Here is a 144179-nt window from a genome sequence, read left to right as displayed (position 1 = left end):
TTAACAAATGCTGGCAAGGACGTGCAGAAAAACAGAAGTCTTATACACTGTTGGTGAGAATGTAAATTAGTAAAGCCACTATGGAAAACAGTATGGAAGTTCCTCAAAAACTAAAAAATAAAACTACCATTTTAATCAGCTATCTCATTTTTGGGTATATATTCAAAGGATATGAAGTCAGCATACAAAAGAGATAACTTCATATCCATGTTTATTGCAGTACTATTCATATTCATTCTCTCTCTATTTCTCTCTCTCTCTCTCTCTCTCTCTCTCTCTCTCTCTCTCTCTCTCTCCAAACACACACACAATGGAGTGTTATTCGGTCATACAGATAAATGAAATTCTGTCATTGTCAGTGAAATGAATGAAACTGGAGGACATGTTGGTAAAATAAGTCAGACAAAGAAAGAGATGACATTTTTTTTCCTCTAATATGTAGAAACTTACCAAAAAAAGTAAATAGTGATTATGAGGGACTAGGAAGAGTACAGAGGGAGAAATGATGGAGGAAGAAGAGTGGGTGGATATGATCAAGGAAAACTGTATGCATGTATGTAAATTCCATACCAATCCTCACTAATGTGTAAAATTAATAGGTGGTAATAAATACCTAAAAGTGTTACCAAACCCTAAACAAACAAAAAATAAAACTAAATACATAGATATAACACACACCACCAAAACACAAAAAGGAAAACCCAAAAGAACAATATATTATGCTCTGTTAATTATTAAAAATGTTCCAGTACTTAGGATATTATCAATATGTGGTGAATATTAAATGACAGTAAGGGGAAATATGTGAAAATAATATAAAAATCTAGTAATATAAAATTAAAGAAAATAGCTCTTTGATTATTCTGATAGCTAAAGCAGGGTTTGGAAAATTGCCTGGTACAATTTCCATCTGTTTGATCACTTTCTGTCTTTTAAATACAGAAACCATAGACAGAAAATTTAAGAAACCATTTTGATTGAATATAGCATTTATCTTCATGTAGCATTGCTTGACTCAGGATGGAGAATAACACAAATATATCTGTTGAGATCACAAGTGTTACACTCCTTGATGGTAAGACACACCCCATTCTGAATGCATGTGGAATATTCTGGTTTTCTCCTTTACTAGAAAATCTGGCATTTCAACAGAGATTGTTTGCAATTTGCAGCTTAACAACTAAGAAAAAAGTGTGACACATTTAATATAAAAATAGTGACAATTGCTCTTTACTAAGGCTTTCATTGTGCTGGTCCTTCTCAAATATTTCACATGACACATTATCTATGGGTTCCTTTATGGTTCCTTTACAATTTCCTTTTTATAGATGAGGAAACTTAGGCAATGCTTGGCAAAAGTTACAGCATCACTAAAAGATGAGATATAAAATAGAATTAGATCTGATTAATTCAAAGTCTAATCAACCACTTCACAGGCTTCTTGCTCACTCTCTATTTTCAGCAAACTATTAGATTTCTATAATGAGACAGTGTTCTTAATTATTGGTCCTATTGAATAACTTTTGTATAAATATTATATTCTTCTTCATCCTCTATTCTCCAATTAACTTTATTTACATGACTTAACACAAATTTTAATGTAGCTTCTTTGTGGTTTTTTAACATATGTGTTCTTTAGCAGGATATCCAGTATCTAATGATATATAATCTCTAGGCAAGAAGTATTGAAAAACATTCAAACAAACATATGGTACCATTGCTGAGACCAAAAGATATAAATAGCATACAGAAACCTATTAATCATTAATCAAAGAATGCTAATTCTTATTGAACATGTAAATTATTCATATATGTTTGTTTAGAGAAAGTGCTTTATTTGTAAATAAGAAGTTTCTATCATATATTTTTTTCCTGCTTATTTTGGATTTTTTTGATATTAGGAATTGAACTCAGAGGTGCTTACCCACTGAGCCAATCTCTACCCCTATTTATTTATTTATTTATTTATTTATTTATTTTATTTTTTTTTGAGGTAGTCTCCTTAAAATGCTTAGGGTCTTGCTAAGTTGCTGAGGCTGGAATTTGAATTTGTAATCCTTCTTTCTCAGCGTCCCAAGCCACTGGGATTATAGGTGTGCACCAAAATATTTTTGTAATACTATCCAAAAGCAAATGACTTTTTAGTTAGAAATTACCAGCATGATTTAAATTATAGAACCAGAACTTTTCTGACTTTAAGTAAACAAGATAAAATTGTTTGCCTTTGTTCTATTACCCTTCACTCAACAATACAGTAATTACTGAGCATCTACTACATGATTGGCACTGTTTCAACTTATACTTTCTTAGTATATTTTAATAATAAATAAATTAAAGGTAACAATTCAATTTATGAGTAAATGTTAACTGAACATCTGAAAGAAAAAAACTTGGGCCAATTAGATATAGAAAGCAGTTTAGCAAATATAACATTTCTATGGGGAAAAAATGTATATGGTTTTCAATTATATGACAATTTTTATAATGCATTAAAATTACACTTGTTGAATTATTGTGTTTTGGGGGGAATTATTCCAAATATCCCTTTGTGTTCTCTGTTTATATTGACATTAAGACCTAAAAGTAATAAATATTCATAACAATGACTAAATATAAACAGTACACTAAAATTCTGCACTGTTCTAAAATATCAGCAGCCGCTTACAAGGTAAGTAAATGTTGCATTCTGGAAAATAAAAATAAAAACAGTAATTGCCCAAGCTAATTACTAAACTAAAATGCTAAAACTTTGATTATGTGTTGGAAAGGAAATATTTCTCTTACACTACCAGGTGTTTATTTATTATCTTAATACTAAACTCAACAGTGAACACAACAAAAGATTAAATAATTTTAAAAACCTTCAAGCAGTATTCACCAAACTTCATATTAACCTCATTAAAATTATCAAAATTTACTTTACATAACTACAATGTAATATTGCTTAAGGAACAAATATATACAGGAAATTATTTTTACTGGTAATTTTGAATGTTTAGGACATCATGATTTTTGCAGTGTTTTCACAATTGCATAATCCATCTCCCCAAATATAGTGAATATAAGCTCACTGAAGTTAGACATAATGGATAATATTAATTATCTCTCACCTTCTCCCACCTACATATGTGTTTTGGGCTTATTACTATATCCCCGTTGAGCTGCACTTTTCCTACTTTAATGTATCAGATAGTATAGCAGATAACTGTAGCGATTATTTAGCTGCTCAGCCATGTTGACAAGGCATAGTTCCAAAAGTTACAAAGGGCCATGAAGATCAGGCAGCAGAGAATGGAAAGCCAAGCCTGTTCCTGCTTTCTCCCTACCCAGGACCCTGGTCAGAGGGGCTGCAGGGTGCTTGAGAGAAGAATGTGAGTTAAATATGATTCTTGAAATTGCTTAGCCTCCAAGGTGATGAAGAGACTGTGGCTCCCACAGGCAGTGTCTCTTGTATTCTTGTACTCTCCTTAATGTCACCATTCAGACTCTTCAGATATGAGAACTGCGGCATGGATTCCCTCATCCACTTCCCACAGTCTCTAAGCAGAAAGTGGCAAAGCGCACAAACAAGTTCCATGTCTGCCATAAACCCTGTCTCGCCACACTGCAGGCTCCAGAAGCTACTACTGGTAGCCTTGGTTTGATGATGGCTCCATGAAAGTTTGTTGGCTTAAAAGTAGCTGTTTAGCCAGGTGCAATGGTGCACACCTATAATCCTAGCCACTCAGAAGGCTAAGGCAGGAGGATGCCAAATTCAAGGCCAGCACAGGCAGTTTAGTAAGACCCTGTCTCAAAATATAAAGGGTGGGGATGTAGCTTAGTGTTAGCATGCCCCTGTGCCCAATCCCCAGTGCTACCCCCCCACTCCTCAACACACCCACATAAGTGTTTAAAGAACTTAGACTTTCAGGAAAGAACCTTTAGAAAGAAAGTGTTGCCTTTCTATCTGCCCACTTAGCCAGGCCCTACTAAATGAGATTAATTTTAGCAATAGAATTTCTGTTTACTACACTCCAGGTTTCCCTTAAGCCTGTGAGTCAGGTCAGATAGAGCAACCATCTGGTACTCTCCCTGAGTGTGGCTTCCGCTAACCAGCAGATACGAGGGGAATGGCAGCATCACCAGACCAGCCTGGGGAAGCCTCTGTGAGTTCAGATTGTGTTCAGGGAAACATCCAGGAACCAATGTCTGGGATCTCAGCTGGGCTTAGGATCTTGAGAAAGAGGTAAAAGACCTGAAAGTTTCAGGAGAACAGAATCCTGGAAAAGCTCCAGTCCCTACCTGACCCTATAACTATCCCTTGTCCTGGATCTGCTGAAGTAGACACATGCCGGTCCCCCAGCTAACCCTGGTACCACCCCAGTTGTCCCATCTGTACCTTTAACCAATTCAGCTTTGAGCCTCTCTATGAGTCAGGTCCTTGCTCAGCCATGATAAGAAGATGATTGGCTGCATGTGCCAGGGCTTTGTGACCCGCTGGCAGGGCTCCTCCAGCCCCTCAGAACCCTTCATCCCTGCTTTTACATATCGCCTCCATGCAACCCCAGAACAACCTGGATGTGTGAGCCAAGGGGGGAAAGGGTAGCAATTTTGCAGATTTTCCAAACAGGTGACTTCAGCCCCCCTGGGCCTGGGCTGGAAGGGGTAGCCCAGTGACAATGGGCATAGCCCCACCTCAGGAGCAGACACGTTTTGGCAGGCTTTGCAGAACTCTCTCCTCTGATCCCACAGCATCTGTTCTGGTTTCCCTGGCTGGTAAGATGACATCTACAGAGAAGACGTGGGAAATGTGGAACTGGGGAAGGATCGTGGTCAGAGATGCAGCTTTAAGAAGCTCAAATAGCTGTTCTAGATACAAGGGGCAGATAAAAGCACAATTTTATAGTGTGTCTCCCTTCTGGATTGGCCGTTCCATAGTCTCAGAGGCTCTAAGCTGACAGTGTGTCAGACACCGGCTTCTCAAACAAGTCCCCTTGGATTCTCACTGTATTCCCAGTGATGCTGAAAGCACTTAGCAAATGCTGCATACCAGGTGCTGTGCTCAGTGCTTTGTATGCATGGCTCACTTAGTCCCCAAAATAGCTCTATGATGTGGGAATTGTCACCGTCTCCATTTTATAGATGAAGAAACTGAGGCCTAAAATCAAACAGGACACAGTAGAGCCAGGAGTTGAACCTAAGTGGTCTGATGATGATCCAGACCTCTAAATGCACAGACATTTTGAAGCTGGCTGGTGGCATGCCAGCCACCACCTACAGTTCTGGAGTACCTGTATGCCTTTGCTAGCCACACAGGGTGGAGGTGGTGACATGGGATCTGCCATGGGTTCTCCAGGGCCCAACTAGAATAGGGCTAAACTTGGGGTAAAGAGAGCCCTAGAGAATTAGGGAAGTTTGAGGGGCCCTACATTGTCTTTAGGACATATTTGTGGAAGATAGATTTTATAATTAGATCTCTGAAATTAGATCTAGGCTGCTGCTAAGATCATTCAATATTAGAATGTGAGATTTCAGAGTTATGCAAATTTTTTGACCATCTTTAAGATTTAGGAATAGAACTGCCTAAATAAGTGCCGCCTTGGTGTCTGGGAGGGAACTCTTCTGACTATGAAATATCAAGATTTGGTTTTTGATAACCATTTTCAAGCTCTCAGTCTACAGCAGCTCCCCTCTCGCAGTGAGAACCATAGCAGCCTTTCCTTGCTGGTGACTACACCATAAGCCTGATGGTCCTAGCCCAGGAAGTGACTTAGCAAAGTCACCAGATTAAACCCCCTCAACTTTCGGTTTGCTCCATCTCCAGACCTACTAGCAGGAGTCATGTCCCTGTACAGCAGGCTTTTTTCAAAGTCAACATCTTACCTTGATCCTTAAATAGGGTTTCCAGCCAACCTGGAGGGTGTCATGCTATAACCCAGTCAGGAGCTCCTCCTACTCTTGATGGTCACCATGTACCATTGGTGAGAGTGGAAACATAGAGACAGGAGTGGAAGGCCCAGCCTTTAAGACACGGCCTGCCTGATCTTGGTAGTTCCCTACCATTCTTTCAGGGAGGTGAAGAGCTCTTGGTAACAAGTGTGGGTTTTTTGTTGTTTTTTGTTTTGTTTTGTTTTGGCAGAGGGCAAGTGTTGTTTTGTTTTGTTTTTTGGTACCAGAGATTGAACCCAGGGATGCTTAGCCACTGAGCCACTTTTAATTTTGAGACAGGGTCCTGCTAAGTTGCTTAGAGCCTCATTAAGTTGCTGAGGCTGGTTTTGAACTTGCAATCCTCCTGCCTCAGCCTCCCAAGCCACCAAGATTACAGGCATGCGCCACTGCACCTGGCAACAAGTGTGTTTTTTCAGATACATGGGCAAGTGCTTTCTGTACCTCTGCCAAGCAACTGCCCTTATTTGAGTCCAGGCCCATGTCAATGCCCAATTCAAAAGGCGATCAGAATCTGGACCAGTTTATGAGTTCAACTTGTGGCTTTAGTTTAGTCCAGTCCAAAATATTAGAGCAGACTTCATACCCAGACCACTCCAGCTGGCCCAGCTCTGAGAGAACATGTGGACCAGGAAACTCAACTGGAGTTTGAGACTCAGTGCACTCAACCCCCTTCCCTGACACCACTGGGTCTTGGTAGAAACCAGCTTCTTCTCTGGGGAGCCAGATCAAAGTTAGGGGCTTTCCTTTTGCTAAATTGAGCTAGGGAAAAGGGTTTGGTGGATTTGGGAAGGGGTTAAAGGAGTCTTTGTTCAGGACCAGAGTGCCACCTGCTGGTCATGTTTAGTTCCATGCACAAGGCCAAACCCAGGAAAGAGAAACTAAAAGGGCACTGCCCTCCCTAGTGAGACAAGAGGTGAGGAAGCAGGAAGGCTGGTTTCTTCATAAAGCTCCAGAAAGTGTGACAGAGGGTCATTTTAGAGATCCTGGGGTGCTTTAGAAAAGTCTCTTGAGTCAAGATGGACCCCAACCAGGGCAGAAAGTAGCACCACCTGTGAGAGCAAACCTGAGCCAGTCCTGAGTCCAGACAATGGCTCTAGTCTTAGTAACAGCTGCCCCCCCTTCCCCCAAACCCTATGGGGGTAAAGCATGACTGACTAGTAGACCTAAAAGGGGTAGTCTCTTTCAGCTCCCTTCTTTCAGGCACTGTGGCCACTTTGGGACCCTAGATTCAGACTGATCAAAGGTGATCTATGCCCTCCCATCATCAAGCATTGACAAAACTGGGAGTTTCTGGCCAACCCAAGAAGACCTGAGCATTTTCCAAATAGCTATGTAGCTCTTGGTAACTCCTGATAGCAGGTTCTTCATCTGTGTTCTACACTCCAGGGAAACTGATGATTTTTCCTTGGTACCAAGAAGGAAGATGGCTAACACATACCTCTAGGGAGAGGGCAAAACGGCCCAGAATCCCCACCTATACCACTGCAACATAGGCCAGTAAATCCCAGCTAAGCCCATGTATCCAGTGAGGGCTGAGGTTCTAATGACTGGCTGTACATCAAAATTACCTGGAGTGTGAGCATAATATGTATATACCTATTATACATACACACATCTACACTAACATTTATTATACACATGTGAACACACACATTTGGGCTGCTTCTATCAAGGAGCCTTTGAGATGTATTCAATCCCAGAGAGCCCACACTCAGGTGGGAGTATCTTTGAGGCTCAAATAATTTCAGTCAAAATCCACAGCACAACCTTGTACTAGGACCACTGCCTGTGCTTTTCTTCAATAATCAAAGGGGCAGATTCTCCTACTGGTAATCCCAGCAACATCCAAGTATCATCAAGATTGGGTTAAAAAAAACATTTGCTGAGATTTGATGAAATTCGTAGTTTTTTGGAAGCTTGGCAACCCTTTTCAGCCAAAAGTTGTTTTTGGCAGTCTCTGATTAGAGATACTTGAATAGGAAACAAACCATACAGACAGATCTAAGAACTACTTTATTGTGTCGGGTTTCAAGGAGCTAGCACAAACCATGTTTGATTTAGAGGTCCAAATTCATCTATCAATATAGGAAAAAACAGAGTGAAACCTAAAAATTCAAACTGTTACTGCAAACGAATGCTTCAACCTAGAAGAACAAAATTTGGTGAGACAAGTTGGATTGGTGTACTGATAAAGACCACCAAGTATGATCAAGATTGGGTGAAAAACATTTGCTGAGATTTCAGGAAACTCATAGTTTTTTGGATGCTAGGCAACCCCTTTCAGACGAAAGTGGTTTTCGTCAGACACTGCTTAGGGCTACTTGAATAGGAAACAAACCATACAGAGAGAACTGAGAACTAATTTATTGTGTGAAGGTTCAAGGAGCTAGAACAAACCGTGTTTGATTTAGAGTTCCAAATTCATCTATCAATATAGGAGAAAACAGAGTGAAACCTAAAATTCTAAAAGTTACTGTAAATGAATGCTTCAACTTGGAAGAACAAAATTGGTGAGCCATGTGGGATTGCTGTACTGATCATTACCACCAAGTATGATCAAGATTAGGTGAAAAGCATTTGCTTAGATTTCAGGAAATTCCTAGTGTTTTGGAAGCTAGGCAACACTTTTCAGCCAAAAGTGGTTTTCGGTAGTCTCTGCTTAGGGCTACTTGAATAGGAAACAAAACATATAGAAAGAACTAAGAACTACTTTATTGTGTCAAGTTTTAAGGAGCTACCACAAACCGTGTTTGATTTAGAGTTCCAAATTCATCTATCAATATAGGAGAAAACAGAGTGAAACCTAAAAATTCAAACTGTTACTGCAAAGGAATGCTTCACCCTAGAAGAACAAAAATTTGTGAGGCAAGTGGGATTCATGTACTGATCATGACCACCAAGTATGACCAAGATGGGGTGAACAACATTTGCTGAGATTTCAGGAAATTCGTAGTTTTTTGGAAGCTAGGAAACCCCTTTCAAAAGTAAGTGGTTTTCGTCAGTCTCTGCTTAGGGCTACTTGAATAGGAAACAAACCACACAGACAGAACTGAGAACTAATTTATTGTGTCAAGTTTCAAGGAGCTAGCACAAACCGTGGTTGATTTAGAGGTCCAAATTCATCGATCAATATAGGAGAAAACAGAGTGAATCCTAAAAGTTCAAACTGTTACTGCAAACGAATGCTTGAAGCTATAACAACAAAATTTGGTGAGCCACATAGGATTGTTGTCCTGATCATTACCATCAAGCAGTATCAAGAATGGGTGAAAAGCATTTGCTGAGATTTCAGGAAATTCGTAGTTTTTTGGAAGCTAGGCAACCCTTTTCAGGAAAAAGTGGTTTTCGTCAGTCTCTGCTTAGGGCTACTTGAATAGGAAACAAACCATATAGACAGTACTTAGAACTACTTTATTGCGTCAAGTTTCAAGGAGCTAGCACAAACCTTGTTTGATTTAGAGGTCCATATTCACCTATCAATATAGGAGAAAAAGAGTGAAATGTAAGAATTCATACTGTTACTGCAAATGAATGCTTCAACCTAGAACAACAAAATTTGGTGAGCCAAGTGGGATTGGTATACTGATCACTACCACCAAGTATGATCAAGATTGGGTGAAAAGCATTTGCTGAGATTTCAGGAAATTCGTAGTTTATTGGAAGCTAGGCAACGCCTTTGAGCCGAAAGTGTTTTTCGTCATTCTCTGCTTAGGGCTACTTGAATAGGAAACAAACCATATAGAGAGAACTGAGAACTACTTTATTGTGTCAAGTTTCAAGGAGGTGGCACAAATTGTGTTTGATTTAGAGGTCCAAATTCATCTATCAATATAAGAGAAAACACAGTGAAACCTAAAAGTTCAAACTGTTACTGCAAACGAATGCTTCAAACTAGAAGAACAAAAATTGGTGAGCCAAGTTGGATTGGTGTACTGATAATGACCACCCAGCATGACCAGGATTGGGTGAAAAACATTTGCTGAGATTTCAGGAAACGTGTAGTTTTTTGGATGCTAGGCAACCCGTTTCAGATGAAAGTGGTTTTCGTCAGTCTCTGCTTAGGGCTACTTGAATACAAAACAAACCATACAGAGAGAACTGAGAACTACTTTATTGTGTCAGGTTTCAAGGAGCTAGCACAAACCATGTTTGAATTAGAGGTCCAAATACATCTATGAATATAGAAGAAAACAGAGTGAAACCTAAAAATTCAACCTGTTACTGCAAACGGATGCTTAAGCCTAGAAGAACGAAATTTGCTGAGCCAAGTCAGATTGGTATAGTGATGATTACCACCAAGTATCTTCATGGTTGGGTGAAAAACATTTGCTGAGATTTCAGGAAATTCGTAGTTTTTTGGAAGCTAGGCAACGCCTTTCAAACTTAAGTGGTTTTCTTCAGTCACCGCTTAAGGTTACTTGAATAGGAAACAAACCATTCAGACAGAATTTAGCACTACTTTATTGTGTCTAGTTTCAAGGAGCAAGCACAAACCGTGTTTGATTTAGAGTTCCAAATTCATCTATCAATATAGGAGAAAACAGAGTGAAACCTAAAATTTCAAACTGTTACTGCGAACGAATGCTTCAACCTAGAAGAACGAAATTTGGTGAGCCATGTGGGATTGGTGTACTGATCATTACCACCAAGTATAATCAAGATTGGGTGAAAAACATTAGCTGAGATTTCAGGAAATTCGTAGGTTTTTGAAAGCTAGGCAACCCCTTTTAGCCGAAAGTGGTATTCGTCAGTCTCTGCTTAGGGCTTCTTGCAGAGGAAACAAAAAATACAGACAGAACTTAGAACTACTTTATTGTGTCAAGTTTCAAGGAGCTAGCACAAACTGTGTTTGATTTAGAGTTCCAAATTCATCTATCAATATGGGAGAAAACAGAGTGAAACCTGAAAATTCAACCTGTTACTGCAAAGGAATGCTTCAACCTAGAAGAATGCAATTTGGTGAGCCAAGTGGGATTGGTGTACTGATGATTCCCACCGAGTATGATCACTTTTGGGTGAAAAACATTTCCTGAGATTTCAGGAAACTGATAGTTTTTTGGAAGCTAGGTAACCTCTTTCAGCGGAAAGTGGTTTTCCTCAGGCTCTGCTTAGGGATACTTGAAAGGAAACAAACCACACAGACAGATCTGAGAACTAATTTATTGTGTCAAAGTCCACGGAGCTAGCACAAACTGTGTTTGATTTACAGGTCCAAATTTATCTATCAATATAGGAGAAAACAGAGTGAAACCTAAAAATTCAAACTGTTACTGCAAACGAATGCTTGAAGCTATAAGAAAGAAATTTGTTGAGCCAAGTGGGATTTTTGTCCTGATCATTACTGTCAAGCAGTATCAAGATTGGGTGAAAAGCATTTGCTGAGATTTCAGGAAATTCATAGTTTTTTGGAAGCAAGGCAACCCTTTTCAGGAAAAAGTGGTTTTCATCAGTCTCTGCTTAGGGCTACTTGAATAGGAAACAAACCATATAGACATTACTTAGAACTACTTTATTGTGTCAAGTTTCAAGGGACTAGCACAAACCTTGTTTGATTTAGAGGTCCATATTCACCTATCAATATAGGAGAAAAAGAGTGAAATGTAAGAATTCATACTGTTACTGCAAATGAATGCTTCAACCTAGAACAACAAAATTTGGTGAGCCAAGTGGGATTGGTATACTGATCACTACCAAAAAGTATGATCAAGATTGGGTGAAAAGCATTTGCTGAGATTTCAGGAAATTCGTAGTTTATTGGAAGCTAGGCAACGCCTTTGAGCCGAAAGTGTTTTTCGTCATTCTCTGCTTAGGGCTACTTGAATAGGAAACAAACCATATAGAGAGAACTGAGAACTGCTTTATTGTGTCAAGTTTCAAGGAGCTAGCACAAATTGTGTTTGATTTAGAGGTCCAAATTCATCTATCAATATAAGAGAAAACACAGTGAAACCTAAAAGTTCAAACTGTTACTGCAAACCAATGCTTCAACCTAGAAGAACGAAAATTGGTGAGCCAAATTGGATTGGTGTACTGATAATGACCACCCAGTATGACCAAGGTTGTGTGAAAAACATTTGCTGAGATTTCAGGAAACTTGTAGTTTTTTAGATGCTAGGCAACCCGTTTCAGATGAAAGTGGTTTTCGTCAGTCTCTGCTTAGGGCTACTTGAATACAAAACAAACCATACAGAGAGAACTGAGAACTACTTTATTGTGTCAGGTTTCAAGGAGCTAGCACAAACCGTGTTTGAATTAGAGGTCCAAATACATCTATGAATATAGAAGAAAACAGAGTGAAACCTAAAAATTCAAACTGTTACTGCAAACGGATGCTTAAGCCTAGAAGAACGAAATTTGCTGAGCCAAGTCGGATTCGTGTAGTGATGATTACCACCAAGTATCTTCATGATTGGGTGAAAAACATTTGCTGAGATTTCAGGATATTCGTAGTTTTTTGGAAGCTAGGCAACCCCTTTCAAACTTAAGTGGTTTTCTTCACTTATGGCTTAGGCCTAATTGAATAGGAAACAAACCATTCAGACAGAATTTAGCACTACTTTATCCTGTCTAGTTTCAAGGAGCAAGCATAAACCGTGTTTGATTTAGAGTCCCAAATTCATCTATCAATATAGGAGAAAACAGAGTGAAACCTAAAATTTCAAACTGTTACTGCGAACGAATGCTTCAACCTAGAAGAACGAAATTTGGTGAGCCATGTGGGACTGGTGTACTGATCATTACCACCAAGTATAATCAAGATTGGGTGAAAAACATTAGCTGAGATTTCAGGAAATTCGTAGTTTTTTGAAAGCTAGGCAACCCCTTTTAGCCGAAAGTGGTATTCGTCAGTCTCTGCTTAGGGCTTCTTGCAGAGGAAACAAAAAATACAGACAGAACTTAGAACTACTTTATTGTGTCAAGTTTCAAGGAGGTAGCACAAACTGTGTTTGATTTAGAGTTCCAAATTCATCTATCAATATGGGAGAAAACAGAGTGAAACCTGAAAATCAACCTGTTACTGCAAAAGAATGCTTCAACCTAGAAGAATGCAATTTGGTGAGCCAAGTGGGATTGGTGTACTGATGATTCCCACCGAGTATGATCACTTTTGGGTGAAAAACATTTCCTGAGATTTCAGGAAACTGATAGTTTTTTGGAAGCTAGGTAACCTCTTTCAGCGGAAAGTGGTTTTCCTCAGGCTCTGCTTAGGGATACTTGAAAGGAAACAAACCACACAGACAGATCTGAGAACTAATTTATTGTGTCAAAGTCCACGGAGCTAGCACAAACTGTGTTTGATTTACAGGTCCAAATTTATCTATCAATATAGGAGAAAACAGAGTGAAACCTAAAATTTCAAACTGTTACTGCAAACGAATGCTTGAAGCTATAAGAAAGAAATTTGTTGAGCCAAGTGGGATTTTTGTCCTGATCATTACCATCAAGCAGTATCAAGATTGGTTGAAAAGCATTTGCTGACATTTCAGGAAATTCATAGTTTTTTGGAAGCTAAGCAACCCTTTTCAGGAAAAAGTGGTTTTCGTCAGTCTCTGCTTAGGGCTACTTGAATAGGAAACAAACCATATAGACATTACTTAGAACTACTTTATTGTGTCAAGTTTCAAGGAGCTAGCACAAACATTGTTTGATTTAGAGGTCCATATTCACCTATCAATATAGGAGAAAACAGAGTGAAACATAAAATTCTAACTGTTACTGCAAAGGAATGCTTCAACCTAGAATAATGAAATTTGTAGAGCCAAGTGGGATTGGTATACTGATCATTACCACCAAGTATGATCAAGATTGGGTGAAAAGCATTTGCTGAGATTTCAGGAAATTAGTAGTTTATTGGAAGCTAGGCAACCCCTTTCAGCCGAAAGTGGTTTTCGTCAGTCTCTGCTTAGGGCTACTTGAATAGGAAACAAACCATACAGAGAGAACTGAGAACTACTTTATTGTGTCAGGTTTCAAGGAGCTAGCACAAACTGTGTTTGATTTACAGTTCCAAATTCATCTATTAATACAGGAGAAAAACAGAGTGAAACCTAAAAATTCAAACTGTTACTGCAAACGAATGCTTCAACCTAGAAGAACGGAATTTGGTGATCCAAGTGGGATTGGTTTCCTGATAATTACCTCCAAGTATCATCAAGATTGGGTGAAAAAACATTTGCTGAGATTTCAGGTAATTCGTAGTTTTTTGGAAGCTAGGCAACCCCTTTCAAACTTAAGTGGTTTTCGTCAGGCTCAGCTTAGGGCTACTTGAATAGGAAACAAACCATATAGACAGTACTTAGAACTACTTTATTGTGTCAAGTTTCAAGGAGCTAGCACAAACCATGTTTGATTTAGAGGTCCATATTCACCTATCAATATATGAGAAAACAGAGTGAAACCTAAAAATTCAAACTGTTACTGCAAAGGAATGCTTCAACCTAGAATAATGAAATTTGGTGAGCCAAGTGGGATTGGTATACTGATCATTACCACCAAGTATGATCAAGATTGAGTGAAAAGCATTTGCTGAGATTTCAGGAAATTAGTAGTTTATTGGAAGCTAGGCAACCCCTTTCAGCAGAAAGTGGTTTTCGTCTGTCTCTGCTTAGGGCTACTTGAATAGGAAACAAACCATACAGAGAGAACTGAGAACTACTTTATTGTGTCAGGTTTCAAGGAGCTAGCACAAACCGTGTTTGATTTACAGTTCCAAATTCATCTATTAATACAGGAGAAAACAGAGTGAAACCTAAAAATTCAAACTGTTACTGCAAACGAATGCTTCAACCTAGAAGAACGAAATTTGGTGATCCAAGTGGGATTGGTTTCCTGATCATTACCTCTAAGTATCATCAAGATTGGGTGAAAAAACATTTGCTGAGATTTCAGGAAATTCGTAGTTTTTTGGAAGGTAGGCATGCTTAAGGCTAACAACTGATAGAAAATTCATTGAGGCCTAACATAGCATTCACACACATGCATATGTGCGCGCGCACACACACGTATATATATTTGTGGTGCTGGGGATTGAACCCAGAGCCTTATGCACTGGAGGCAAACATTCTACCAACTGAGCTATATCCCCAGCCCATCACTTTGATATTTTTTAATGCTCTTTTATATTGCCCCAACTGAAAATATTTTTTCTCTTCTGTGTTATTTTATTCTTTTAAAAATTATTTTTTGGTTATAGTTGGACACAAGAATTTTATTCTATTTATTTTTATGTGGTGCTGAGGATGGAACTTATGGCTTCGCATGTGCTAGGCAAATGTTCCACCACTGAGGCACAACCCCAGCCCCTGTGCTCCTTCTTAATAGGGCGAGAATATATTAAAGTTAATAATAAAATAACATCATATTATAATTTAATAAAATAGGTAAAAGGGAGAGATTAAAGCTTCTTATTTTCTGTTGTCTGATAAATAGATGGTTCAATTCTCATCAGAAAAATCTATTCCTGGAATGAAAGTGTTGCAGAACTTTCTGAACAAAGAATCTCCTCCCACCTCAAGTTGAAACATGACTTAATGCCTTAAAGAAGCGACCAGATGTCTACTGATTAGCTGGTGCATCAGTCAGTACTTCTAATCTGATGACTACAAAGAAAATCCCCACGCAATTCAGATTTCCAAGCTTTTGAATTCCTTTCTCATTTGGTTGCTATATAACACATGCGGTGGACTTTTTTTTTTTAATTTTTATTTTAATACAGCCAGGAACATCATTACACATGGCAAAGGGACAATGTTGGTTTGGAACTCAGAACAACACCAGAAGCAGAGACAAAGTGTTATCTAAAGTGAACAAGAACAAAGGAATGAAATGGGATAACAGAGTGCTGCAAAGTGAATGAGAGAAACGAACTCCAAAATAAGGTCCTGTTTTTCGTCTATGTCAATACTAAAATTTTTCCACTTAAGTGCATTTTTAGAGTGATAGTATGCAAGCTTGTTGGTCCTGCCAAATCTTCAAAAGATCATCTATTTTACTCTAAGGCATCAACAACTACTGGCAGTTGGCTTGGAATTATTTTATCCATTAGATCAAGGACAATGTATAAGATGGGTCCAAGGGAGTGAAGTAGAAAACAGGAGTCTTGGACCAAGAAGAAGAGGAAGGCTACCAGAGGTGGTACTAAACCTTGAAGTCCTTAATAGGCAAAATAAGGGTAATGAGAGCTAAAGCAGTATTGCTAAATAGATTTTCCCAGGAGGCTTCTCTTTCCTATTGGAGGAAGATGATCACACACACACACACACACAAAAAAAAAAAAAAAAAATTCCAGTGTTCTGTGACTTCCTCCATAGGGCATTTTAGCTTTCATAAAATGTAGTGGAAACAACAAAATAATAAAATACTTAAACAGAGAGATGAAAGACTTCTACATTAAAATGAAAAACATCAGTTCTCAAAAAACTAAAATAGAACTTCTAGAACTACCACATGATCTAGGAATCCCACATCTGTTTTATATATATAGATATATAGATATCTACATCAATAGAGGCAGGCACAGTGGCATAAACCTGTAACCCCAGCAAGTTTGGAGGCTAAAGTTAGAGGATTGCAAGTAGTGACCTAAAAATCAGGATTATGAAGAAACATCTGCACCCTCATGTTCACTGAAATACTTATGTTCATGATAAATACATTGTGGAAACACCCTAAATTCCATTTGATGGATAACTGGATTTTAAAAAAATATGGTACACACACATTTAATCATTCAATGTACACAGACAATGGAATATTATTCAGTATTGTAAAAGAAGAAAATTCTATTATTTTGCTACAAGAAATAGATCTGGAACACATTATTCTAACAAAAAGAGAAAAAATGCACAACCTCACTTACATGTAAAATCCAGAATAGTCAAACTAATAGAAATAGTATAATGATGGTTACCAGGGAGTGGGATAGAACTAAATGGGGTGAATTTGGTGAAAGAATAGAAGCTTCATTATGTAAGAGGAATAGGTCTAGAGAACTAAGGTACAGTCTGGGACAACAGTCAGAAGTACTGTATTGCAGGCCAGGCATACACTTGTAATCTGAAAGACTTGGGAGGCTAAGAGAGGAGCAACACAGGTTGGGCACCAGCTCAGAAATTTGTGAGGCCTGTCTCAAAATAGTAAAGAAAAAGTTCTGGGGAAGTAGATCGGTGGTAAAGCATCCCTAGGTTCAATCCCTAGTACCAAAAACAAAACAAGCAAACAAAAAAACAACGACTGCTTTATAGGCAAATTTGCTAACAGAATTTACATTTAATCCTTTCACCATAAACACACACACACACATACACACACACACACACACATACAATACACATGCACACAACAGCTACTATGTATATGTATGTTGAATAAGTATACCTAATGAGAGATGCATGGAAAATAAAATACATAGTGTCCTATCTATATTAAGCACTCAATAAATGTGCTATGTAATAACTTGAGTCAGTGGAAACTTTCCTACAGACATATTTGAATACATCAGAGTGAATCTCAACATCGTGTATATCCACAAGACTGGGATCCTAAATAGAATAAGATATTTTCCAGGTTTGTATAAATATATCAAAATATAGTCTACTGTTATGTATAACTAAAAAGAACAAATAAAATTTTAAAAGGATATTATAAAGTATCTTTTTAAAACAACTCCAACTCTGATGACTTTTTTTTTTGCTTATTTACTTTTTATTATTCTTTGGTAAAATTAATTTTCCCCTCACCTATTTCCCTGGCAAGAACATTTTGATGATGATTATAAAATAATGTATAGTGATAGGAGGATTAGTAGTCTTTAAATGGACGGATTGACTTCAACCTTTTAATGCAATGGGTCAATTTTTAACTAATTATAAAAATAATTGGCCATTAAGTTATAATCATTAAAATGCAGTGAGTATGTATACTCAGAAATAAATTAGAGAAGAAAAAGAAGCATGAAAAAAAGAGTTTTTTATATGCACTTTAAAAAATACTCAAGATAGATGACATTTTCTGGTCCCTAAAAATGATGACTGAGTAATCTCTGGGGAGAGCTTGTGGCTTAGTACTAATGGCAGACTGGGAGGGGACTGCTGGCCTCTGTCTTCAAAGCCAAGTCCACTTGGCTGCAGCTGCCATTTTGGCATTTTCAGTTCAGTTCTAAGGATGGTGTAATTTGTGATCTAGTGACTTGCAGTTTGGGCAAAGCTCCATCTCCCCTCAACATGTATCTTCTGACCTTTTGCTGTTATTTTTATTCAGTCCAAGCCTGGGTGGGTGTTACTACTTTGCTTATGAAGCAATCTTGTTTTCTAAATAGACTCCATACCTACTTTCTCAAGCTTCCACCTCTGGATTTTATCTACACCAAAGAAGAATCAAATGGCTAACCTTGAAGTTGCTTTAGAGCAATTTGGAAGGAGGTCCCTGTCAAATTCTTAGATAAGTTGTAATACATGAATACCCCTAACCACTGAACACATTTTCCTTTCATGAAAATGAAACCCTAAGGAATGGCCTTTGGATCTAGATATCTGACCGTTGTTTCCAGTCTAGTCTTTATTCTCTTTTTTCTTCATATTCTTAACCCTCCCAGCTCTTTTTTCTTCATATTCTTAACCCTCCCAGCTCACACCAACTCACCTTTTTTTTTTTTTTTTTTTTAGAGAGAGTGAGAGAGGAGAGAAAGAGACAGAGAGAGAGATAGAGAGAGAATTCTTAACATTTATTTTTTTTTTAGTTCTCGGCGGACACAACATCTTTGTTGGTACGTGGTGCTGAGGATCGAACCCGGGCCGCGCGCATGCCAGGCGAGCGCGCTACCGCTTGAGCCACATCCCCAGCCCAACCAACTCACCTTTGAGAGTGAAAGAGCACTTCTTTTATTTTAGTTAGGTTATTTTGCAAAGTAATAAATATTATAGTTTCATTTCCCTAATAATATGGGGCATATTTTCTATTTTATGAGAGTATTGGATGACCTGGATTTCCCATGCTTAGTTTTAACTGCTAAAGGAGAGAGAAGGACATCTAAGAAATTTGTCCTCAAAACAACAATGCAATTTGTAAGGCATTTTCTTCCTGCAAAATTCCATTTTGCAGGTGAGATGAATTTGTTACCAGAGTCTCCCCCAACTCCTTTTCATTCTTTCTTTGAAAATTTCTAATCTTATCCTAGAGGCAAATGGTTGCCTTTGATTGAATAAGGTATAGATCAGATACTCACTATGATGATCATGAAAGAAGAGATAGAATGACATTCGAAATAGTCTCAATAGGTCTTGCTTTATACTAGTCATTTTCATTGAAAGAAATATTTAGAGTAACAGATATTGAGTTATTCATAAGACGGAGAGAGAAAAATACAGAAAAAAAGGGAGAGATGTCAAAAGATGTTTCAATATGCCTTAGTATATTTTTGTCATTATACTGTGTATATAATTTACCACATATGACTTATGCTAGGCTAGCATCAAACTTTAAGTTCTAAAGTTCCTTCAGTTGCAACAAGGTTTATTGGAAAGGACACTATAAGCAGTGAGTTCAGTTTGGAGACAGTGATACCAGTATTGTTCATAGCAGCACAATTCACAATAGCTAGACTGTGGAACCAACCCAGATGCCCTTCAATAGATGAATGGATAAAAAAATGTGGCATTTATACACAATGGAGTACTATGCAGCAATAAAAAATGATACCAGTATTGGAAGTCAGAATCATTTCCACCATGTTGAGGAAACACAAGGCAAGGTAGAGAGTAAGTTTTATTTAAGAAAGAGACAAAACAGAGGTAGCAGACATCTCTGGAGAGAAGCCCCCAGAGCTGGGTGCCTGCAGGAGTGGGTGTGACTTGCTTTTTTATAGAGCCCACAGAATCTCCCACCTGCTTTTTCTTCTCCTAAGGGCAGGAAGGAGCAGCCCAGTGGGTAATCACTGGAGAAGTGTGATCTCCCCAGGTGTTAGCAACCATTTGGAGGTGAGGGTGGGAATGCTTCAGGAAGTGTTAGCAACCCATGTCCCACCTCCAAAGTACAACCCTGGAGGCTAGTTGCTAGCAACCGATTTCCTCTTCTTTGATAATCAGCCCTCATCTTTCAATTCTGAGCATTTACTATCTATGCTGACTACCTCTCCCCTTTGCTCCTGTCTCCATGGAATGGAGATGATGGAACTCTGAAATTAAAGAGTAAGGACATAAGCATTTTATATCCTTAAAGTTATATATTTTTCTTGGATTAAATTTAGAAATAATGAATTATTATACATTACTGATATAGCTCCATTTCAAAGAGTGTTTGAGTTTTTTATTTTTTTGAAATTTTTTCACCTCTATGTTCATAGATTCTTAGAAATCAGTACAACCTACAAACTATTTTGATATAGATGGCATAGGATGCTTAGATCTAGTCTGGTTCCCAAAATAAAAACTAGTTAATATCCACTTACTTCATATTACCCTTTTTGGTAAGGATTAAACAGAAGGAACTTCATGATCGTGCCAATTGAATCTGGCTTGTTGGGATATTTGGCTGCTATCTCTTTCCTGATTTCTCAGGAAGGTTGGAGAATTTAGTTTGGGGATGTGAAGCTAGGCATGATGACTCGTTTTGATTTTTAGTGTGGTCTGTCAGGCCCAGTCCAGGAGCCTTGCCCAAGCAACAGCCCCCTTTAACTTTTGTTTAATACACTGAAAGGCAATGACCAGGAACAGTGCTCTGGGTGAGCAGGATTCAAACATGCATTTGGTCATTTATTTCATGTAAAAGAAGAAGTGTTTGGGCTGGGGATGTGGCTCAAGCGGTAGCGCGCTCAACTGGCATGCGTACGGCCCGAGTTCGATCCTCAGCACCACATACCAACAAAGATGTTGTGTCCGCCGAGAACTAAAAAATAAATATTAAAAATTCTCTCTCTCTCTCTCTCTCTCTCTCTCTCTCTCTCTCTCTCTCTCTCTCTCCCCCCTCACTCTCTCTTAAAAAAAAATAAAAAAATAAAAGAAGAAGTGGCCAGAGATAACTCTAAACTTGATACTGCAACAACTTCAAACATTTTAGCTGGGTGTTTAAGAGGAAGGATTAAGATCCCAAGATCTTAATCTGGGAAAGAGACTTGTGGGTGGAGAGTAAGCACAAGGCAGGCAGAGTGTTGTTTTCCACATCATGTTCAAAGGAAGCACAGGAAGCCCTGAACAACCCCCCTGGACTAGAAAGGAAGTAGCTTGTGCTTGCACCACCCCAGTGCTGCACAGTGAATTTAGGAACCCTGGCAGGAGTAGAGTCTCTGGATGAGACTGATTAACGGCAGAGGCAGCAAACAGATCAAGAGGAGACTTGAATGCCTCTGAATTCCTAGTCAGGCAGCTGGCATTTAAAAACTAATAAAGTTTCTCAGGAAATCCTCCCACCCTAATGGGAAAAGGGGACTGAGTCTGAGTTCATTTGCCTATGTGATGATGTGGGTTCCACACAGGTATAGGGCTTAATGCTCGCCTAGGCTCTGAAGCAGGTACTACAACCTCAGGCTGGGAGAGCCATTCTCGCAGGTGATGTTTCAGTTGTGGTAGAACTGGGCCTATGGCTCAGGACTGCTGGTCTCCACACAATAGGGCAGAGACTGAGAAACTAATGTGAAACCATTTTTGAGAAACCAGCCTCTACCTCAGAGCAAAGCCTGAACAAGGAAGGGGGCATGACCCTTGTCCTTGGGAAAAATCCAGAGAGCTCCTAGGCACATAACCACCCTGCTGAGTTGTTTATCTACAAATAACTGGGGATATCTGCTGCACCAGGTGTCCCTGACTCAGTTAGGCTAGGTGAGGACCCATAGCAACCCCCTAGCAACCACCAATTAGCATGAGACAGGGAAAATACCTGGGATGCCAGATGACCCTCCCAGTAGTTTATGGTGGTTAATAACATGTTGGGAAACCATGTAGTTCAGCACGTACACCCCTCATAGCCTAAACCAATCAGTTCAAAAAATCCTCCTCTTGTAGTAACCCATCACCTCTTGTTCCTGCCAGTGAATGTGCTAATCATGTTTTAGAGTTGTTGTTTGATTTTCCCACAGTGTGTGATGATTTGCTAAGAGATGCTATGATATATGTGAAGTCCCTGCCTTCCCCAAAGAGTGTATAAAACTGCTGCAAACCCTGGGCTCAGGGCCTCTCAGCATCACCAGTTGCGCTCTTATTGTGTGTTAACATCCATATATTAGAGAGAATATTTAGCCTTTGGTTTGGGGGGATTGGCGTATTTCAAATGCCATAATTTAATTCTTCTTTATGGCTAGGTAATACTTCATTTTTGTATATACGCCACATTTTCTTCAACCTTTCATCTGTTGAAGTTCACCTAAGTTTGTTCCATAGCTTAGGTATTGTGAATTAAGCTGCTATTTACATTGATGTGCTTGCATTACTGTAGTATGCTGATTTTATTTCCTTTGGGTATATACCAAAGAGTGGATAATTGGGTCAAATGGTGGTTCCATTCCAAGTTTTCTGAGGAATATCCATACTGCTTTCCTGAGTAGTTGTACCAATTTGCAGTCCCACCAGTAATGTATGAATGTATCTTTTCCTCACACACCAATATTTATTGTACTTGGAGAAAAGATGGCTTCTTCAACAAATGATGCTGGGAAAACTGGAAGTCCATATGTAGCAAAATGAAATTTTATCCCTACCTCTCACCCTGCATAAAACTGAAATCAAAGTGAATCAAGGAACTAGCTATTAGCCCAGAGATTCTAAACCTACTAAAAGAAAAAGTAGGTCCAACTCTCCATCATGTCCACTTAGGAATCAAATTCCTCCACAAGATCCCTAATGTTCAAGAAGTAAAATCAAGAATCAATAAATAGGATGGAATCAAACTTAAAAGCTTCTTCACATCAAAGGAAACAATCAAGAATATGAAGAGAGAGCTTACAGAATGGGAGGAAATCTTTACCACCTGCATGTCAGGTAGAACATCACTCTCCGAAATATATAAAGAACTCAAAAACCTTAACACCAAATAAGACAAAGAACCCAATGAATAAATGGGCTAAGGAACTGAACAGACACTTCACAGAAGAAATATGATTGGTTAACAAATATATGAAAAAATGTCCAACATCTCTAGCAATTAGAGAAATGTAAATCAAAACTACACTGAGATTTCATCTTACTCCAGTCAGAATGACAATGATCAAGAATATAAGTAACAGGGCTGGGGATGTGGCTCAAGCGGTAGCGTGCTTGCCTGGCATGCGTGCGGCCCGGGTTCGATCCTCAGCACCACATACAAACAAAGATGTTGTGTCCGCCGAAAACTAAAAAATAAATATTAAAAAATTCTCTCTCTCTAATCTCTCTCTCCTCTCTCTTTCCTCTCTCTCTAAAAAAAAAGAATATAAGTAACAATAAATGCTGGCGAAGATGTGTTTTTTTTTTAAATAGAGAAATAAAAAACAAAGAGATAATTAAAGAAAGAGATGAAATCAAGAAATTTTTAATTTAAGATGGAACAAGCAATATATGACTAAAGTCACATTAATGACAATTTTTAAGTTGGAAAAGCAAAACAGAGATGGTGCAGGGAAAGCAGATATGATGGCTTAGTTGTGAGACAATGGTACCCAGAGCATTAAGAGGGGGTTAACATTCTCTAGAATCTCTAGAGTTTATCCATACAGCTAGAGAGAAGGCAGAGGCATGGTTCAGTAGAGGTAAGTGGTTAGATGTGGGATAGACAGAAGAGGAAATTTCATGGCAATTCTCTTCAGATGGATACAACTAAACAAATGGGAAGAAAACCTGAACATTTTGATGGGTGAAGTTAGAGGAAAAAGCATAAAGCAATTATTCTTGAGTATCAGAGTGAATGAACTGTGGGAATATAGTGGATATAGTATTAGACCTATGTGAAGATATTAGTAATGAATTTAAAATGAGACAAGTTTAGAGTTACATGTAAAGTTTTGAAAATATTCAGTTGAACAACTGCTATGCAGAGTAGGCAAGAAGTAGGGTTTCAGTAGAATTGAGATTGCCCAAAATGCGTGTATAAAAGTAGTTCTGAGATATTCATGATCTAAGCTTGTCTGCCTCAGTTGGGCTCTACAAGAAGAAAAAGTGATACCCAGGTGTAAAGGTGAGAGGAAAGGTGGTAGAAGAAATATGGCTGCAGATCTAAAATGGCATGAGGGACTTCCAGCTTCAACTCTATTAATATGCAATATGATTAGAAACTGTTATTCCTGCCTTTACAATGAGAAAACTTAAATGAATTTTCTTGGATCCATCAGAGAACTGAACTTCAGCTGCCACCTCAAAGTCATAGATACATGTACATTAAGTCACAGAAGAGATTTGCTTTCTAGTAGCTCAGACCACTGCAGTAATCCCTGGTACCTGACATAACAATGAAATTACAGAGTATGCCAAAGACCTACTTGTTTTTAGTCATTCCACAGTGCCCTGTTCCCCTTATGGGAAGGGACATCCTCACAAAGTTGGGGGCTATGCTTTCCTTCTCCCTTCATATATGCTTCCATCCAGACTCACCTGCCACTCCCCCGATCCTCACCCTTACCTTAGGACCATCCCCTATTCCGCCTGCCAGCGCCTTCCCATTACCCTCTTCTGAGGTGGACCCTACTATCTGAAATGTTTCAAGTCCTTCTAATGCCTCACACCATGAACCCATTCACATTTGCTTCAAAACCCCCTCCATTTTCTGGCCCAATCACAATACCTGCTCTCCCTCCTTGCTGAAGCTGTCCCTCTCATTTGGCAGAGCAGGCTTGTCAGGATCCTGACAATAAACCCGATTCTTATCCCCAGGTGTGTGTGTGATTAGTCCTGGGCCACTTTTCTTTCATCGATGTCAGTGACTTGATCCTGTTCTCCCATCAGCCTTGCTCTCCCCTCCAGGGATTTGAGCTGTTTTGGGATCCTGGCCTGAGGACACAGGACAATTGCTACACATCTTCTTCCATTCACTTAGTGCTCTTCTTCTTCATTCACACTCTGGCCTCATCTGGGTAAGTGACTTCACCCTTCCCCTCCCCTCCTCCTCACAAGTGTACTCCCTAGAGATGGCAGTGACAAGTCTCCTCTCTAGAACTTAGATCTTGGCCCAGCACCAAGATTCTTGCCCATACTTTCCCCTTGATAAGTGCACTCCAACTCGCCATGGGAACTCCCAATCCTTTCCCCTTGGTGAGTTCACTCTTGGGTCTTGGTTCTCAGCTCCTCAGCAGAGCTCACAAAAACCCTGGCCAGGAAGTCAAGACTCCCTATGGGCAAAGCCCGGGACTAGGGAATTAGCGGGCGACTCCCTTCTCTCAATCAGACACCAAGTTGCCATGGGAAACTCCCAATTCCCATTTGACTCACCTCTTGGTGACTGCCTCATCACCCACTTAACCCCACTCCATTTGGCTTCTGTTCTAGAGAACCATCAACCAATTCAACCTTTCAAACTTCATAACTTTTGCGAGTGCTCAGGAAAATGCAAGAAAAACCCTTATGTGCCTGCTTTTTCCTGTCTCCATTGTAAGCCTTCTCTTTGCTCCTCTTGCTCCCCTGTCCAGCTTCTACATGCTATTAAACCTCTGGATTCCTCCAGAGACCTTACTTCTAGACAAACAAGGGACCCAGAACTCTCCTGCATTGTAAAGCCTTAAGCAGCAATCTCCCAGGCCAAGGCCACACTGAAGCTAGCATTGAAATACAAAGGACAGACTCAGCAGGCTTGATCAGAGGCCCAAGGAGAATCTGCCATAGAACAGACTGCTTATTGGTGAGGTCACCCCCATGTTGGTGACCAAAAGTGAGGTATTGCATTCACTGTGTAAGAGAAAAATTAAACATAGAGAGATAGACATGACACATACATATCTTGTTTAGTCAAATGAAAGAAAATGATCTTCAATGTACTGTTTTAAGAATGAAGAAAATTAACTTATAAGAACCTACTACATGCCGAGCCTTCTTTCTCATACAATTTGAATAACCTATTTACCACAATTCTAGGAGGCATATCTATATATTTACATGTCAATGGGAGATATTAGGCTCAGAATAATTAATACTTTTAACTAAAGCTTATATATCATTAAAGGAAAACAAAATGTACACCCATGCCTTTCTTATTGACTCAGTTATTTCTTAAGAAGACAGAAACACCTTTAATTTATTTTAGAAATATTTCAGCATAGAGTAGTCAAAATAACATTATTATGTTTAGAGGAAATCAACCTTCATTCCTGGGTAAAAATGTTCTAGTGTAAGGCCAGAGGTTGTAGGTCAGTGGTAGAGCACTTGCCTTGCACATGTGAAGCACTGTGTTCAATCCTTGGCACCACATAAAAATCAGTAAATAAACATATTGTGTCCATCTACAATAAAACATAATTGTGTTTTAAAGTTCTATTGTAGATGCTCAAAACAGTCACACTATTAGAAAAACAGAGGTGGAAGTTGAGATATTTAGATTCAATTTTGATCTGTCAATGTATCGATAATGATATTTCAGTTGCCTGAAAATGGCATGTGCTAATTATAGGAACACATTTTCTTTTATAATATATTTGAAAAAGTTTGGTTCTATAATAATAAGAGAGAATATTCTAAATTAGAGAATACACCAAAAAAAATTATCAAGAAGGTGGAATGCCAACAACTATATTTGTATTTGCTTAAGTGTTGACAGATTAACTGGGACATTTGGTTTAAGAGATGTTTCTTATACACAACTCTGAAAGGACAATTGAGAAAACCAGGAATTCTGCATATTCATAGGGTCTAGTTCATTGGAGAAAATCCAATGACTGGAAATTAAAGAAGGACACACTTCAATTTAAAGTAAGGAAGAAGTTAACAGCTATCTTTGAGGTATTGAATGCTGTCTTGCTAAGTGTTTAAAGAGGCATTCTTCATTGATATTATAGTGTAATTTAAAAACAAAGTAAAACTGAAGCAAAATCAAATTGAAAAAGATTCACAATTCCAAATGCTGATTTAGTTCACTGGATTCTTACCTTTTAAGCAGCCTTCCAATCTTACAACATCTGGTGAAACCATGGTGACTCTGCAATATTTATCTACAAATAAATATTGATAATTGATAATTAAAAACTCCCCTGAAATCCAAAGCAGAAATGGCCATTTCTCTTCCATAGTACTACTTTTCTAGCAGATCTACTACTACTACTACTTGCATTAGAGGTGTTTGATCACAGATCTACTGTCAAACTATATTCTAATTGCCAGTATTATTTTAACACCTGTGAGGTCTTTAAAACTTAACAAATGCTCAGCAAATGTTTATAAAAGCAAAAGATAAATGGATGTTGCTAATCAGGATGCATTTCTATACAAAAGAACACCTAGAATAATGGATGTATAAATGTGCCACAATGAAATTCACTATTCTGGGTAATTAATATGGACAAATAGAAAGTTAAAAAAAAACATTTTAAATGGCCAAAAGTCTTAATTTGCTTAATTTTTAGAAATTTCAAAATATTTTGTATTCTGAGTGATACAATTTTACAAATCTACAGTTTAAACACTGTATTCATTTTCTATTGTTGCTGTAGCAAATTACTACAAGGCTAGTGAGTTAAATAACATAAATAAAATATCTTAAATTTCTACAGATCACTGGTCAGTGTGGTTCTCAGTGGACTAAAATAAAGAAAGGATGACCAAGATGTTGTTCAAAAGTATTGATAAATGCAGGCTACATTCTTTCCAGGAGGGTCTATGAAAGAATCTGTTCTCTAATCATTCAAGTTGTTGACAGAATTCAGTCTTTTGTGGTTGTGGGCAGATGTCTCCATCTTCTTGCTAGTATTAATTTGAAGACTATTCTCAGCTTCTGGCTTCTGCCACATATTTTCACTTGTGGGCTTCTTCCTTCATCTTCAAAGTCAGCAATTGTAGGTCTGGTAGGTGAAGTCTTTCTCAAGTTATATGTTTCTGTCCAATCATCCCTCTTCCTTTTTTAAAGAGATTTCATAGATTTTGTCTTCTTCCCAGGTATTCAAGCACAATGTCCCTTTTTTAAAGTCAGCTGATAACCACAATTCCACCTGCAACCTTAGTTCCCTTTTGCCACAAAAAGTAACATATTCACAGATCATAGGGATTAGGACATTGATATCTTTAGGAGACAATTGTTTATTCTATCCACCAAAATAAAATTGTCTTCTCATACTGTATTTTCAGAAATTTCAAAAGGTGTTGTTCAATGAGTGTTAGAACTTTATAGATCTCTGAAACTTTTTCTTTTTCTATCAATCATACTATTTACTAAAATAGAATATTATTATAAACCTTGTTATCTCTTCAAACAAAATATATTTGGAATTAGTGTAATTCCCCCAATCACCAAGTATCATTATGAAAAACCTTAAGTCAACAGTCTCTTCTATCACAACTCAGTTTTCCTTAGAAAAGAATAACCTTTGCAAGGTTACATTTATTTTGAGTTAATATTAAGTCAGTGTGCTTTAAACTGCAGTTATGAGAGTCACTCTAATAGTTTTCTATAGAATAAAACACATGGAATTTATGCCAAGTCTTTTGCTTGATGTTTTCTCTTCTGAGCATCTTTCAGTCTTCCCAGAGCACATGCAATTCGGGGGTCACACTAAATTTTGAGAGGGTCTTTTAGCATACTTGTGTAACCCACTCTTCAGCTCATGCTTTTTTAGAGTCTCCACCTTTTCAATTTTTTGTCACCTCTAACCAAGAAGATAGATCCTCAACTTAATTTCTAACTGACCTCCATCGCATGCTCTCAGGTGAACAGCTGCAAAATTTGGGGGTATATATTTTGTATCTGGAGAGTAAAGTCTGACTCTCCTGGCCAGGAGAATGTCCTGTTTCTTCCTGCCTTAGGCTTATCTCCAGTGACTTAAGTAGCAGCTTCTTTATGTTTTATCCAGGGCTTATAACTGTGTTCCATGAAAGGTTTTGTTTCATACCAGCTACTCCAGCACTACAGATAGGAGGACTCTCTGTATTAAGATATTTTTAAATAAGGAAGAAGCGAAGAATCACTGCTGCCCCATCCACCCACCATCAAATAACACCTCTCTGCCTGGCTAAATTCTTCTAAAACTTAAATTTCAGATTAAACATCTCCGTCAATATATGACCTGCCCCCCTTAGCTTCTAAGAGAAATTTGATCTACCCATCTCTGATCCTGCCCTGTGCTCCCATGGTCACAACTCATAACAATTTATTGAAATGACTTGTTTGATGTCACTTTCTCTAAATAGTCTAAAATTCTGAGTACAGCAGTCACCTGTCTCATGTTATTTGCTGTATCCACAACCTCCCACATAGTAGACAAATGAAAAATATAGATGAATAGGAGTGAAGAAGTCCAGATAGATAGGAAAGTCGTGTATTTTAGGGTTGCAACATAGAACAGAAGTAGAGAAGGGGTTCCAACCACAAGCCCCAACGATGCCTCTGCAGACTGAGTACAACTCTGTGGTCAGTTCTGTGGTCAGTTATCAAGGCCCCAGCCCCCCCCTTTTTTTCCACATTAGGCTCTTGGCATTCTTGATAGGATCCTATGATAAAGACGATTTGTGTTGAAACCAGAACTGAGAAAATGCAAGTGTTTTCTTTTTCATGAGTGGAAGTGAAAATCTTTGATCTTATAAAAAATATAGAGTAGAACAGTGGTCACTAGAAACCAGGAAGGATAGAGGGGGCAATTAGAGAGAGGCTGGAAATGAGGCACCAAAATATTGTTAGACAAATAAGAGGAATGAGTTATAATATTCTGTGGCCCGGGGGGGGGGCAGCTATAGTTCACAATAACTTACATATTTTAAACATCTTTCCAGCACAACAATATGATAAATATTTAAGAAGACAGAAATTCTAATTACTTCAATTTAATTATTACAGATTTCATACATGTATCACATTATCACACTGTGCCCCATAAAAATGTACAATTATTATGTCATTTAAAATTAGACATTTATTAGGAAAAAAGAAAATGCAAGGACAAGTACCACGGAGAAGGGTTCTTGTATTTTCTCTGAGAAATATGGACCTTCTGTCATGAGAGAAGCCAGATATCACTTGAGAGATATCACTTTGGAACGTTAAGTCCAAAGGTCTTAAATGTCAGGTTGCTCTGTTAATTTAAAAGTCAACCTAATCAACATGCTGTGACCTTAAAGTCTCTAAGAAGATATTAGATTTTGTCATACTTAGAGTATTTCTGTCACATGCCTTTTGTGTTTCATTATCTGTTCACAGATTTGAATATATATATACATATATATATATATATATATATATATATATATATGTATGTATATATATATATATATATGTATATATATATGTATATATATATATATATATATGTATATATATATATATATGTATATATATATATATATATATATATATATATATATACATATATATATATGTATATATATATTTGTATTATATCTGAGAAATGAGCATTGGGAAATAAAAAACATTCAGTCAGCACCTATAATCTATTAAGGTAATTAATCAAATGCATCCTTTGTCAACTTCCTCTTGTTCTGTTATGTTTTATGACACTATTATTATTTCATCAACACAATAAAAGGAATTAATCTTCATTGCATGGAAGATGTTTGGGATACAGAGAAAAGGAACTTAGCTGCCTGTCTCTTAACTTGTGGTTCAAATCAATCACAGTGCAGATTGAATTATTTTTTAACTGTGATGTATTCATTAGGCCTTATTGGAGACATTTTAATACATTATAGGATTTCCTACACTATCATAGTATAAATCTGTCGCTCAGAATGAACTTGTTCAACAACTCAGATACCCCCTCTGTGCTCTCTAATAGGATATAATTTTTTTCAGAAATCAATAAGCTTTGCATGCAAGCTTATAATTGCCTTGAGAAAGGCAAAAATGTAAAATTAGAAGACTTTTTCAAATCTGGAAATACTAATTAATAATAGAATCATAGGATATTATATGAGGGCATATGCACTTACACATGAAGTTGTTCATTTGTTTCTTGAAAATATCTCCTCAGACAAGTGGGTTGTTTTTCTAGATCCAGTGCAATTTACAGTGAGAGGCAGAGTAGTCATGAAAATAAATACTCATGATAATACATGCAGTAAAATGTTTTTATTGAGCACCTATCATAGTCTGAATAATTAATCAATAAATCAGGCTGTGTAAGTCTAGAGATAATTAAAATATTGGCAATGGGAGTTGGGAAAATTCTTATAGAAACAAAGTGTAAGTTAACTGCTTAAGTAAGTACACAAAAAATTCCAGCAGATCAGGGTGAATGTGTACTATTAATCAAGCACAGGAGGGGATGAGTTAGAATACAATGTGGGCTTGAAGGACCTGCTGAATCTGGAGGCAGGTTAAATGTGCCATGTATGCCTAGGAGTTAAGACAAAAATTACTGCAGTCTCAATGAGAATCTTACAGAAAAATTTATGAGTGACTTCACACATTTTCTCCTCTCTGATATGTTTAAGTATTAAACCAGAGAATTCTACCAGGATAAGACTATATGAAAATCTTAGTTTCAATACATTCTTACAACATTTTCCTTCCATTACATTTTTTAAAAAATGATCATATTTTATCTTGGAAAAAGCCAGGTCCTTGTGTGACCTTGGACCAATTATTTTATTTTACTGAGTTTCGAGTTTTCTTGGATGAATAAGAGAGAAGGGAGCTAGATTGTCTTCAGGGTCCCTTGTTATTAATGAGTATTTTTATGAAGACTTCTTTCATTGGGCTTCCTGATATCTGGTCTCCAAACAAAGAAAATGACCTCTGTGGACCTTTGAATCCATTTCTGTCTTTCCAGTCTGTCCTTGCCCCCATTTTTTTTTTTTAGCTACAGACAATCCCTCCATGCTGCCAAGAGTCAGTAAGGAGGTAAAGGGAAGAGGCCTATTCTTCTAGTTCATTATTCACTTCTAAATTATTAATGCCATTTCTGTTATCCCATCACCTTGAATTGTTGGAAACCAAGGGGTATGTATAAAGGACAAATTTCATGAGGTCAATGGGAAAGATTCCAAAGTATTTCCCAAAGACCCCCAAGGGGAAGGTAGCAAGAAATGGGGATAGGAGAAAGGCAGGAGTGACAGAAAGCTATTCCCTGAATTCTCATACATTTTAAAGATGGAGAAATATTATCATTGAGAATTCTCCTTATAGAATTATATGTCAAATTCATATCTTTGAGGAGCAATCAATAACGACAAGGTTTGCACTGAGCTGAAAAGCTCATTAAAAAATGAAAACATTTGGATTTGTTCTATTTCCCTTAAAATTAACCCTGTGCAGAAAACAGACGTGTGAAAGTGGCAAAGAGCACAACTCTTTCCTCATGAAACGTGCAGCACTTGACTCGGTGGCCCAGAACATGGAAATGGACTGAAAATATCATGTAGAGATTCTCAGAGTCAAAGACATCAACTGTGTCCCCAGGAATGCTTCTGTTGGAGGCTCCATGTGACTGAGTTAAGTCCAGGTTTGCTCTATTTTTCAGGCACTGAATGAAAACCAGCAGAGAATGCCCCAAAACATGTGGTTGGGACACCACAACTGGACTATGGAGCTCAAAGAACAAACAAACATTTATAAAGGCTCTCCTTAAAAAGGTATTTATTTATATACATACTTAATGAAAATCATTATCAAATATGCTGAATTTCACAGAAGTGGATGCTTCTTTGTGATGTCTGTATAGAATATCTTCTGTGAACATCTTTGAATAACCACCATAACCATGAAAATTATTAGTTAATAATAAAGCTTTACATGCATTACTTCAGTTAACCCTCAAAAGTCTTTAAAATAAATGCATACTTTTAAAATTCATAAATGTTATGATTGAACCTTAGAAGTTGAGGAGATAATGTCATGTGCCAATCAACATATGTGAGAGAGGTCAGGCCCATAGGCTCCTGTCCTAGAAAGTTATAATATTTCAGAAAAATATTAATGTCTTTATATTCTCTATCAAGGAAATGAGAGTACTGGCAAATAGGTCTTTAGTGTGAAATGAGCATGGATAGATACAGGCCAATGAAATGTGTATCCAAAAACAGCTTTGCTACATGTGTAAATTTGGTATATGACAAATATTATATCTCAAATCACTGGGGAAACACCTCACTTAGGAAACAGACCTAAGACCAAGCTGGGTGTGATAGAATGTACCTGTAGCCCTAACTATTCAGGAACCTGATGCAGAAGGGTCCAGTGAGCCCAGAAGTTCCAGATCAGCCTGGGTTAACATAGCAAGAGGCCACTCTAAATATAAAAACAGTGGGAGGAAAAAATATATATATATTGAATTGAATGAGTTGGAAATCCCATAAGTTGAGTTTTCTTATGTTTTAATCAAAAGGAACTAAAACATTTTTTTCTTATTTCAGAGCTAACATAAATTTACTGCATAAATTTTAGATAACACATTCTTAAAAGAATCAATAAAAGTCATCTATAAGTACATTATTCAAAATCTGTTTTATGTCAGATGCTCTTTGTCCACTATGCCCTATATGAATTTCCCCCTAGTTAGGGTAGCTCCTTGCTCCTCCTATATCTTTTCCCTAGAAAGGTATATTCTATATGAATTCTGAATATTTTTTTTAAATTTTTAGTACTTAGATATAGTACTCATTATTTCATTTTCTTGTGCAATTTATTTTGTATCTTTAAGAGAGTAGACTTAAACATAATTTAATAAAAACCAAATTTAGAACAGATATGAGACTATCAATATAGAATCTAAATTCAACAATATGATTATGTCATGCCTATTTTTATAATGACACTACAACATGAAAATGTCTTTTATAAGGTGAAAGTTTGAGAATTGCTGTTTCATAGAAAGAAATTGAAAATGTAAGTTGTGTTTTATTAAATATTTTTCAACTTCAGATGTAGTTTAGAGCTTTATTTTTACTAAAAGATTTCTAAAAAAAGTTTAAGGATCATTTTTACTTTAACTGAAAATAACCTGAGATTATTTATGTTTCAATGACTGTACTTACTATAAGTTGGCTTTGTTTTGAATTGCACAATCAGAGCTTAAATAACTATGAAACTAAAATCACCCTCACTTGTAGAATGTAACAAGAGCTCAGAGGCTGCACGTTTGCTGCATCTTCTAAGTAATGTTGCTTCATATAAAATTGTCTAAACTCACCAGGGAATATGCATCAATAAATATTCTCCTATTTTTATTTGCTCAGTTCTGCTATTTTAGAGTAAATACAGTGAAAGCTGTTATAATTGGGGGATGTAATGCCAATATTAATATTACATAATATATATATACACATATATAATACTATATATATAATATATTATATTATATATATATATATATATATATATATATACACACACACACACACACACACATCAAGTCTTGCTTTCTCTTTCAAGGGCCAATACATAAATGGAGAAAAAGCAGAGAGCGTGCAGAGAAGGACTCTTTAACCCCACTTGCCTTGCTACTAGCAGCTTGTCACAAGTTATTAGGTTAAGGAAGTTGCCTCCTATTCCAAGTGAATTAGTTATTCTGAGTGGATGCTGATTTCTATCACACCCTTTGTCTATCACATTGTTCTTAACAATACTGAATCGTTCTCATTAAGACATGATTTTTTATATTTTTTAAAATTATCATTACTTTGACTGGGTTTTAGACTGATCCTTCTACCCTCTTTCCTGGCTAAGTGATGCTGGAAGAATTGACATTTATAATTGTCTATGTCTCCCTATAGGTTCTGATGAAAATCTGGTTCTGAGCAAGGAATGGCTCATCATGATCATAGTACTTTGGGGTTTTCATGTTATTATCTCCCCTTCACCCTCAGGTCTAAGATTAAGTCTTTTCAGTTGAAACAATTGATTTTCCAACCGTATATTTTGCCATTAGCCCTAAAGATGAAGTGTTTACATTGAATCAATGAAAATTAATTCACTCTTTACTAGAGGAAGAAACCAGAGTGTGGGTTAATTGGGGATACCATCTTGATCCTTCTGGAAGCAGCACAAAGTTGTGCAGAGGGCTCTGAACCAGAATCAAGATGCCCAGAGTTCTTCCTGGATCTCATATGGTAAGGTCCTCACCCCTATGAGTCTTTCTGTTCCCATCCCTAGAATAAAGGTTTGGCACTAAATACCCTTTGTGGCCTGTTTTAGCTCTAAGGCTCCATGGATTTTTGAAGGGTAGACCAACATCTTCCTCTTTTGCATTATCCCTTCTACTCCAAGGGAGTTAAGGATTTTAATCTTATATTTTCAGATGGAGAACTACCTTACAGAGACATCACATGAGTGGTTTCAAATCAACAAGAATGAAATGTCATGTCTTAGACCTGACCTACAAAGTAGAGCTTGAATATATATTAATTATTTAAAATGTAAATGTTAAAGAAATTTACTTTCCTTGAAAAACAGAAATATTTTTGATAGAGGTGAATTTTCTTGCACCATGTTTCATAATGCTTTGCACATATTAAGCAATCCATGAAGCATCCTTTGGTTTCCTGTGACTGTTGTGGCTGAGAACCTGTGATGGGAAATGAGGTTAGAAAGGGAGTGAGAGCCAGTTAACTAGTTGGTTGTGGTTTTCAGAAAATTAAGAGTTTAGTTGTAGATACGTTAAGTGAAATTCATGCTTTAACTAATGTTCATCCAAAGTCTTATGGGAGCACTGGGAGTGGAAAGACCAAATTTGCACAGGGAGGTCACAGTTGAAGGAAGAGGTGTCAGATGTGGAAAGCAGTGGAGGTAGATAGACTTCCAGGTTTAGAATGAGCTACTCTGTGAATTGTGTTGAGGAGGAAAACTTGGCTGACGGAGGAAAACTAGCTAGTGGCTGGAAGAGAGCCTGAGAGGGCAGGCTGGGGCCTTTGAGTGTTATACAAGGAGGCCTAGCCTTCTTCATGAGCTGCTGGGAGTTCCTGAAGACCTCTGAGGCATAGAAAGATCTGAGCAGACTTGTGGTTAGGAGCCTGGATCAAGTGACTGACAGGTGGATTCAAGACATGAGAGAGGCAGGAGAGATGGCTTAGGAGGCCACAGTGTAAGTCAGTGCAGCCCACGAGTGAGGACCTGCAGGAGGGCAGTAGTGGTGGGCATAGGAGAGACAAGAGCAGTGGATTTAAGGGAGGTGGAGGTGACAGTTGGGCTAGTCTCTTTCGACATAGATTGAAGGGTGTGTTGACAGTGTGGGAACAGTTTACAGGTGACTGCAGGCCAGCTGCACCCATCTACTTACTTCTGTAGGCCAAAAAGATTTTTTTTAAGTCACTACTATTCTGTTTAAAGGGAACTTTAATGTAATTTTTGGTATGAACCTTAGGAATTTTTATGAAATAATTTGACCTAATAAGAAAAAAATGCTTTCAGTGACCATGAAGGGCCTTTTCAAGGTCGAAGATCCCATGAATATCCTAGAGCTCGGGCTCTATTGGCTACAGCTCATTAGGGTCCCAGCTTCTGACCTGGCTGTGGGAAGACTGAGGCTAGTGGTAGACGGCAGACCTCAGATGCTGGGTTTCTGTTCTCGTGACTAAAAGGCTCAGGGGTCACTCTAGTTAAACTGGGCTGACTGGGCTGCATGAAATAACCACACAAGAGACACAAATACCTTTTACTTTGGGGTTGCTGACCTTAAGGGTCCTCTGACCTTAAGGGCCTGCAGAAAGACAGAGAGCGAGAGCACGCGCTGACCCCTTTTATTGAGGAGAAGCTATTCAAATGAGGCTAGGGGTCAGGTTTCAGGGGGCTGAGTATCTTCATGATGTCCACTGTCAGCAGGTTGACTGACACCTGGGTAGGCCACACCCAAGGGCACAGTAAGAGGAGAGGACACACACAAGGTACTTCCATGGAAGATTCTATCCTAAACAGAGCAAGGGGTTATATTACAAAGGAACAGGTGAGCATAGCTTCACCCATGGGGCTGCAGCAAGACACACCCATTTCTGTGACTGAGCACCTCAGCACCCAGCTGGGGAGTGTAACTCAGTCACCCGTAAGGTTGGCCTCCCACACTCAGAGAGCAGCCACAGCTCTCCCCCCATTTGTCAGTGAAGTGCAGCCCTGGGGGACTCCAGCAAGGAGGGACAGGGGTATGGAGGCCTGGGGTGGAATGTGTGGGAAGGCCCCAACACTGCAGGGGATCAGGAGGAGAAATGTGGGAATTCAGGGGCCTCATGGGGAGAAGTGACCCCTCTCCAACACATCTGGACCCTGCATTGATGCAGGGCCTCTTTGCCCTTGAACACCGCTGTCTTCTCTTGTCCATGAAGCCATCTGTTGCTTCCATTGACTAGCCTCATTCCTGGCTCACTGCCTACAGAAATAGCTTCACAGATTTTCCTTTTGCTCTTGGCCTTGTGACAAGTTACTGGTAACAAGGCAAGTGGGGTTGCAGAATCCTTCTCTGCACGCTCCCTGCCCTTTCTCCACTTATCTATTTGCCCTTGAAAGAGAGGGCAAGACTTGAATGTACCTCCTAATCACCGGACCTACAGTGCAACAGACAGAGGCCAACTTCAGCAGATGAAAGCAGCGCCAAGATCTGAAAGGTTTCACTGGATCTGGGGTAGCCCAGAGGACTCCCGAGGGAGGAGCATGGAGGCTTCGGAGAGGGTCTAATCAATAGGGAACAGTTACCTTTGGTGTGTTTCTTATCATTCTCTGATTTTGCTCTGCTTGATTATGGTAATGAAACATTTATCCAATATATCCCCAAATGGAACTCTAAAATGTACGCATTTGTTTTAGTCATTTTTATTACAAAATACAACATGTGTACAGAAAACTCAGTATTCCATGAACGGGTAGACTAATGAATAATGAGAACATAAACACCTGAGCAATCCAGAGCCCTGCCAGCCTGCCAGAGCCTTCCACGGGTCCCGTCCTGACCACACTCTCTTCCTCTTCCACAGGAAACTACTATATATATGCTTTAGAAATAATCCCACCACTTTTAAATAGTATTTAGTTTTTATTTTGAATTGTTTATAAATGGACTCAGACTGTACATGTTGTTTTGCATCTTGTTTTATTCTGTTAGGCTTGTAAGATGCATTTATTTCACTATGGTTAGCTATAATTTGTTACATTTTGCTGCCGTATAGTATTCCAGTGAATGAACGTGCAACATGGTGCCTCCCCACATTAGCCTTGTTAGCACTTTAAGGAATCCAAATCCTGCAGGGTGAAGATTTTCCATACTTGCATCGCAGTGCATAGAAGCATGTGTATCTCTGTCGGCTTAGAAGGGGAGTTGATAGCTCATGGGATATGACCCCTCTTCATCTTTACTGTGTTCCCAAATGGTCATGTATCTTTGGCAACACTCAGTATTACCACTTTTATTTTTGATTTTGCTGAACAGAGATGTGTTTCATTTTTCTTCTCTCCATTTTTTAGTGTGGTTGATCAGTGTTTTTTTTTTTAAATGTTTATAGCCATATGGAGTTTCTCTTTTGTGAAGCAGATAAGTTTTCTATCATGCTATCTACCTTTTTTAAAATTGTCTGTAGAATTGCTTGACTTTCTGGGTCCAGGCTTCTGTTAATTATTCAGATGGTTAATTTCTTCCACTCTGTGACATGTCTTGTAACTCTTTTGGTGTTTCTTTATAAACAGAAAATTTGAATTTTGATATAGTCAACCATATCAATCTTTTCCTTTATGATTGCTACTTTTTATGCTTTGTTTATAAAGTGTTTCTCTACCCTTAGGTCATGGAGAAATTTTTGATAGTAAATTCTAAAAGTTAAAGAGTTTAGCCTTTCACATTGAGGTCTAAAGTTCATCTCAAATTGATTTTTATATGTAGTATGAGGTTAAAAAAAGTCAACTTAATTTTCTTCTGCATGGGTAGTGTCTCAGTTCCATTTCTTAGAAAGACTGTTCTTCATACTCTGTGATTTATGATATATCCTTATAAGAGTGGGCCTGTTTCTGGGTATACTCGTCTATTCTGTTTATTTATTCTATGTCAGGGCTCTGGTTTAGTCACGGTATCTTTCTTTGAAAATGTGCCTTAATATCAGATAAATCATTCTTGGTCTTCAAGAGTCTTGACTATTCCTGGCCCTTTGCATTTTCATGTAAAATTCTAGAATCAATTTAGTCAAGTATCCATACCCAACGCTTAAATTTTGGGGATTCTGATTGGGATTGCATTGAATATGTAAGTTAATTTGGAGCTGACTGACATTTTTACAATATTGAATCTTTATTTAAATCTTTTAAAATGTCTTATAAAGCTTTATAGTTTTTTCTTTTGGAGACTTGGCATATCTTTTGTTCGATTGATTGCAAAGCACACTTCATACTTTTAGATACTGTTGCAAATGGTACTTTTTTAGAATTTCATTTTCCATTTGCTGTTATTCAGAAATCTAATGGGTTTTTTCCCTACATTGCTAACTGATTCTTCTCTATTGTTAACCTCTCCATTTATAACAGCTTCTCTGGAAATACCTTTGAATATTCTACAAACATAATCATGTCATTCATGAATAATGACGGCTTTGTTTCTGCCTTTCTGATCCTGACGATCTTTGTTTACTTGTACCTTTCTGTACTGGGCCAGCCCCCAGTTTAATGTTGATGGCAAAAGGGGTAATGACAGGCATCCTTCTCTTGCTTCTGCTTTGGAAGGGAAATTTTTAGCATTTAACCAGTGAGTACGATGTTTGTTACAGTATTTGGAGGAAGGAGTAGATAATCTAATAGTAGAAAAATAAGTGACCTTCCATTATCACTTTTCTAAGGATTTTAAGCCATGGATGTTATACTTTATAAAATATATTTTCTGCATTCATTGAGATGATCATGTGATTCCTCTGTTTTGAACTATTATTGTGAAAAATAAAATCCCTGATTTCAACATATTATCAACTTAGTATCTAAGAAAATCAACTTGGTTGTGATAATATGTATATATTACTGGATTCAATTTGTTAAAATTTTGAGTGGGGTTTTAGGATCTATGTTCATTAAGAGGAATACTTTGTAATTTTCCTTTTTCATACCATTTTTGTTGTTAGAGTTGGGCATTGAAGTATTTCATTTCATTCTGAAGTTCCCTGAAGAATAAAAATTAAGTTTTTCCAATGTTAAAAGCACAGTTTTGAAATAGAACTATTTATCAATGCATGTGCTTCAAGGAATATCAAATATTTGGAAACTTTCTTTCTTTGGAAAAATTCAAATCAAATTCAGAATGTTTTCAGTCTGGCTAATAGTGAGAAAATTCCTTTATATCAATTGTTTCATAGAAAAAAGAGTCCTTTTCAAGATATCTTCACAAGAATGTTGGTGACATGTATCTAGTGGCCTCATCCTTTGATGAAACATTTTTAAAAACAACATTTTTTTTAAAACTTATTCAATATTCTATTTCAATCTCTAAATTAAATGTCATATGGAAAGAATTTTTCTTGTCTTGGATAGCCTGTGGTACTGACAGTTTGAGTGTTGAGTCAGTAATTGAGTAGTGTATATTCTAAAAATGGTTTTCACTTTGCAAAGGAAAAACAAGTATTTTAAGTTAGAGAGAAGTAAAAATCTAGGTAAAAGCTACATAATGTCAAATCTATGATATCAATTGATTTTTAGATCCACATATATTTCTCTTTCTATATTAACATGCTGTTTTCAAGAGTGTTGAGAAATCACTTGGAAAACCCCATGGTATAATTTTTTTAGCTACAGGAACTTTTGGGTCCCTAAATATAATGATCAAGATAATGATCAAGATAATGTTGGGAAAGGCAAAGAGCTTAGGGGTCAGCCTGAGAAAGGGTTCCTTACCTTGTGTAGTATGTATAAATAGATACATCACGATACCAACAATTAAAACAAATTGGATATGTTAAAAAACCATGAATCCATACAAAAAGAAAGCTAACATAAAGTATGCTCTGCTAAAGGTCGTTTCAATGCACTTCAGATCTATTAATATCACCTAATAAACATGGGATATACTATTCAATGGGCAGCTTCTGAGCATTTTGTAAGGGTGACAAGCTTTTTAAGGATGTAGTAAGAGTTTTAGAAGGAGATGATCATTAGCAACCATGCAATCTGCTTTTCTTGTCCACGGGATAAGACTAGGGATTTCCCTAAGATCAGAAAGACATTTGTTATTAGAGTTGGAACTGCATTTATTTACTTGTTTATTTCTTTATTCCACACAAGTTTATTGAGAATCTGCTATGTGTGGGATGTTGTTCTACATACTAGGGATAGAGTAGTGAACAAAAGAAGTCCTTCCCTCATGGGATTTATATTTCAGAGTAGGAGAATCACAGTGAGCAAAGAGCTATGTGAAAAAAATAGCATATCGAAAAGTGATGTCTTCGTATGTTTTCTGTTTCTATAACAAAATGCCTGAAGTTGAGTACTTATACAGAAAAGGATATTTATTTAGCTGACAGTTTTGGAGGTCTGAGAGCATGACACCAATTTCTTTTCAGCTCTGGTGAGGGCCTTCTGGCTATATTGCACCATGGTGGATGGCATCATGGTAGAAGTGCGTATGAGAGGGAGAGATCACGTGGTGAGTCAGGAAGTAAGAGGGAATCGAGGAAGCCATACTCCCTTTATAACACCCCAATCTTGTGGGAACTTACCCATTTGGAGAGACCAGCATTGATTCCTTCTGAGAGTACTGTCCTCCACCAAGCCCAACCTATTAGAAGTTCCGCTCCCTCAATACCACCAAACTGGGGATCAAGCTTCCAATGCATGAGCCTTTGGGGGGCAAACTATGTCCAACCATAGCTAGCAGCAAGAAGGAAATAAAGCAATGGAAGAAAATAGGGATGACCAGGAGTGGTGTTTTGGGTTGGATGGTAAAGAATAGGTCAGTGAAGAGATGTTGACCTTTGTGCAAAACTTGAATGAAATGGGGGATGGGGAACCCTATGGATTTTTGGAGGAAGAATGTTCTAGGAATAAAGAACAAAGAAGAATGTTTTCTAAGTGTTAAGGTTTGGATGTGAGGTGTCTCCCCAAAGCTCATGTGTGAGGCAATGCAAGAAGGTTCAGAGAAGAAATGATTGGGTTATGAAAGCCCTAACCCAGTCAGTGAATTAGTCACCTGAGGGATTAATTGTGTAGCTACTGAGGACAGGTGGGGTGTGGCTGGATGGGGTGGGCATTGGGGGCATGGCTTTGGGGTATATGTGGAATAGAGTCTCCCTCTCTGCTTTCTGATCATCATGTGAGCTGCTTCCCTCTGCCATGCTCTTCCACCATGATGGAGCTGGCCGTATATGCACTGAGACCTCTGAAACCCTGAGCCCTTAAATAAAACCTTTTTCTCCTCTACAATTGTTCTGGTTGGGTCTTTAAGTCACAGCAGTGAATAAGCTGACCCAAACCCCAAGCCTTTGTACTTCTCCATGAATAGCAAGGAGGTCCATATGGTGAGAGCGTAGGTCACAAGGTGGAAGATAAGGCAAGATGCCAGGTCACTAAGGGGCCTGCAGGGCAGGGTCAGGACTCTGGGATTTCTTCTATCTGTGATGGGAAGACCCTGGAGAGTTTGGGATGGGGAAGTCAGACAATCTGACTTCAGTCAGACTGAGTAGTCTGAGGACAGACAAGAATGGAAGAAGGATGCAGCCAGGGGCTATTGCATTTTTATGCAGAGAGACCCAAGGTGGGAGAATTCAGGGTACTGAGAGAGGGCGAGAGCTGCTGGCTCTTTGTCATGTCTTAGAGGTGAAGGCAACATGGGTTTCAGAGGCACAGAAGGGTAATAGAAGGGAAATCCAAGGCACCCAACAACGATGTCCATTCCCTCTTACTTGACTAATATTTTCCTAGGATTTTATTTTGCTTTTCTTCCCTGAAGGGTGTTCAAGTTCAGGTTCAAGAGTCAGTCTTCCAGGCACATGACCCCTCTGATCTTCAGTGGTGGGTTTGTTCATCGAGCTCCCTGCCCACACTAACTTTGGATTGGATTGACTGGAAACGGTCTGCACCTGGTTCAATGTTAATTTACATCTGGGAACATCACCATGTTTACTTTAGTTTCTGAACTGACCAGAATATGCTTTTTTTGAGGCTAGATTTCTTTCAAGATAGATGATACATGAGTGAGGCGATGGCAGCTCTGGGTGTTTGTGCTAAAGAAATTATTCTGGGTTGGGGGAAAGAAAGAAAGAGAATCTATGAGCTCGTGGAAAGAGAATCTATGAGCTCGTGGCTGATTGCAGCAGATGGAAGCTTGCATACAGAACAGTCCCAATAATGCTGAATTCTGCCTGTGCCAGCTCATTCAGCTGCCTGGAGGACAACACGGTTGGTCAGCAGTCCCCGTTGCTGTGGCACGGCGACACTGACTATTGACTCTGCATCGATGCCAAAGGCAAGTCCATTGGATTTCATTAGTACTGATTGCCGTTCACGGTTTTCCTCTCTCCAACAAAAGGAGCCCATGTTAAAGCAGGATCTTCTTCAGTAACCAAATATTCCTTATCATGTAAATTGTTGATGAAGGACATTGCTCATGCTGATCGTCACAACCTCCAGGGCTGCGGCTGCTGTTCTTATCTTCCAGGGGAACAGAACACCGCAGAGCACCCATTCCAGATGGCTTTTTTTAAAACGGGACTCCAGAAGCCAATGAAGATGAGCATTTCACTTCTGCAGTTTCTGAGCCTCTCCCACTGCGGCCACGTTACCAAGGGGATGAATGTGTGGCAGTGGTTGTTTCCACCGAGTTGCATTTTTAAGTAGTTTGTACACCAGGTTGAATGTTTCCTGCAAAACAGATAGAGCATACGTTTAGGCTGAGGCTGTCAGGATGGCCAGAGATTTCATTTTGGTAGCAAATATGAACAGAGATAGGCCTTAATTCCCTTGGAGCCTAACCACCTGTGACATGCTCAGTGAAGTCTGAAAAGCGCACTGTTGGAGCCCTGCACAGCGCTGGAACTCCAGAGATGCTTTTGAGTGCTCACAGATGTTTCCTGTTGAGCCAAAGTCAAGGACTTGTTTTATTTGATTTTTATTTATTTTTTGCTAGATGTGTCAGAATCGTGCTTCATTTTATTGGATAGACTTCAGATACTTAGGTCAGAGAGTACTCGGCTTGAAAAATTAGGGAGTTGTGTCCCTCCCAAGTGGACCTCACTGTTCCACCTGAATCTCTCTCTTTCCTTCTTCAAATTTGACCCCCTGGGCTTCCATAGCACCGGACATTCCTGTTCTTTGTTGCAAACTCTTAACTCCCTTCTGTGTTGATTTTTCTCTAGGGTTTCATCCTTAGGTCACGGATTTAATCCACATATTCTTCCTGGACAGTCTTACTCATAATAGACAGATGACTGTTAGACTGTCGCCTCCAGGCCACGTGTCTGCCTTAAGCTTTTGATTTGTATCCTGGGTCATCCCGGTTCACCTTTTCTACCTGCATGTGTCACGGGCACCTCGAATGTTGAAGGGTCCAAACCACACTCTTCATCCTGCCCCAGGGCCTGGTTTTCCTCTGAGTGCTTACTTGGTTGGTGGCCCCACTCATCCATCAAGTCCCTCATAATCTTCCCTGCAGTAGAAGATCCACAGCCAAATCCTTCCTATTTTTGTTTCTGAACATGTGATAATAAATCTCCTTTTAAATGTTTTATCACAACAACTCATGCCTTTGGTTTAAAAGTCAAACACTGCAGAACAGCTTCTAGTTAATAAAAACAAGGGTTTCCCCCATCCTCCCTCACCACCCCTATTCTTTCCTGCCAAAGGGAACCACTTTTCACCTCCGTAGTCTTTTGCATTCTCAAAGAGAGAGCAGCTGTGAGCATTTCCCTCAGGTAGGTGAATGAGAAAGGGAAAATATTTTATTTGCTGATCTCACCAGTATTCTGCTTACTTAGAGTTTGTCTTTATTTTCATGAAACTAATACATTTTTAAAGCACAACTTAATGCAAAGAAAATTTTAAGACATCAGCAGCCCTCATGTGTCTCAATATTGAAGTGTCACCACATTTTGAACGTTGTCATGCTTTCAATGTGTAGAAAGGCAGACTTTAATTTTCCTGAAAAGTTGTTGGAACTTGGGAGGATGAATCTTGAAATTGAACCAAACTTGCTTTAGGAATAATCTTCCTTATTCATAGAAGAATGTTTCTGCTAGGAAAAAGCAAAGTAGGTAGAAGAAGGAGAAGGAGAAGCAGGAGCAGCAGCTTGGGATGGCAGTAATTCTTTTCTGCATTCGGAACATACAGCTGGAAGGAATTTGAGAGGCCATTGTGCCGTATTTCACCTCAAGGAAGTAGACCATTCTCACTCTTAATGCAATTCCAGAAGAGAAAATTCCACTCTCTCCAGGTAATATTTAATGTACCTCACCGTCAGTGGATTTTCCTTATGCTTTGTCTTAAGTCTGTTTTCTCATTCTGTTTGAAATGGAAATTGGAAAAATTGGGTGGGCCATCCTCGTCTCTAGTGTGTTAAATATAACAACTTAGGCAGTTATCAGCGTATGTTAAAGATTTATTTTACTCAATCAGGGAATTAGACAAATGGTATAACTAAGTCAGAGAAAAAGTAAGATAACCCACAAATTTATGGGGAGTGAAGGAATGTTGAAATGGATTGCACACGGAGACCAAACTATTTTTGGGGAAGGAAGAGTGGGGAGAGGCCAGGAAGTCAATTCAATCTTCTACCTTACAGGTTAGAATGTGTTACCTGCAATGCTGGGAGTTAAATATCTCTTGTAGAATGGAATCTGATAAAGTAGATGAGTAGACTTATAAATGGTGCCTGGTTTTCTGTCATATTTTTCTCTGTTACTGTGAATTGCAATGAGTGGAAGTTAGAGGTTATTTGAGTACAGTTCTTCTGATCTGTCTTGAAACCTGATGAACTTTTATAGTTGTACCATTACCTTTTTTATGAATGGACATTTTTAAATAATTTAAGTAATTGATTACACATAGCTCCAGGTTTGGATTTTCCTTGCTAGTCTTATAGAAACTGATTTTTTTTCTTTGTAACAGTGTCTGTTTTTTGTTTTGTTTTTGCTAGCTGGTGTTGGCTTGGAATCTGGCTTCAAGGAATCTTGCTTTGTATGTTTTTCTTGCGGCAGCAGGCTGCACTGACGCCACAGTAACAGCAGGTGGCGCCACAGGCGAAGGAGCCCGTGAGCAGCTGAGGCTGCAGAAGCTGAGCTGTCCAAGCTGTCTGTTGCACAGGGCTCAATAAATATTTGATGAGTGGGGGAGTGTGTGTGTGATACACCTGGGAGAGTCTCCCGTTACACTCTGTCTCCATGTCTAAGCACCAAAGCTGACAGGAGGGTGAAGGAATGAAACAGGCTGGGGCAGAAATGAGGATTTTTGCCCCCTGGCAGGGGAGGATCACCCAGCCACCCACAGGGATCAGGCAGAGCCAGGATTTTTGTGGGGCCCATTTTTTTGGCCAGTCTGCAGCCAATCCTTGGACCCCTAAAACGTGACTCTTCCAAAAGAGTTGCCGCTATTAGCCTATCTCCTATAAGAGACCCGGTACTTGGTCCTTGTCGGCACCAATGAAGATAAATATTTCCCACCCTTGAGTCATTGACATTAATATTTTTCTTAAAATCAACATACTTTTAAAGTTAAATGTAGCCTGGTGCAGTGGCACTTACCTGTAATCCCAGAGACTCAGGAGGCTGAGGCAAGAAGATCACAAGTTCAAAGCCAGCTTCGGCCCCTAAGTAAAGCCCTAAGCAATTTAACAAGACTCTGCCTCAAAATAAGGGGGAAAAATTAAAAACGGGGAAATGGGGATGAGGCTCAGGGTTTAAGTGCCCCTGGGTTCAATCCCTGGTACCAAAATAAATAAAGTTAAATATAATTATAAGGGAAACGGCTTATTGTTATAATAACTAGAAGCCCACTGTTAATCACCAAAACAGAACTGAAAAAAATAAATACAAAACAGTTCTGATTTCTTCTGTCTAGCTGTTTACCATTGAAAATCATCTGACATATCATCAGTGGTGTTTTTTTCACACTTTAGGAAAAACTGGGATTCCAGCACAATCTCTTCCAGGGATTCTGAATGAAATGAGGTCAGAGGGGGTGCATAGGGAGAGGGGGGAGGGGAGACAGACAGGAACGCGTTTTAACCTGTTGCAAAACAAAGGGAACCCTGACTGACATTAGGCACCATCTGGCTAATTCCACTGCCTTCCAACAGGATGCACATATGTCCGGAATCTTCAAGTTATTTTTTAACTAGGAAGTTAAAGAGGAAGGGTGGAGACGGGGCTTCCTGAAGTTCTTATGCCAAGTATGCTGGCATCTCAGGGAGGGGGGTCCTTACTGTTCACCCAGACCCCCCTCCCTCATATCTGATGACTGATTTCCTCTTCCACACCCTTCTTGCCTCTGCCCCCACTCACTGCCTACCGTGGAGGTGGTCTATGGGTGGGCATGGGCCAGGACAGCAGAAAAGACACAAGTGTCCTGGCGGGGGTGGGGGTTAAGAGGAGGTGAGTGATCCTTGTCTAGACCTTGGTGAGTCTGTGGTTTGAGGCTTCTGGGGTAGGTTGTAGGGAAAGAACCACAGAGCTTTAAAATAGAGGGCAGGACAGGCAGGACCTTACAGTAAGCCCCATCCCCACTCAGTTCTCAGACTCGGGGTTGCTCGAGGGAGAAGATGGCCACTGGTCAGCCTGGTCTTCTTATGCACACAAGAGTTTTATAAAAGGAAGTCCAGAGAGTCTCTTCCATTCCTTCAGAGAATGACCAAGAAAGTGTAGTCCAGTAGGAAGAGGATCTGCTTTGCTCTCTTTGTCCTACAATCCTGGAGAATAGATGAGTCATTGGTACGCTCTGGTCCTAGAGATCTTTAGGTCAGGAAGGCAAAATTATTAGTCCAGAACCATCCCTGAACTAACCTGGGGTGGGAGAGTTGTGAAGGAGCCAAGGCAGCCTCTGCACCTCTGGTTCTGCAGGGAAGTCTTCGAGGTGGCAGACCTGCTGGGCCGATTCTGGCTCTGTCCCTGCCTAGTGCTAGGGACTCCTGACAAATTACTTAACGTCCCCAAGCCTTAGTTTCTTCACCTGTAACATGGGCATAATGCTGCCTTCATAGAGTCGTGTGTGGGGGCTAACTGAGGTCATTCGTGCAGAGTTTCTGAAGGAAGACCAAGTCACTGGCGCAACCAGCTCCATTTTCTGACTCCACTTATCTTTTTAAAAATCATTTTTGCATCTGAGCCACTTTGCTCTGCAGCTACCTTGTATTCCAGGAACTGCGGGCCTGGTTGAAAAGTGTCTTAATAACAAGTGGCTTAATAACAACTGCTAGAACAGGTGCCATGATGAGATGACCCCCTGAGCAGGAACCATTACCCCAAGACAAAGTCAAAGCTGCTCCCCTCAAGCAGGAGCAGTCATTTCAATATGGGGACCCAGTCACCCCCTCAAGCAATGATGACCTTCCCAGAGCTTCACAGAACCAGTCCTGAGATAATGATCCACCAGAACAGAATCCGACCATTTGGTCTTATGACTAAGTTTCTGTTTTTGGCTAATATATTACATTTTCATTCTCCTGCTAGAGTTTTCTTTCCAAATTTTTCTACCAAAAAATTCAATTTCCTTAAAAGAGCTAATGTATTATTTTGCCTGTAGGATACAATCTAAGTTCCTTGCAGCTTTCTCCAGGACACTGGGAAGGAAGGACACTGGCGATTCTGTTTGGATAATGCTGAGTACATTTCCTTAAATAAGGCCCCCCCAGACTGTATTAGCTTCAGTCCTTACAAAAGCCGGATCTGCTCCTGATTTATATACTTCACAACAGATTTACAATTGCTATGTAAATTTGACAGTGACCACACTAGAGCCCGTCTCCCCAAAATCAAGAGTAAATTCAGAAACAGGTGAACCATCAAAACATGTTATTTCTGCTAAACCTAATGTTGGCACTTTTATTTCAGCAGAAGAACCTTTTTAATTAAATTTGCTAAGTTGAATCATGTTGGTTTTATTGCATTCTTTTATTTAACATGTGAAAGTTTTATAGGTAGATAAGAACTATAATCATAGGGCATATAGATGGTTTAAATCTGGTTTTATAAAAAGTACATGATTTTTTAAAAATATTTACATTAGCAAGAGATCAAAATTCCTCCCTTCAAGGAGAAAGTTTCACAGTATTTCAATTTTAAGTACACAACAGTAGCCAAACTAAGTCAGCACCCAAGGAAAGATGGAAGAGGGTCGGTGTGGCCAGCTCTGGGACCCAGCTGAGAACTCGGGCGCACAGTGAAAACTCCTATTCACTAGGCAGGGCGAAGGTCATTCCTACCCCAGCACCGAGGGTGACAGTCATTCCTACCCCAGCACCGCCCTGGGCTTTATCTTCGGATGGAAGGTTGGTGGACTGCCTGCAGCCGATTCCTGGAGTGTGCCTAGCTCTGTGCTGGAGCTACTGCAGGAGCCCAGCGTGAGTCCTCCATAGAGGCAGGACTGGGCCTCCCTAGTCCTGCGGTGGCTCCTGACTGCAGGAGCACCCGTGTCAGACCTCTTGGCAGGACATGTGCTGGCCCCAGGATGTCTTTTGGCCTTCCCCTGCTTCAGCTCTACCTGGGCCCTTGCCATCCTACAGCAGAATTCCCCCTTCCCCTCCTGAGCACTGCTGGAGAGCACTGTACCCCCATGGGCTTCACTCCCACCCCACGCTCAGCATGCTCCTCTTTCCAGGGGTCACCTCCAGCATCACCTCCCCAGGACACCTCTCATGTCCTTGCTGGTACTCACCAAGTGACACACACTCCCTGCAGAGCAGTACTCACACACAAATCCAAGGCATGGCTGATGCTCACAGTGTGTGTCAGTGTGACCTGGCCAAGGAAAGGCCTGCCCAGACAGGAAGGGAACATCACTCCTGGCTGTGCTGTGTCTGGGTGGGCATTTCTTGTCAAGTTTTAAAGAGCTAGCACAAACCGTGTTTGATTTAGAGTTCCAACTACATGTATCCATATAGGAGAAAACAGAATGAAACCTAAAAATGAAAACTGTTAGTGGAAACGAACGGTTTAACCTAGAAGAACGAAATTTGGTGAGCCAAGTGGGATTGGTGTACTGATCATTACCTGAAAGTATCATCAAGATTCGGTGAAAAAATATTTGTGAGATTTCCGGAAACTCATAGTATTTTAGAAGCTTGGCAACCCCTTTCAATGAAAGTGATTTTTGCCAGTCTCTGCTTAGGGGTACATCAATAGGAAACAAACCATAGAGACAGAACATGGAACTACTTTATTGTGTCAAGTTTCAAAGAGCTAGCACAAACCGTGTTTGATTTAGAGTTCCATCTACATGTATCCATATAGGAGAAAACAGAGTGAAACCTAAAAATGGAAACTGTTACTGCAAACGAACGGTATAAACTAGAAGAACGAAATTTTGTGAGCCAAGTGGGATTGGTGTACTGATCATTACCTGCAAGATTCATCACGATTGGGTGAAAAAATATTTGCTGAGATTTCAGGAAAACGTAGTATTTTGGAAGCTTGTCAACCCCTTTCAATGGAAATGATTTTCGCCAGTCTCTGCTTAGGGCAACATCAATTGTAAAAAAAACCATAGAGATAGAAATTGGAACTACTTTATTGTGTCAAGTTTCAAAGAACTAGCACAAACCATGTTTTTATTTAGAGTTCCAACTACATGTATCCATATAGTAGAAAACAGAGTGAAACCTAAAAATGAAAACTGTTACTGCAGACAAACAGTTTAACCTACAAGAACGAAATTTGGTGAGCCAAGTAGGAATGGTGTACTGATCATTACCTGAAAGTATCATCAGCATTGGATGAAAAATTATTTGCTGAGATTTCAGGAAACTCGTATTTTTTGGGAAGCATGGCAACCCCTTTCAATGAAAGTGATTTTCCCCAGCCTCTGCTTTGGGCTACATCAATAGCAAACAAACCATAGAGATAGAAATAGGAACTACTTTATTGTGTCAAGTTTCAAAGAGCTAGCACAAACCGTGTTTGATATAGAGTTCCAACTACATGTATCCATATAGGAGAAAACGGAGTGAAACCTAAAAATGAAAACTGTTACTGCAAACAAACTGTTTAACCTAGAAGAACGAAATTTGGTGAGCCAAGTGGGATTTGTGTACTGATCATTACCTGAAAGTATCATTAGGATTGGCTTAAAAAATATTTGCTGAGATTTCCGGAAACTCATAGTTTTTTGGAAGCTTGGTAACCCCTTTCAATGAAATTGATTTTCGCCAGTCTCTGCTTAGGGCTACATCAATAAGAAACAAACCATAGAGATAGAACTTGGAACTACTTTATTGTGTCGAGTTTCACAGAGCTAGCACAAACCGTGTTTGATTTAGAGTTCCAAATACATGTATCCTTATAGGAGAAAACAGAGTGAAACCTAAAAATGAAAACTGTGATTGCAAACGAACGGTTTAAACTACAAGAATGAAATTTGGTGAGCCTAGTGGGATTGGTGTCCTGATCATTACCTGAAAGTATCATCACGATTGGGTGAAAAAATATTTGCTGAGATTTCAGGAAACTCCTAATGATGTATAAGCTTGGCAACCCCTTTCAATGAAAGTGATTTTCGCCAGTCTCTGCTTAGGGCTACATCAATGGGAAACAAATTACAGATATAGATCTTTGAAGTACTTTATTGTGTCAAGTTTCACAGAGCTAGCACAAACTGTATTTGATTTAGAGTTCCAAATACATGAATCCACATAGGAGAAAACAGAGTGAAACCTAAAAATTAAAACTCTTACTGCAAAGGTACAGTTTAACATAGAAGATCGAAATTTGGTGAGCCAAGTGGGATTGGGGTCCTGATCATTGTCTGAAAGTATCATCAGGAATGGGTCAAAAAATATTTGCTGATATTTCAGGAAACTCTTATTTTTTTGGAAGCTTGGCAACCCCTTTCAATGAAAGTGATTTTCGCCAGTCTCTGCTTAGGGCTACATCAATAGGAAAGAAACCATAGAGATAGAACTTGGAACTACTTTATTGTGTCAAGTTTCAAAGAGCTAGCACAAACTGTGTTTGATTTAGAATTCCACCTACATTTATCCATATAGGAGAAAACAGAGTGAAACCAAAAAATGAAAACTGTTACTGCGAATGAACGGTTTAACCTAGAAGAACGAAATTTGGTGAGCCAAGTGGGATTGGTGTACTGATCATTACCTGAAAGTATTATTAGGATTGGTGAAAATATATTTGCTGAGATTTCAGGAAACTCGTAGTTTTTGGGAAGCTTGGCAGCCCCTTTCATTGAAAGTGATTTTCGCCAGTCCCTGTGTAGGGATACATCAATAGGAAACAAAGCATAGAGGTAGAACTTGGAAATACTTTATTGTGTCAAGTTTCAAAGAGCTAGAACAAACTGAGTTTGATTTAGAGTTCCAATTGCATGTATCCATATAGGAGAAAACAGAGTGAAACCTAACAATGAAAACTGTTACTGCAAACGATTGGTTTAACCTAGAAGAATGAAATTTGGTGAGCCAAGTGGGATTGGTGTACTGATCATTTCCTGAAAGTATCATCAGGGTTGGGTGAAAAAATATTTGCTGAGATTTCAGGAAACTCGTATTTTTTGAGAAGCTTGGCAACCCCTTTCAATGAAAGTGATTTTCACCAGTCCCTGCTTATGGCTACATCAATAGGAAAGAAACCACAGAGATAGAACTTGGAACTACTTTATTTTGTGAAGTTTCAAAGAGATAGCACTAACCGTGGTTTATTTAGAGTTACAAACACATGTATCCATATAGGAGAAAACAGAGTGAAACCTAAAAATGGAAACTGTTACTGCAAATGAACCGTTTAACCTAGAGGAAGGAAATTTGGTGAGCCAAATGGGATTGGTGTACTGATCATTACCTGAAAGTATCATCAGGAATGGGTCAAAAAATATTTGCTGAGATTTCAGGAAACTCGTAGTTTTTTGGAAGCTTGGCAACCCCTTTCAATGAAAGTGATTTTCGCCAATCTCTGCTTAGGGCTACATCAATAGGAAACAAACCATAGAGACAGAACTTGGAACTACTTTATTGTGTCAAGTTTCAAAGAGCTAGCATAAATCGAGTTTGATTTAGAGTTCTATCTACATGTATCCATAGAGGAGAAAACAAAGTGAAACCTAAAAATGAAAACTGTTACTACAAATGAACGGTTTAACCTAGAAGAGCAAAATTTGGTGAGCCAAGTGGGATTGGTGTACTGATCATTTCCTGAAAGTATCATCAGGGTTGGGTGAAAAAATATTTGCTGAGATTTCTGGAAACTCCTACTTTTGGGGAAGCTTAGCAACCCCTTTCAATGAAAGTGATTTTCGCCATTCTCTGCTTAGGGCTATATCAATAGGAAACAAAACATAGAGATAGAACTTGGAACTGTTGGGGCTTAAGTGTGCATAGTTTAGCTCCCTCAGGCCTGACAGGTTGCAAGAGCTGTGGTTGTGATTTAGGTCAGCTGAGGCAAACCTCATTTAGGAGGAGGAAAATTTCTCTTCCCCTTATTGCAAGTCACAAGTTCTGCAAGGTTTGGCCAAGAGGAAGAAGCTTCCTGCATACTGGACCTGGGAACAGTACACTGGGGGGTTAGATAATGTCTACAAAGAACTTTGGGAGGGTACTTATCATATGAACAGGAACGATCTGAATTTAGCTCTGTGTACCTGCTGAGGCATGATATTTGGGCAATGTGGGTAAAGTGTTAATTGCTTGCTTTGTTAGAAGAAGATTATAAAAGGAACTTGCAAATAAACCTCAGCATGCAGTTGCAATTGGTGCTTTAGCTCTGCATCTAATGTGTCCAGGTTATTTCGCGACCCTTACCCAGGGACCCGAATGCTCTAGACATTCACATTTGGTGCGCTGAACAGGGATCCTTCTGGATTGTCAGGAAGGGAAAGTTTTTTTTTTTCTTTATATTACAGGGTGATAGGACAATCTTTATCTTCTCCTTTTTTACGTATTCTTAGGCATTCACTTGCCATCTATGGTATTAACATTTCTCATTCTGATATAGAGATGTGTCTTAAGGTGGTCAGGGAATGGAATACCTGGTTCCCGGAGGAAGGATCTATGGAAGTGTATAATTGGAAACAGGTCCGTCATAATGTTGAAAAGGCCATGAGGCAAGGCGAAAAAATTCTGATTCGGTTTTGGTCTATCTGGTCTATTTTATATACAATGTTTAAAGCTATGGAGGAAGAAAGGTTGATTGGCAATTTACAAAAGGAGCTAGCTCCCTCTATTTTAGATCTCCCTCTGGATATTATTGAAAAGGGGGAAGTAGTAAAAAATACGCAACAATTGACTCATAATTCTTCACAAAATTCTGCTGATTTAATTGGCAATGTTACAGAAAAGAAAATGAAAGTAAAAACGATGATTGATGATCGTTCCGTTTTGGAGCAATTCAAACTTGTTATGGAGGAGGTTCTGGGACGTCTCAATAAATTAGAAGCTAAAGTGGACTCTAGGCCTTTATGGGGAAACAGGCCCTCTGCCCCTCTGGCCATTAACCTTTTTTGGAAGCTTCTTTAAAAGCTGTCCAGGAAATGGACTCAGAACCTTCTGATGATGAGGACAAAACTCCCTTCTTTGCTTTTCCTATAATCAGGCCTGATCCAGCTAATGGAATGGCACATCCACCTCGGTATGAGGGGATTGATATTGATCATATTGGCAGATTAAAAAAGGCAGTGACAATGTACGGACCTCAATCCCATTATGTAAAAGAATTGCTTAGTGCTTTTGCTACTCATTACAATAATTTTGCTCCTGAGGATTGGAAGAATGATTTTGGTCTCCAGGGTGGTGCTATGCCTAAAAGAATACCTACAGGAATATTTGGGCCACTACCTCCAGGGACTTTTGCTTTGCTCACAGGACGCTCCAGCCTTAATGCTAAAGGTATTACTGTCCATTTAGGCATTATTGATGCAGACTTTGAAGGAGAAATTCAGATTTTAATGTCTTCTCTTGCTGATGTTCATTTTTACAAAGGAGAAAGAATTGCCCAACTTCTCTTATTACCTTACCTCCTTATAGGGGATTCCTCTAATCAGAGGCAGGACGGATTTGACCAGTACTGACACACAGAGTGGTTTTTGGGCCACACAAATTACTAAAATGCAACCTCTTATAAAAGTAAAGCTAGGGACTAAACTGATTAGTGCTTTAATTGATACAGGATCTGATATTACTATAATAAAAACTCAAGATTGGCCGTCTAATCTTCAGTATCAAATTATACCCTGTCAGATTAAGGGAGTTAGCTCGGCTCCCGTCCAAAGTATTGGCCAAGCTTTAAACCATATAACTATTCAATCAGAGGATGGAAAAATAGCTGTATTAAAACCCTACATTCTAGAAGTTCCTCTTAATATAATCGGAAGGGATATTTTAGAACAATGGGGAGCTTATATTCAATTTTAACTAATTCTAGATGGAACCCAAACCTCCGCCAGTTCTCAGACCATTGCCCCCTTGCTAAAGTAACAGGTACAGAATTATCTCTCCACCCATTCACTCCTCTCTTCTCCTGTCAGTGCCCACACCGGGTCCCACCAGGTCCTCTTACCAGCTAACCAAAAGCTCAAACCAGCTAAGGAGAGCCTTCACACCCCTATCCAAGATGTAATGAAAATGGCCTTTAAAGTTGCTTTGTCATTACTGAAAACATGTTACTTAAAATTGAAAGTCCCTCACAGGCTTTTTGGGATACTCACTCCAGTCTTCCCCTCTGCTCTACCTGTTCTACTACTCAAGTTTTTGTTGCTAGGAAAATCCCAAACCCCTTTCCCATTATTCTTTTACATCTATCCTTCCTCATTCTCAGATCCACGGAGCTGCTCTCAGCACCGCCTTCCCCGTCCTCCCCCTCTGTACCAGGCCCACAGAAAAGTCTTAACTGACCTTCTCCACCTTGTACGTGCAGGTGCCAAGTGCTTAGCTCTTAGCCTTGCTGAGTCAGGTGGATTTGACATAGACTGGAACTTGGCTTTATTTCCTGAAACTCAGGCCTCAGGAAAACCTCCCTGGTATTGCCTTTCTCATTTGTGACTCTCTTGTCAGTTCTCCAGGATGCCCCTGACCATCTATCTGAACAATCCCAAATTAAAATAAATTACTGGGCTAAAGAATTTGACCTTTAATTAGTGTCTTATTTCTACTATGCCCTTAGTAATCCTAGATTCATTACACTAGTATGTATATCAGAATATTTACTTTGACACAACATTCATTTTTGTCACTTGCCTATTTCCATAAACTGAAAAATTAATTGATAAATATTAGAGTCCCAGTGAAAATATTTTCTTGTCATTTTAAGTAAAGCAGTTCTGGTTGTTCATCTATATACCTATCTTATAAAGGAACAAATAGGTTTCCTTTAGTGCTCATTGTACTCCTGTTTCTCTTTAAGGTAGCTATTTTTTTTTTTTGCCTCACAAGTTATTTTTTATTATTAAATCTGCACATTATGATAAACTCAAATTCTTTGCAAAGTTGGTACATAGAGCCAGGAGCCCATCTCTTTTGGCAGCACAACACCCATTTTAATAGAGTACTGTTTTCCATCTGGTCATGGGTATCAAAGGTTAATGGTGGAGATAATGCAGGGAGATAATGTACATAAGCAAGTTGGGCCAGTCTCTCTCAATAGCAAGGGATGGTAGGTATGGAGTACTTTCCTAGAAAGGCATTGCATTTCAATTTCTTAAGCTTAGTGCAGATCAAATAAATATACATTCATGTTTAATCTCTGTAGCAGTTGACATTTGCTAGGCTTTGCTTCCGTTCAATCAAAATTCCCAGGTTACCTTCACCTTGGCTTACTGATGTATCTTTGTTTTCTTTTAATTTGTCTCAGATACCTTGAGCACTGTCCACATTCATGTCCAGCATTTCCAAGTCTAACCACTTGTGGTAAAAATTGTCCTCATATCTCCATTTTGTTTGAAAAAGAAAATCCATTTATTCTTAGTAATTCCCTTTTGACCCTTGATATCCTTTATTCCCATAAACTTGAAAGATTTTACTACTTCTTTAATATAATTGTATTTAAGAAACCTTTTCAATATTATGTGAGAAATATTTTGTAAGATTGTGTCCAATGTAAAACTCTAGACATATACACAATATATTATATTATAATACTATATATATATTATATAATATAATTTATTTTTCCATTAGTTAATATATATTAATATATATTGTACATATATATTATGTGACGATAAAATTCTCACATTAAAAAAACAGCAGAAGGTGTAGATAATATATATATATTGCGATTTGTTATTCTATTTACTGAAAAAGTGAAAAAGTAAAGCAAAGAAGGTAAAGTCTTATTCTCTACTTTCATTTTTTTCTCACAAATTAAACAAACAAAATCTCGGAGGTTCTTATGCTGAGAAAGTGTTTAGTTGTTAGAGTGTGAAATGAATACTCATTTAAGCTGCTACTTGATCCACCATAGGCCTTCTTCAAATGATGGGGGACTGTAAAAGCTTTAGTTTTTCTAGGAGACTTAAGTTCAATTACACAAAATTAGGATACGTACCTTAATTGGCACGTACCACTTTGTCTGTGGTGGCTGGTAAGTGGGTTTGGGCCTAGGTGGCCTAGGCCTGACAGGTTCCTCTTCTTCAGGAATCTTCACCACAGCATTTTTGGCTTTCTCTAACCTTGCACCTTCCTCAGTAGATCCTTTATCACCCCAGCGAACCTTTAAAACAAAGGGGACACTGCTGTCAGAGAGAAAGTGGCCTAAAGGAAGAAGCTCTTCTGTAGCCCATGATCCTCTGGTTCACTAGCTCAGAGTAAAAAGATGAATCAGAACAGCAATTCCTAATGTCTACTCTTCCAAGACTTAATAGATTTCTTGTCACTCCCAATTATATTGATTATTAAGATCCTAGACAAAAAGATTATTTTAAAAATCTAAAGTCAATTAAATTTGAAATAACCTTTCTCCACAGTTTCAAAAAAGGACCCAATTTCAGGTTTACATAAAATGCACGACAGTGTGTATTTCTGTTTTATAATTAGGTAAGTTAAACTGATAATGATGACAGCATTTACTGAGTTACTGCTATGTGTCAGTCTGCATTTAATTAACACAAAAATGCAATGAGGGCTGGGGTTCTGGCTCAGAGTTAGAGCGCTCACCTAGCATGTGTGAGGCCCTGGGTTTGAGCCTCAGTACCACATAAGAATAAAATAAAGATATTGTGTTCACATATAACTAAAAAGTAAATATTAAAAAATGCAATGAGACAGATACTATTTGCTTCCAGATGAGGTTAAGAGATGTGTCCCAAACCGTACAACTAGTACATTGCAGGGCAAGGATTTAAACATAGGCAATCTGAAATGGGTTAAATTTCAAATAAACCTGAATTTTATAAATGTATTTTAAAAGAAGGAGTTATTTATTCAGATTTTTTCATCAAGTTAAATAAAGGCAAAATTTTTTATTTAAACATTTAGCTTTTGAAAATAAAGTAAGTATGTGTGAGATTACTTCTGTAAATTTTTACTTGGTAGAATAGCTTTTAGTCTTTAGATGAGCATAAGCTCATCTCAGTATGATTATTGTACAAGCAAATTTTTCATTAACAAAGATGAATTGGAAAAATCTCTGCTTTGAAGAGAATATTTCAAAGACACCAAGTAATTCCACAAATTTCAGGGAATTTCCTTCTCTGAAATCTCTTGACTTTGAAAAACCACCAGATCAAATTATTGTTTTCTTTATTTTTTCAGTGAACAGAAATTAAGAGATAAACCTGAATCAAACTAGGCATATGAATAGGAGGTGGCCCCTGGGGAAGGACTTTGTCCAAAAGGAAGTAGAGAGAAGTCTTACAAAAACATTACCAAAGTCAATGAAGATAAGAAAAGTCAATTTCTAAAAAGAAATACAAACACCTATCCAGAGCACAGTATGACATACCACAGCTAAGTGATTTCTATAAAGGAAAAAAACATTAAAGTCTTTTAAAGCATTTTAATGACCTGAATTAATGGGTAGGGATACAGATGATTATTATTCATAGAAAGAACTATTCAGAGCTTTTTTGGTAAGGCTTACAGAGATGTTTTTACTTTTTTTTAACTACAATTTTAGAATGGGCTTTCAATTCAAGTGGACCCTGTTCAGTCATTAAAATGTATCTGTATCTTTCAGTGTGATCAATGGTACTAGAATGCTCTTTATGAGGTTGTTAAAATTGTTTTAAACACCATTAAACTTATTGAGCTAGATAGCTGGCTTTCTTTCCAGAGAAATGACCTTCTCTTTCAAATCACAGTGTCTTCACCTAGATAAACTAACACTTATAAAATCTTTGGACATGAATAAAACCAGAACACATTCCCCACAGATATAAAGTTGCAATTTTGAGGAAGAAACAAAAGCAAAAATAAAAACTCAAAGCAGATATACAGTTAACATAAGAATGTTATAACTCAGGGAAGTAATTCAGAGTAAAATGTAAGTAGATAAAATGCAGATTCACTCATAAATGATAGATTTTAACATATACAGTTCCCTAGCCTATGCTTCATAGTTGATAATCATAAAGGTCAACTATTAGTAGAACCGTTCTCAAATTAAAATGTGAAACTAGTTGAACTAGCGTTCTGAACCAATGTGGCACTTCCAAGGTCTCATTATCAAAGGACTATACATAGGACACAGAGCTGATGAGGTCTAAAGAGATGAATCAGATAAATTCATTAGCTTTAGTTCACAAGGGAGCTGTGCTTCACCATCACCATCAGCACAAACATCACCACAAACAAATATCACTCAGTCTCAAAGTCTAAAACTAGGAAATACTTGTAGAAGTTTCCTACAACTCCTAAAATTAAGAATCTATACACATATGTATATGTGTAAATATTAATGTTTTAGTTTGATCACATTGCAATAGTTTAAAAATATAAAAGAATAATAGGAGTAGGTTGCTAGAGTGAGCCTGAGAAGAATTCAAGATATTTAGGGTTTTTAATATGGAAAAAAATAGCTTGCTACTTAAATTCACCTGTTGAGCATAAGTTAATTGCTATAGTTTGTATGTGCAATGTCCCCTAATCTATTCTCTTATTTTAACTATCTGACCATAGACCTTTCTCCTTTCTCTCACTGGTCCAATACTTGCCTACCCCTCTTATTCATCATCAATTCTAAATCATTCCTACCAGAATCACATTTGTTTTTAAGAGTAAAAGAGCATAGCCTGCGTGTTATAAAACACATAGCTCATTAAAGATGAGTCAGTGGTAAGAAATATGAGAAGAGATTCTTTTATGAATTTTGGCTGTTTCTGATTCACCTAAACTTCATATGATGGGTATTTTTGTATATCATTTAATACTAAAACAAGGTGGAAGCTATACTCAGTATCTCAAACATGGTCTTATTTATATATACTTTTTTTCTATTTCAGCTATACTTAAGTGTCTCAAATATGGTTTTATATATAGATGCATATTTTCTGAGCACAAGACCCAATTGTTTATAAGAAAAAACAACATGAAAATACCTATTGCAGAATATTTCAGCAAACCAAAGTCTCCTTTCAGGTCTAATAATCAGGAGAGTTATATTATTGGGTCATCAAAACCAATGTCTGCAAGGAGTATACAAGGATACAATCTTTGTCCTCAAAACTTGTCTTATCCTTTAACATACCAAAGGTAGAAACTGTACACTGAGCTAATTCTTTCAGAAATTTGAGTTTCACGTTAATTAATTTTAAAAAATCAAGCAGTTCTCTTATGGTGGCACAGGTAAATCTCAAAACACCTGTATATAATGCTACAAATAAATGTTAATGAAGACAACAGCTTCATCTGTAGTTAATTTTTAATATTACATGAAAAAGAAGCATATTTATTTAAATATTGTTTCCAATCTTGCACTGTTAATTTTTAGTACATAAGCATAGAGCTCTGATACTAGAAAATAACACCCATAATTAGAATTGATAGATTCTTATCTCCAACTATTAGAAGAAAAAAATTTAAAGCCTAGTCTGAGAATTTCAACATTTGAGCTGAGTTTTACAACCTACAGTATTGTAGATAAGACAGACAGTGCTCAGCAACTCCTCCCAGCAAACTTTATATCAGGGGACCCAAGCTGAGAGTTAGCACATGGGGTGTTCTGTCAGCACAGAACACTGACACCACCAATGGATCTGGATAGTGTTTAGGTCACAGAGCCACTATGTGCATAAAGGAAAAAGTCAAAATGACTCCACTCCAAATAAAATGCTATTTTGAGGGGAACAAAGAAATGAACCTTGCAGTATATTGGTAATAAGGAAACATTTTACAGTTTAAAATTGTGGTTCCATTTGGGACAGTTTATTCTTTGGGATGTTAGCTGATACAGGAGTCTGGGATATTGCCATAAGCCAATAAGGGATTTTTTTAAAATATAAAAACAAAACAAACAGAAACTCTTCAATTTCTTAGGAAAGGTCACCCCTGAAAAATTTGTAAATCTTACAATGCCATATAATCTTGAAAATGTAAAAATGTGAAGGAAATAATATGCCCTCAGGAATCCTTAATGCATGAGACAAAACCCAAAAAAAGTTTTTTCATGGAAATCAAAACCCTTGACATTTTGAAAGTACGATGTAAAGTAGAATAAAACATAGTTTTCACATCATAAAAATGGATGCAAAATGGACTGGAAAAAAATTCAGTAGTTTCCTTTAGGGATGATCAAAAACCATGATATCTTCCAAATAGTCACTGTAGTTCAATGCTAATGGAAAACATAAGTGAAAAGTTTTTGATAAATAAGATTTTAATACTTGATAAATGCCGCAGTCTGGCTGGGCACAATTCAGGAGCCACTTGTCAAAAGAAACTAACTTTATTTTTAGAACTACAAACGCCAAACAAAACAGCTCCTCAGGAAAAAACCCTCAGAGCCCAACTGCCACCACCGGCTTCCCACAAGCCTCTCACCCCCACACAAACCTCACCACCTCCCACAATCCTCCTGCTCTTGAGGCTGATTGGCTGGGTCGTGTGGGCGGAGCCAAAGAAGTCCCCCAATGAGCAGCTCCGTGGAGGAGCCAATCAGCTAGATGTTGCTGGGGCCGCTGTGAGCCAATCATCAGCTGGCAGTCTGAAGTTTGCTGGCAGCTGGAAGTTTGCTGGGGCCCCTTTGGCTGTGGCTCTCAACAGATAAAGGAGAAATATAACAGCACTGCCTTGAGTACCCTTGATTATGAGAAGAGAAGTCTTTGACTTCTTCTCCAGTCTATTTCTTTATATGAAAATCAAAGCTGACAATGGCATTTTTATACTGACTCTTATCCATCTTGTGCTGGAATGAGCAATGAGAACAGGAGTTCCCAGATAATGAAACTCCAGGAGAAATTCCTGAAAGAGCAAGAAAAAGTCCGAAAGCAAGGGAAATAGAGGTGGCAGAATGTGAATAACTACAGTTTTAGTAATCAATACGGAAACAGACTCCTGAGAAAATCTTCCTAACATAATTATGTGAGTCTTTCAATAATAAATTCTAAACGTACTTCCCAAAAAACTGGTGACCTAAAAATACCCATTTAGCTCCCACTGAACATAAAATAGAGAAAAAGTGGTATCAGTGACAGATTGTAGGGAAGAGTATCAAGACCTTGCCAGATATAGACACAAAAGAAGTGGCGCTAGATAGCCTGTAGTTAGAACGGAGCTGAAGAAGATACTTTGGGAAACAGAATAATGGTCTCTCTGATATGTGCATGTCCTAAGCCTTAGAACCTGTGACTAGGTTACATTAGCTAGCAAAGGGAGTTAGGTTTGCAGACAGAATTAAAGTTGTCAATCATTTTATGTTAAAATAGGGACGTTATCCTAGATTACCCAGGTGAATCCAGTATAGTCATAAAGCTCCCAGAAGTGGGAGGGAAGAGGGGAGAAGTCAGAGATGTGACAAAAGAAGCACTACACTCACCTTTTGCTGGTTCTGGTAAAGGTAGAAAGAATTACAAGCCAAGGAATACAGGTTGGCAGAAGTTTGAAAAGACACCCACTCTACCCAGAGCCCACAAAAAGGAACACAGCCCTGCCAAGACCTTGATCTTAGCAAATCCTGGAACAACCAAAGAGATTCTTTCAGAAACGTCTGATTTAGAGGGTCAAGGTAGGGCAACAGATAAGGGTCTGAAGCCAAAAGGATCACACTTCTTAGAAACCCCCCTTTCTGCCTGTAATCACAGTGGCTTGGGAGGCTGAGGCAGGAGGATCTCACATTCAAGGACAACCTCAGGAACTTAGCAAGGCCCTAAGCAACTTAGCAAGACCCTATCTCAAAATAAAAAGTAAGAAGGGCTGGGGGTATGGCTCAGTGGTTAAATGCCTCTGGACTCCATCCTCGGTACCAAAAAAAAAAAAAAGTAAAGAAAGAAAGCAAGCCACCTTTGGCCCTGGCATCAGTTACATTCAAAAGGGTTGTGCTGAATGATCCAATGGATCGTAAAAGAGTACCTCAGAGTGCCAGGGCTGAGAGAATTTGCCAAGATTTGAGAAGAGACATTTATTTCTAATTGTGGAGACATTATTCATAAAGAGACCAGGGATAATGATACGCAATGATCCAACAGAAAAGATGGATACAGGAAGCTGCTCCTCCAAAGCCAGAAAGACAAAGTTCCCCACCTTGAACTGTCCATGGACTGAACTGGGGAATGAACCCAAGGCCTCATGCATACTAGGAAAGTGCTCTGCCACTGAGCCACATCCCTGAGCCCTTTATTATGATGATGATGATTTAAAATTTTGAGACAGGGTCTCACAAAGTTTTCCAGGCTGTTCTCAAATTTCCAATCCTCCTGTCTTAGCCTCCTGAGTAATTGGGATTACAGGCCTGCAACACCATGCCCAATTCCATAATAATTAATTTTTAAAGAAGAGTCTAGAGCAAGAAGAAGAAAATGATAATAAAGATGTAATCATCAGATATATTCCTGTACTGAAAAACTACAAATATGCAGAACAAATGGTAAACCATAGATGAGGTGATGTTCTTGGAGAAAGAACAGCCTGTAGATAGAATCCAGAGTAATACTCCAAAAGTCCAAAAATAAAGAATGAACACAAAATCCAGCTGGAGAAGAAAAACATAATCTCAGATTCTTTTCCCTAAATCTTAAGAACCAAATGACATGGGGCCAATGTATACTCTACAGAGTTTTAGGGAAAAGTTTGGGTATCGTGATTTTTTAATCAGTTAGTTTGTGAGATCAGTTACTCATATAGGAAGCCATTGGAAAACACATAGAACTGGGTTGGTCTCCCACATAGAGGTGTTGGGACCACATGTAGATCCTTGAGCCTGTTCCAGGCAGCATGTTTTCTTAAGGCTCTTCATAAAAGCAAGATCACTCCCCCTTCTCTTATCTAGCAGATAAAGTTTTAGCTGGTACAAGGAACAAACAGTAATACTAATAAGCAATATAAACACTGGAAGGAGGAAACCAAATTGGTGGGATTTTCAGGTAAGTTATTTCTGTGAAAACCTAAGGCAATGGATGAAATGTGAAAACTAACAAGAGTTCAATAAAGCAGCCAATTACAGAGGAGAAACTTGGGATCAATTGCCTTTCTTCTGTTCTAAAGGCTTTATAAATTGGTGCTTAGGAAATAGCATTCCTTTAAAATACATATTAAAATTAACAGGGTTACTGTTTTATTTTTCTGATGTGATAAGAATAAATTACTTCAATTAAATGAGTTTCATTTGCTAATTCTACAGCAAATATAACCAATGAAATAACCATTATAATTACAATTATTCCATGTGGATTGTCTTATGTCAATTATATGAACTTTTTATTGTTATTGCTATTTTCAAATTAAAGTTGATGAAATTTTATGAATTTATATATCCAAATATATTTTATCAATGATAAGTTTTAAGAAAATGTATTTGCTAAATCACAGCAATGATATTACCTATATATCAGTAATAGAAATGTTCAGTAATATGACTCTTTCGATGATAGGATTTGGAGGAAGTGTGGGCTTTTCTCCATATATAATTGAATAGTAGGTAGTAAACACAAATCCTTTCTAATGGAGAACTATAATTATCTAAATGTCTGTGCTTTATTATTTTCCCTTTTACTATTTAGATTTTGGAGAAATTTATAAATGACTAGGACATTATGTATCTGTATTGGCTGCTAACATTAGTCTGTAATGTAGTCACTCATTTAAAGTGAAAGAAATAAATTTATGAAGAGCAGACTCCAGCTAAAAATCAAGCTGTCAGCTCCCCCTGGGGCACAGGGGAGGGCAGGAGGCCCAGCCCTGTGGCAGGCATGTCTGTGGGGGACATGAAGGTTCCGCTGTGTTGGGAAAGGGATCCCACTGCACTCAGCTGGGACATTAGGGAAACCCTTTTCCCAGAAACAGAAGCAGCCAAGCAATACATTTACTTTATGGGAAAAAAAAGTATATACAAATTATGTAAGTTCCCAGGCCATTTGGAGCATGCTAACTTACATGGCTAAATGCAAAATGTACAGAAGATAATAACCTAAATTGTGCCCCTAAACTTCACACTCAGCACTGGACATAAAATTTCTGCTTATTGAAGAAATTGAAATTCATTAACTTGTTTGTATAATATCCTTAAAACACGTATTATATAATTTGTTTTAAATGTATATGTAGTACATACACATATGTGAAAGCTAAGCAGGACTGCTGTAGGGTATCTTTAAAACTTTGTGAGTTAAAGTTTTCACTTTTTTGCAATTACAAATAAAGTAAAAATCAGTCTTCAACTGCCATCAGATAGTAAATTTGAATGACAGAGGCATGAAAATGAAGAATATTTTTAGATCCTTATGAAATCAACCAATGAGAAAACTGAAAAATTATAGTAATGATAAATCCAACAGTTATAAATAAATGAATATATAAGCCAACTAGTATAATCATAGCAAGTAAAAAAAACACTAAGAAATTATAAGGGGAGAAAATTTAGGAATCATAGAAGAGGACTCTTCTGAACTTTATGCAGCTCTAACTAACGATCTGAGTAAATGTAATTATTTTCTGGAAAATTTAAAATCTGAAAACATATCAAATAACATAGGGATTCCAAGTGATGAGTTGCTCTGGAGTAAGTGGAGAAAGTTGTCAATGTGCTCCCCAAAAGCAACACTTTCTTTTTTTTTCTGCTACCTTTCTTATCCTCTACTATACCCCCTCCCCTCCCCTCCCATCTTCTCTCTCTACCCCATCTACTGTAATTCATTTCAAAAGCAACACTTTCCCGGAAGCCGTGAGCTTAGATGATCTGGCAAAAGAGTATCGTCAAACCCTGAAGAAACAGACAACCCGGGGGGGGGGGGCTCAGCAGTAGGGCACCTGCCCAGCAGGCGAAGGCCCTGGGTTCCACTCCCAGCACCAGGAAAATCCAGACCAAACAGATCACTCCAGTGTTCCTTCAAACAACTCTAAGTCATGGACAATAAGGAGCACTCTCAGTCCTTCTTCAAGCCATCATAGGCTTTATTCACAAGAGCAAAGAGGACATGAAAAAAGAAAATCTCCTTTGTGAATAACAAGGCAAAATCCTTAATAAAACCTCAGAAGAACAGTACATAGCCATTCAGTAACATTAATCTCAGAGCACAGGAATGGTTAAAAATACTATTGAATTATAACATTATTGAAACTCTTACCATAAATCATTGCATGAATATATAAATAAGTCAGAGAATCAACTCCATATGTGATGGAGAGACATCTTAGGTAACAACATCTACTTTTAATAAATATTCTTAATATAGGATTTAAGAGTAGATAATTCCTCAGTATGATAAAAATAAAACATCTATTTATTTTTATTTATTTTTATCAGTTTGTTCTAGTTATGCATAATATTAGGGTTCATTCTGGCCTAATTCTACAAGCGTGAGATATACTTTGCTCTAATTCTGCCCCTAGTACGTGTCCTTTCCCTGCCCTCCTCTCTTACCCGTCCCTTTCCTCTACTCTACGGATCTTTCTTCCGTTTATTTATAGAGTTTTTGCTGTTGTTGTTTTTAAATTAGTGCCCTGTGCATTTCAAGGTGAGATTCACTGTGGTGCAGTCATTTAGAGGCAGCTCAGATTCACTCCTCTGCTCTCCCTTTTCCCTGATCTCCTCCCTCTCCCTAATCCCCTTCCTCTGTTACTCTGATCACTCTTCTGTTTTCAAGGAATCCACCTTTTTCCTCCCCTGGTAGTCGAGCTTCTTCACATCAGAGAAAACATTTGATTTCTGACTTTCTGGGTCTGGCTTTTCACTTATCATGAATAATATCCATTTTTAAATGGCAATTTGGTATGTATGTATATATGATTTCTTAGTGTGTGTGTCAATCCAAAATTAGCATGATTCTTTTTACTTGATTTTTAACTTTATTTACTAGAAAATTTAAAGTCACATATGTGATTAGCACCACCTTACAGCTGGACAACACTGCATAGCGTCTGTTCAAGGGGCTCAGCTACAACCAGCCACAATAACCTGACCACTGATACCTCCGTTGAGTGTCCTTCACCTTCTGACTCTCACCGGGCTTCTGAGTGTTACCAGCAGCCTGACCTGACTCTGGGATCCCACAAATCTGGTCAGCTGATCACCCCCAAAATCAAACAAAAGGTCCTGGTGAAAATCATCAAAGGGTCTTTAACCAGTGCAGGTAGGCCAGGAAGCCAAGGAGATCCCTGTCCTTAGCCCCACCGTTTAGGGAATAATAATAACTTTAAGGTTTTATAAAAAGGGGAAAGACCACAAGGATTGGCCAGAGCTGGGTATGGAGGGTGGGTGGTAGAATAGCTGGAGGCTTTTCACAGTGGTCTTAGGTGTGATCTGTCCATCACAGTCTTGGGAGTGGTCAGGCTGGCCCTGTCCCAGGAAAGAAAGTTCCCATTGCCAAGTGGGTAACTTCAAATCCTGTCAGATGTTCTGCAGATCAGACCTGGTTCCTGGAATCGTAGGTGACTGGAGCAAAGAAGAGGGTTTCAAAATGGAGGCAGACACCAAGTCCTGCTATGAACACCCAATGGACATTGGAAAAGTCTCAATCCTGTGACAGTCCCCCTGTCTTCTGTCCATTTCTCAATCTTGAGGGGACCAGAGCACTAGTCAATGTTCTCTTCAGGTCTCTTGGTAACCAGTGGTAAACTAGTCCTTAAAGAGCAGCTGGAGCATATAAGCAAAAAGTCAGATGTTAAGCTTAAAAGTAGAAGTGCCATAATGCCTTAGAAAGCAGGGTACAAAGGAGTCAAAGCCTAAAGAAATCCAACTAAACAAACATAGAGGGGACACTCTCTCTCCTTTCAAATAGCTCCATGAGTATGGAGTACTAAAAAATTTTGGAATCAGAAATAATATGTTTAATAGAGAAAAACTAGCTGTTTCCAATTCAGTCAAGAAAAGCTAGGAAAACCCATAATCCCAACTACTAACATTTTAGAACAGCTTGTCCATCTAATTAGCAAGGAAAATCTATCTGAAGTACAAATATGGAAAGAGGAATCCAGCTTATATTTCCTTTGGCTTGGGGACTAGGAAAGATAGCTGAATGCACATTTTATATTTTAAAAAGTCAGTTGTTTGTACAAATAAAAATCGGTTTGGGAAGATTAGACATACTTACTGCTTTGGACCAAGCTCACACAGACTCCAGCACACCGTCGGGAGTGAAAACTCCCGTGGGCAGTGGGCAGAGCTTCTTGTACCTGATACAGTCCCCACCTGTGGGACACTGCCCCCCCACAAAGGAAAAAGTAGCCAAGTAAACACAGGGTACAGAATCTCTCTACCTGGTTACAGGGAGATGCCTGTCAATGCTGTGTCCATGGGAACAGAAGTAGGTAACTAGGACTCAGGCATGTCAGGGGCTCACTCTCCTCTGTGCTCTGTTTGTACCTTGGAATGTGGTATCTTACATGGGTAAGAATGACCTGAAATATAGGTAAACTATATTTTAATCAATATAAAGGAAATAGACACCTCCTGGCAGTGTTGTCATGGCTTGGTTAGTTCTTAGGGATTCTTATCTTTGGAGTCCCAAAATGCTCATAAAAAGTCTGGGTCTTAAAATTCATGTCTTGGTAACTGTTGACAAAAATAATAGATATTCTGCTCATTATTCTCTGATAGCGTTTAAGGTTGTTTTAAACCCAAAGAAAACAGTGTCACATATTCTATGTCATTCTATGTCATATATTCTTACTAGTGTCATTGCCTTCTGGTGTCTCCTGATTTTAGCTTGCTGTGCCCTTCAGTCTGGAGGCATGGAGCATGGTGGTTAGGAACATAGGCTGCACCCAAGCAGACATGACCCCCAGTTCAACTCTGCCTCTTACCAGCGGACCACACGATTCATAACCTCCCCATGTCTCAGAGTCCCCGAATGTAAATTAAAGGCCATGGTGAGGATTAAGTGAATTAATTCTCATAGAACAGTAGAGGGAAAGAGTCCAAGGCCAGGGGCAGAGAAGTGAAGCCATGAGGATTTTCCCTATCCAGGGGTCTCAGGTCAGTTGTTTCAACTACATAAATGTATCCAAAGAAAAAATTATCATCTGCATATATGAAAGAGAGATTTTAGATATCAACATACATTTTTTTATTGATTGTTCAAAACATTACAGAGCTCATAATATATCGTCTTTCATACATTAGACTCAATTGGGTTTTGAACTCCCATTTTTACCCCCAGATACAGATTGCAGAATCACAACTGTTACATACTCACAATATTACATAATGGCATATTAGTGACTGTTGTATTCTGCTTCCTTTCCTATCTCCTACTATCCCCCCTCCCCTCCCCTCCCCTCCCATCTTCCCTCTCTACCTCCTCTGCTGTTGTTCAATTCTCTCCCCCTTTTCCCCCCCTCCCCCTTGCCCCTCATAACCTCTTATAATTTTGTGTATCATTGAAGGTCTCCTACCATTTCCATATGCTTTCCCTTCTCTCTCCCTTTCTCTCCCCCCATTCGTCTTTGTTTACTATTAGTCTTTTCCTCATGCTCTTCCTTCCTGTTCTGTTCTTAGTTGCACTCTTTATATCAGAGAAGACATTTGGCATTTGTTTTTTAGGGCTTGGCTAGCTTCACTTAGCATAATCTGCTCTAATGCCATCCATTTCCCTGAAAATTCTATGATTTTCTCATTTCTTAGGGCTGCATAATACTCCATTGTGTATAGATGCCACATTTTTTTAATCCATTCATCTATTGAAGGGCATCTAGGTTGGTTCCACAGTCTAGCTATTGTGAATTGTGCCGCTATAATCATTGATGTGGCCGTATCCCTATAGTGCGCTCTTTTAAGGTCCTCAGGGAATAGTCCGAGAAGGGCGCTAGCTGGGTCGAATGGTGGATCCATTCCCAGCTTACCCAGGAATCTCCATACTGCTTTCCAAATTGGCCTCACCATTTTGCAGTCCCACCAGCAGTGTACAAGTGTACCCTTTTCCCCACATCCCCGCCAATACTTATTGTTGTTTGACTTCATAATGGCTGCCATAGAGGACACAGAGACTAATCCACAAAGTTACAACTATCTTATATTTGATAAAGGAGCTAAAAACATGCAATGGAGGAAGGATATCATCTTCAACAAATGGTGCTGGGAAAATTGGAAATCCATATGCAACAAAATGAAATTGAATCCCTTTCTCTCACCATCCACAAAAGTTAACTCAAAATGGATCAAGGAGGTAGATATCAAATCAGAGACGGTGTGTCAGATAGAAGAAAAAGTTGGCTCTGATCTACATATTGTGGGGTCAGGCTCCAAATTTTTTAATAGGACGCCCATAGCCCAAGAGTTAATAACAAGAATCAACAAATGGGACTTACTTAAACTAAAAAGTTTTTTCTCAACAAGAGAAACAATAAAAGAGGTAAATAGAGAGCCTACATCATGGGAACAAATTTTTACCCCTCACACCTCAGATAGAGCCCTAATATCCAGAATGTACAAAGAACTCAAAAAATTAAACAATAAGATAACAAACAACCCAATCAACAAATGGGCCAAGGACCTGAACAGACACTTCTCAGAGGAGGACATACAATCAATCAACAAGTACATGAAAAAATGCTCACCATCTCTAGCAATCAGAGAAATGCAAATCAAAACCACCCTAAGATACCATCTCACTCCAACATACATTTTTAATAAACATTCTCAAATGTAAGAATAGGTGGATGATTCTCAATATGATATAAATAATGACACCTATTTTTAAGTGTCAGCCAGGTGTGTGTGAGAGCATTAGTGAGTGTCCCCCTGGATTGCCCTCTGGGGGAAGAGCAGCCCACGCTGGTTTGACTCTTTGGACCTGACTCCCCACTTGTGGAGTTTTGGTGTGGAAAGTTCAGAAGACTGAAAAGCAAGACACTCGCTGTACATCAGAGTTGGCACAAGGGTGCCCAGAGCTTCAAACTTCTGTGATCCTCCTTGGGTCAGCAAGGCAGGGGTCACTTAGTAACCTGTTTGTCTCCTATCTTGATGGTTTGTTTCCTATTGATGTAGCCCTAAGCAGAGACTGCCGAACATCACTTTCATTGAAAGGGGTTGCCAGGCTTCCAAAAAACTACGAGTTTCCTGAAATCTCAGCAAACATTTTTTCACCCAATCCTGATGATACTTTCAGGTAATGATCAGTACCCCAATCCCACTTGGCTCACCAAATTTCGTTCTTCTAGGTTAAACCGTTCGTTGGCAGTAACAGTTTTAATTTTTAGGTTTCACTCTGTTTTCTACTATATGGATACATGTAGTTGGAACTCTAAATAAAAACACGGTTTGTGCTAGCTCTTTGAAACCTGACACAATAAAGTAGTTCCAAGTTCCATATCTATATTTTGTTTCCTACTGATGTAGCCCTAAGCAGAGATTGGCGAAAATCTCTTTCATTGAATGGGGTTGCCAAGCGTCCAAAATACTACATTTTCCTGAAATCTCAGCAAATATTTTTTCACCCAATCTTGATGATCCTTTCAGGTAATCAACAGTACACCAATCCCACTTGGCTCACCAAATTTTGTTCTTTTGTTTAAACCGTTCGTTTCTAGTAACAGTTTTGATTTTTAGGTTTCACTCTGTTTTCTCCTTTATGGATACATGTAGTTGAATCTGTAAATCAAACAAGGTTTGTGCTAGCTCTTTGAAACTTGACACAATAAAGTACTTCCAAGATCGATCTCTATTGTTTGTTTCCTATTGATGTAGCCCTAAGCAGAGACTCGCGATTACCAGCAGCTGGCACAGCGCAGGGGATCGTCACTGCCAAGGCTCCCCAGGGAAGGCACCAGAGAACATCACCAAGGGGACAGAAGAGGAAAGCCATGCTCAAGGTGACCCTGCCCACTTATGCTGCTGGGAACCACGTGTATTTTGAGGCTATGCCCCACCCCTCACAGGTCCTGTGGAGATCCAGATCTATTTAACTCTGGGAGCATGGCCAGTGTCTCCTGGCTCTCCCATCCCTGTTCATGTCCAGCTACCCACTTACCTATGGCTAGAATGTCTCCCAGGCCACTTGTTTCCATCCTCTATCTCTCTATCCTCTTTTTTTTTTTTAATTTCTGTATCAGAATCGAATCTTCTTACACAAGAGAGAAAACACACATGGAAGAGAAATAATGATACAAAATGGCAATGTTTGGCAGAATTAGAAGAAATGCATATGAACGTTCATTATATAATTCTGATTTTTAAGCTTGAAAATTTCCAAGAATGCAATTTTTTTAAAAGGTAAAACAGAACATAGAATATAATTCCAGACAGAAGGACCCCTGTGTATGGGAGCCCAGGATGGCCAGGGTCTTTAGAGGGGCTAAGATAAAGTGAGCCTACCTAGAACAGAGTTCACGGGGCTCTGTGGAAAGCCAGGCAGAGCCCGGCAGAGCCAGGAAAGATGAGGAGTCTTAAGTAAACTTGCTGAGCAGCCCTGGGAGAAATTTAAGCAGCATTGTGATGAGGAAAGGAGATTAGAGCTCTCTCTGGAAGAGCAGAAGTTCCACAGCAGAGAAGGGCACATGCAGAGGTGACCACCGGAGTCCAGCAGGACTGTGGACAGCCAGGACTCAGGGTGGCTCTAGACCTGGGAAACACCAAGGATGCAATACTTACACATCACAACAGAGTTTTCCATTAGAACTGGCAGTCAGGGTTGAAGGCACCTGGGTGGGAAGGGCAGGTGGTAAACCTGACGCTGTCCAGCTTTCCAGACTCGTGAGGGGCCACTCAGGGAGCAGGGGCAGAAGACAAGATTCTGAGGGAGTGTCGGCTGCTGCTCTTTAACCAGATGCTATGCTCAATCCTTGGGACACAGTCTTTAATATTCCAGGCTATGTCACTATCCCTGTTCTACGAAGGTAAGTAAACTCAGGCTGAGTGCAAGAGTAAGGAAAGATGAACACTGTACCTCTGTGTGGGTCCTGAATCCTTTTCCCTGAGCTGCAGGGCTGTACTGCCCCCCAGGAGGACAGCTAGCGCTGGAAACAAAGGTGCATAGATTTTGTCCTACCCTTGTGAAACCTCAGGTCCAATGTAGGGACCGAGGCATATAAAGAAGAAATGCCAAGAGATAGATAAAGTAAGCCTTTCCTTTGCCACTACCGAAGAGGAAAGGGTGAGTGGGAAAGGAAGAGGGGACTGTGCCCCGAGCATGCGAGCTGCTCCTCGCTACAGATGAAACCCAGGAGGAGCCCAGGACCGTATGTTGTAAGGTAGTACAAAACCTGTTGCTCTGCTTCCTGGGGCCTTTCCAACATCCAGATGCCCACCAGCAGCCTTCTAGAGGCCTCCTGCAGGGCCTTCCTACCCAGGAGTTAGGGACCAGCAGCAGTGCCCACATGAACTTCTGCAGTCACCCACAGCATCGCCCTGAACAACACCTCAGATTATACCACAGCGACGGGAGGCAGCTGCATCATCTTGACTGGAGATTAAAATTCCAAGACTTAAGATGCTGATCATTTTCACACCCTGAAAAAGCAACATGACCATGTGGAACTACGAGTTTCCTGAAATCTCAGCAAATATTTTTCACCCAATCTTGATGATACTTTCAGGTAATGATCAGTACACCATTCCCACTTGGCTCACCAAATTTCGTTCTTCTAGATTCAATCGTTCATTTGCAGTAACAGGTTTAATTTTTAGGTTTCACTCTGTTTTCTCCTATATGGATACGTGTAGTTGGAACGCTAAATCAAACACGGTTTGTGCTAGCTCCTTGAAACTTGACACAATCAATTAGTTCCAAGTTCTATCTCTATGGTTTCTTTCCTATTGATGTAGCCCTAAGCAGAGACTGGTGAAAATCACTTTCATTGAAAGGGGTTGCAAAGCGTCCAAAAAACTACGAGTTTCCTGGAATCTCAGCAAATATTTTTTTACCCAAACTTGATGATACTTTCATATAATGATCTGTACACCAATACCACTTGGCTCACCAAATTTCGTTTTTCTAGATTGAAGCATTCGTTTGTAGTAACAGTTTTAATTTTTAGGTTTCACTCTGTTTTCTCCTATATGGACATGTGTAGTGGGAAATCTAAATCAAACACAGTTTGTGCTAGCTCTTTGAAACTTGACACAATAAAGTAGTTCCAAGTTCTGTCTCTATGGTTTGTTTCCTATTGATGTAGCCCTAAGCAGCGACTGGCGAAAATCACTTTCATTGAAAGGGGTTGCCAAGTTTCCAAAAAAGTACGAGTTTCCTGAAATCTCAGCAAACATTTTTTAACTCAATCTTGATGATACTTTCAGATAATGATAAGTACCCCAATCCCACTTGGCTCACCAAATTTCAATTTTCTAGATTGAAGCGTTCGTTTGCAGTAACAGGTTTAATTTTTAGGTTTCACTCTGTTTTCTCCTATATGGATACATGTATTTGGAACTCTAAATCAAACACGGTTTGTGCTAGCTCTTTGAAACTTGACACAATTAATTAGTTCCATGTTCTATCTCTATGGTTTGTTTCCTATTGATGTAACCCTAAGCAGAGACTGGCGAAAATCACTTTCATTGAAAGGGGTTGCCAGGCTTCCAAAAAACTACGAGTTTCCTGAAATCTCAGCAAATATTTTTTGACCCAATCTTGATGATACTTTCAGGTAATGATCAGTACACCAATCCCACTTGGCTAACGAAATTTCATTCTTCTAGATTCAATCGTTCGTTTCCAGTAACAGGTTTCATTTTTAGGTTTCACTCTGTTTTCTCCTATATGGATACATGTAGTTGGAACTCTAAATCAAACATGATTTGTGCTAGCTCTTTGAAACTTGACACAATAAAGTAGTTCCAAGTTCTATCACTATGTTTGTTTCCTATTGATGTACCCCTAAGCAGAGACTGGCGAAAATCACTTTCATTGAAAGGGGTTTCCAAGCTTCCAAAAAACTACGAGTTTCCTGAAATCTCAGCAAATATTTTTTCACCCAATCTTGATGATAGTTTCAGGTAATGATCAGTACACCAATCCCACTTGGCTCACCAAATTTCATTATTCTAGATTCAAGCGTTCGTTTGCAGTACCAGTTTTAATTTTTAGGTTTCACTCTGTTTTCTCCTACATTTATACATATAGTTGGAACTCTAAATCAAACACGGTTTGTGCTAGCTCTTTGAAACTTGACACAATAAAGTAGTTCCAAGTACTATCTCTATGGTTTGTTTCCTATTGATATACCCCTAAGCACAGACATGCGAAAATCACTTTCATTGAAAGGGGTTTCCAAGCTTCCAAAAAACTACGAGTTTCCTGGAATCTCAGCAAATATTTTTTTACCCAAACTTGATGATTCTTTCAGATAATGATCTGTACACCAATCCCACTTGGCTCACCAAATTTCGTTTTTCTAGATTGAAGCGTTCGTTTGCAGTAACAGTTTTAATTTTTAGGTTTCACTCTGTTTTCTCCTATAAGGATACGTGTAGTGGGAACTCTAAATCAAACACGGTTTGTGCTAGCTCTTTGAAACTTGACACAATAAAGTAGTTCCAAGTTCTATCTCTATGGTGTGTTTCCTATTGATGTAGCCCTAAGCAGCGACTGGCAAAAATCACTTTCATTGAAAGGGGTTGCCAAGCTTCCAAAAAAGTACGAGTTTCCTGAAATCTCAGCAAATATTTTTTCACTCAATCTTGATGATACTTTCAGGTAATGATCAGTACAACGAATCCCACTTGGCTCACCAAATTTCGTTCTTCTAGATTGTAGCATTCGTTTGCAGTAACAGTTTTAATTTTTAGGTTTCACTCTGTTTTCTCCTATATGGATACATGTAGTTGGAACTCTAAATCAAACACGGTTTGTGCTAGCTCTTTGAAACTTCTTAAAGCAGTTGTTTTAAACTTTCTGAGTTCTGACATACTGTTTCTGATGCCTTATTTTGAGTATGAGGTGAAGCTATGGTTTCCTGAAAGACTCCTGATGCTCTTCGGTGTATGATATTGACTTGGCATTGAAGGATTAGGTATTTATTTCAGTCTTCCTAAACTTGCTTTGTTTGTGCTTGCTTTTGTAGAATTTCTAAACAGGCTATTTATTTTCTCTGAACCTGTATCACTTTCACTATCTCAGCACTGACTTGTGTCCAGGCTCGAATTTGCTAAAAGTCTGCTACTGGTATGTTGTCACTGTTCACACTAGAGGACAATCCAAATTCAGGTTTGTCATGATACAGTGTCAGTTTTTGAACAATAGTTTGGAAAGAAAACAGGAGAATTCCTAGAAAGATAAGTTTGTCTGTACAAGCTACTCCCTAAGCCAGGGAAGGTCTGATTGCTTTATCCTCAATTAGCAACCACATCAGGTACTGCAGGATTCTGATGAGCTCTGGGCAGTCACTGTGGATGGACAAGTACCAGGCTGCTATGTCACACCTGTGGCCCCCAATGCTACTAAGCTGTGTCATACTCTCCCCTCAGCCTGCTGAGACCAGCACAACACTAGGATAAGATAAAACTCACTCTGTCTCAGGCTGCCCATTGCTCAGTTGGACTCATGGCCACACCATGTAATCAGCCATAGACGATGCTAACTAGAATAGAGGTCTGATAGATTGGGTATATGTGTCCCCCAGTTTTGGTTTTACCAGCCCAGCACTAAGTTTGAGGGCAAAACCTTGTTCTTAATACCCTAACCTATTTCCAGTGAATGGGATCTTGCATCACATTTTTGTCTGAAGTTTGGGTTCTGCTGATGAAGGCAGTCCCTTGGCCACCTAGGCTGAGGCTAAGTTGCGTCACATCTGACTCTCATAGATGTAAGGATGTGCACAGTCTCAGAGATGCACTAGGGCCCATGAGGTAGTTGATGGTGATGCAAGCCAAAACTTAAGTTTGTTTCTTGGAATGTGGGTGCTCTGGCAGTTCTAGTGCTCGATCTCTGAACACTGACCTAAAGATTACTGTTTTACCCTGGATTGGGGTATAGACATCCCTTGGCCACCAAGGCTCTCACTAAATTGGGTTGCAACTAAATCTTCCAGTCACAGGGCTTGCAGAGTCTTGGGAAGAGGATAGGTGTTTGCCTGAACTATTCCAAGACTGGAACTGATGTGGGCTGAAACTTGAGTCTGCCCACCAGCACACACATCTCGGCCTGATGCCCAGGTTGGTGTAGAAGCTATGTAAACTCTGGCCTGTCCATGAGTCCTTCACTTTCTGCGAAGTGTTCAGTCTCACTGCAGGGGGCCTGGCACTGGGCTCTGAGTTAAGGCCTTGGGTTAGCTTTCCCACTACAGAAGGTGGACTCTTGCTCCTTCCTAAGCTGCCCAAGGTTGGGAAGCTGGGTGGGATGGGGCAGTCTCTTTGTGTCTGGCCTAGCAGGTTTCAGTGTCTCATTCCCCAGGGATTGGACTGGCAAGAGGGGTCATGGGGCTTTACCTAGCACTAAGTATCATGCTGGTGGGCCTGGTACTGTGTTTTAACTCAAAAGACTTGGACTTAATTTCCTCTCCTTCCCTCAAATAGGATGCCTCCCTCCTTCTCCCTTCCTGACTGCTGGGAGTTGGAGGAGATGTTATTCAGGTAACTCTTTCCTTTCTGCCTTCTTCAATTTGTCTTTTTAATTTTTGTTATATTAAAAACAGGACTATGGTCTCTCCCCTGACTTCCTTAGTTCAGGAATAGCTAAATTAGGTGCATGAATAGCTGTTTAACTTGGTGAGTCTGTGGGGGAGACTATTGAGGAAGGATTTCAGCTGCTATCTTGCTCTTCCTTCTCTTCCTCAAATTTTTCTCAAAGAGAAAAGAAGTATCTCTCTTTGGGAGAGGAAGTTTCTAAACCTACCTTCATAATGAACCCAGTCCCTCCCCTGTATGAAAACTCTGAGCAACATCCTGTGTGGCTTTTTTTAGAAAGAGAAAGAGAAAAATGCTCTTGGTAAGTTTATCATCTTGTTAGCAATAAAATTTGATCACAATATTTTAATATGGAATTAATAAAACACTAAAAGTTTATTAAGCATTCATGAGATGTTAAAATTTGAATAGCCTTTGTGGTAAACCCCTCAAAAACCCAAGATTTTTGTAAGCAGTTGAGTCTCTGATAAGCAATGATCTAATAACTAAAAAAATCCCCAGTAAAGATTTAAAATATCTTTTGATTATTTCTTACCTTGACATTTGAAATGCAAAAGATAAAGTAGGGGCAATTTATATTTTCTCCAGTATCTAAAGGTGAATTTTTTCAATGGAATAAAAGAAAAGGTCAAAATGGCATGTTGATTTTTCTGAGAGTAAATTTCTACTGGTTAATTGGATTTGTCCAGAAAAAAAATAGTTTACTTTATTAAATTTAGTTTCCAATGAAATTAGGTCTCCAGAGAATATAAGTCAGTGAGAACATAATTTCTTGTTATTTAGGTATTCTAGAGAGGAAAAAATAATTGTGCCTGTTTTAATAAATAAAAACTTTGTATATGTATACGTGGGGGTTGCCAAGGACATAAACGGCAGTAAAATAATAGTTAAACACTGTGTTTGTCAGCTTTTTGTGGCTGTAATCAAAATACCAGACAAGAATAATTTAGAAGGAAAGCTTATTTAGGGCTCACAGTTTCAGAAGTTTCAATCCATGGTCAGCAGACTCAATTATCTGAGCCTGGGGTGAAGCAGAATGTCGTGGTAGAAGAAATGTCATGGTGTGGTGGAAGGAAGCTTTTCAGATCAAAGCAGCTTGGAATCACAGAGACAGCAAGGAACCAGAGAAAAATACAGTCCCTCCATGCACAAACTCCCAGTGACCTACTTCCTCTAGATATGCCCCACCTGCCTAAAGTTACTACCCAGTCGTCCATTCACTTTATTAATACAAGTGGATTGATTAATCCACAGGTGAGGTTGCAGCTATCTTAATGCAGTCTTTTTACCTTGAACATTGCTGCATTGCCTAACACATGAGTTTTACAGGGACATCCTAATCCAAACCATAAACACACTTTATATCTTGTGCAATCTTCATTAATTCCATCCTACTTAGAAGCTTCTCTCAAGACCCAACTGTGCACATAGCCAGCCATGTGAAATTTAGGAGAAGCTTTTTATAAGCACTATACAATATATATATATATATATATATTGTATGTATGTATGTATGTATGTATTTTTATCTATGTGTATATATATTTTTAAGAGCAAAATGCCCAAACTATGACATAATTATACCCTTGATATAGGGGTGGAGATTGGAGGATGATAAATACCACCTCTAACTTTTCCTTTAATCAATGCTCCCAATAAGGTTTTTTTTTTTCCCTGCTTTTACTTATTTTCTAAGTGTCTCATCCTCCGAGTACTTAATTTGGCTGAATCATGTACTTGTGCTCTAGAAGAATTAAATAGACTGTTTGTAAATTACTCCAGCGCTGGAGCGCGCGGTGAGCGAGAAGCTGCAGCACGGCCGCGGGCCGCCGGCCGCGGGTCCCGCCACCCCGGGAGCGGGAGCTGCCAGCCCTGCGGGCCGCGGGCACGGCGAGACAGCCGGAGCTGGCCGCGCCGGAGCTGCCTTACCCGCGGAGCTTGCCCACCCGGCCGCCGAGTGAGTGCGTGGATCCCGCCTTCGTCTTCCCCTTCCAGCGCCTGTGCCGGTTGCCCCGGCTGGTTCCCCTGCGGTGGGCGCTGTGGTTGCTGGAGCAGCAGCTCCAGCCAGTGCCGCGGTGTCCGCCCCTCCGCGCTTAGGCGGCCGCCCTGCCAACGGCGGTGACCACAAGGCCCTCAGTACCTCCGGAGAGGACACCCTGAGCGACTCAGGTAAAGCCTGTGTCCCGGTCTGGCTGCCGCCCTGGGGCCCTGGAGCTGAGGGTTGCGGTCCCTTTGTCAGCTTTGGTGTTTTGACTCTGGGGAGCAGCAGCGCTGGTGGCCCATAGGTCCTGATTCCCACCAGCGTCTCTCAGGGTCGAAGACAGACAGCTGCTGGGGTAGCAAGTGCCTCTTCCCAACTTCACCTCCCTGAAGTTGTTCCCACCTTCTTTGAGAACCTTATTCTGGGCCACGGCTGGCCTCACCCTGTTCCCACCCTGGGAAAAGTTGGTGGCCAACTCGAGTAGGGGTTAAAGGGCTGCTGGGTTCTTTGCCAGGGCAGAAACTTGTTAGCGCCAAGGTGGAAAAGGACTCAGTCCCAGGTCAGACGGGGAAAGACTCCCCAAAAAGACACAAGGGCTATACAAGATCCTACTTAGGGCACAAGAAGTTAGGACACTGTACAGATGGCGGGCACTGGTTTTCTTTTTTTCCTGAACGTTGGTCTTCCCCCTCCCCCGGCCCTCTGTGGGTGGTGGGCTATTTGCTCCTGGTGCGTGGCCAGCAGCCAGGCCAAGGATCTGAGAGGCTGGGGGTGACCCGGCGCCCTCCCTCCCCTTCAACAGCTGGCAGCAAGTGCAGCAGCGGCTGTGCACATTCTCAAGGGGGCTTCTCTTTGGCTATGGGAAGGAAGGTTGGCAGGTGAGGTGTGGCTTCCTCAGGGACTTCTCTTGCCTCCCCTCACCACCAGAAGTCGGAGATGCCAAGACTCTCTCTGCTTTGCAAGACTATATCCATAGAGAAGAAAAAAAAAATCCTAGAGTGTTACAATATTACACTTACTGTACCCTAGTTCAAATCAACAGGCATTTATTAAATACAAAACTTAGGAAGTGATGTGGGTTTTTTTTTTTTTTTTTGCTCAGGTGAATATAAAAACAAATGAGTTATAGTTCCTGTCCTCAGAGTTTAGCATCAATGTCTGAGTCACTCAAAGCAAAGAGGGAAAGAGTGCCACAAGTAAAAGAAAGATGGTTACTTTTGAAAAAGAGATGTCCAAAAAATATGGCGGGAACTGGGAAGCACTTTGCGAAGGAAAAGGCACCCAAAGTGGCCATGCGGGATGAGTAAGTAAAGGTAGAAAAAAGAGAAAATCCGTCTTTCTAGGCAGTGAAGCAGAATAAGCAGAGACAATGTAGCGAGAAAGTGCAAGATGTTTTGGAGAATGGCTGATGGGCTATCTGGCTTGGCTAGGATGGAAGGATGCATATGCAAGAGATTGGCAAAGATAAAGCCTATGAAACCGGGCTGGGATACGCTTTTGAAGAACATTAAGTTGGTGGAGAAAATCATCATAAGTTTTTCCAGAAGAGTGATGTTCTTGATGCTGAATGTTTGGATTATGCTGGCACCAGGGCATAGGATGCATCCATAGAGCGAAGATGATTACTGAGACAAGGTGAAAGGGAGACTGTGGGAACCTGAACAAGATGCAGAGTGCTGAGTCAGGGAAGAGAGAAGCAGAGGGAGCTAAGAGATAATTTTCTGTTTCATGAATGTACTATCCAAAATTTTCAGCATGAATGTTAGAGGACCATGGGGAAAGCGTTTCTAATAGTAGCACATGGCCTTAACACTAATTGCTCAGGCTCTACCCAAAAGACGGTGCCCACAGCAGCAGCCTGACATTTGGAGTAGGCCCAAGGTAGAATATTAGTTCAAACTGAGAAATTCACACACACACACACAAAAGAAAAAGGAGAAGGAGAAGGAGAAGGAGAAGAAGAAGAAAGAAACAATGTAAATAGCAATTCCTGGGCACCAGTAACAGATCTGATTTTCCTGGTTGCATAAAATCTGATAAAAAACACAAATTAAAAATTTGAAGAAAGCAGTTTTGAAAACTGAAAGTTCCAGAGTTTTCAAGGCCTTTATAACTCAAGATCTACTGAGTTAAGTGCATTTTTCTAATGGGGAAGAAACAATTTCAATTAAAGCTGGATTAGATACAGCATAGTATAGGCAAGAAAATTAAATATTTAAAGAGCAAATACATTTGCTATCCCTGCAAGCACAAGAGAGCATCAATACGAACGCTCAGGGAAGAACATGGATATTCTGCTACTTACTGAAATTCTCCTAAGTCTTTTGATCAGATCAATTCTCACAGGATTAGGAACATAAAATAATGACATTTTGGAGCTAGAGGAGACACTGAAAGTCAGCTAGTACATCATTTGACAAGAGATAATTTTAGCACCCTAGTGGGGGAGGTGACTTGCTCAAGGTGACAAAGAGTTTGCAGCAAAGCAAGAACAGTGCTCAGGTCTTTTGATTCTCAGTGCACGCATCCCTCTGTGACCTGACCACACCTGATGTCGTGGAGTAATGGGAAGATATACGCTACAGTACATTAAATAGAAATAAATAAATTGAAAAATTAAGCTCCAAGCTTCCAAATGTACTTTGGATAAGAAATTATAAATTAAATATGCAGATATCTGATTTTCAATATTACAGCAATGATATAAATTACATTTTTCTCTCAGTTCTTCTAATCAAGGCCCAAAGAAGAAAAGGAGGGAAAAGATGAAAGTGAGAAAAACTGAGAGGACATAGTCTCAATAGTTTCAACATTATGTACAAGAACTCTGGGAAAACGTGGAAAACGGAAATGTCACCCTTCTCCATTTTGTTATTACTACAATAGTATTTGGATTTGTGAACTACTCATTTCCAAACATGCCTGAATCTCTCCTGGATGTTCCTCCCTAGAACTTTCAACTGCAAGAGTGATGGTATGCCCAAAGAAGCCTGCCATATATAGGGGTTAAAACTGATTGCATTTTGAAAACTTCCTGAAATTAATGCAAGGTATGCATTCTACACTGTCACAGATTGCTACGCATCTTAATAGAAAAAAAAGAATATTAAAAAAATTTGTTTACATTGGACACTGGACATAGTACACTGTTCAACACTATGTTCCCAAATTTACAGGTCAACTGACCCTGCAGAGAGTCTGCTTAAATTATCTTGAGGTCAAATAATAAATTGCCAATGTAGGGTCCCTATCCCTGGGGGTAAAAGTGTCCCCAATTTGGAAAACAACAACTATACTTGAAAATGGCATTTCCCAGTACGCTTTCAAAACTATCACAGTAAATGGTAATGATAGACCATTACTGAGTTTTGAGCTCTTTTAGCTGGAATTAGTTATAAGGTCAAAGAGCTGAGAAGCTGAATTATTTTATTGCTGGCTTATTTAATTATAGCCAAGTTAGTCTTTCTGTGGACTGCATTCCTGCTCTGTAAGATGAAATCAGGGGAAAAATATGAAGTTTGCAAAGGCTGACATTTTTTTTTTTAAAGAAGATGTAGCCATAGAACTAACCTCTGACCTCGAGGTGCTTCCAATTAACTGAGGAATGAAAAAAAGTTATGAATAAGAGGGAAAAAACTGCAAACTCAGTCCAGATAAAGTGTAAAGTAAAGAAACACTGCCCAAACATTTCCATTACAAAGTTGAGCTGGGCATATCTTGGTTGAATTCATACTTGTTACAGGCCCCAACAAAAAGCTGTTAGAAAGGGTAAACCATTATCTGACAAACTTCAGAGCAGTTTCTAGATCTCCATAGATTCTGGCCTGACTCCTAATGTCTATTCTGTCTTTATTCCAGAATGAGAACAGTTTGTATTGCTGTATTCCCCACTTCACATGCTCAACACCTAAAACCAGTCAACTACAGTAGTCACCCCCTTATTTGTGATTTCATTCTGAGGCTAACTTGTGGTCAACCACAATCTGAAGATATTAAGTGGAAAATTCCAGAAATAAACAATTCATAAGTTTTACATCGAAGGCTGTTCTGAATGATGTGATGATATCTTCTGCTGTCCCAATCCATTCTGCCTGGGATGTCCATCATCTCTTTGTCTAGTGTATTCATACTGTATACACTACCTGTCCATTATTCACTGAGTCACTGTCTCTGCTATCAGATCAACTGTTTTGATATCTCAATCTTGTGTTCAAGTAGCCTTTATTTCACCTAACATGGCCAAAAAGAACAAAAGTAGTAATGACATCAATTCAGATGTGCCAGAGAGAAACTGTAAAGTGCTTCCTTTAAAAAGGTGAAAGTACAATATTTTTAGAAACCACATTAATGCAGAGTCATCCTATCAATCCCTAAAATTCCCTCATACTGTGCATTATACACCCCTATTCTGGAGAAACTATTGATATGTTCTTAGTCCCTATTGGTTTTCCTTTTTTAGAATGTCATATAAGTGGCATATACCATGTAAGCTTTTGATACTGGCTTCTTCACAGAGCATAATGTTGAAATTCACCCATGCTGCATGTCCTAGTAATGAGATTGCTGGGTCTTATGATATGGATATATTCAGCCTCATAAACTACTGACCTGTCTTTCAGACTTCCCATGAACACATATGAAAACAACACAGTGAATCCCACGATCGGGTACATCCATAAGAATGGGATCCTAACTAGAATAAGATATAGTTGTATAATTATATCAAAATGGATTCTGGTGTCATGTATAACTAAAAATAACCAATACGATTCAATTAGCAATGTAGTTCTAGCAGGTTTTTTTTTTTGGGGGGGGTGGTAAACTTCTTGGAGTTTTCTATAAGTCAAGTTGTTTGCAAAAAGACAATTTCATTAGACCTTTCAAGCCTTTTATTTCTTTTTCTTGCTTTATGCCAATGGATACAAATTTGAATACAATGCTGAATAGGAATGCAGAAGGTTAACACCCTTGTCCCATTTCCAGTCTTAAAAGGAGAGTACTCAGTCTTTCTTCATTAAGTTTGATGGTTAGCTGCAGATATTCACAGATGTTCTTTACCAGGCCCAGAAATCTGCCTTCTTTTCATATGTTGTTAAGAGATTTTTATCATCAATATATGTGAATTTGGTCAATTGCTTTTTCTGAATCAAAAGTATATGATTTTCTTCTTTTGTCTGTTAATGTGGTGGGTTACATTTTCAAATGATAATTTAGCCTTATGTCCCAAGGCTTATCTCATTCAGTCATGATTTATTATTTTTTTATATTGCTGGATCCAATTTGCTAATATATTGTAGAAGATTTCTTACACCAACATTCACAAGGACACTGATGTGTCATTTTCTTCTATAGTAATATCTTTGGTTTGGGTATAAGGATAATTGGGAAGTACTGCCTTCTTTTCTTTCTTTCTTTCTTTTTTGAAGAACTGATAGTATTTCTTCCATAAATGATTCATAGACTTTCCAATAAAACTATTTGGACCTGAAGTATTTTGGTTTTGGAACCTTGTAAAGTTTTAGCTAAAAAACAAATTTGTTAAAAAGACATGGGACTATTCAGACAGTGTATTTCTCCTTGTGTAAGCTTTGGCGGCAAATGATACGGCTTTTTCATGATAGAAATATCCTATGGTTTGTTGTTATAGATGAATATATTTAAGGTTAAAAGTTAGTTGATTTACAAAAATGATTGAGTACATAATAAAAGAAGTGGTACATCATCATGGTCAAATTTGTACAGATGGTTTGTCTGTGGCCAAGGGTTTTAGTGACTCTACCTCTTCATGCCATCTCTCCTGGGCTCAGTGGTGCCATCTGTAGGAGGTGGCGGGCCTCAGCCATGTGTGTGCACTTCAGTATCTCCTCTCTGGGGAGAGAGTTAAAAAAGCATCCCCTGCTCCAAGATTAAGAAAAAATTGTATTTTCTGATGATTTTTTTTTCTCATATTCAAATCTCAACCCATCAGAAATTGACCTGGCGATACATTTTGAGGTAGTTGTTTTATTTCCCCTCTTGTGAATAACTAAAGATCCAGCACCACTTATGAAGTGTGCCTCCTTTTGTCACAGATCAGCCCTGCTCTCACAGTCATTTGCCCTTTCTTGTGTTTCAATTATCTTGGGAGCCCTCCAGGTCTGAAGGAAGCTTTCCTCCAGAGAACCTCCCCTGTGGCCCTTGCCAATGCCCTTCTATTTCTTTTTTAAAATATTTTTATAGTTGTAGATGGACACAATATCTTTATTTTATTTGTTTGCTTGTACTTGGTGGTAGGGAAGCTAGGCAAGTGTCTACCACTGAGCCACAACCCTAGCCCCTCAATGCCCTTCTTAACGGAGAACCCAAGCTCAGCTTCCCCACCCAACTCTGGTCACAGGTAGAAGTCCCAACAGCAATGCTGCCATAGGCCTCCCCCACACTGCCTTGTTTTTCTGAGAGAGGCCCAGAGTCTGCCTAATTACAGTGGAGTATCTCTCAGAGCACCTAGTAGAAGCAAAATCCATACCAGTTTCTTAAACTTATACACATAGATACATATGTATAGAACTCCTGAGATCATACTTTTGTATTTTTGCATAATTTTCATTTTTTTTCCTGCAAACATGTCTGAGAAAACATTCCTTCACAGTACATATCATTCTCATGTACTTTAATATTATAATAATATTTAGTACCCTGGATGAACATAAATTATTCAGCCATGTGGGTATCATGTTGAGAGACCTGAGGAACTGTGGCAAGTCTCTAGAAGAAATGGACAGGGTGCCATTTTAAACTTACACACAGAAAACAGAAAACTGAATTCACACACACACACACACACACACACACACATATTCACATACAGATACACACAAAAAACAATACATTCCTCTACTCTTTATTTTTGCTGGGTGCAGATCTATCTCCCCGGCCATTGGTATCCACCTGGTAATGTTGCTGGCAGAGTAAACTAAATTGCATGATCCTCCAGAGTGTGCTTTACTTTTGATTATTCTTTCACTCTGAAAAACTGAAAATAGAAGATAGTGAAGATATCAATAAATTTCTTAAGGCATATGATTTGACAGGAAGACACACACAATTTAAACAGACCAATAACAAAGGAAGAAATAGATGAAGCCATCAAAAGACAACCAACCACAAATATGAGCAAATAATATTAATATATACTGAATTTGTATTAGAAATAAAATTAAATTAAACCATGCCTAAGTAGAAAAGTATATTATAGTATATAATATATAATATATATATATATATATATATATATATATATATATATATATATATAGTATAATAGTCTTTTTTTCCAGCAGAGTTTGGTTTCTAATGACAGCTCTCTTTCTGGCTTTCAGAGAGCTGGCCCCTCCCTGTGTCCTCACATGGTGGACAGAGAGCTCAGGTCCCTTCCTGTGTTTCTCCACTTGTTCATCATTGACCAAATACTCAACAAGAACAATTTAGAGGAGGAGACTGTATATTGGCTCTTGGTTTAGTCCACAGTCAGCCGACTCCATCATTTTGGACACAAAGTGAGGCAGAGCGTCATGGTGGAGGAGTGGTGGTGGAGGAGTGGTGGTGGAGGAGTGGTGGTGGAGGAAAGCAGCTCACCCAGGGGCAGCTGGGAAGCAGAGAGGGGGAGGGGCTGCAGGGGAGAGGCACCTGCCAGGGCATCCGCAGTGACCACCTCCAGCCCTGCCCCACCTGCCTACAGTAACTGCCACTCAGTCCATTTAAGTCAGGAAGGGCTGATTGCTCACAGCTCTCATGGTCCAATCATTCCTGAGTCAACACAGGAGCTTTTGGGGGACATCTCATGTCCATGACACTTTTTTATAAGGACATTAATCCCCTCTGAGGCCTTACCTGGGGACTCATCTAAATCTAATCACTTCCCAAGTTCCCACCTTCAAATACCATCTCTTGGGGATCAGGGCCCCAACATGAACGCAGGAGGACATAAATATTCAGTCCACAACACTCTGACTTGTACACAATAGGGGGTGAACTTGGACTGTCTGAGAGAACATGTTTGAATCTGTTACCGCAGCTCTGCTGTCTACACAGCACTCACAGGGAACACCCTGCCTCTACCCTGTCACATGCGTGGTGCTGTAGAGTGGGAGAATCCTGCTTGACTTCTAAACTGTGACCCTTCTATGATACTGGTGTTAATGTCACATTAATGGCAGAGAGAGTTATATCTCACTGTTGATCTCCACCAAGCTTGCCCTTGGCTAGAGTGCACATCTGTGCATAAAAAGTTCCTACACACAAAACCTTCCCTACCATAGTATTCTAATATTGTACTTTCCGGTGTCTGTAAATTGGCAACAGGTAATTCTCCCATTAGTCATTTTAGTCATTCTGGAAATGGCTACTTGGAAAGGGGAAATGGCTATCTTGTCTGCTTTTCAAAACGATGGGTAAAGAAATGCATATTATCTCACAATTCCCTATGAAAAATATCAAGATAGCTCTGGACCTATCTGATTACACACAAACACATATAAACATGTATACAGAAAAAGGGAATCACCAATTACTAACCGAGGTAGTTTTAATCATGGTGCCCCAAACACATGCTTAAATCCTAATCCTGCTCACTGTGAATGTGACAGTTATATCTCCAAGATATGATCAAATGAATCACGTTCGGATGACAAGGTACTTGAGGAGGGTGGGAACCAACGCAATGACTGGTGTCCTTACAAGAAGAGGGACATGTGGCCACACGGGAGAATGCAATGAAGGATGCAGGGCTGGGGGCACTGTGCTTGCCCTCCAGGGAGCTGTGGGGTGGCCAGCAACCCTGGCAGGTGGGAGAGGAAGTCGGCACCGCTGCAGGGGCTCCCGGGAGGCGGCCTGCTGACACCTCCACACCAGGTGTGTGCCCTCCAGCACGCGGCGGAGGAACCCCCACTGCCGTGGGCACCAAGACTGGGGTAGCTTGCAGCAGTGGCCCTCAGAATCCACAGGCTGACCCTGGGACTTCAGCGAGTAAACTGCTCTACCCTCCTTTAGTTCACTATGACACAGGACTGGAGGTACGGCGCAGCTGTGGGGAGCCCCGGGAGCACCTGCAGAGGCCCTCAGCCCCAGCCCCAGAGCCCTGCGCTGGGAAGCCGCTCTGTGCCTGGAGCCCACGACAGTGGGCGTGGCGAAGCCATCTAAGAGTGATACATTCCCATGGACAGAGGTTTTCTTTGTGGGTTTATGGCCGACCAAGCACCATCTGTGAAGACAATAGAAATAACAACAACTGCTGCTATTTTTACAAACGGGAATTTGGTAGTAAATATTCTCTCCATTCTCGAATCTGCATGTGTATGTGTCTTTAATGGTGCTTCCTAACTGGAACGCTCAGGGCAAGAGCAGAGCCTCAGGTTATTTTTTAATCATAGTTTGGCCTGTAATATTTTTTTTAAATATCACAAAGTGATTGAAACAATCTTTTTTTTTTTCTTTTTTTTTTTCTGGAAAGTAAAGCATCTAGAAGCATTTTATGAACTTAATGGTCATTTGGTCAACACCAAGGCTATTTCAAAAAAAAATTAAGGATCAGCATCACTGTGGCTATTTGGGCAAAGGCTGCCTTAAAAGACAGAAAGCAGTTACTCAGGAACAATTCCAACAAGAACCTGACTTATCCCACAGTGATGCAACAGAGCCATTATGCACTTATTTATCTGCACGTGAATCACAACATTAGAGCATTATGTGTCTTTGTGGGCAGAAAAACAGTTCAGCTAGCACAGGAGGCCAAGGAAACCATGGTTCCAGGAGCACCATGCAACTGGCCAATGCAGGCTGTGTCTTCACGCCTCATTTTATGACCGAGGGCACACTAAAGCCCAGGGTTTATTTCAACTTCCCAACCTGATGCACCTAGTTAGTGGCAAGGCTAAAATTCAGACCTGTGTTAGAGATTTTCCCACACTATCCTGCGACTGAATGTTTTCTCTATAAATTAGTGTACTGTTTTAAGTTCTCCTGAAAACAAACAGTGCTAGCAAAAGAGAAGGATTTTTTTTATGTCTCAGAACTGAACTTATAATAAGTAATATTGTTTTACTAATTAGCATAAGTAGAGCACATCCATGAATTAGATGAAGACACTGTCCCTACCAAAAACTCTCATAGTGTGACATTCAAAAGTCAGCATGGGTAGACAGTGAGGGAGGTAGGGAGTTCCTAAATCGATTTACACATGAAAAATATGTAAAATTGTATCCCTACTTCATACCTGCAGATCACTTCCAGATAGATGAAAACCTTTAATATGAAAGTCAAAATTGTTGAAAACTTTTAAAAACTACTTCAAAGATATTAAGCCATAAAAGAAATAAGAAATATATTCTACTACGTTTAAATTAAGGACTTTTATTAATCAACACACAAAATAGAGTGAAGAGTCATAAGTTTGGAAAATATGATTGTAATATGTATAAAAAAAGCTTATTATCAAAATATCTATGAATCAAAAAGAAAAGGAAAAAAGATACAATAAATATAAGCAAATGTAGTCGTTTCATAAAAATAGTAAAACAAATTATGAATAAATGAATGACAAAATGTTCAACCTCATTAGTAATCATAAACATACTAATTAAAATTCAAAATGTGTTACTATTTAACACGCAAGAGATGGAAAATTATAGTGCGACAGCATTGAGTGTGGGCGAGGTGCAGGCCCCGCAGCTCGGTCCCTCAGCTGCCTGTGAGGAGGTTGCAGGTGTCCAAGACTGAGTGCCCTCCTATGGCACCTACTCCACCTGCAGAAACCTCACCTCACAGAGGAAAGAACATTGAGAAACCATGTTTAGCACAGCGTATTTAACAGTGAGATTGGAAGAGAACCACATGAATAGCTATCAAATGCGGAATAGATGGGGCAGTGGCCGGGTACTTGGGGGATGGGGTGATGGTTAACTACTTCTGTTACCCCAGGGAAGGTGAGCTGGGAAAACCTGACCATGGGCAATATCCCCAAGAAAACAATCACGCAGATGTAAGGATTCCATCTGCACGAAGGACAGTCTTCTTACTTAGGTGCGTGTGAAATCTATTAGGAAACACGGGGAATGGTTAGCACAGAGTGGAGGGTGGAGGGAGCAGAAGAGCATGAGAAGAGCGAAGAAGAATCACAAATGTTCTGGCCATTTTCTGTTTCTAAGGTTGACGTGGGTGTTGGTTTCAGCATTAGAAAGTGAACATTTACGGTGCTATCTATCCCTTTGCGTATGAATGTGTTTTTCTAAAATATCAACACTTTAACACAGCCTTGACGACACTGTGATTTCAGACTTCTGAGTTTTAGAACAGGGAAAATGCGTGTACGTACAGTTGTTGCACGCCACTAAATCCACGGCCCTGGTCTCCCAGCTGGGTCACAAGTGCCTTCGGGTGGGAAGGAGCTGCAGTCATTCTAATGATGCCCCTTCCTGCCTGAAAGGCCCCTTCCCTGGATTCCTACTGGAAGACAGGAGGAGGAGGGGGCCTTGCTCTGGCCACCCTGGAGGCCTCTCCTGGCCTTGGGACCTTGCAGCGTCTCCTGGTTCCCTGCAGCCCTGCTCTCAACTCTTCACCCTGCACACGTCTACCCGTCTATCAGGCCCTGACATTAATGTCACACTTCCAAGCCTTTTCTGATTCTCAACATTAATTAAGGCCTCCCACGGCCTGAACACCAGCATGAATATTCCGCCTGCTCACACACTGCTCTTCTCTCTTCCAGAATCTCTAAGTGCTTTGCAACTGTGGAAAGAATTCACCCCACGGATGTTCCTGCTTGGTCACAGCTCACTGAGGGTAGAAGCCACCCGTGTCTGCCTGGTCCACGGTGCTGCAGTCAGTGAGTGGACAGGCAAGCTCTCAGGAAGTGTCTGGTGAGGGAGTCCACCAAGGTGAAAAGCCAATACACGAATCTCCAGTGATCCACCCAGCGTGCCCATCCACAATTCCCGCACCCAGAGCCTTGTCCCTGCCAAAAAGGGTGTCCCCGTGGGTTTGCAGGCTGACGCTGTGGCGGTGGCACTGCTGCTGAGCATGGAAAACTCGTCATGCATGCCACACTCTCCATTCCAGGTTGCCTCTGTGGAGGGACACAGAGTCCCGCTGCGTCCTCCTTCCTCTCGCCTCTGCACAGGGTGCTGTGGTGTGGAGGGTTTACAGACAACTCTGCAGGTTTTCTTTAGCCTGCGATTGCAGCCTGGGCCCTGGCAGAGTTGTAAATTCACACGGGGACACACTGGAATTCAGAATCCCCTCTCCTGCAGAGTGGTTTATGTCTGGCTCCTTCCTCCTTGAGAATATCTCCTTGGGAGCTCATAAATCCTCAGGCAAATAAGCCTTTGGGAGGAGCCAGCTACCAGCTCAGCTCAGCACCCACCACCACATCTGAGTCCTGCTTTCTTCAAGGAAGGATTTAGACACACCATGGGTGGGCAGCTGAGATGAGAATCTTGAGATAGTCAAAGGATGAGGGCTTTTCTTGTTTGTTTGTTTGTTTGTTTGTTTCTTTCTTTCTTCTTTCTTCTTTCTTTTTTTGCAATAATTAGGTGGAAATGTTGAATGGTGCCTTTGTTGAGGGGTGAGGGCTGTGTTTGTTAAGGGAACCACCCTCCAGGGAGAGAGGGGACAGGTCCCCCAGCCCAGTATGACCCAAGGGTGTGCCAGCGACTGCAGCCTGCAGTGGGACCCAAGAGGGCCTGGGTGCTGCTGGCTCCCCGTGGTCTCCATCCAGGCCCTGTCTGTGCGGCAGAGCTGCTGGTTTTGTTTACTATAAACAGTCAACACAGAGAATACGCATCCTCCTGGAGGCCTAATGTTGCCTAATGCATCAGCAAGCAGTTTGCTGTCTCTGAGAGAACAGCAGGGCTAGCAGGGCAGGCTTCCCCTCCCCACCAGGTTCTGCAGCTGTGTCCTGACTGTAAAGCTGGAAAAAACATAAAGCAGGAATGCAAGGTGTTGAAGTTGGCCTCAAGGTGCTGAATTCCTGACAACAGCTTATGAAGCAGTGCATAGGTGCCCCCGTGCTGATGAAGGTCAGGGGCAGCGGACATGAGACAGCCCCCAAAATGAACGGGGGTGTGTTTCAGAAACTGGGGAGTCCAAGCCAGGCAAGCAGGACTGACTTCTGGCATGTGGGGGAGCCACAGCCCAGTAGCGTCCACCCAGGCACACTGAGAATGTCTCACCTTCGCTCTTTGGGGACAAAGGTTCAGGGAATGGAAAGACGTACACTTCAGTTTTTTATTATTGTTGTTTTAAATATGAAACATCTGGTTGTTTTTCCTAAACGAACGCTTTTCTCTACTTTGCATCGTCATTATTAGAGGACTCTTTTGAAAAATATTTTGACTTTGTAATTACTAATTAGCTTTCTCAAAATGAAAAACAGGACACATTTATGAAAATATTTTTATACTTAGTATGCATATAGGATGGAAATTTTTAATCTTATTTATATTCTAATGATATACTTTTCCCAATACCCTTTATTATAAATACAAGTGATTTGTGCTAAAGAGCATTCAGATAACCTGCCAATTCCAGTAGGACAGATACTTTTAGAAAGTTCTAGACATTTCCCAGAGAAGCTGAACCATGAGAACCTGAAGGTCCTGACTTCCTGCTGACCTCTCTTAAGGCCGGAGCCAGCCTGGGAATAAACTGGCTCCTGGTTTGGAACCAGGGGCGAAGCCTCCCCAGGTTCAGCTGTAGCCAGCTCTCCTCTCCCATGGTGGGGGCAGAGGTGACTCTTTCCTCTTCTGTCCACGGCAGCTCTCTGACTCGTCCTGGGGGAAGTACAATTCACAAGAACAAAGTTATGGAAGCAGCCCAGCTGCCTATCAACAGCTGAACAGATAAAGAAAATGTGATGCATATACACAATGGAGTCTTGCTCAGCCATAAAGAAGAATGAAATTATAGCATTTGCAGATAAATGGATGGGACTGGAGAAGATCATGCTAAGTGAAATAAGCCAGACTCAAAGTCAAAGATTGAATGCTTTCTCTCATATGAGAAAGCTAGATCAAAATAATGGGGGAAATGGGGTGTATCCCATAGTGATAGAAGGGATATTAATGTAGTAGAGGAAGGGAATAGAGGGAGAGGGACAGGAAAAGGGAAGACCAAATTATGCTATGTGCATTTATAAATATACCACAGTGAATTTCATTTTCGTGTACAAATAGATAGCACCAATGAATGAATGAATGAATAAATGAATGAATGAATGAATGACTAGTAGAGTAGAGGAAGAGGAACAGGGTAAGGGAGAAGGGGTGGGAATAGGAAGACCAAAATGGAGCAAATTATATTCCATGCTTTATAATTGTATCAAATGAACCTAGCTGTTATGTATAACTATAATGCACTAATAAAAACATTTAAAATAAGAAAAAGTACATAAGTGACACTGTGGTTGTGACTCAGTGGTAGAGCACTTGCCTAGCATGTGTGAAGCACTGGGTTTGATTCTCAGCACCACATATAAATACATAAAATACAGATCCCTTGACAACTAAAAAAATATTTAAAAAAATATTTAATAAAAAAGAAGTACATAATGAGAGTCTCAAACCTATATCTCTACCAATTGTGAAAATCACAATGTAGTTGGAGATATATATATATATGTGTGTGTGTGTGTGTGTGTGTGTATAATTATATTATTCAAGTATCATGGATGCTGTTCTCAATTGCATAATTTTCCAAAATGATGATCAGCACTTGGTAAAGTTCCAGACATTAACAGGGCAATTATTAATTGTGTTATTACATTGTTAGAAAAAAATAATGTATATTTAAACTGAATCCTCTGTTTATATATAAAATCAAGTCAAATTTAAATAAATTTTTATCTACATGATAGTCAAAAGTCACGTGCAAAGATAATTCCTTATTGTACATAAATGTCCCTTCATTATAGGATATGAAATGCCAACATCATTTTAATCATTGTGATAAAAAATGCCCTCCTTTGAAGCAATACCTGCCTTAATGAGAATCCTAGCTCTACCATGTTTGAATTTCTTTTGTTTCCTTTGCATGATTTTTCACCCTAGTTCCTCGGGATTCCTGCTGTCTGCTAGTAAACACAAATCCATATCTCTAAGGCAGATACCTTCTTAATCCTTAGACTTTAACTTTCAATTTCAATTTTTCTGAAGGATATCAAGCCTGAATATACCTCTCATACCACAAATTCAACATGTCTAAATTACTCTGCTCACTTTTAACTAAATCTTCTTCTGTTTCCATTGTCTTAAACTGCAATACTATCATATACTCACTCATGCAAGCTAGCATCCTAGGAACATTTTTGTCTTCTCCCTGGTCCCCTCACACCAATCACTAAAACCTTCAGATTTTACCTTTTTTTTTCTTTATTTTAATTAGGCATATAGACAACAGAGTGCATTTTGATTCTTTGTACACAATTGCAACACAACCTTACATTTCTATAACACGGTTTGTGCTAGCTTCTTGAAACTTGACACAATAAAGTAGTTTCCACTTTTATCTCTATGTTTCGTTTCCTCTTGATGTAGCCCTAAGCAGTGACTGGCGAAAAACCCTTTCATTGAAAGGGGTTGCAAAACTTCCAAAGAATTATGAGTTTCCTGAAATCTCAGCAAATATTTTTTCACCCAAACTGGATGATACTTTCAGGTAATGATCAGTACACTAAGCCCACTTGGTTCCCCAAATTTCGTTCCTCTATGTTGAAGCGTTCGTTTCCAGTAACAGTTTTAACTTTTAGGTTCCCCTCTGTTTTCTCCTATATTGATAGATGTATTTGGAACTCTAAATCAAACACGGTTTGTGCTAGCTTCTTGAAACTTCACACATTAAAGTACTTTCACGTTCTATCTCTATGTTTTGTTTCTTCTTGATGTAGCCCTAAGCAGTGACAGGCAAGAAACACTTTCATTGAAAGGGGTTGCCAAGCTTCCAAAAATTACGAGTTTCCTGAAATCTCAGCAAATATTTTCTCACCCAAACTGGATGATACTTTCAGGTAATGATCAGTACACTAAGCCCACTTGGTTCCCCAAATTTCGTTCTTCTATGTTGAAGCGTTCGTTTCCAGTAACAGTTTTAACTTTTAGGTTTCACTCTGTTTTCTCCTATATTGATAGATGTATTTGGAACTCTAAATCAAACACGGTTTGTGATAGCTTCTTGAAACTTGACACAATAAAGTAGTTTCCACTTCTACCTCTATTTTTTTTTTTTGTTTCCTCTTGATGTACCCCTAAGCAGTGACTGGCGAGAAACACTTTCATTGAAATGGGTTGCCAAGCTTCCAAATATTATGAGTCTCCGGAAATCTCAGCAAATATTTTTTCACCCAAACTGGATGATACTTTCAGGTAATGATCAGTCCACTAAGCCCACTTGACTCACCAAATTTCATTCTTACAGCTTGAAGCATTCTTTTGCAGTAACAGTTTGAATTTTTAGGTTTCACTCTGTTTTCTCCTATATTGATAGATGAATTTGGAACTCTAAATCAAATACGGTTTGTGCTAGCTCCTTGAAATTTGACACAATAATGTAGTTCTATGTTCTGTCTGTATGGTTTGTTTCCTTTTCAAGAAGCCATAACCAGAGACTGGCTTGGTGGGTTAGGATGGAGTCCATGAGATGGGAAAAAATGTTGGGACCCTGAGTGCCTGGACATACTTCTTTCAGAAAGAACTGTTTAGACCTGGAGTTATTACTGAGGTAGCAGGGAGAGGGCTCAGGCAGGGCTGCTGGGTGGACTGCATTTGTCCTGTCTACCCTTAGGGACTGGCTAGAGAGGAGCTCAATTGTTAGCAACCACAGTTTGCAGATCATGCTGGCAAATCCCTTGTAGGGATAAACTGGGACCCTTGAGACCTCACTCCCCTTCTGCCCTGGTCCCATGGATAAAGCTCATGACCCTCCACAGCCATAGAACAGCACCTCTTTTTCTCTTGTCCTGATACTTGTGTTTATCCAGCTTGCTCTTCTATGAGTACCAGACAAATTGCGTTTTCAGCTACAAGTCATTTAGTGTCCAATGTGCTTCATTTGTGACCCAAATCAGTCTTCTTCTACCCTGGGTGACACTGGATTGGGGTATTCTGTCCCAATTATGTGGCACATTGCTCAAGGCAGGACTAATGCTCACGTGTTCCTCAACTTTGCCTGCCCTTCGAATGGTAGATATTTTGTCAGTGGTCCAATACATAGGTCTCTCAATCCATGTATAACTTTATTTAAGAGGGACTCAAAACAGAAGTAGGTATTTATTTGGTGTATCCATGTGTGGAGAGAATCCAGGAGCCTCCTATTCTGGTATAATTTTGAAACATAATCCTACTCAATATGTGCTTTTTTGGAGTTCTGGAGTGTAATACAGTACCATGCACGTCCTGCACCCAAGCCCTACCAGTGCTCTGCGCCTCCAGTTCCCACAACTCCCTTCACGTTGGGTTGTCTTGTTCATTCACATAAAATCCTCTGCTGGAGATGGTTTCATTTCTCTAGGCCTTTTCAGTGCACTTAATAATAAAAGTGACATTTACATACATGCAGAGTCATCTATGAAATTTCTGCATTGTGCAAATTTTTTGGTCCTCAAATTTCTGCAATATGATAATTTTATAATATGCATTAGCTCCTGCTTTTGCTCTTATAGTTCAGAAATCTTGGCTAATTTCATATCAATATAAATAGGAGAATTTTCAAACTGTTTCCTTTGGTCCCATCTTCAATGAAAAGAAAATCATGGTGAAATTTTGATGGGGTGTTATCATAGATGAAACTGAGGGAAGCTGTCCTCTTTATAATGAGGAGTCCTATCATCTCTTCCCAGGATGTGTAATTCAGTCTGTTATGTGCTGATCTGTATTTGCATTTTTTCAAACTTTGCAGGTGTCCTTTTTAAGTATGATTATATGTGAAATGTGACATTTATGTGGCATCAATATAAAACTGATATGGTGTTTCATAGTATTTGTCAAACTGTATGCAACATGGCAAACAAAATGAGGCTGATTGCCAGAAATGGTTATTTCTGGATGGAATTTCTAGGGTGTCCTACTGAACTATATCCTCAGCCCTTTTTAAATTTTTACTTAAAAATTTAAAATTTTAATTTATTTCTTAATTTAACTTTTTAAAATTACTACTGCCTATTTTTTTTTTTTTTAATTTAGGCAGGGTTTCACTCAGTTGCTGGGGTCAGCTTCACAATTGTGATCCCCCTGACTCAGCCTCCAGACCATTGGATATATCAGGTGTGTAGCATGCATCCTATCTCAGTATTTCTTTTTATTTTTTTATAGGATTTTTTTAGATCATGATTTATATTTACATATATTAGTTTTTTTTATTTTTTAAACACAGAATAACTGTGGAATGCATTTCAATCCTTTTCACACATATAGAGCACAATTTTTCATATCTCTCTATATAAAGTATGTTCATGTCAGTTAATGCCATTATACATGTACTCATTTCTTTCTGCATTACAATTCTTAATACACATATATATCATAATTTTTCACCTCTCTCTGTATATAAGGTATGTTGACACCCAATGCAAGTCTTCATATATGTCTTTTGAAAAATGATGTGCATCATGTCATTGTATAATGATAACCATCACATTCCACCATCCTTGCTAATCCCCTGTCCCCTTCCTCTCCCTCCCACCCCTCTTACCTATCTAGAGTTAATCTAATACTCCCATGCTCTCCCTCTCTACTCCACTGTGAGCCATCCCCATATATCAGAGAAAATATTTGACATTTTTTTGGGGGAGATTAGCTAACTTCACTTAACATAATACTCTCCAACTCCATCCATTTACTAGCAAATGCCATGATTTTATTCTCTTTTAGTGCTGAGTAATATTCAATCTTGTATGTATACCACATATTTTTTATACATTCATCCACTGACAGGCATCTAGGTTGGCTGCACAGTTTAGCTATTGTGAATTCTGGTGCTATAAACATTGATGTGGCTGTGTCCCTGTAGTATGCTGTTTTTAACTCCTTTGACTATAGTCCAAGGAAAGAAATAGCTGGGTCAAATGGTGATTCCTTTCCCAGATTTCCAAGGAATCTCCGTACTGCTTTCTTATTGGCTGAACCAATTTGTAGTCCCATCAGCAGTGTATGAGTGTACCTTTCCCTCCATATCCCCGCCAAAACTTACATTTGTTTGTATGCATAATAGCTGCCATTCTTACTGGAGTGAGATGATATCTTAGTTTTGATTTGCATTTCTCTAATTGCTAGAGATGATGAGAATTTTTTATATATTTTTTGATTGATTGTATATCCTCTTCTGAGAAGTATCTTTTCAGGTCCTTAGAAAATTAATTGATTGGGTTAATTTTTTTTTGGTGTTAATATTTTTTAGTTCTTTATATACCCTAGAGATTAGTGCTCTATCTGATGTGTGAGGGGTAAAAATTTGCTTCCAGGATGTAGGCTCTCTATTCCTTTTTTTCTGATAAAAAAACTTTTTAGTTTGATTCCATCCCATGTGTTGATTCTTGGTTTTAATTCTTGTGCTATAGGAGTCTTATTAAGGAAGTTGTGGCATAATCCCACATGATGGAGATTAGGGCCTACTTTTTCTTCTATTTGGAGAGTCTCTGGTTTAATTCCTAGACACTTGATCTATTTGAGTTAACTTTTGTGGATGGTGAGAGAGAGGGATTCAGTTTTATTTTGCTGCATATGGATTTCCAGTTTTCCCAGCACCATTTGTTGAAGATGCTCTCTTTTCTCCAGTGCATATTTTTAGCACCTTTGTCTAATATAAGATAATTGTTTTGGGGTTTGTCTCTGGGTCCTCTACTCTGTACTGTTGGTCTACCAGGTTGTTTTGATGTCAGTACATGCTGTTTTTGTTACTATGGCTCTGTAGTATAGTTTAAATTCTGGTATAGTGATGCCACCTGCCTCCCTCTTCCGGCTAAGGATTGCTTTAGCTATTCTTCTTCTCTTATTTTTCCAGATGAATTTCATGATTGCTTTTTCTATTTCTATGAAGAATGCCATAGGGATTTTGATCAGAATTGCATTAAATCTGTAGATTGCTTTAGGTAGTATGGTCATTTTGATAATATTTCTTCTGCCTATTCAAGATGAAGTTATATCTTTCCATCTTCTAAGGTCTTTGATTTCTCTTTAGTGTTCAATAGTTTTCATTGTATAGATCCTTTACCTCTTGTTGATACCCAAGTATCTTTTTTGAGGATATTGTGAGTGGGGTAGTTTTCCTCATGTGCCTCTCAGAGGATTTGTCACTGATATAAAGAAATGCCTTTGATTTATGGGTGTTGATTTTATATCCTGCTACTTTGATGAATTTTAGTTCTAGAAGTTTTCTAGTGGAGTCTTTTGGGTTTTCTAGGTACAGAATCATATCATCAGCAAATAGTGTTAGTTTAAATTCTTCTTTTCCTATACTTATTCCTTTAATTTCTTTCATCTAATTTCTCTGGCCAGTGTTTCAAAAACTGTGTTGAATACAAGTGCTGAGAGTGGGCATCCCTGTCTTGTTCCAGATTTTTGAGGGAAGCCGGCAGGCAGCAGAGAGGCTGTGGAAACACAGAATGACAGCTTTGGACCCTCAGAGAGGGTGTGGTGTGGGGACCTCTGACACAGAGGAGGAGGTGGGGAAGAGAGCCCTCCACCAAGGCTCTTGCATGCTGAACCACTGATTTTTTTTTTCTTTAATAGACTCTTCTTGAAGTAGCAGTTTTAGGTTCACAGCAAATTCGAGAAGGTACAGGGTGTTCCTGTCCAGTACAGCCCCCAGTTGGCCCATTTGTTACCGTGATGGACCCACCAATCGCATCACCCTCTGCAAGATCTTGAGCAGAGAAAACATTCTCAGGTTACCTTTCACTTCTTCCTGGCACCAATCACAGTTGTTATTAAACAATTAACTGTGTCGCTTGTTATTTAGTTTTCCCCTGAGCAAATGTGAAGATACCCTCGAGAGAGCAGAGACATTCCTTCCTGAAGGGAGGGCAGACAGGAAGAGAGCCCTGGCATTCCAGGAGCCCTGTGCATTTCACAAGCCCGTGAGGCAGGACTTGTGGCTATTGTCACACTCAGGTTAAAAAGTACAAATGCACAGGCGGGGTGGGGCACATCTGTAATCCCAACAACTGGGGAGGCTGAGGCAAGAAGATTGAGAGTTAGTTCAAAGCCAACCTCAGCAATTCAGTGAGACCCTGTCTCTAAATAAAATTAACAAAGATTGGGATGTGGCTCTGTGGTTAAATATCCAGGGCTTCAATCTCTGGTACCAAAAAAAAAAAAAAAACGTGCAAATGTTCTCAAGTCCATAGGTAGCTTGGTGGGAGGGGAGATCTACACGGCCTTCACCCCAGGGGGTGAGTGGAGGAGAATGAACCATAGAAGGTTCTGGAGCTCAGGTCCAACTCTCAGAGTTTTTCTGAATTGGTTGAGGGGGCGGGTGTATTGGGGTGAGGGGTGTGGGTTGTTGTGTGATTTTTTTTTTTTTTTGGTGTTGGGGATGGAACTCAGGGCTTCCTGTAGGCTAGACAAGTACTGGACGTCTTGGCCACACCCAAGCTCACAGGTAGTTTGTGAAAGGACTGGGTGATCCTCCTGTGCACCAAGGCAGGGAAGTCACTGAGGTGTGGGAGGAGCTCACAGCTGCTCCCAGGGCTCTGGCTTTGGAAGTGAGATCTTTGGTCTGGAGCCTGGGAGAGACACAGACCATCAGGGAATTTTGGTTTGGGGTATTTGAGGTGCAGAAATGAAGACTGTTAGGTGGTTCCTGTTGACTGTTTAAAGCGTAAAAGGGAGACAACCAGAAAATAGGTAGGCGTTTATTGGAGTTGAAAGTTAGATTAAAAACACACACACAACACACCGTCTTCTGCCTCTGAATGAGAAGAATGCTTGTGGTAGGGTCACCGGGCGCTTTGGGGTCTGTCTGGGACGCAGCTGGCTTTCAGGCTGAGCACCAGGATGGGAGGGGAGTGGGATGCGCGTGGGCTGCTGACAATCACAGCGTTAGAAGGCCAGCCGGCCTTCCTGCCTCTGCTTCAGGGTTCTTTGTGGCCCAGAGGACGCATCAGTGCAGTTCCAGCACATTTCCTAATGGGCTCCAGCGGCAGTGCAGCCTTCACATTCCACTTGTTCCTTGGATAATGAGCTTGGCCTCGGAGCCAAAAGAAAGCCCCCATGCTTGTTAAATACCCGGGGATGGGCCGTCTGCTCCCGAAACCTCCAGGTGGGCCCTGCGCAAGCTCAGCCAGGCATCGGTGCATCGGCAAGTGGCCCTTGGTGACTAACAGAAAGCCAACTTTATACTGGCAAGAAGGTCTCTGGTAAGCAGAGTTAATTTTGTGTTCACAGTCGAGTGGAGCTCATCTTCAGTTCTTTGGGGGAGCCTGGCTGTTTGCTTTCCCCAGAGAGGACTTCCTGGGGGTGCCCAGATATTGGAAATGCCATCTTAACTCATCTCAGAGCCTCCCTGGTCCAGCTCTGCACACAGAGCACGATCTGCCTTATTGGCTTATTTACTTTACAACTTTGTAGCTCAGAATCATTGTTTGGAGGAACAATGCACCCATGAGATGTTTCCCAAAGACTAATCCTATCTCTGCAGCGTGCTCTGTGAAAACCCGCAGGTAGAGCACACTGGGCTGGGCAGGGGATGCCTGGGCCATCTCTACCAGGCATTTCAGTGGATCTAGGGGGGCAAGAATGACCATAAAATTTTAGGATTTTACTGCATTCTTGGGTGGGTAGTGGAGCCTATAGCCTTCAGTGGTTTTCAAGATACTTGCTCAGTGAAGATGAAGCCTCCAGAATAAATTCAGTTCAATCTAAACAAAATTGTGCCAGATTGGAGGCACCTACAGGTGAGTAAGGAGGGAACAGGGAGAGGATGCCCTCAGTCACGTAGTCACAGGGGCTCAGGCAACAGTCGGTAATTTCCCCAGCCAAAACCTAAGGCCCACAAGGGAAGACCAAGGCTCAGATGAAAACACACGGACAAGAACCTTTCTTCCCTTCAGAACATGCTGACCGGAGGCCTGGCCTGAGGAAGTTGGGGAGCCCCTGGCAGGTGAGCTGAGTCCCTGAAGCCCCAGGAGGCTGAGACAGGGAAGTGGTGAGCAGGCGCAGCAGAACTCCCAGGATGGGCCTCCAACTGGACAGGTCAGCACAGGGAAGCAGCAGCCAGCAGGTGGAGGTCCCCCATGATCACAGTTTTGTTCCCCCAGCACTTCTCATAGCTCCCGCACACAGCTAATGCTCCCTTGATGTGTTCTGAACAAATGAATGAAGGAATATAATTATAAAGTCTTCCACAATCAGGGATGCACACCAGCAACCGATCATCCCCCTTGGTGCCTCAGCTTCTGTCCCCTGAGAAAGTACAGAGCAGGATATCCTGGGAACCTCAGGGCTTGCAAAAGGTCTCATGGCCCTCAACCTCATACCAACATTTCCAGCCCTGCCATAGTCCCCTGGAGGTTGACCCCTCGGTCAGATCACAAACGGCAAAGGGCACCAGCCTGGCCAGGCCCATGATGGCTTCATGGAGCTGAACCACCTTGCCTAGCTCCTCGGGGGGCCCTGCTAGGAAGGATGGGAAGAGGACTCAGTGTGGACAGAGCCCTCACCACTGGTGAAGCCCAATACCCCCAGGGTCCCTTTCAGTCCTGTTACTATAGCTTCTGGCACAGCTCTGGGAGTAGCTGGTGCCACTATAGGGGGGAATGAAGCAAAAAGCCACACAAAGCACCCCAGAGAGCCCTGCCCTGGCCTCCTTGCCTCTCTGGAAATGGATTCCCAGGTTTGAACTGGAGTGGAGAAATCGGTAGAAGTGATACCCCCAGGTGCTTATGTGTGCAGGGACCCCAAAGATATGCTCCTCACTCCACCCTCTTTCCCCCAGCCAACCCCCAGCCCCCCTCTGCCATGCCCACCCAAGTTGATACAGGCTGCTGGCTCAGGGCCCAGACCCTCCAATGGGGCTGCTGGTGGGCCTCTTGCTCTGCAAGAAAGGACGCGGAGGCAGGGTAGAAATGACTGTGTATTTCCTGGTTACAAAGCGGGGCTATGGCGGTCACCAGCATGTGTTGTGGGTCAGCAGACCAGCAGAGCCTCATCATCACTGGCCTCCAGTGTTGGGGAGCAGGGTGGTGGGGAGCTCCTGCAGACCTCCAGTGGCTCTGGGGAGTGGGGGTCTGGGGTGCTGCTGGCAGTGGGAGCCTGGGGGTAAGGGTCCTGGGCCAAGCAGGGCTCAGGAATTGTGTCCGGAGGGGCCGGGCTATCCACCAGAGGTTCCCTACAGGCCTTTCTGTCCTTGTTCACAGGCCCATACTCTGGGTCTCGCAGGCCCGAGGGCGGGGGTGACACTGAAGTTCCCACCTCTGGTGCATGGCCAGGGGCACTGGGAGGTCCATCCCCAGCTGCTCTGGGGCTGCCTGTGTCTGTGTGGGATGCTGGGGGATCCGGGGCGGCCCCGGGTGCAGGCTGGAGGAGCCCGTCGCCCAGCACCGTCTGTGATGTGCGTGCAGCAGTCAGCAGTGGAATCTGGCCCTGAGGTGCCTGTGGCCGGTGAAAAAGCCGGTTCCAGAGGCGGCCCAGACCGTGGCGGGAGGGCCCCCGGCGGGAGGCGTGCCGGTGCATCTGTCTCCGCATGGCTGTGCGAAGGTTCTGTAGCACCCTAGAGGGTGGGGCAGCAGCTAAGGGAGTGGCCACTTAGGGGCAGAGGTCAGCACACCCCCAAGGAACCCAAGACTAACTTGCACCCCCTCTACCTGGCTGGGGTCCCCTTAGGTCACTAGCCCAGGTCTCACCTCCGCCTTCTGTGACCCCTGGACCAGGCTGTCCCACACGCTGTCCTTCCTGGCCCTTTGTCCCCCTGGTCTTGGGTCACGCCTGCTGAGGCTCAAACCACTCCCTCTGGCAAAATGCCAGGTGCCATCTTGACTTGTTTACAGACTCTAACATGGGAGGATGCTGTGTGGTTTGCTAGCAGTAATACACCCCAGCATCCTGAGCCTCCACCCTGCTGATTCTCAGTGTGAAATCTGTTCCTGACCCACTGCCACTGAACCTGTCTGGGACCCCGTGTTCGCACTTTGAAGATTATAGAAAGGAGCAAAAATACCATGTCCTACATTACAGTACTTGAAAACTTAGCTGTAGAGACAGGATTAAAGAACATAGAACAAGTTGGGAGTGAACATGCCATATAATGATAATATGCTTGCTTTTGCTACTTTTCTTACAAGGAAGAAAATATCAATAAGGGACGAAGGGATACTGACCAACACTTAAAAATGAACTATATTTGGAGCAGTGGGAAGAACATTTGCGTGTATGTGGGAAGGGGAGAATAGTATAAGCAAAAACTGGAATGAGCACATGGAGAAAGAATAGGAGGTTCCCAAACAATGATTTCTTAAAATAACTGTCTGTCTCTAAATTTGTCCTGCCAGTTCATTCTCTACACCAGTTACAAAGGGTTATCAAGTATTTTTTATATCTTGACACATGTAGACTTTCATTTTCATAATGTCACACTCAAGGATTTGCCCAGACTTATGCAAATTTCATTTTAGACGTGAGTCTACTCTTTTTTCTCAATTGGAAAAACATACTGAGAAGTAAGTGAAGGGGCTTGGGGATGTAACTCAATGATAAAATACTTGTCCAGCAGGCATAAGGCCCTGGGTTCAATCTTCTGCACTGAAAAGAAAAAAGAAAGCACATTTTGGTCCTCACCACTGTAAAGAAGTAATTGAATGATGAATAATACTGATGACTTCCATTTTGAATTAGAAAGGCATGAGACTTTGGGGCAAGCACTTCACCTCTGGGGAACCAGAGTTTTCTCCTCTATAATTTGGTAAGATAATTCCTGCTCCACCTGCCTCACCATGCTGTGGTAGGAACCAAGTATCACAGCATGATTTCTAGCAAAGTGTTTGGAAAAAATCATTACATTTTTATACAGTTTTATCCAGCTTTATGGGCTTCCCTAAATGAGTCAAGTTTCTTTCCCTCATCATATAACCCTGAATGGGAAGTATGATATGAATCACAAAAGATTATAAAAATCCTTCCCTTGAAAGGAGATCTTTCCTCCCCAAACTGAAAGCACTTCTCTTCAAGAAAAAATAATAATAATAATAAAAGCCAGAATACTATAGTGATACATGCATACTCATGTTTACAGCAGTTGTAATGCACAAAAGCCAAGTTATGGAACCAGCCTAGGTGTCTATCAATGGATAACTGGATAGGGAAAATGTGCCATATGTACACAGTGGTGTTTTAGTCAGCCATAAAGAACAAAATCATGTCATTTGCGAGAAAATAGATGGAAGCGGAGATCATCATGTTGAGCAGAATATAACAAACACAGAAAGTCAAGGTCAGGTGTGCGCTCTCATATGTGGAAGCTAGAGAGAAAAATATTTTGAAAAAGGGAGCTTGGGAAACCCATAGAGTTGAGGAAGGGGTTCCGGGGGAGGGAGGAGGGGAGGGTAAGGGAGAGCACTGAGGAATAAAACTGGTGAAATTATGTTATGTGCATATACAAATATGTCACAATGAATCCCACGGTAACATCATCATAACGCACTAGTAAAAAAATAAATAAAAGAAGAAGAAAATGTTTTAAATTTACTTTGCAAGGCCAGAGGAGCCATGGAAGGTTTTGAAGCAGAACAAAGGAATATGCAGAGCACGGAGGGTCCGAGGTTTTCAAAATGCACTAAAATGAGTTTCTGTTTTATATTCCTCCACAAGGTGACTATGGACACAAAGGCAGCTCTCTGGGAACTGGAGACTGCATCTGTTTGCTTCACCTCTGTATTTTCAGCACCTATAACAGCTCCTGGCACACAGTAGGGTTCCTGTCTGCCTGGCTACTAACTGGATGGTAAATGAAACCAAATTCAGTGGAATGGTTTCAATGGTATTAAGCATGTTCCTCTGCTGTACACCACAAGGCTTGTATCTGGACATCTCTAACAGCCAGGAGAAGCCTGGAGTATATAGTGGGATTGCTGTCTGGTACCTTTTGGGCCATGATTTTTATTATTTTACTAGTCCCATGTTTCCAAACCCTGACAAGCACAGTACTCAGAGAAAATAAGCCATTGCCTGGCACTGTTGGAAGCAGCAGGGTCAGCTGCCAATCATAATGGAGGCTAAAGCAGGAAGTCCCTTGGCTGAAAGTGACCAAGAAGTTCTTTGTTCATAAAGTAGGGAGAGGGAGGCCACTGGCTGAGCAGTTGGGGAACATTGTTGGTGGGGACCTGGACCAAGCTGTCATGCAGCGGGACTTGGAACACTAACAGTGGACCTGCCCCAAGCTCTGGAATATGGGCCTTGTCAACACTCTGTGGTCAGTCTCAGGAGGTGTCATTGTTGTGAAGGGGAAGGGGGGAGAAGATGGCACAGCAGGAAGAAGTAACACAGTCAGGAGGAAGATAAAGATCTGGGGAAAGAAGCCTGACACTGGACAGGGCTGATGACCCATGTATGCTGGTCAGCACACCTCTGCTCACCAGGGGATGCTCTGAGGCAAATGCCCCAGGGTCCAGCCCTTGTAGTGAGTACCACCAAGACAGCACAGGCAGCTGGCTGCTGAAACAGAGCACCCCCTGGGTCAAGGAAATTAAATATCGATTTTCAAGGCATGCTCTTTTGATTTGATCCACCACATCACCCAAATTGTCCTGTCCTGGTTTCGGGGAGTGGTAAGCTTTGCGGTGCTGAAATTCAATCCCGGAGGCAGATCCTGCTTTGTGGATTCACTCTTGCCATTTACTCATTTGAATCAAGGTCAAATGATAGCATCATTTCATGGATGCTTTTCAAACATCTCCCCCAAATATGTTTTTTTTTTTCACTATAACACAACTCCTGTCCAAATAAACCAGTTTCTTTAGTTCCAGTCAAAAAGCAGTAATGTTCTATCCACACATTAATGATTCCAAAATTCTCCATTATGAACAATATTTATCAAAAACAGCCCACTATCAGATGAAAGATGTGCCTTATCTTTTCTTGTCAACTAAAATATTATTCACTGAAAGTTTCTTTCATATCTGTTTCAGGGGTTTCCATGTCATTTTAAATTGCAAATCAATCATATATCTTGAAGCCCTAGTTCTGCAAAACAAGCTGCAGCAGCATAGTGAGGCCCTAAGCAACTTAGTGTGATCACATCTCAAATAATAAACAAACAAACAAACAAACAAATAAATGAAAAGAAAGAGCTGGGGATGTGGCTCAGAGGTTATGCATCCCTGGGTTCAATCCCTGGTACCACTCCCCACCCCCACCCTAGCCAAAAAAAAAAAAAAATCTAAGAGCAAGTTTCATCTCTGAGACAAATCTTCCATGCATTTTCAGGCAAGTTTCTTCATGTTTGTGGGCCCAAGCTTTTTTTTATTGACATACAACCCTGGTAGCACTGGTCCACCTAGTAACCCATCTCAACACAGTGCCCGATCTGCAATAATCAGAAGGTTGATACCCAAAAAAACTAGAAAACACTTTAGCTTTTCTGGGTTAATACAATCAGTTGAAATTGCTTCTACAAATTTTCTCTCTTGCTTTCTAAAAAAACTAGTTTTAAAAAGAAAAATATCCCCCTTTCCCTCACCTACACACAAGATCGCCATCAGACACCAAACCAGGGCAGGAGTTATAAATGGCCCTGCACTCGTGGTTGTGAATAAAGTTTTACTGAAACACAGTCACACCCATTTACTGCTGTAGTCCCTGAGACTGCTTGCATGCTATCAGGACAGAGTAATCAACAAGTACAATAAATTCTTCTAATTTATAATGTAAGCTAAGCACTTTTGAATAACTTTCTGATGATTAAATTCTCTAGCAAAACAAAACCATATTTCAGAATAAATCTTTGATTAAATAAGTTGGAAATTTGCAATTTTCCCTCTTCAAACAACAAAAAAGTCTAGTGTTCCAGAACTCATTATGTTTGTAATAGAAATGGTTTGAGAGGCAGTCTTTCCATTTGTTAAGTGTGATGACCAAAGCTTACATTGAAAGACATTTTTCCTAGTAAATGCTAGTAAAACTTAAAATATCATCATGGAATTATAATTATCTCTATTTTACTAAAGAGAAAAATGAAATTTATTGGTGTCAATTTGTGTGCACATACACACCTGTTATGGGTTAAAGTTAGGATTTGCATCTCAGAAGTCCATATACCTTTACCAATATAACATCAAATTCTTAGAAGGTGCTGGGATGTTAGCATAAAAATACATGTGGTTTAGGCCTTCCAAGTCAAATAAAGATATGGCCTGAAGAAAAACCTACATTTATTCTAAGGATGGAGCTCAATATGTATATTTCATAGTGTATATTTAAATTTATTAGAATAAAAGGAATCCAATAAATGTTATGAGAATGAGATCTACATACAGAATTATATCCTACAGAGCAAAAAGATATATGATATAATTCACATCACGTATTAACTTTGATTAGAAAAAAGAATTGACACTGACTCTGTTTACACTAAAATAGTGAATAAAAACTATTTTAAATCAATCACAGTTAATTAATTTATTAAAATATTAATAGTAAATTTGTTGATAGGTATGTGTGAAACAGGTTCAATGCCTCTGAGTTTGCCTTAGGCAAAAACTTTAACATTTAACACTATTTCTTTTAGAATTAATGATCTTCCTACTTGGTTAGACCCTAAAACAAGAGCAAGTTCCATGTACTGATAAAGACAGCTGCTGTTTTCATTTTTCCTTTCTTTAGAATAAAAGTTTTTCACTTCTCCTGAAATAAGAGTGTTTGAGTAGTTATAAAATACATTGGACAGAAAAAAAATTAAAAGATGCAACTTCTAACAAATACTACTGCTAATGTCAGTCAAGCCAGAAAACTACCTGGATCCTGACTGCTCACATTCTGCTATCTGCCTTCCTAAATAAGAAATGGGTGTAAAAAAAAAGACAAAATGAATTTTATGCAGTTTGGTCAAATTAGGGAGAAGTATTACCAGAGTCCTAGACCAGAAATCTGATTTCAGGCATCCAACAAATAAAATTCAACTCTTTGCCCCAAAAATAAATTAGAAAAGGTAATGGTGTCTGGACAAAATGATGCACAATTATAATCCCAGCAACCAAGAAAATTGAAACAGGAACATCTCTATGGTCTGTTTCCTATTGATGTAGCCGAAAGCAGAGACTGGCGAATATCACTTTCATTGAAAGGGGTAGCCAAGCTTCCAAAAAACTACGAGTTTCCTGAAATTTCAGCAAATATTTTTTCACCCAATCCTTATGATACTTCCAGATAATGATCAGTACAACCATCCCAATTGGCTCACCAAATTTCATTCTTCTAGGTTAAACTGTTCATTTGCAGTAACAGTTTTCATTTTTAGGTTTCACTCTGTTTTCTCCTACATGGATACATGTAGTTGGAACTTAAGTCAAACACGGTTTGTGCTAGCTCTTTGAAACTTGACAAAATAAAGTAGTTCCAATATCTATCTCTATGGTCTGTTTCCTATTGGTGTAGCTCTAATCAGAGACTGGCGAAAATCACTTTCATTAAAATGGGTTGACAAGCTTCCAATAAACTATGAGTTTCCTGAAATCTTAGCACATATTTTTTCACCCAATCCTGATGATACTTTCAGGTGATGATCAGTACACCAATCCCACTTGACTCACCAAATTTCGTTCTTCTAGGTTAAACCATTCCTTTGCAGTAACAGTTTTCATTTTTAGGTTTCACTCTGTACATGTAGTTGGAACTCTAAATCAAACACGGTTTGTGCTACCTCTTTGAAACTTGACACAATACTTGACACAATACAGTAGTTCTAATTTCTTTCTCTATGGTTTGTTTCCTATTGATGTAGCCCTAAGCAGAGACTGGCAAAATCACTTTCATTGAAAGGGGTTGCCAAGCTTCCAAAAAGCTACGAGTTTCCTGAAATCTGAGCAAATATTTTTTCACCCAATCCTGATGATACTTTCAGGTAATGAACAGTACAACAATCCCACTTAGCTCACCAAATTTCGTTCTTCTAGGTTAAACCGTTCGTTGTCAGTAAGGGTTTTCATTTTTGGTTTTGCTGTTTTTTCACCTATATGGATACATGTAGTTGGAACTCTAAATCAAACACGGTTTGTGCTAGCTCTTTGAAACTTGACACAAGAAAGTAGTTCCAAGTTCTACATCTATGGAATTTTTCCTATTGATTTAGTCCTAAGCAGAGACTGGCGAAAATCACTGTTATTGAAAGAGGTTGCCACGCTTCCAACAAACTAGGAGTTTCCTGAAATCTCAGCAAATATTTTTTCACCCAATCTTGATGATACTTTCAGGTAATGATCAGTAAACCAATCCCACTTGGCTCACCAAATTTCGTTCTTCTAGATTAAACCGTTCATTTGCAGTAACAGTTTTAATTTTTAGTTTTCACTCTGTTTTCTCCTATATGGATACATGTAGTTGGAACTTAAATCAACCACGGTTTGTGCTAGGTCTTTGAAACTTGACACAATAAAGTAGTTCCAGGTTCTATCGCTATGGTCTGTTTCCTGTTGATGTAGCTCTAAGAAAAAGACTGGCTTAAATAATTTTCATTGAAAGGGGTTGCCAAGCTTCCAAAAAAGTATGAGTTTCCTGAAATCTCAGCACATATTTTTTCACCCAATCCTGGTAATACTTTCAGGTAATGATCAGTACACCAATCCCACTTGGCTTACCAAATTTCGTTCTTTTAGGTTAAACCGTTCGTTTGCAGTAATAGTTTTCATTTTTAGGTTTCACTCTGTTTTCTCCTATATGCATACATGTAGTTGGAACTCTAAATCAAACATGGTTTGTGCTAGCTCTTTGAAACTTGACACCATAAAGTAGTTCCAAGTTCCATCTCTATGGTCCGTTTCCTATTGATGTAGCCCTAAGCAGAGACCAGCAGAAATCACTTGCATTGAAAGGGGTTGCCAAGCTTCCAAAAAACTAGGAGTTTCCTGAAATCTCAGCAAATATTTTTTTTCACCCAATCCTGATGATACTTTCAGGTAATGATCAGTACACCATTCCCACTTGGCTCACCAAATTTCATTCTTCTAGGTTAAACTGTTCATTTGCAGTAACAGTTTTCATTTTAGGTTTCACTCTGTTTTCTCCTATATGGATACATGTAGTTAGAACTCTAAATCAAACTCGGTTTCTGCTAGCTCTTTCAAACTTGACACAAGAAAGTGGTTCCAAGTTCTATCTCTATGGTCTGTTTCCTAATGATGTAGCCCTAAGCAGAGACTGGTGAAAATCACTTTCATTGAAAGGGGTTGCCAAGCTTCCAAAAAACTACGAGTTTCCTGAAATCTCAGCGAATATTATTTCATCCAATCCTGATGATACTTTCAGGTAATGATCAGTACACAAATCCCACTTGGCTCACCAAATTTCGTTCTTCTAGGTTAAAGCATTCATTTGCAGTAACAGTTTTCTTTTTAGGTTTCACTCTGTTTTCTCCTATATGGATACATGTAATTGGAACTCCAAATCAAACACGGTTTCTGCTAGCTCTTTGAAACATGACACAATATAGTAGTTCTATGTTCTTTTTTTTTTTTTTTTAAAGAGAGAGTGAGAGAGGAGAGAGAGAGAGAGAGAGAGAATTTTTAATATTTATTTTTTAGTTCTCGGCGGACACAACATCTTTGTTGGTATGTGGTGCTGAGGATCGAACCCGGGCCGCACGCATGCCAGGCGAGCGCGCTACCGCTTGAGCCACATCCCCAGCCCTAGTTCTATGTTCTATCTCTATGGTTTGTTTTGTATTGATGTAGCCCTAAGCAGAGACTGGCAAAAATCACCTTCATTGAAAGGGGTTGCCAAGCATCCCAAATACTATGAGTTTCCTGAAACCTCAGCAAGTATTTTTTCACCCAATCCTGATGACACTTTCAGGTAATGATCAGTACACCAATCCCACTTGGCTCACCAAATTTCGTTCTTCTAGATTAAACCGTTCGTTTGCAGTAACAGTTTTCATTTTTAGGTTTCACTCTGTTTTCTCCTATATGGATACCTGTATTTGGAACTCTAAACCAAGCACGGTTTGTGCTAGCTCTTTGAAACTTGACACAATAAAGTAGTTTCAAGTACTATCTCTATGGTTTGTTTCCTATTGATATAAACCTACGCACAGACATGCGAAAATCACTTTCATTGAAAGGGGTTGACAAGCTTCCAAAAACTACAAGTTTCCTGAAATCTCAGCAAATATTTCTTGACCCAATCTTTATGATTGGGTTGCCAAGCTTCCAAAAAATTACGAGTTTCCTGAAATCAGCAAATATTTCTTCACCCAATCTTGATGATACTTTCAGGTAATGATCAGTACACCAATCCCACTAGGCTCAACAAACACCGTTCTTCTAGATTGAAGCGTTCATTTGCAGTAACAGTTTTCATTTTTAGGTTTCACTCTGTTTTCTCCTATATGGATACATGTATTCGGAACTCTAAATCAAACACGGTTTGTGCTAGCTCTTTGAAACCTGACACAGTAAAGTAGTTCCAAGTTCTATCTCTATGGTTTGTAACCTATTGATGTAGACCTAAGCAGAGACTGGCGAAAATCACTTTCATTGAAAAGGGTTGCCAAGCTTCCAAAAAATTACGAGTTTCCTGAAATCAGCAAATATTTCTTCACCCAATCTTTTTTTTTTTTTAAGATAGAGTGAGAGGTGAGAGAGAGAGAGAGAGAGAGAGAGAGAGAGAGAGAGAGAGAGAGAGAATTTTTAATATTTATTTTTTAGTTCTCGGTGGACACAACATCTTTGTTGGTATGTGGTGCTGAGGATCGAACCCGGGCCGCACGCACGCCAGGCGAGCGCGCTACCACTTGAGCCACATCCCCAGCCCTCTTCACCCAATCTTGATGATACTTTCAGGTAATGATCAGTACACCAATCCCACTTGGCTCAAAAAATACCGTTCTTCAAGATTGAAGCGTTCATTTGCAGTAACAGTTTCAAATACATGTATCCATATAGGAGAATACAGAGTGAAACATAAAAATTAAAACTGTTACTGCAAACGAATGCTTCAATCAAGAAGAACGGTATTTGGTGAGCCAAGTGGGATTGGTGTACTGATCAGTACCTGAAAGTATCATCAGGATTGGGTGAAAAAATATTTGTTGAGATTTCAGGAAACTCGTAGTTTTTTGGAAGCTGGCCAGTACCTTTCAGTGAAAGTGATTTACGCCAGTCTCTGTTAAGGGCTACATCAATAGGACACAAACCATAGAGATAGAACTTGGAACTACTTTATTGTCTCAAGTTTCAAAGAGCTAGCACAAACCGTGTTTGACTAAGAGTTCCAACTTCATGTATCCATATAGGAGAAAACAGAGTGAAACCTAAAAATTAAAACTGTTACTGCAAACGAACACTTCAATCTAGAAGAATGGTATTTGTTGAACCAAGTGGGATTGGTGTACTTATCATTACATGAAATATCATCAAGATTGGGTCAAGAAATATATGCTGATTTCAGGAAAATCGTCGTTTTTCGGAAGCTTGGCAACCCCTCTCAAAGAAAGTGATTTTCACCAGTCTCTACTTAGGGCTACATCAATAGAAAACAAACCATAGATACAGAACTTGGAACTAGTTTATTGTGTCAAGATTCAAGGAGCTGGCTCAAACTGAGTTTTATTTAGAGTTCCAAATACATGTATCAATATAGAAGAAAACAGAGTGAAACCTAAAAATTAAAATTGTTACTGCAAACGAATGCTTTAATCTACAAGAATAGTATTTGTTGAGCCAAGTGGGATTGGTGGACTGATCATTACCTGAGAGTATCATCAAGATTGGGTGAAGAAATATTTGCTGAGATTTCAGGAAACTCGTAGTTTTTTGGAAGCTTGGCAACCCCTTTCAATGAAAGTTATTTTCGCCAGTCTCTGCTTAGGGCTACATCAATAGGAAACAAACCATAGAGATAGATCTAGGAACTACTCTATTGTGTCAAGTTTCAAAGAACAAGCACAAACAGTCAAGTTGGATTGGAAGCTTGGCAATACCTTTCAGTGAAGGTGATTTACGCCAGTCTCTGTTTAAGGCTACATCAATAGGAAACAAATCATAGAGATAGAACTTGGAACTACTTTATTGTGTCAAGTTTCAAATAGCTAGCACAAACCATGTTTTATTTAGAGTTACAAATACATGTATCCATATAGGAGAAAACAGAGTGAAACCTAAAAATGAAAACTGTTACTGCAAATGAACGCTTCAATCTAGAAGAACGGTATTTGTTGAGCCAAGTGGGATTGGTGTACTGATCATTACCTGAAAGTATCATCAAGTTTGGGTGAATAAATATTTGCTGATTAAAGGAAACTTGTAGTTTTTAGGAAGCTGGGCAACCCTTTTCAATGAAAGTGAATTTCGGCAGTCTCTGCTTAGGGCTACATAAATAGGAAACAACTTATAGAGATTGAACTTGGAACTACTTTTTTGTGTCAAGTTTCAAAGAGCTAGCACAAACCGTGTTTGATTTAGAGTTACAGCTACATGTATCCATATAGGAAAATACAGAGTGAAACCTAGAAATTTAAAGTGTTACTGCGAACGAACGGTTTAACCTAGAAGAACAAAATTTGGTGAGCCAAGTGGGATTGGTGTACTCATCAACACCTGAGAGTGTCATCAAGATTGGGTGAAAAAATGTTTGCTGAGATTTCAGGAAACTCGTACTTTTTTGGAAGCTTGTAAACCGCTTTCAATGAAAGTGATTTTCGCCACTCTCTTCACAGGGCTACATCAATAGGAAACAAACCATAGTGACAGAACTTGGAACTACTTTATTGTGTCAAGTTTCAAAGAGCTAGCACAAACCGTGTTTGATTTAGAGTTCCAGCTACATGTATCCATATAGGAAAATACAGAGTGAAACCTAAAATTTAAAACTGTTACTGCAAATGAATGGTTTAATCTAGAGGAATAAAATTTGATGAGCCAAGTGGGATTGGTGTACTGATTATTACCTGAAAGTATAATCAAATGGGGTGAAAAAATGTTTGCTGAGATTTCAGGAAACTCGTAGTTTTTTGGAAGCTTGGCAACCCCTTTCCATGAAAGTGATTTTGGCCAGTCTATGCTTTGGGCTACATCAATAGGAAAAAACCATAGGGATAGAACTTGAAACTACTTTATTGTGTCAAGTTTCAAAGAGCTAGCACACACCGTGTTTGATTTAGAGTTCCAACTACATGTATCCATATAGGAGAAAATGGAGTGAAACATAAAAATTAAAACTGTTACTGCAAATGAACGGTTTAACCTAGAAGAACGAAATTTGGTGAGCCTAGTGGGATTGGTTTACTGATCATTTGCTGAAAGTATCATCAAATGGGGTGAAAAGTATTTGCTGAGATTTCAGGAAACTCATAGTTTTTTGGAAGCTTGGCAACCTCTTTCCATGAAACTGATTTTGGTCACTCTATGCTTAGGGCTACATCAATAGGAAACTAATCACAGAGATAGAACTTGGAACTACTTTATTGTGTCACATTTGTAAGAGCTACAACAAACCCTGTTTGATTTACAGTTCCAAATACATGTATCCATATAGGGGAAAACAGAGTGAAACCTAAAAATTAAAACTATTACTGCAAACTAACGTTTTAACCTAGAAGAATGAAATTTGGTGAGCCAAGTGGGATTGGTGTAACGAAAATTACCAGAGAATATCACCAAGATTGGGTGAAAAAATATTTGCTGAGATTTCAGGAAATTCGTAATTTTTTGGAGGCTTGGAAACCCCTTTCAATGAAAGTTATTTTCGCCAGTCTTTGCCTAGGCCTATATCAATAGGAAACAAACCATACAGATAGAAATTGGAACTACTTTATTGTGTCAAGTTTCAAAGAGCTAGCACAAACCGTGTTTGATTTAGAGTTCCAAACACATGTATCCATATAGGAGAAAACAGAGTGAAACCTAAAAATTAAAACTGATACTGCAAATGAACCATTTAACCTAGAGGAACGAAATTTGGTGAGCCAAGTGGGATTGGTGTACCCATCTTCACCTGAAAGTATCATCAAGATGAGGTGAAAAAATGTTTGCAGAGATTTCAGGAAACTCGTAGTTTTTTTGAAGCTTGGCAAAACCTTTCCATGAAAGTGATTTTCGCAAGTCTCTGCCTATTGCTATATCAATAGGAAACAAACCATAGAGATAGAACTTGGAACTACTTTATTGTTTCAAAATTCAAAGAGCTAGCACAAACCGTGTTTGATTTAGAGTTCCAACTACATGTATAAATGTAGGAGAAAACAGAGTGAAACCGGAAAATTAAAACTGTTACTGTAAACTAACGTTTTAACCTAGAAGAACAAAATTTGGTGAGCCATGTGAGATTCGTGTACTGATCAATACCTGAAAAAATCACCAAGATTGTGTGAAAAAATATTTGCTGAGATTTCAGGAAACTCGTTGTTTTTTGGAAGCTTATCAACCCCTTTCAATGAAAGTGATTTTCGCCTGTATCTGCTTTGGGCTACATCAATAGGAAACAAACCATAGAGATAGAAATTGGAACTACTTCATTGTGTCAAGTTTCAAAGAGGTAGCACAAACCGTGTTTGATTTAGAGTTCCAACTACATGTATCCATATAGGAAAATACAGAGTGAAATCTAAAATTTAAAACTGTTACTGCAAACGAACGGTTTAACCTAGAAGAACAAAATTGGTGAGCCAAGTGGGATTGGTGTACTGATCATTACCTGAAAGTGTCATCAAGATTGGGTGAAAAAATGTTTGCTGAGATTTCAGGAAACTCCTAGAGTTCATTTTCTCCTCCATCTTCTATGTCACACCCCTTCCTCTTTTTCCAAATAGTGAAATCTCTCTCTCAACCTATTCTGTGGCGATTCTCTTGTTTCTCCTCATTCACTGGCAAAAAAATTAAAAAGAAGTCAGAAAATCACGTTTATAGACTTCAGTTACTAAATCTATGTAAATGCATCTTATCTTTCCTCTTGTAACTTTGGATGATGTTATGGTTTGTATGTGAGGTGTCCCCCAAATGCTCATGTGTGAGACAATGCAAGACAATGCAATCGTTTCTCAGAGGAGAAATGATTGGTTGTGAGAGTCTTAACTCAGTGATTTAATCCCCTGATAGGGGCTAACCTAGTGGTAAGTGAAGTGAGAAGGTGTGGCTGGAGGAGGTGGGAATTGGGGCTGGTAGTCCCTTTCTTCTAATGACAGCGTCAGTGTGTGGGGAGTCTTAGGACAGTGCTGGGCACGAAGGCGATGGCTGAAAAGCTGGCTACTTTCATTTTACCAACTTCCTCAGTCAAAGCACCTGTCCCGGGAGCCCCCAGGGGCACGGCTCGGCTTTGTGCTTCTGGTTCCGGGGTGACCCCCTTGAAGCCATACTCCTCAGAATGCTGCCTGCCCACCAGGTGCCGCCTTCAGAACAATGTACAGAATCACATGCACCCACCGTGGACGTGTGCCATCATGGAAAGGGACATGCCTGGTCCTTAGGTACCTGCCGTGCATAGCAGTCAGGCCGCTCCCATCCAAATCCCCCCGAACCTCATTCATGAAGATGATCGACACCCAGACACTGTGCTGTCAACTTCTTGTAATTTAGTTATTTTTTTCCAAAATTGGCATGACTAACCCAATCACCAGTTTTCCCTCCCCATCGAGCTTGACTCCCAGTGCTAGATAAATCAGACCCTCCTTACAAGCACGCAGCTGCGCCAGGAGCCTGGTCAAGAAAAATCTGAAGACCACTGGGAAGAAAGCTGGAACCAGTTCCAAGAAGTAACAGTGTCACTGGAATAAGAAGGAGACTTCCAGGATCATATACTGTAGAAGCCGCCACTCAACAGGGTGCTCCAGATCCCATGTGGGCAAGGGGACAGACTAGCAGAGAGCACGTCCCCATCACCTCCTCACCCTGCACCAAACACAGTGTTTTTGAAGATCAGTCTCAATTAATATTTGTTGAAAGGAACAACCAGTCACACTGTGGAGTGCTTTCCACATAAGACACACGCACACCATCAGTCTCTTTCAACACAGTAAAACATCTCCTCCACTGTACTTGTGTGCTCTGCGACCCTGTCCCCAGAGCTTGCTAATCTATCAGCCAACAACTATTTACAGAAGTCCCAGGTTTGCTTCCTTGCTTGAAGAACCCCAGCTGAGTAGCTCTGTTCAGGGCATGTGTCAGAATAGCACAGGGGGCACCAGCATGACCCTCACACTTGTGGATCCTGGGGCTAGCTCTCCATCCACCTGCAAACTCAGTATGAGGTTTTTTGAAATTGTTTTTTATAATAAAAGCAGCTCCCTCAAAAGTGTGTTGAGAGAATTAAGTTAATGCACGTAAATAATAATAGATACTAATATATACTTAGCACATTAGTAGCTCAGTTAACCTAAATGTTATTTCAAGAAACATTATTCTCTCTAGGAGCAGCACACTAAAGAACCTTAGAAATAACCTAATTATCTGTCAATATTTAGAAATCACCAGTATAATCCTTCAGTGAAGACTAGCTATGGGGGCTGGGGTTGTGGCTCAAGTGGTAATGCACTCGCCTGCCATGCGTGGGGCGCTGGGTTTGATCCTCAGCATCACATAAAAAATAAATAAAATAAAGATGTTGTGTCCACTGAAAACTGAAAAATAAATATGAAAAAATTCTCTCTCTCTCTCTCTAAAAAAAAAAAAAAAGACTAGCTATGGTCATGAACAAATGAGAAAGATTTTTAAACTGAGGCTCCCTGTGACATTTAAGATAAAGTTATGTTCTAAAACAGTAACAATATTATCAGCCAGTATTTATTGAACACTTACTGTGGCCTTCTTCCAGAGCCACACCTGTTTTAATACTTATGCTCCATCCAAAGAAAATATGAACACTTCTGCTACATTGACCAATTGAAGAAAAATGTTCGGTATTAGCATAAAGAACTTAAAACATAATTAATCTGCAATACCCAGGCCTCCTGAAGCTAACTATATACTAGTCAAATAAACTCAATGGAGGACAGATTCAGCCCTAATGCAGACTTCATTGTTTGTGAACAAGAAAGTGCTCAATTCCTTGGCTACATTATTGCAGGTTCAAATGAAATGCCCCTCATAGCAGTCTGAGTTTCTTCAGCTGCTCCTGATTCTCCAAGCCCAATTCTGCAGCTGGAGCATCAGGGAACCTGGCCTGCTCCACCCTCTGCTTCTGTCCACAGAGCACTGGGGTCTACAAGGGGACATCTCCTCTGTGAAGACTGAGGAGAGAACAGGACGAAAGCCATGCTCACAGACACCTCTAGATCTCAACACTCTGGAAATACCTTCATCCCTTCATCCTACAGGTGTTTACAGAGTGACTCCTCTACCCAGGCGCTGTTCTAGGACCTGGAAATCCCAGAGCAAACAGAGCAGCGATCACTTGCCATCTTGAGCCTCACGGTAGATGGAAGGACACCAGATGAACGTATGAAATTGAAGCTCTGGCTCCATTTCAGGTGAGTCCCTAAGAGGCTGAGGGCTTAAGCCTTTATGCCAAGCATCCCCTCCTCCAGTGAATACCATAGCAAAGGATGTAATTTTCAACCTGTGGCTCCCCATCCAGTGGCTATGCGAGAATCCATGCTGCAGAAGCAAGGAGAACTGGTATGGAGGGAAGAATCCCACCCTCAGGTTGTCAGTGAATGCCCCTGTGGGCATTGCCAATAGGTAAATGATGCTGAGAAGCCAAGGTTGAGAAGCAAGGTGGGCTGCGGGGACCTGGCTGCAGAGGGGAAGGCTTGCTGAGTGGAGAACAGGCACTCTGACCATCTAAGACCACTTTTTGTTGCTATCACAAAGTACCTGAAACCACATAATTTTCCAAAAAAATAAAAATAAATTTAAAAAAATCACAAAGGTTTATTTGCCTCACAGTTCTGAATACTTGGAAGTCCAAGAGCATGCGCCGCATCTGCTCAGCATCTGGAAGGGCCTCTAGCAAGAGGACATGGTGGACAGCATCGCATGGCAAGTCAGAGCTAGCAGGCCACTTCAGATCTCTGGCCACGGGCTTCTTGAGCCACTAGTGGGGCTCTACCTCATGACCTCATGTAGTTCCAATTACCTCCCTGGGCCCCACCTCCAAGTGCCATCAATATATGCATTGGGGGTCATATTTGCAACACATGAACTTTAAGGGGAGACATATTTAAAACTGTAGCACTGATGGCAGATGAAAGGTGCCCACTCCTCATGCTGTGTGTGTTTATGATAGGGAGAGAGAGAGAGAGAGAGAGAGAGGGAACCCGCCCTATAGAGCTGGCTACAACTCCCTGTTCCCACAGGGAACCACGGGAAAGGTGTTCAGCTCTGGACCAAGGAAGGCAAAGAGAGTAAGATCCAACCAGGACTCCCTACTGCCACCTGCCACCTGCCACATCCAGGGAGACACAGCCCAGTCAGGGCAGAGGCAGGAGCCAACCAGGCCAGGGACAGGGACAGGAGCTATGCAGAGAGGATCCCCAGGTGCCCTGTGCCCTTTCCAGATTCCCACAGACAAGAGCACACAATGGAAAGAAGTTTCAGTTGTAAAGAAACTTCCTGGTTTTCATTCTTGCACAGTCTGATTTGAGGCAGACAGGGACACTAGAGGATCCAAGGACATGTGTCCCTTGAAGGGTCAGCTGACAAGCTCTGTGGGCTGCTTAGATTTTCACCCAGGGAAGAATCAGCCCCTTGGGGAAGGTGGACGTGACTAACCAAGGGGCAAAGGAGGACAGCTGTGTGGCCAGAGCCTTCAGGTCCAGCACCTGTTGTGGACTGGTGGCTCCAATAGTTCCAGGTATGTCCAGGTTTTGAGGAAAACACAACTGGATCACAGCAAGAAACGTGGAAGTGGAAGAGGACGGGACAACTTTAGTCAGAAAGGTAAGGGCGACCCTGGAGAAGAGTCTGAACTGTGAGAAGAGGCCCTCCATTCAAATCTGGGGAAGAATATTCCAGGCGGAGGGAGCTGCAAAGCTGCAGCCTGAGTCCATTGTGCTGCTCTCCTAGAATGCCTGCTCACGCATAAGAAACAGCTTTATTTCTTATACTTCTGTAGGCTGAGAGGCCAGGGGCTGGGGTCTGGCCAGGGCCTTGGTGCTGTGTGCATCACAACATGGCGGAGGGCACTCAGGAGCCGAGATGAAAACTGGTCCAAGCTCTCCCTTTTTCAGAAGGCTATGCCTGTGATAATGGCCTGAGTCCATTTATGGGGTGGCCCCTCCTCTGCCGGTCACCTCTCAATACTTCATGCTGGCAATTAAATTCCAACCTGGGTTTCCAAGAGGCATTGGAACCACAGGAGTCTTAACCTACTCAATGCATTCATCCCCTGATGGGGATTAGCTGGGTGGGAACTGTAGGCAGGAGGGTGTGGCTGGGGGAGGAGGGCCCCTGGAGTGTGGCTTTGGTATATATTTTGTCCTTGGTGAGCAGAGCTCTCTCTCTCTGGCTTCCTGGTGCCACATTCCCAGATGCTTTCCTCCTCACACTTCCACGGTGATGTTCTGCCTCACCTCCAGACCCAAGGGATTGTCTATGGACTGAGACCTCTGAAACTGTGAGCTCCCAAATAAACTTGTCATGTTCTAATTGTTCTCGTCAGGTCTTTTGGTCACAGCAGTGTAAAAGCTGACTAAAATACTAGAGTTCTCTGCACATCTCAGCCCTCTCTAAATAAATTCTATGAGGCTTGTTGAGGCTCCAAACATTTTTTTTTTACCCTAACTTTTTTTTCTGGTGTAAAGGGTCTAATTGGAGCCTTGTGCTGCCAGTCAAGTGCTTTAACCAATGAGCTACACCACAGCCCCACCATAATTTTGTAAAACAAAACTTGTAGAGTTTAGCATGACTACCTGCTGTCACCCTCCTCCTTCAGCACTGCAGGACAAGGTCTTATTCCAATCAGTTTAGTCACAGGATGGGGAAGCACCATTACTACTCAGATATTTTCATCCTGCGGATGACACTAACATCATGAATTCAGCAAAGTAGAAGGATATGAAATCAACACCCATAAATCAAAGGCATTTCTCTATATCAGTGACAAATCCTCTGAAAAGGAAACGAGGAAAACTACCCCATTTACAATAGCCTCAAAATAAATAAATAAATAAATAAATAAATAAATAAATAAATAAAATACTTGGGAATCAGCTCAACGAAAGAGGTGAAAGACCACTACAATGAAAACTACAGAACCCTAAAGAAAGAAATCAATGAAGATCTTAGAAGATGGAAAGATCTACCTTGCTCTTGGATAGGTAGAATTTTTTTGTCAAAAGCACTATACAGACTTAATGCAATTCCAAACAAAATCCCAATGGCATTCCTTATAGAAATAGAAAAAGCAGTCATGAAATTCATCTGGAAAAATAAGAGACCCAGAATAGCTAAAGCAATCCTTAGCAAGAAGAGAGAAGCAGGTGGCATCACTATACCAAATTTTAAACTATACTACAGAGCAATAGTAACAAAAACAGCATGGTATTGGCACCAAAATAGACTGGTAGATCAATGGTACAGAATAGAGGACACAGAGACTAACCCACAAAATTACAATTATATTAGACAAAGGCACCAAAAACATACATTGGAGAAAAGATAGCCTCTTCAACAAATGGTGCTGGGAAAACTGGAAATCCATATATAACAAAATGAAATTAAACCCCTATCTCTCACCATACACAAAACTCAACTCAAAGTGGATCAGGGACCTAGGAATTAAACCAGAGACCCTGCATCTCACAGAAGAAAAAGTAGGCCCAAATCTCCATCATGTCAAATTAGGCCTTGACTTCCTTAATAAGACGCCTATAGCACAAGAATTAAAATCAAGGACCAATAAATTGGTTCTATTCAAATTTAAAAGTTTCTTCTCAGCAAAAGAAACAATTGAGGTGAACAGAGAGCCTACATCTTGGGAGCAAATTTTTCCACACACACATCAGATAGAGTACTATTCTCTAGGGTATATAAAGAACTCAAAAAGCTAAACACCAAAAAAACCCAATCAATAAATGGGCCAAGGACATGAACAGACACTTCTCAGAAGGTGACATGCAATCAATTAACAAATATATGAAAAAATGCTCATCATCTCTAACAATTAGAGAAATGCAAATCAAAACTACTCTAAGATTTCATCTCACTCCAATCAGAATGGTAGTATTATGAAGACAAACAACAATAGTGTTGGCTAGGATGTGGGGAGAAAGGCACACTCCTACATTGCTGGTGGGACTGCAAATTGGTGCAGCCAATATGGAAAGCAGTATGGAGATTCCTTGGGAAACTGAGAATGAAACCACCATTTGACCCAGCTATCTCTCTCCTCGGTCTATGCCCCAAAGACCTAAAAACATCATAAAAAGGGACACAGCCACATCAATGTTTATAGCAGCACAATTCACAATAGCTAAACTGTGGAACCAACCTAGGTGTCCTTCAGTAGATGAATGGATAAAGAAAATGTGATATATATACACAATGGAATATTACTCAGCAATAAAAGAGAATAAAATCATGGCATTTGCAAGTAAATGGATGGAGTTAGAGAAGATAATGCTAAGTGAAGTTAGCCAATTACCAAAAAATCAAATGCTGAATGTTTTCTCTGATACAAGAAGGCTGATTCATAGTGGGGAGGGGGAGCATGGGAGGAATAGACAAACTCTAGATAGGGCAAAGGGGTGGAAGGGGAAGGGAGGGGGTATGGGGTTAGAAATAATAGTGAAATGAGATGGACATCATCATCCAAAGTACATTTATGAAGACGTGAGTGGTGTGAATATACTTTGTATACAACCAGAGATATGAAAAATTGTTCTCTATATGTGTAATATGAATTGTAATGCATTCTGCTGTCATTTATAACAAATTGGAATAAAAAAATTTTTGAAAAAAGCCAACTCATTCCTGATGAGGGTTAGGGTGAACTTGAAACATTTTCATTTTGTTTTGGTGGAAATTTTAAAATCAAAGGTAGATATATTTTTCAGCTCCCTCCCTCCAAGTGTCATTTACAAGTGTGCTAAATGGCATTAACTTGCACTTGAGTGTTGATTCTGTTGTAAAAGTGGATTTACTGGTTGGAGATGCCTTATTATAAAATAAACAAATATAGGCAAAAAGAAATATGAGTGAAACCACAGTGGTGGGGAGAGTAGAATTTTCCCTTTGGTAGTACCCCAAGGACTGCATCACCCTGTGAGTGAGGACAAGCACATCTATGGATATATTTAGGGGGGAAAATAGTCACACAAGAAAAACATGCATTTGACCAAATGGAGGGTGAAAGGTGGAGAAGTAGAGCTCTCCTATGCACCACACACCTGGCTACCAGCACAGAGGGCCTGCCTTAGTGCTGCGCCAGCCAAGGTGATTCTGCTCCCGAGCCAGTTCAAGTTCACCCGCTGATTCCAGCACAGGCTGTTGGGGAGCAGGGACTCAGGGCTTGTGGATAGCCCTTTCCACCTGCCAACGTACGTTCCCATTGACCTCTGTGAGACGGACTGAGACAAGGCCAAGGCTGAGGACAGCCGGACCTGGGTCTCCCTGAAAAGCTGCACGGCTTCCACCAGCTCATAGTCACTTGCTCAGGTCGACTCCAGGGAGGACCTGCTCTGCCAGCAATGTCTCGCCCATGCCTCAAAGCACAGAGTTTAGATGGACGGACCGTGAGTCCTGCATGTTGAGAATAACCAGGCGACATCGGGAGGTCACATGGAGGCACCGTCACCTCCTGGAGCTGGAGTGGAGGAAAGAAGAAACAAGCCACAGGATGCTGCTTCCAAGCACTAACTGGAGAGGCACTGGTGGCTGCCATCTCCAGTGTCCCCTCCCCTGCTGCTACGTGAGCACTGACACATACCTGCATGCCTACCTGTGCTTTACCTTGCAACAGACCTTGGAATACTTCATTAAGGCAGGATATTTCCTTACATGGTGTTTTGCTCTTCCTAGGTATGTTGCCCCTACAGCCTTCCTGATAGTCATTAGTGCCCCTGGACTAAAACAGATGGCACTTCTGCCACTGCTGCTCCTTCAGGGCTGTTGCTTTGGGGAAAGGAAGACTCAACGGCTGTCCCCTACATATGGAGGGGAAATCCCAGTTGCCTAAGCTCAGATAGAACAGTAAAAGGATATCTTGATTAAAAAGTCACAGTTTAATTCAATACCTTCAAGTCCTTATTTTCAAAGCTCTGTATCATTTGAGTGTCATGAAATCTTGCTTTGAGAAATGAGCTCTGAGCCATGAAGCAGGAGCTGCTTGTGTGTTCAAACCTTGTCCTTGAGGTTAGAATCCATTCTGTTTATGTTAGACAATTTAGAAATGAGGCTGTGGGGTGTGGGGTCCCACAGACAGTGTATCTATGGTTCAATAAAGATTTGCAAAAACACGTTTCTCCAGTTTGTCTGAACTTTGCATATTAAGTAGTTAAATAACATGAAAGAGTTATTTTTAAGTTCCTTGAGATAGGACAATACCATGGTATCTGCAGTTATAACCACCAGGACGAATGCTTATAATATGCTTCATAAATTTACTGATGAACCAGGAGAATGGGAAGTTATTTGCTGTTCTGGGTGCACCATGGGCTGCACACATCTCCTGAGCCCCCGTCACTAAGGGGATCACCCGTGGCTTCTCCATACCACTCTGTAGGTTGTGCAGAGTCAGCTTTCCTTCCTTCGTGTCCACACGCAGCCATCCTGCTTGCCCATGGAGTTTGGTACGGCCCTTATTTCTTACAATGGTGATGTGTTAAAAAACAACTAATCAGATCAATTAAATGTGATTTCATCTTTATACTGTGGAAGCCCTTCAATTAAATAAATTATAAACCAGACTGTGTTTCCTAATTAGAGGCCAGAAAATGCAGTTCCTGTTCTGTGCCTGATTCTTGTGGAGCAATGAGAAGAATGTTAAAGCTTTGCTGGAACGTGCTTAGACACCAGACCCAACTCAGACCGCCCTTGCTGTATGTCATCAAGACAGATTTAAGAAATCTTAACAGATGCATGATCAAGGAACAAGTGTAACCAGGCTTCTTACTCAGTTTTCCCACAGAATGGCTCAGCAAAGTCAGACATTGCTGTGTCTATTCCGGTTACCATGTTCTCCCCAGCAATATGCAAATACACAAGCCAATGTTGGCCAGCCATCTGCCTTGTTTTATTGACAATACTTTAACTAACCAAAACATTCCAGAAGCACTGCCAAGCCTACCAATGAGGACCCAGTAGGGAACTTACATCAGGAGAATTGTTGTGCAGGTGGCACAAGTACATATCACAGTGTGCAACCAGCGGTGCCCAGTGCAGCTGTCTCAAGGCTGGACCCCCCTCCCTGGTGGACCACCCTTTAGCACAGGTGGAAGCTTCCCCAGGGAATAAAGACAAACCCAGCAAGCCCAGCAAATGCACTGGGGCCCCGTAACCGTGGTCCAGAATAACACAGTGTCTCTTACCTTGCATTGTTGCTTTTGTTGGTTCCGAAAACAGAGGAATGAGCAAGAGGTAGATCAGGTAGACAAACGACAGCCCATTGTATCGGAATGCACACGCTGCAGTTGGGAAGAGAGAAGAGGGAGAACGTCGTTACCAAGCAGGTCAACAGAAGCTGGCATGCACAACAGGGTGGTGACGGCATCAGCTGCCACTGGAAGGAACAATACCACTTCCTGTGTGGACATGTTAATCCCATTGCAATAAATGAGTATTTATTCCATGTTCATCACTATGTCAAATATGATGTGAAACAGAATTAAAATACATGGTCCCAGGTCTTCGAATCTAACCTGAAAGCATAAAAGTTTAAAGAGACACTATTAAAAATAATAATCACTACAATAATTTGTTGAGATATACATAATATGAAAAGATGTGCATCTGACATAAAAACCGAACAGTGTAGTCTTTTATATGCAATTGACATTGTTATCAGCTTCAAAAAGCCTGTTATAACTGTGTAAACGTCACCCATCAAAGAAAATTCCAGGACCTGACAACTTCGCTCTTTGATTCTAATAAAAGCTTTTTTTTGAGTGCATTATAATTACACACAACAGTGGCAATCATGGTACCATATTTGTGTATGTACATAACGCAGTTTGATCAATACCATTCCCAGTACCTTCCTTCCCTTTCCTTCTCCTCCTCCCTTCCCCAATCCAGTTACTCTACTGATCTCCCTTCTATAATTGTTCTTATTATGATTTTAATTAGTATATTATAATTATATGTAAGCAGTATGTATTGCAGTATATCCATACATGCACATAGCATAATTTGTTTACCAAACATTTAAAAATAACTAATATCAATCCTTTTCAAAAGCTCCTAAAAAACTGAAAATGAAAAAATACTTCAAAACTCATTTTTTGAGGCTGGCATTATCCTGATACCAATGTCAGAAAAGGAAACCAAAGGAAAATAATTTGTTAAATTGCAGGCTAATGTTGCTTATGAACTTAGATAAGGAAGTGATTAGACAGCACAAGGAAAATGAATTCAACACTACATTAAAAAAATAATTCACAAAAACCAATAGGCTTTACCCAAGTGATGCCAGGATGGATTAACACACACAGATTCATAAACGTGATGCACCAGATCAGCAGAATGAAGGACGAAACCATATGATTTTCTCAAAGATGCAGAAAATTTATTTGACAAAATGCAACATCCTTTCATGATAAAATTAGGAATCGAAGGATTGAATCTCACGACAAGAAAGGCTTGACAAACCCACAGCTAACAGCACATTCATCAGTGAAAAGTTGAAAGCCTCTTCTCTAAATAAAGAACAAGACAAGTAGGATTGCTTGCCATTCATTTCTATTAAACAGAATACTGGAAGTCCTAGTTAGAGCAATTAAGCAAGAGAAGGACATAAAAGACATGTACATTGGAAAGGAAGCAGTAAACTGTTTCTGATTGCAGATATATAGTCTTTATTCAGAAAACTCTAAAGATTTCACCAAAAACAAACAAAAAAAACACTAAAATTAATTTTAACAATTCAGGTTCAGCATATAAATGAACATACAAAAATAGAAATATTTCTATAAAATGATAAATTATATAAAATGAAATCAATAAAATAATCTTATTTGTGATATCTACAAAAATACTTAGTAATAAATTGAATCAAGGGGGTACAAAACATGCATACTGAATACTAAGGAAATATTGATAAAAGAAGTTGATGAAGTCATGAAAATGGAATGATATACCATGTTCATGGATTTGAAGAATCAATACTGTTAAGTTGTACATACTACTGAAAGTGATTTGCAGATTCAGTGCAATCCCTATCAAAACCCCAATGTCATTTTTTTCACAGAAATAGAAATAATCCTAATATTTATATGAAACCACAAAAAAGCCCAAATAACCAAAGTGATCTTGACAAAGAATGAAACTGAAGGAATCATGTTCCCAGACTTCAAGACATGCCACAAACTATAGCATCAGAGCAGTATGGTACACATTCCCCACCAAAGGGACAGAATAGAGCCCAGAAATAAATTCCACATACTTGATTTCAGATAAAGGTGCCAAGAACATAAACTGGAGAAAAGACCATCTCTTCAGTAAGTTAGGCTGGGAAAACTGGATATCCACACATAAAAGAACAAAACCAAGCCCTTTCTCACAGCCCCTCCCGGGGCCCATCTTCTCCTGCAGTTTCACTTACCCATGGTCAAACAAAAACTGAAAATATACAAAGGGGAATTCCAGAGATGATCCCTAAGTGTTGAGGTGACATCACTCTCCACAGCAGGCTAAAGTCTCACGCCACCCAGCACCACCCACTCGGGACATGAATCCCCTTGTTGCGTATGCCACCAGCTCCTTGGCCCAGCAGCCACCTGCTGTCAGACTGATGGCCATGCACTGGGTGTCCCGGGGCTTCTCCGCAGGTATGACACCACCCCTGGGACCTAAACCTCCACTGGGTTCTGGAGACATCTCCTTATAGATAAGGGAGGGCTCTGTACTAAAGCCAGCCTAAGTGGGGAAGCCACCAGAAGATGGCAGGCTCAAGCTCCACAGCATTGGCCTGGGGGAGAATATCATGGAGACGACCCTAAAAGCACAGGCAACCAGGGCAAAAATAAACAAGTGGAATTAGGTCAAGCCAAAACGCTTCTGCACCGTAAAGGAAGTAATCAACAGGGTGAAATGATAAGATGCAGGAAGGGTGAGTGAGGAGATAGTCTACACAACCTTCATCTTTCCGAACTGTACATCTGTGAGTGACTACTATCCAAAATGTAAAAGGAACTCAAAACAATCAATAGTTAGAAAAAAATTAAAAATTGGTAAAGGACCCAAATAGAAATTTCTCTCAAGAAAATAAATAAATGTCCAACATTCATGAAAAAAAATGCCAACTTTGCTAATCATCAGAGACATGCAAACTGAAACCAAAATATCCCTTTACGTGTATTAAATGGCTATGACAAACAAGAAAAAGATAATAAATGTTGGGGAGTACATAGGACAAAAAGGAAATCTTTGTACCCTGTTGGTGCAAATGTGAATGAGTATAGCCACTACGGAAAACACCGTGGAGGTTCCACATGAAACTAAAAAGACACGACTATGGGCTGGGGTTGTGGCTCAGCGGTAGAGCGCTTGCCTAGCACACGGGAGGCACTGGGTTCGATCCCCAGCACCACATTAAAAATAAATAAACAAAATAAAGGTATAAAAAATATTTTTTAAAAAAGACACGACTATGATTCAGCAATTCCAGTACCAGGCGTACACTGAAATGAAGCAAACCAGTATGTCCAAGAGACACAAGCGCTCTTAAGCTCAACAAGCAGCATCCACTGTGGTCAAGGCAGGGAATCAGCCTAGGTGCCCACCAAGAGAAGAACAGATTCAACAATGGAGTCTGTGCATACAGTGGCACAGGGTTTAGTGTTCAAAGTGAGGGGAACTGTGTCATTTGGGACAATGTGGGTGACTTTGGAGAACATCATGTGAAGTGAACTAATCCAGGCACAGAAAGACTAACAGTGCTCATTCCCACTCGCCCCTTACTTCTATATGCTCAAATCACTAAACTTTTTCAACTTATAGAAGTAAAGGGCAGAATGCTGGATCCCAGGGACTAGGGAGGTAGAGGATGAGATGTTGGCCAAAGAATCAAAGCCCAGTCAGGAAGAATGCATCCGAAAGTTCTGCTTCACAACACAGTGACAATATGTACCAACAATGTGTTTTGAAAATTGCTCAGAGAGTAGAATTTGTCCTCACCCCCAAAGAGATCGGGAGATAATGCAAGTTTAATTCAACTGACCAATTCCATAATGTTTACCTATTTTAAAACAGCATATTTTGTGTGACAAGCTTATGTAATTGTACTTGTCAATTAAAAATAAAATTAAACTTACTAAAATCCAAACATGAAGGCAAAACTAAAATAAATGAATTGAAGATAGGCCACAATTAAGTTCTGAATTAAACCAGGGAGATTAAAATCCCTACTGAAACGCAGAGGGCAATGAGTCGGGGGTGGGTTTGAGACAGTCATCAGCAGCTGCCAGTGGAAAGGGCGAGGCTAGAGAGCTGGAAAGAGAAGGAAGAGACTTCCAAATGCTATTGTTAGGGCCTTGCAAAAACCACTGGACTGTACAGGGACAGCACTCCAGCTCAGGGTCCTCCCAGCCAGGATTTGGTCTGGGGGAGAATATCATGGAGACTTTGAATCAGGTCAGCCGGCTCCTGGCCTGTGATCCTGCCACTGCATACCCTACCCAACTGGAGGACGGATCTTCAGAGGTGTGCCCAGCTGAGCACTTTACACCTCTCTCCATTTCCTCATCAGCAGAGTGAATATTACAACTGTCTCTAACTGGTAGACTTACTGTAAGGGACAAGTGTAAGAAGACACTTGGCTCAGGGTCTTGTATGTAGAAATGCTCAGAAACATGAGGAATATTCCCAGTGGTCCCCACTCAACAGGGCAAAGGAATCCTCCAGCATTCCTCATGCAGAGGTGACGAGCACACCAAAGCGGCTCACAAACATAAATGCATTAGATGAACAGAGGAGTGGCAGGGTCTGTGCGGTGGAGACCAGGGAACAGATGGGGAATGCTGGTATTGGGGAGGCTGTAGAGGGAAGGGGGTACCATGAGGGTACGTCCAACTGCAGCACCACTGACCATTTCTCCTCAGGAGGCGACAATAGAAAGGCTAGTCTGGCGATCACTGAGCAGCAGGAGAGCTGGGCAGGAAAGCTCAGGTGTGGCCGTGATGGGTTATGAATGAGGACGAAGTAGGTAGAACAACGGGCTCTCCTGTCACTAACCGTGGGAGGAGACAGGAGCCTCCTTCAGAACCACCAAGGCTGCCAGGCCAGACCAGGCCTTAGTCCACAGGGGACACGCGGAGGTGAAGGGGGCGGCAGCGGTCAACACCATCCTGGAACCCTGTTTGGGAACAGCCAGCAGACAGTGTGCTCAACACTGCTGCTTGTGACCTCAGAGGACGAGGACCGAGCCTTGGGCGGCAAGGGTGGTGGAGGTGGAAGGAAGGATGAGCTCCCGAAGGCGAGAGCAGCAGACAGAAGCGACTCGGGTGCCACTGTGGCCACTGCTGCGGTGCTCACAGGGTGAGGATGGCCGGAAGACACAGGGACGAAGGAGCAGAGCAGCAGCATGGTCGCAGACAGCTGTGCGGAGACACTGGAAGGCCCAGCCCCCGCAGGAGGAAGGGGTCCATGCATTGGAGAGACCAGCTGGCCAAGGTCGTCAGCACCGCCATCCTCGCAGCTTGTGCAGAAAGGACTCTGCCCGGAGAAAAGAAGAATGCCCAAGTGTGGAGTCGGAACAGCACCACCAGAACCAGGGAGACGGAACCGAGAAGACCCCTGGGGACAGCTCAGCAGAGGGAGCTGGGACAGTGGCCGGGCCTGGGTGCTCTTGGCCACAGAGCTCTGGGGAACCTGGGCGTGCCACTGGGAAGCACTTTGGGATGAGGACGGGAACCCAGAAGGGGTGTCCAGACCAGGAAGCCCCGAGGCTGAGCCAGAATCTGTACAATGCAACACAGTGCAGAAGCCCAGGCCCTCAGGAGGACAGTGGTCCTGCCTGAGTGGCTTGCTCTGGAAGCTGGCAGCAAAAGCAGCAGATGAGGTGAAGTAAGGAAGGGGGCGAGGGGCGGGGGGCAGGGCATCCAGGGGAGTTTTCTATCCCAAAGGGTCAAGCACGTGTCGGTAGCTTTCTGTACCATCCCTGAGACCCAGACCCTCAGCAGATCCGAGACAGGAAAAGACCTAAAAGAGCAGGGCACATGTTTGAATTGTTTTTCTTCCCATTATTTCCCTTTCTGCTGGTTTCTCACCCAGAATGGAAGTTTCTCCTACAACACTCCAAACCCACGGGTCACTCCTTCCACCTGTGGACCCTGTGCTGGCTGCTGGGGTCGGGCGTGGGAGTCGTGGGAGAGCACAGCCCCACCCCACCTTCCGGACTGACCTCCTGGTGAGGACACAAGGATGAAGGATCAGCTGGTAAGACCCAGACTGTGTCGGAAGGTCAGAGCCATGGCCACAGAAGTGGGCCAGGAAAGGGGGCCAGGCTTGGGTGGAGAGTGGCGGCAGCCAGGGGAAGGAGGACAGGTTTATTTTGGCTTATGGTTTGAGAGTTCTCAGTCCATGGGTGCCTGGCCCTGTTGCTTCTGGCCTTGGTGGCACAGTGTGTCACAGCAGGAGGCAGAGCTGGAAGAGGCCTGTTCCCTTAGGGGCTCCAGGAAACAGGGAGAAGTGGAGGTCAGTATCCCCATGTCCCCTTCAAGGGCCATGCCTCCAGTGACCTAAATTCGTCCCCTTCAAGGGCCACGCCTCCAGTGACCTAAATTCCTTCCCTGAGGCCCCACCCCCCCAACAGCAGGATGGATTGGTGACCACACTCTTAACACTTGGCCTTGGACCCGAGCTATTGCAACACCTCAAAGAAAATTCAGGTTGTCAAGACACGTGGCACAAACCCCTAGAACTTGAGAACTACTTTTCTTTGCTGTTGTCCCAGATGTTCATTAAAAAAAAAAAAAAAATGTTACTATGTATCGCGCAGTCAAAATACCTAATTCTGGGTAAAGAGAAAAATAAAAGTCACTCGCATGATTCCAAGGTGAAGGAAGAGTACCCACAGGGCCCTTATCTGTGCCTCCACCTTTGTGATGGCTCACCTGGTGCTTACAAGGCAAGCCTCCATCTGTGCTCTTCTTACTATCAGCTCAAGTTACATACAGTCCCCATTTTACAGAGCCTGCTATTCTCTTTACACCTGTGAAGAGGGGCCAAGGAGGCATTCCAGTGAGGATAGAGCCCAGCAGACCAATTCTTGAGCTGTCACCAGGCCTATGACCTCTGCTCCCCAGAATATGCTCCTGCCTCTCTGATTGAACTCAGGCCCATGGCTCCAGACCCCTTTATGCCCCCATGCCTCCATACAGGGCCTTCCCTAACACAAACCAGTCCTGTGAAGCTATATATCCTTCATGGCGGAACAACAGGTACAGAGAAAATATCCTGTGACTAATTTTACAGGTGGGAGAGAGATGCCCGTCTTCAGTCTCCCACATCACGACCTTCAGTTACCATTATTGACAGCAAAGTCCAAGGAGCTTAAGGAGAGGGTGAGGATGACCCAGTAGGGGGCCTACTCTAAAATGGGCCTTGGCAACCCCTCCTCCTGGTGTCCGGCCCTGTGTGATCCCTCCTCTTGATTGAGGGCTGGACCTAGTGACTCACTTCTAATGAGAAGAACAAGGTGAGGATATTGGGGTACCATGCTGAGGTGCAGCAAGTTGTGCTTCTGTGCTGGGACCCTTCTCCTTCTTTCCTCCTCTTTCTGAAGGAACCTGCTATCACGCGGTGGACTTTCCTCTTGGGAGGCACACAACAGGAGGAACGGGTGTTCCAGCCAACAGCCAGCCTCACCAGTCAACAGTCAGCCTCACCAGCCAATAGCCACACATGCCACTTGGAACAGGTCCTCCTGTGGTTGTGCCCTGACATGTGGCACTCCTCCTGGAGCGCAGCCTGGGAGGTGTTGAGCCAGACCCAGCCGGGTCGCGCCTGGTATCCTGATTCCCAGGAATGCCAAGATGCCCTTCGCTGTTCTAAGCTGCTACCTGTTCAGCTCATTTGTATGCACCAACAGATGACTAATTCCCAAACTGAAAAAATAGGCCACTTCCCAAACCACTAACTCATTTACTATTTGTCTGAAATAATCCCATTTGACTGATGACAGAAATCAAACTGCTAAACTTTCGGCTTCGCATGTGCGAAACTGCTACTCAGAAGTCATCCAAGCTTATGAGGGCATGAAATGACATATCTAAGTGAGCTATCTCCATCTAGGGCAAAATATGTCTTTGAACTTGGCAATACGGCACATCCAAGCTAGAAGAGCCATAGAAGGTAAACCCTCCTCTGTCAAGCGCGGTGCTGCCTGGGTCCAGGACCTGGAGAAAAGGATACTGCACACTCATTGCTGTTCATGATGAGCTGCCACATCCCTGTGCACAGCAGGCCCGACACCCTCCGCCCCCAGGGGGCCACCAGCCTGGCTCACCTGCCTCATCCCTGTGCACAGCAGGCCCGACACCCTCCGCCCCAGGAGGCCATCAGCCAGGCTCACTTCCATAAGCCCCTCAAGAATACTGCTGCTGTGGGAGGAATAAATACACAGATCTAGTTGGTCAAAGAAAGAGATGATTTGCTTTAGCTGAAGCAGGTGTTGTGGTTGCCACTCTTCTCAGCTGGTTTTAACCATCCAAAATCACAGGGAAGCTTCTCTAGATGGATGATAATAACTGACAGTGAGTTCTCAAAGGCCCTGGCCAGGCCCACAGAGCTCACAACTGCAACCTGAGGTCCCATGTGGATGGAGTGCCTTTAACTTTTAACTTCAAACTCCCCTCGTTCACGAATTTTATTTTCTAACGACAAAACCTGGCCCATGGTTTTGGAAAAGCTCCACAAGTGAGAAAAACAATTGGTCAACTCACAATTTATCCATATAAAAGGGGACATCTCTTGCAAATATGGAATCGTTAAGAGGGACACGTGACATTTCTAAAAACACCCATGTTGTGGGATGTGTGTGGCAGCGTTCCTGTGCTGCAGTGGGATCACAGAGACTGCACACCCTCTGGCAGCCTGTGGTGGCAGTTCAGGAGAGCATCTGAGATTGCTGTGGAATCCTTCACCTGGTGTCCTTCCTATGCCTGCAGCCCTTCTGCAAGGCCAGGCAACATCTCGCCCTTGAACATTCAGACCTTCCCATCTCCACTAAGTGCACTCCAAATGCTCTGTTTTGCTCCACGGAGCTTTGCTTATTTCAACAGTTGCCAGAGCAGTGACAGATACATATGACTCAGAAGAAGTATCCTCCGCACCAAGTGACAAAGTAGCTGTCAATTCAGGGATCCTAGAATATTTTTTGTTTAAATTTTTAAGACATTTCCTTCTATGCTCTGAAGCAATCAATTGGTTTTTCAAAGAATGACCTCTTAAAATTCTGGTTATTTTATAAATTTCTAAGAGAGAGAGAGGGAAACAGCTGGGAAGTATTTATAATGGAGCAGGAAATAAATTAAACAATCGTAGATTTTTTTTCCTAGGGAAGTAAAATATCAAAGAAATGAGAGACAGGAAAAAGGCAGTTACATCACCTGATTCATTGTCTAATTGTGTGGAATTCTTCCTCCCATTATATACTCCTGGGCTTTCTTTCTCGTTAGCTCTGTAAATTCTCAAAGACTGATGCTTTGACCCAGTGACAGCCAGACCGGAGCACTCTCTTCCTGTCTCTCTCTCTCTGGCCTCTCACCCACCCTCCGGAGGTCATCCACATGCTTCCTTCAGACCACAGCAGCCATTGTTGTCTCCAGAGACAGGACACCAGTCTCTCTGTACCACGCAGAAGAGCAAGTAACTGCTCACACACCTTTCCCATGGGTCATCCAGTGAACCAAGCAACTGCACTCTCTCTCCATGCACACCAGAAGAAAACCCAAATACCATGACACAGGACTAATAAAAATATATTTCAAAAAAGAAAATATATCCTCACATTAAGAGATACTCCCTGTTTCACCCTACATCTTTATCCTGAGCTGTATGAAAACTGACTTTGTTGCAACAGTGTGTAAACTAATCAGTCATGCATGTTTTTTTACTTCAAGAAAAAGGAACATAATATTGTGCATTAATGTCATTAAAGAACTTGGTTCAAAGAATGTAATTTAGGGTGAAACCTCAAGGAAAATATGATGTTTACAGGGTAATAGATTATAATAACTTAAAGTCAAATTATATTATAAAATCATAACCTCTACTTACTTTGCAAAAACATAAACCGATTTAAAAAGAAAAAAAATGAAAACATTTTATGTGCAATGGGGAAAAAGCATTTGGTCTGAATTTTCTGCTTTTTCCAAACAACTTGAGAGGCTATCTGGTAAAATGTGACTTGGAATAGATAGGCAATATATATTTGATTTTGTTTTTGATTTTGTTGGCCATGAGTTTAAAAATCCATTGCCTTTTTAGTAAGAATGAAAAAGCAGGGTTCTGCTTTCCAGTTTAACATGGATAGAGACATCAAGTGTCAGTACCACTATCTCACGTTTCTAAACTCGTCCTGATGGTTGAACAGTTTGCAGAAACTGTACAGAAAGAAAAATGGTGCTCTCTCCTCCTTGAAAAATATCTTTTCATATGTTAAATGCAAATGTACTCATAAAAGTTATTGCATTAAAACTCAAATCCTTATACTCACTCAGCCATGTTCATGCTACATTATTGATCTAGGAGAAGAGCACAATGGATTCTCTCTCATGGCTGCAAATGGAGAAAGAAAGCTTTTATGCTGATATATAATTTCTTAAACTATCTGAAAAATTAATTAGGAATGTGATGGGCTGGGGATGTAGCTCAGTGATAGAGCACATGCTTAGCATGCAGAGGCCCCAGGTTCAATCCCAGTACAAAAGAAAGAAAGAAGAAACAAAGAAAGAGGAAGAGGGAGGGAAGGAAGGGAAGGAAGAAGGAAGGAAACCTCATCCCAACATAGAGGCCTGCTTTCTAAGTCCACAGTTCCTGGGCCTACAAAAACAAAACTTGTAGGGCTGGGTATGCGGCTCAAGTGGTAGCGCACTCTCCTGGCATGCATGTGGCCCGGGTTTGATCCTCAGCACCACATACAAACAAAGATGTTGTGTCCACCAAAAACTAAAAAATAAATATTAAAATTCTCTCTCTCTCTCTCTCTCTCTCTCTCTCTCTCTCTCTTTAAAAAACAAAACAAAACAAAACAAAAAACTTGTTCTCTTCCCACTGAGATGAGTAGGTTTGGTCAGTGAGAGCAACAGGTAAGAACAGGTCAAACATCAAAACTGTTTACTGACCCATCATCTTCGTGATCTGTCAGGATTTGCAGACAGAGAGACTTGAAAATTAATACCTTGCTGGGTTGACTAGGTCTGCGTTTGTTGACAGGTAAATTACTAGTCAGCCTTTGTGCACACACTCATTCTCATGTGAAGAAGGTAACTGTCATCTAAGTCTTAATTAACTGTTATAGAATTCAACAATTAAGAAAAGCTGTAGATCACCCTCTCTCTCTAGAGGTCCCTAGGAGCAGAATGCAAAAGACCCTATTTTAGTTTAATTATTCATTATTCATTGCAATTAAGCCATAACCTATGAAGAGCTATTTCTCATTAAGAATTTATATACTCATTGTATACTCCACCTTCTTTTGAGAAGTGTCTGTTCAATTCTTCAGACCCTTTTCAATAGGCTTGTGTGCTGACTGGGCTGCGGCTGTTAGAGTTCCTACACCTTCTGGATAGCACTCCCTTCTCAGGTAGAAGTTTGTGGGCGTTTCTTCCCTCTGAAACTTGTCTGAGGATTCTGCTGAGTGTTTCCTTAGCTGGGGAGATGCTTTTTAGCTTCCTATAACCCCACATATTTTTTCACTGTTATTGCTGGAGTCTTTGGGGTCCTCTAGAAAAGTACCACCTGTGCCAACATCTTGAAGTGTCCCTAGGCATTTAGGCCTATGTTTCTAGGTAGACATTTGGATCCAGGGTCTACTTTGAGTTGATTCTCACTTGTGGTGAGAGAGAGGATCTAGGGCCATTCTTCTGCACATGTGTAGACAATTTTGCCAGCATCATTTATGATTAAAGAGAGAAGTGCTTATTCTGCCGATTTGGTTAGTACCCCTTGTATGCATATATCAAGTCACCATATCTTATTAGAAAAGATTTTCAAAGGATTTAAAGCCTATTTTCCTCAGTAAAAATATTATTTTTGCAGTAAGCTGGCTACTTATCATGCTTAGTTTCATACCAACTTTTTCATTCCCAGTTTCCCCCATTTTTGATTTTTCATTAATGTGGGCTTTATTAACTGTCTTATTTTAAATTAACCCTACTCTTCTATAACCTTCCCAATACACGTAGCTGCTGGTACCTGACACATTCCCCACAGGTAGATTTGCATGTCAAGAGTTCTTGAGATACCTCGTAGTGCTCAGGACCCTGGGAAGATGACAGTTGTCCCCATTCGGCCACTGCTTCTGCAGATTTCTTAAGGTCACCTGTTCTCTATGGAATGTCTAGCTTCATAGGCTCCGACACTTCAAATTCGCAATGTCACCTCTCCGTTTCTTTTAATATCATTATTAACCTATTAGGTGGAGTAGCTGAACTGCATAATTCCATACATCAAGATCAGCTAAACAGCAGCAAGTTCATATCGTCCAACCTAAAATGAACTGGAATGGCCTAACTGGACCATGTTAGAAAGTAGAGATTAAATGTCATTTTCATTTTCATAAACAAGAAGTATCCTTGACCGATCAGTCCCCTAGAGTTCAAATGCCTCCACATGCCCATCCCTAAACATGTGGAGAAGGCCATGGAAAGAGATGGCCAGCAAAGCCCAGAATACACACCATCACATGAGTGTGGCTTTTCAGTAATAGGGTTAACTTACTGCCTGCCACAGTTTCCTTCTTTCAAAAACTTAGTAAAAGTCGATACTCTGTAGGCTTTATAATGTTTCATATTGTTCTTGGCAGTATTCCATGTGCACATCAACATGAAAAGAAATCAGTTCCACAGCGATGAGGACGTATTTCTTGCATCTTCAGCACATGATATCACCTAACTCTGCATCCTATTTAACAGCTCACAGGGCTGAAACATACTGAAATTGCAGATTTTGTCTTGATATATCTGCTGTGACGTCCTGCCTGCTTCCTTCTGAGAGTATCCTCTTCCCTGATATAAGTGGGACAATCGCTATGGCTTTGAACCACTTCTGTTGCTGGTAAGGTGATCTTACCTTGGACCACATTGCGCAGAAGCAGCCTCTGGCGAGAATAGAACCCTGGCTACCAGAACAGCTTCCAGAAGAGCAAGGAGCTAGAGAGGAGAGGGCCTCACTCAAGTCAGCCACCTTCACCAGATCTCTTTGATTGTGCTCTACCTACCTGGTGTCCATGGATTTAGTCAACACTGCAGTCTGTGTAGCCGGGGATGGGTAAGGAGAAGAGGACTCCTTCAGTGAACATCGTCTAGAGACACACTGCAGCTTGCCAGCCATGCACCTCCCCTGCCCAGGCTGCCTCTGCCTTCTCCTCTTATTACCTTTCCAATTCACACCACACCCACCCACACGAGAAACTTACGGTAGCTGAAGAATTGCTGGTGGGATGCTCTGTGCAGAGGATTTGAGAAGCCATGCCAGTAAGGTTTCTGGATCATTGCAGGTGTGTTCCTCAGCTCATAGGCCTGGACTTTGACTGACTGGATGCTAGATAAAGAAGCATTAGGTCTTCTAGATGTCCAAGCCCAGATGGTGTTTTGCTTTCCCTGGCCCACTGTTTAGGCCCTGCATTTGCTAAATGATACACAATGTTCCAGGACTTTCCCTGTGTTCCCCAAAGTAAGCCTGCTCTGGTGTCACAGTCCATCCTCCAAAATGCACAAACCATCAAACAACTCAGCTAGATGGTTTCCATGGATACTATGCAGGGGTGGCAGCAACTGTTCCCTCTCATACACAGAAAGACCTCTAAGAACACATCAGCTGTCTTTGCTGGCCACGCGACAAATTTTCCCCGGGGGAAGGGAAGTTGTAGCACCCTGCCACTCTTGGCTTACAAATGAAGAATCAAGCAACAATGCACCCTCTTAAGTGCACCCCCAATTCAAGCCAAATCCCCAACTAGCTGTGTCCAAACGTGTGAACCACCAGGCCCTGGCCACTCTGGAGCAGGGGTTGCTTCCTGTTGATTGCTCTACTCCAGTCCTGACTCCAACTTCTGGACATAGTCAACACACAGTAAATATTTACTTAAAGAAGAAATAAATAATTCCCTGCCTCTTTCTTTGCCAACCTGCAATGTCCTCTAATCAACAGTGCGTCCAGAAAAAAAAAAAAAAAAAAAGCCCACATGCCTGGCAGTAAGGAACAGTTCCCGAGGGCTGCTGTTCAGCGGGAGTCTGCCAGGCACAGCACAATGCTGCACACGAGGCTGCACACAAGACAACCCTGGAACATGCGCAATATGGCAGGTGAGATAAACCACAGACTCATACATGCTGTGACAGGTCAAGGAGGTCCACTTAGAGGACACTGAGGCTCAGGAGGACACACAGGCAGCCCAGTGTCCAGAGGGCACTGCAGTGAAGCCCACTCAGACTTGTGCCACAATCCCAACTTATTTATTTATTTATTCTAATGAGTTATACATGACAGTAGGATGCATTTTGACACATTGTACACAAATGGAGCACAGCTTCTCCTTCCTCTGGCTGAACATGGTGCAGAGTCACACGGATAGTGTAATCATACATGTAATAATAGGGTGATAATGTCTCTCATCCCACCGTCCTTCCCATCCCCACAGCCCCTCCCCTGCCCTCACTTTAACTATGCACAATCCAAAGTCCCTTCATTCTTCCCCACCTCCTCCCAATTATGGATTAGCATCTGCCTATCAAAGAAAACCAGAATCCCCACTTTGAACCACTGCACCTCAGTTACACACAGAAAAGCTCTCTAAGAATGCAGCAGACATAACTTCAGTCGCTTCAGGGAAGAGGGAAAACTGAGGATTTTACTTTAACAAATGGAAGTTTTTTTAGGATGACTATATGGATGTTGTATTTAAAGATAAAATCAAATCTAAGAGAGATCATGTCTCTCACCACTTAACACCATGGTGTTTGGGCTTTATTGCTGCTGTGAGCTCATCACACACAGCATAGGGGTGCATCATCAAGAAACATGCCAACTTCAAGCCCTGTAAGAGAGCAGTACTTGGTCACCATGTGCCTTCAAAGAACCTAGTGTAGCAGCTCGCATATGACCAGCACAGATGACTGAGTAGAACTTGAGAGGGAACCAAGGTATGAGGTCCTACTGCCTCAGGGGGTCAGCAGAGCCAGGCTGACATGTCCAGTCAATGGAGCAAATGTCCCTCAGCTTCAACAAATGTGTTACCCTGCAACATTAAATTGGCTACCATGGCAATATGGCTGCTACAACATTAAAAAGGAATGAGATGAAAATGTGAAAAAATAGTATCTGGGTGAGGGCTGGGGGTGTGGCTCAGTGGTAGAGCACGTTGATAGCATGCGAGCCTGATCCCCAGCACCAGAAAAATCATCACATCACCATCATCTCCATCACCGTCATCACCATCACCACAGCATCAGCATATCATAATCCCCATTGTCACAATCATCATCACCATCACCATCACCATCAGTATCATCATCTCCATCACCATCACCATCATTATCAGCATATCATAATCCTCATCATCACCATTACCATCATCATCACCATCATCATCATCATCACCGTCATCACATCATCACCACCACTGTCACCATGACCATCATTACCACCATCACCATCATCATCCCATAGTCATCATCATCGTCCCTGTTGTCACCATCACCATCACCACCACCATCACCATCACCACCACAGTCACCATCACCATCATCGCCACCATCATCATCCCATAGGCATCATCACCATCATCATCATGTGTACATGATAACTCCCAATTCAGTATGCAGGAAGAGACAAGGAGCAAGAGAGCTGCTGCCATCATGTGTCTCTGCACAGAGAAGTTAAGCTCTGGAGCTCCCCTGGGAAGAAGAAGGGTGTGAGAAGCTCAAACAGGGAATAACCATATTTTGGCAAATGATTCAATGCAAACTCTGTGTCTCCACCTAAAGTTCTGGGGGCTTTGGTCAGCTCTGAGGGTGCAAGACATTCATCAGCCACATATACCTATGGAAAGTGGGAACATCCATTCTCAAAGGGCCATCTTCAGCAAACACCCAGCCTCAAGCAGGAGCCCCACTGGCAGCCACCAAGGGATAATCAAAATTTTATCCCAGTAGGTCTGTGGTGAGCAAGTCCAAGCTCAGGGCTCATGATTGTTTTTAACCTTGCTGCAGGCTGATACAATTAGAACTGCTTGAAACTAATGCACAGGATACCTTGATGGCCTCCCTGACCTCCTGAGCCATGCTGGGGCCACTTCTCAGCCAGAGGGGCTAAGCTCCTACTCAGACAGTATTAAGGCCAAGGTGTCTAGGGCCAGGCTCTGGTGCCTACCATGGGGGTAGGAAATAGACTGCTCTGCGGAAAAGGCCAGAGCACAGCACTGAGAAGCACAAAGGCTTCTTGGCTGGCCACTGAGAGCAGACACACCCTCCTCCTGGCTCCGGCTCTTTCTGCCTTTTCTCCTCTAGTTAAAAATAGGGCTGGAACTTTTTCA

This window comes from Spermophilus citellus (genome assembly GCF_964194105.1).
Source record: "Spermophilus citellus genome assembly, contig: SCAFFOLD_39, whole genome shotgun sequence".
Lineage (NCBI taxonomy): Eukaryota > Metazoa > Chordata > Mammalia > Rodentia > Sciuridae > Spermophilus > Spermophilus citellus.
This window is presented reverse-complemented; position numbering follows the sequence as displayed.